The 144179-nt window shown below is 42.2% G+C and overlaps 3 protein-coding genes and 1 pseudogene across 6 annotated transcripts; 2 read left to right on the plus strand and 2 right to left on the minus strand.

Annotated features, from left to right (window-relative positions):
- The first annotated feature begins 757 nt into the window (after positions 1-757).
- On the plus strand, positions 758-2212 carry LOC133096756 (phagosome assembly factor 1-like). Its single transcript, XM_061198436.1, is given in 2 exon segments — positions 758-1165; positions 1168-2212. Coding segments are annotated over 2 exon segments (1257 nt in total). The 5' UTR covers positions 758-819; the 3' UTR covers positions 2079-2212.
- Positions 2213-9097: 6885 nt separating this feature from the next.
- ERO1B (endoplasmic reticulum oxidoreductase 1 beta) lies at positions 9098-72829 on the plus strand. Of its 4 annotated transcripts, none has more exons than XM_061182104.1 (17): positions 9098-9413; positions 21097-21216; positions 29020-29103; positions 33822-33863; positions 35456-35538; positions 41120-41193; positions 46892-47012; positions 47150-47196; positions 54432-54443; positions 56349-56375; positions 60238-60330; positions 60443-60689; positions 61818-61887; positions 64095-64181; positions 65185-65318; positions 69796-69848; positions 72499-72829. In XM_061182104.1, the coding sequence occupies exons 1-17, from the start codon at positions 9312-9314 to the stop codon at positions 72531-72533; spliced, it is 1431 nt and encodes a 476-aa protein (XP_061038087.1). In that variant the 5' UTR covers positions 9098-9311; the 3' UTR covers positions 72534-72829. The 4 variants fall into 4 exon arrangements, with proteins under 4 accessions (XP_061038087.1, XP_061038103.1, XP_061038094.1 ...); XM_061182120.1 differs by having other exon boundaries at positions 69796-69852; positions 72499-72523; XM_061182111.1 differs by lacking the exon at positions 54432-54443.
- LOC133096758 (ATP synthase subunit g, mitochondrial-like) lies at positions 24129-24536 on the minus strand (annotated as a pseudogene).
- Positions 72830-78252: 5423 nt separating the features above from the next.
- On the minus strand, positions 78253-123247 carry GPR137B (G protein-coupled receptor 137B). The gene is made up of 7 exons (XM_061182132.1): positions 122715-123247; positions 103020-103069; positions 96270-96492; positions 93532-93681; positions 90984-91112; positions 82576-82700; positions 78253-80998 (listed from the first exon to the last, which is right to left on the minus strand). The coding sequence occupies exons 1-7, from the start codon at positions 123081-123083 to the stop codon at positions 80887-80889; spliced, it is 1158 nt and encodes a 385-aa protein (XP_061038115.1). The 5' UTR covers positions 123084-123247; the 3' UTR covers positions 78253-80886.
- Positions 123248-144179: the final 20932 nt, after the last annotated feature.

Genomic DNA, 144179 nt, shown 5'->3' on the forward strand with positions numbered 1-144179 from the left:
GAGATAACTGGATATTTTCTCCGGGTTTTCTGATGGTTTTATAACCTGGTGGCAACTGCAGACTGGTAAAAATAGGTAGTATTTTCTAAGAAATAGCTAGTTGATTTTATTGTTTAGCAGAATGGAAAGTGAATCCCTGGAATTATGGAAGAAAAGAGAGGCATAAATGACCTGTTTCATTCTTGGGGTACTGGAAGAATCCCAAGAATGCAGTTTAGTAAGGTGGTTCATCCTGCTTCTGTGGGTGACCGTGGACAATTGTCACAGACAATAAGAATTCCACTGGGATTCCAATCCTGCAAGATATTAGGTAAGGGGCACTTACAGTGTCTTGCAGAGTATGTGTTCTGCTCATCTTTTTTCCAGAAAAGAGCACAGGATTTTTATGTAACATCTCAAATGCAAGATCATCCTGCTCCAGTAGAAGGAGAAGATCCTTGAAGAATGTGTATCTATGAGAGATTATCAAAAATAAATAAGCTACAAGGACAGCACTGTACAAACTACATTGTACAGCACAGGGAATGTAGCCAACATTTTACAATAACTTTATTTTTTTAAATAAATAAATTAGTTAATTTTTATTTTTGGCTGCACTGTGGGGCATACGGGATCTTAGTTCCCCAACCAGGGATCAAACCTGCTCCCCCTGCAGTGGATGCACAGAGTCTTAACCACTAGACCGCCAGGGAAGTCCCTACAACAACTTTAAATGGAGTAGGCAGACGGTCCTGCTGCCGCCGCTGCCTCAGGCTGCTGCCCGTGAGCTCCGGTCCCGTCCGCGCTGCCGCAGGGAGGCCGCCCCGGTGAGCCGAACCAATGCTGGATCTGGAGGTGGTGCCCGAGCGCTCTCTGGGAAATGAGCAATGGGAATTCGCGCTGGGAATGCCTCTGGCTCAGGCAGTAGCCATTCTTCAGAAGCACTGTCGCATCATAAAAAATGTCCAGGTTCTCTACAGTGAACAGTCTCCTCTAAGCCATGACCTCATCCTTAACCTGACTCAGGACGGGATCAAACTACTGTTTGATGCTTTCAATCAGAGACTTAAGGTGATTGAAGTATATGACTTGACTAAAGTAAAGTTAAAATATTGTGGTGTGCATTTCAATTCTCAAACCATAGCTCCCACCATTGAGCAGATTGACCAGTCTTTTGGTGCGACCCATACAACTCCGCTGAGCAGCTCTTCCACCTCAACTTCAGAGGACTGTCTTTCTCTTTTCAGCTAGATTCGTGGACTGAGGCTCCCAAGTGCGAGCCCAATTTTGCCCATGGTCTGGCTTCTCTCCAGATACCCCATGGAGCAACTGTGAAGCGAATGTACATCTACAGTGGAAACAGCCTACAGGATACCAAGGCTCCCGCGATGCCCCTGAGCTGTTTCCTGGGCAATGTGTACGCTGAGAGTGTAGATGTTCTTCGGGATGGAACTGGACCCTCAGGTTTACGACTTCGCCTACTTGCCGCAGGTTGTGGACCCGGCTTATTAGCAGATGCCAAGATGCGGGTATTTGAACGCTCAGTGTATTTTGGCGATTCCTGCCAAGATGTTCTTAGCATGCTTGGCTCTCCACACAAGGTCTTCTACAAGTCAGAAGACAAGATGAAGATTCATTCTCCTTCTCCTCATAAGCAAGTTCCATCGAAGTGCAATGACTACTTTTTTAACTACTTCACTCTCGGAGTGGACATCCTCTTTGACGCGAATACACACAAAGTGAAGAAGTTTGTCCTACACACCAATTACCCTGGACATTATAATTTTAATATTTATCACCGCTGTGAGTTCAAGATCCCACTAACCGTAAAGAGAGAAAACACAGATGGTCAGACAGAAACATGCACGACCTACAGCAAGTGGGACAACATCCAGGAGCTCCTGGGCCACCCTGTGGAGAAGCCTGTTGCCCTGCACAGGTCCTCCTCCCCAGACAACACCAACCCATTTGGCTCCACGTTCTGCTTTGGTCTTCAGCGGATGATCTTTGAGGTCATGCAGAACAACCACATTGCCTCGGTGACCCTTTATGGCCCCCCCAGGCCTGGTGCCCACCTGAGAACCACGGAACTCCCCTAGGAACATCACCACCCATGCCCCTCTGCCCCATGGAACTGTGTATCGCATCCTGTTCAGCAGGCCACCCTGTGGGTTTTCTTGGACACCTTGCCAGTGTGGAAGGGCTGTTGTGATATTTTGAGGTGGGGCTCAGGCTGGGTGCTCTGCCATGGGGTGAGAGGCCCAGATATTCTTCTGTGCGATCTCAGCCTGCTGGTGCCAACAGGGGACACAGACTGCAAAGAGAAGCACAAACTCTGAGCCTTGATACCTGGACCCAGGAGCTCTCGACTAACATGTAGGGAGACAGGGTTCTGTCTCCCCTGTCCCCCACACATTGGGAAAACTTGGGGCTCTTTCTCTGGCTGAGGACACAGGCACCCAGACAAGGACAGGGTCCTGCCTTTGGCCCAGCATTGCCACATGACCCTCAAGGCAAGCAGGTAGCATGTCCGTAGTACTTGGTTGCAACTTTTGCACTACATCCACTTTAGTTACTTGATGAGCTGGCTGTGGCCAAGGTGACTCACTTGCCCTTCCCTGTTTCTTTCTTGCATGTGCTCCCTGCCAGGCCCAGTAGGCCACCCAACTGGTTGAAACACAACTTTCTACCATCAAGGTACGTGCCCAGGCCTGGTTCCCACCCCTCTTGGAGCCAGCCTTCAAGGCCGCCTGTTCCCCTACTCTGCCCCAACCTGGCTGGCAGCGTTGCATGTTTCCATCCTGTTTGCCTCTTTGTTTTAATGCCAAAGTTTTAGCCAAAGACATCTTCCTCCTTTTTTTGTGTTTCAGCATTCTGTTCTGCACTGTGGGCTTGGCTCCCCTCCCTCAGCTCTGGGCAGTGTCCCCTGGCCGGGCCCATTCACGGCTCAAGGCCTCTGGGGCTCATGGAGGGCTGGGCTGCTCAGTCTCTTCGTGGGACTTGCTAAGGAAAGTAGCATATGTGCTTTAAAAATATTAATCCTTTTGAAAAGAATTGAGAAGAGAAATGTATAATTTTATCCCATTTTTAATATTTTGGTCTAGCAACTTGTGATACATAGATGACAATTTTGTGAGTTTTTCAAATGTGTGTACAGATTTTTGTAAATATGACTCTTTTGTAATTAACTCATGTACAGCCTCATCCTGTATAGTTTAACAATGAATGTGCAGGGGACCTGCCCCGGGCGCCTGTGTGGTGCCTGGGCCTACAGCCAGGCTTGTGTGGCGTTCCCATGACTTTGTTACTGATTGGTGTCTTCCCATGTGGACTGTGGCCTGGCCAGAGACCCTCACACATCCCACTGTGGGGCAGCCAGGACTGTTCCCATACTCCTAGCATGGGGGAACCTTCCTCATGCCCTGCCCATACCCCTCCTCCAATAAAGACCTATGCCCTCCGCGACAGCTCCCCATGTGCTGTTGCTGGGATGTTTATACTAAAAAAAAAAAAAAAAAGGAGTATAATCTATTAAAAAAAAAAACAAAAAAAAACTACGTTGTACACCTGAAACTAATACAATATTGTAAATCAACTATACCTCATGAAAAAACAAAAAACAAAAATATTTCCTAAATAGAACAAAGGAAATAATATGAAGTGGAAACAAGCAAGTATGTGATTCTGCTAAGGCCAAATGAAATCTGTATCTGAGTCAAGATGTTGGCAAGTGAGAGAGAATGATGCACAGGTGGTCAGGCTTCTTCCCAACTGATACTGGACAATCAAAACCAGATTCTACTGGGGGAAGGGGTTGGAGAAGGGGGACAGTAGGGCAGTAGTGGGGGAGGAATTGGGAATGTGACCACTGGAGAATCAGCAGGAGCACAAAGATGAAGCAGCTGACGGAACTCCATATATATATATATGTATATATATATATATATATATATATATATATATATATATATATATATATATATATATATATATATATATATATGGAGCAACTGAATTTGGAGAAACTAAGCTTCTTGAGGTTCCCAATGGCTGGGGGTACATATGGACAGGAGGGAAGAACTCAGTCATTGCCGACACAGAAACACCTCCAACAGGCATTGAGACCATCTATGACCTTCTCTGCCTTTCCCTGTCTGCAATCACCATCTCCATGACCTTGTCCCTCTCTACTTCCTGGGATGTTCGTTTTTACGTCATGCAAACATTCTTTCTCGGTGTTAGCCCTCACTGTCCTGTGCCCTGGACCCTTTGTGGAACGGACTGGAGTAGGAAAGTGGATAGAAGTCAGACAGTCCCAGTGTGTAGGAAGCAGTGAAGAACTTCGTGATTATGTGAAGTCTTTTGCATTCTAGAAATTAGGTAGGAGGATGAAATTGGCAGAATCATAATTATGATGATGTGAAGTCTTTTGCATTCTAGAAATTAGGTAGGAGGATGAAATTGGCAGACTTATGATTCTAGTTTTTCCAATTATTTACATTTAATAGGTGTTTCCCCTGATCACATGATGTATGAACTTCTAGCACAATACCATAATATGTTTGTTATATAAAGTAAAGTTTTATCCAAACTGCATGTATCACCATGTAAACTCCTTTAGAAATGGAAATAATTCTAACTTGTTTATCAGCTTTAATGCTGTTAAGTGAAAATACTTGAGTGTCACAGCTGAGTAAATATTCAAGAAAAAACAATGACTACTTTAGGTAGGTAACGAGTAACAAGCCACAGGCCAGTCAAGTTCTTTTGTTTTGATTACTTTTCATCCCTATTGTGAAAAGAAAAGGGGAAGAAATGCCCTCAGTAAAATTCAGAAATCCTATCATCAAGCAAAAATTCCCTTTATAACTAAGTTACAGGTAGAAATCCACTTTAAAAAAATGCCGTGGCCAGTTGTTAACACACCAGTGCTGTCTACAAATACAGTTGTTTAAACACACCAGATTGTCATTACTCAGCAGGTGCATTAATCACAATTCAGCTTGCTATCAGGAGTGAAAATTACTGGTGTTAGCAAATTTCCACCCCATTCCCTTGACTTTTATTTCGAACCATTCATCAACAGTTTCCTCCTTCATTAGAAGTCACAAGTTAACCAAGCTAAAAAAAAAAACATCAAAGAAACACAATTTGATGATATCTCGGAAATGTAAATACTTAGGGCAATTTGGTTAATTCACAAAATCTCTTAAGCATTACAGTAATCTACTCAAGAAAATTCTCAAGCCTTTGTTTCAACCGTTAGCTATGGATGTATCAAGAAGTGCTTGAGAAAAAAACAGAACTTTTGAAGTAGTAAATTTCCAGTAATTGGTCTCAACCAGTCCTCTGACAAGTGTGTTACTCCCTCAATTTTTTTTGCTAATCCCCTAATACACCTCTAAAGAACTGTAATCCGTTGCCCTAAAGAAAGGCTGCCAGTTTCATCTTATTGCCTTCACCAGAAATGTTCCGGCCCAAGGAAGCCAGGTCCCAGCTGTCCATTGGAAATGTTCAGAGGGCACCATACCCAGGACTGGTTCTGAGATAGATGTCTTCCAAGATAAATTAAGATCCTAAATAATATTAACCAGTCAATCAACAAATATTTATCAATTACTGTTCATAGGAACTGAGATAGTTATTAAAGAGAATATAGTATAAGAAGAGCTAGTCCTCTACAACTTTACACGCTAGATGTCTATAATACACGTATTCACAGGAAAAGCTAGCTCCTAATACAGAGCAGCAGATTGTTGGTGCTAAATGAATGTGGTGATAGGAACCGCCATAGACTCTGGATGACTCACTCCAGACTACAGGGATGAGATAATTCGGCCATCGACTCAGAGAAGAAGCGAGATGTGGAGTGGAAAGTAGGGGAGGTGAAACAAAGGGACGAGAGATGGGGGAATCATTTGTATTTGAGAGCAAAACGGAATCTGCAATAAATATAAATCTGTTTTTGCGCATGGTGTCAGTGTGACTACATTTCAAATATGACTATTATTAATCTTGACTTAAGCACATTTTGACACTATTCATTCGAAAAGCTGAAGCACACTGAGGTCATCCACGGCTGATTATGATTTTGGTTCCATTAAGAATCATGGGAAATACAGTCATAGCTGGCCCTAGTGGAATTACAATCTATACTAAGATTGTTCCTCCAGGTTAACCCTCTCCAATAATCTGTCCCAACCAAATCAATTATAAATTGTCGTTGTTTGCAATGAGGGAGTTGTACTGATTGACTTCCTAGCTGGCCCTTCTCAGATTAATAGATCTGGAAGGTCTATAAATTCTTCCATTTGAGCAATGTGGTCAACTTTTCTACACCTTAGTTCCAGGTAATTAGGTTCATCTAATCCAGGTGATGTTATGTAAATCAAAAATTACATAAACTACAGGAGGCATATTGTTGCTATTTCTGGGCTGCCAGTGTCCGGAGGTGTGCTTCTTGGTTTTCTGCACTCAGGACATCTGGGACAATTTAATGAATGTGTGAATATATGCTGAGGTTAAAAAAAAAAGTATGTGCAAAGGAAGTACTCGAATAAAACCATGACTTCCTGAAGGGGACATCTGTCACTTTTGTCTGACCAGCGTCGTTTTCCCTTCTTTTAATGTTTGAAGGCAGTAGCACTCACTGTTCATCTGTGTAATTACGTCTTGCTCATTTTGTGCAATATTGCGGGGTTGTCAATCAAAGAGCTTGCTCCCTCCCCTGAAGCTAAACTCTAGAAGAAATCTGAATTTTGATAGGAGGGACAAAGGCTAAAATGATTGGAACTGATCAGTCCAATGGCAGTGTCCTAGGTAAGACTCTCCTTGGACTCCCTGAATGCTGTCCTGATGGACTTGCATTTCCAGAGGTGTGAGTGCTGAAATCTTCCTCAGTACTATAAGCTATTCCACACTTTTAAAATCTGCTATTATTAAAAAAAAGATTTTTTTTTTAGCTAGAGCTGATTTTTGTGGGTTGCAACCAAAGGGAATTAGCACATACACTTTACTTCTGTTACAACTTCCAACCATAGCATTAGGGATGGAAAGGTTCAAACTGAGCATCCAAGAGAGGACCCAAGAGTAAAGATCCATTCAAGGACCTGAGATTTTATAACAAGTAAATTTATAATCCACTCTTTTTAACAACAACAAAAATTTCCCAGCATTCTTTATAACATCATCCCAGGATGTATGTGTTACCAGTAACATCAAACGCTGAACAGAGACAAGGACTCTTGAGGAAAGTCCACTGGACTTGATAAGAGCAAAGCTTTAGCAGACTGACGGGGACAGAGTACGTTTATATGAGGGAAAGAAGGAAACGGGAGGATAGAAAATATAGGTTTGGCAAAGAAAAGAAGAGGAGGGATGGAAAAGTAGTTGGAAGAATCAAGTAAAAATTCTTTTTGTTTTTAAGCTAGGGACGAGTTAGACATGTTTGGAGGCAGGAGAAAGAGGTGCTGAAAAGGAACAGGACAGCAGGGCTGGCTTCTGGGCATGTGACCTGTGCTCAGAAGGGCACTGCCCTTGGCCTTAATGCTCTGCTGTCGCTGTCTTGAAATTCTTACTATTTTTTGAGCCAGGACCCTGCATTTTCATTTTGCACTATGAAAGTGCTTCATAAGATATATGTAGGCTGATTGATGCCCTCCAAAGGTGCCCACGCCCTAATCCCCAGATCCTGTAAGTATGTTACCCTATGTGGCGAAAAGGACTTTGCAGATGTGATTATGTTAAGGATTTTGAGTTGGGAAGATTATTTTGGATTATCTGGTGGGCCCAATGGAATCACAAGGATCTTTACAAGAGGGAGGCGGTAGAGTTAGGTTTAGAAAGAGAAGGCATGTGACAACAGAAGCAGAGGGAGTGAAATGTGACAATGTGATGCACGGTCATGAGCTAAGGAATGCCTGGCCTCTAGAAGCTGGAAAAGGCAAGAAAACATATTGTCCCCTAGAGAAAGCCTCTAGAAAGAATGTAGCTCTGCTGATCCAGTTTGGACTCCTGACCTCCAGAACTGTAAGATGATAAATTTGTTTTAAGCCACTAAATCTGTGGTAATTTGTTATACAAACGATGGGAAGCTAATACACACTGCATAAATGTAAGGTGATGTATTACTAGTTTACTAGAAATCAAGGATATTAATAAATATTAATAAAGCTAATAGCAGCTATCATTTATTGAACATTTCTTTTATACTGGGCACCATACTAAGCCCTTTATGTTTATAATCTTATGCAATCCTAGAACAATGTTTCAGGTGGGTATTAGTGTGTTTACTTTATAGACGGACAAACTGAGGCTCAGAGAGGTTAAGTAATTTGTCTAAAGCCACATAACAAACTAGGATGTTTTAGAGGTGGGAGCTGAACCCAGTTATCACTCCAAAATTTTCTGTGTGTTCATCCCCATTCCCAGATTTTATTATGAACTTGGGTTAAGTCCCATCCTTTAACGTGTTTGTAATTATGTAATTATGTATGTAATTATGTATATAATTATGTTTGCACTTGTCAGCATAGGAGTGGGAGCTGGACGAGGCAGAGGACGACATCCACGTCTGGGGCGTGTAAGATGAAGGAGGCGCCAAAGCCATCTCCACAAGTCGCAGGTAGCTCATCCAGGTACCCGCGGTAGATGTGAGGCTACAGAAAAGTGGGTGAGACAAAGAAAGCGCCCGACACTGAAAGTCGAAGAGCCGGTGTTTCTCATTTGCGTAGATCCTGGGCGAATCCTGGAGCCTCGCGGCCGCGCGGTGTCAACAGGCGATGACACAGGGAGGGGCCCCTTCGCCCCGTTTCCAGGAGCAACTGCCAAGGGAAGGGGCGCGGCCTGCGGCCGGCTGCTGGGGAGGGCGCTCCATCCCACCCGCCCGCACCGCCTCTTGTTTTGGAGGCCCGCGTGGTCCCCCGTCATTGGCCGCCTTGGAGCCCGAGGCCCCGGGGAGGCGGAGCGGTCTCCGCAGCTGTAGTTCCCGGGTTCCCCTGCCGCCGGCCCCGCCTTCCGGCCTGAGGCGCCCTGCCGGACGCGCGGGACCACAACTCCCACAAGGCCTTGCGGTCGGAGGGGGCGTGGCCGGGCGCAGGGGGGCCGGGGGCGGGGCTGCCCGCGGGATGAAGTCGGGGGCACTCGACTCGCTAGCCTCGCTCACAGCTGCTGGGCGCCAGGCAGAGCGTCTCCAGCCTCCGGACGGGCGTGCAGACCTCTGACCCTGGAGTCTCTTGGCCGCCGGGAGTCGTCCGCTTGGGTCGTCGCCCGGGCCGCCCGCCGTTCTCCGGCCCCGAGGGGCCCGGCCGGCCGCTGCGAGGGGAGAGGTCAGCATGAACCGGGGGGTCCGGCGGGCCGGCGCAGGGCAGGGGGCGGCGGCCGCGGTGCAGCTGCTGGTCACCCTGAGCTTCCTCCCGAGCGTCGTCGAGGCCCAGGTGAGCCCGAGTGATGGCGGCGCGGGGACCCACGGCTGAAAGCCGGCGGCGGCAGCGGCGGCGACCGGGCCGCGGCTGAGGCGCGGGAGGGCCGGGGCCGGAGCCCGGCGTGGTTTCTGGCGAGCGGAAAAGACGGGGGAGGGGGGGGCGGGGAGGGGGGTTGAAACCGTGATCGTTGAGCCCAGGAAACGCCTGCGAGCCGCTCGCGGCGTGCGGGGATGGCGACACTCCTGGGGTCATGGCAGGAGAAAGAGGAAGATGGTGACGGTCCCCGGAGGTGTTTTCGTTTCTATCTTTCTGATGTTTAAGCGGCTGAGAGTGTGGCGGGAGATGGGACGGGAATGAAAACCTCGGCGGCTGTTATGGGAAGAGAGCACGCAGAGAAATGGGGAAGCCCTCCCCGCGGCGAGCTCAGGGGGCGGCGGGCAGATGGAGAGGAGGTGACAGACCCCCGCGGCCCTGCATCAGCCGTGTGGATCGCGAGGGGGACGAGACTTAACTTCCTCGACTTTCGGACTAGAGAGCCCCTCGCATCTTCCCTCGCTCAGGACCGCCGTATTTTTACCCAGCTTGTACTCTGTCTCCTAAGTGGCATCGCCAGGTGAGCCCAAGTACGAGACCGGGGGTCTGTGTCTGACCTTGTGGCTCCATCAGCAGTGAGGTGCTGGCTGGTAAATTAGGGTTTGGGGGTTGTCTTTGTGAGGCGTATCTTACGGAAGGGTTCTCAGTATGCTGGAAATCAGAGAGTTAGCTTCCCAGAGCCTTTTGCCTTAAGAAAGGTGTTTGCTTCTTTTTCATACAGGAGAATTTGAATAGACTGCTGCCAGGTGCTCTCTTGCCTGCACCTGCTCCAAAGTGGCAAAACTGCTAAAAGCAAAAAACCCAAAAAGGTGTCTCAGGTGGCCCGATAATGAGGGGAGACATCGATTGAAGCAATTAATGCTGATTGTTAAGTAAAATTGAAGATAACTGAGGGTAACCGTGTAAACATGTTTTTCTCACTTTTTATTCAGACACTGTTTTTCATAGCGTTATGGTGTTCTGAATCCCGGAGTGCCCGAATATTCAGTTTCTGTCCCTGTTTGAAGTTTTTTTTAAAGATTTTTTTTTTTTTTGGATGTGGACCATTTTTTTAAGTCTTTATTGAATTTCTTACAATGTTGCTTCTGTTTTATGTTTTGGTTTTTTGGCTGCGAGGCATGTGGGATCTTAGCTCCCCGACCAGGGATTGAACCCTCACCCCCTGCACTGGAAGGTGAGGTCTTAACCACTGGACCGCCAGGGAAGTCCCTGAATAATTTTTAAATGAATGATTTGATAAAAATATAAGGGGCAGACTTTTGGTTTGAGTGGGGAGGGGGGGGATATTAAAAATTAAGATTCTCTGGGTCCATTACCAGGTGTTCTGATTTAAGGGATCTGGATGTGAACCAGGAATCAGCATTTTAAACCAGCCTTGCAAGTAACTAATGCAGTTACCCTTGTAACTATCTTTTAACCCCACTTGGAAACACTGAAATAGATAGTGGCAATCTGGGCATATCTACCAGGCTTAGGAAAAGTATATTTTCCGAATTGTCTTTGGCAAAATTATTTTCTAGTTATTAGTGGGCCGTTTCTTTTTGAGTAGAATTTACATTTAGCTATTTTTAAAAATTTTGATTTTTCTCATTTTCTCTTCATATAGCATATATTAATTGTATACTTTATCACCAATGTAGAAGCTTCGTTTTAGGTTCCTGTCACTAATTATGTGTATTAATGCTTTCTAATTCCATGTGTACTTTAAATTTTATTATATCCAAGTGAATATATGTAATTTAAATTTCATTATGTCCAAATGAATATATATAGTTCAATAGTTAAAGATTTGTGCATATTCAAGGTAGCATTGTACCAAGCAGTCCTCAAAAATGAATATATATGGTTTTTGTTTCCAGTGGTACTTTCTAATATAGTGTTGGATCATATTTTAGATAGTACTTTAATCTGTAACATGTTTAAATATACATTATCTCATTTTATTTGACGTATCTGCGGGCCGATTGAGGTAACTGACGTTCAGAGAGCTTACATGATAAATATCACACTTGTTAAGTAAGTGAACAAGATTAGACTGGAGCCCCAGTAGGCTTCTTTCTGGTTTATACAGTGCATCTCAGTGTGCGTGCTTCTTTGCAGTATAGAAATAGAGCAGAGGAAAATAAAAAGATGGAACCAAGCCAGTTCTTTCTCTTCTCTTTCATACACTAAATTGGAAGAAAACGGTGAAGAATAAAGGGAAGAATTAGATTTTTTTGAAAAGTACTTCTATTCACAGGAAGTTAGTTAAGGAGATGAATATATTGAATATTATCTCCTTACATTAAAAGCATAAAATTATTTTTAAGCACACGAAATGATAGGCATTTGTACATCACATGCTCCATGTTTTATAAATGAAATGCAAATGTGCTTTGTAGTACGGCAAAACACAGGAACTAAAAACATAGTGCATACAAGTGATATAACAAGTTAATCTTCCTGTAAAGAAATAACTTCAGTCAGATATATTTTAGAATTTTTTAAAATGCATTTCTGAGGTGGCAGGAAATCAAGGAATACATAAAACCGCCCCGCCCCCCAAGATGGAAAGCCAGAACCTTGAGACTCAAACAGTGCTGCTTCAGTCCCATTACCTTGAGGACTTCCCCCAAACCCTGAACACCTTGAGCTTCTGCTTTAACAACTACATGGAGTGGAGTGAACAAATAAAGCCTGTGTCTGCCCAAAGAGAGGGAAATAAAAGGAGGCCCCACCATAAAGCTTGGGCTCCACAGAGCTACATCTTCAATAACAAGGGTAAATGAGAAGTGAAACCCACCACAAGTAAGGGGAAAGTGAAGAAACTTGCTAGGGGAAGGGGAAAAAAAAACTGCCTTGAAAATTTGTAACCACGAGCCAGCCCTTATACAGGGCAAATTCATGCCACCTGTGCTGGGAAAAGCTTTAAGTGGGAAATTTAATTTGTAGCAGCCTCAGGTTGGTACGTTCCCAGTTTACTGGTAAAAGCAAATATCCATCCCCTCTGGAGGGATTTATTTTCAACCCAGGCCCTAAAGAATTCTTGAAGATAAAGTGTCAGGAAGAATAAGCTAATAGTCAAAAATCACAAAACACAGAAAGGCACCATGAATGAGATATTAGAAATATAGATTATAGAAATAGACCTGTAATGACCTTAGATTTTGAAAATATCAGACATAATTTAAAATCACTATGTTTAATGTGTTTAAATAAAAAGACTTGAAAGTATGAAAAAGAACAAGAAATTTTAAAGAATTACCCAAAAGATTAAAACATAATGAAGTAGAAGTTCTAGAAATGAAATTAAGAAATCAATGGATGGATTAAATAGCTGATTATACCCAGTAGAAAAAAATGATTATTGAATCAGACAACCATTTTATGTCCTTTTCTTTCTACTTTACCCTCCAACACCTCCTTTTCCACCCTCACTTTTAGCTTCATACTTCACTAACAAACTTGGAGTAATCAGAAGAATCCACATCTGTCCACTTACTAGTCTCTGACACATATTTTGACTTCCTGTAGATTACCATGGATGAACTCTTTGTGCTCTTATCAAAGGTCAATCCCTCTACTTGTATTTTAGTCCCATTCCTTCTTTCCAATTCAAGGACATGGCTCGAGCAAATCTTCCCTTTCTCTCCTGGATCATTGATTTTTCCTTCTCTAATGGACAGTTACTGTCATCATAAAACATGCTGTTAATTCTACTATTTTAAATTTCTCTCTTGACCCACGCATCTCTCCTGACTCTGCTCAAGTTTTCTGTTCCCCTTTATAGAAAAACTCCTCAAAAGAGTTATCTTTATCTTTCCTATTCTGATCATTCAGCCCATTCCAGCCTGACTTTTGGCTCTACCACTTCTCCAAAACTGCTCTTGTCAAGGTCACTAATGTCTTCCTTGCTGCTAAAGCCAGTAGTTTTGGGAAAGCTAAGATTTAAAAACTATCGGCAGATTTTTTTCACAGCTCACCACTCACTGTCCTTGAAATACGTTTTTTGGTTTTTTATTTTTCTTTTTTTGGTTTCCAGGATAGTATACTTTTCTGATTTCTTTCCTGTCTTTCTGCAGGCCAGTCTTTCTTAGAATCCTTTGCTTGTTCCTCCTCTGTCCCTGACCACTAATCGGTTGAACCTCAGGGTTCAAATCTTGTACTCTTTCGTCTGTCCACCTTTGTCATCTCATTTAGTCTCTTGGTTTTAAATACCATCTATATAACTGACTCTCAGAATCTCCAGACTAGGATTCTCGGCTCTAGATCCATACATCCAAGGACCTTTTCAGCCTCTCCACTTGGATAATTAATAGGTATCACAAACTTGATGTATCAGGAACCAAATTCCTGATTTCTTTTCCCCCTCAAATCTGTTCTTCCCACAGTCTACTCCCCCTTAAACCAATGCTGCAGCCACGCTGACGTCCCTGCTGTTCCTCAAACACGGCAAATGTGTTCTTGCACTGAGACTCTTGGACTAGCAGTTTCCTCTGCCTAGCTAACACTCTTCTCATGTATTCGTGTCGTTCACTCGCTCACTTTCTTAGGTTTCTGCTACAGTGTCACCTTATCTGCCGTGTCCACTTACCTAAATTGTCGCCTTCCCTGACCGTACAACACAAAAGAGAAACGCTTCATCCTCGCCTTGTACTCCATGTTCCTTTTAGCCTCTGCTTAAAACTCTTCCAGTGGCTTCCTGCCTCACTCAGTGTGGTATGATACAGAAACATACTTGCTCTTTGTCCCCTATTCCTGGCACGAAGCTCCTAAAAGCCTTGGAATTTCCTGAGAAATAGGGGTGCCCCTTTCAGTCGTAGCTGAGTTTATGCTAATGAGGTGACTTAGGTGGGAACCCCTAGAGAGCTTCAGGATGAGCCTGGTGCAGAAAGGCCAAGTGCTTAGAGGATTGGAACTTTCGGCCCTACCCACTGACCTCCAGGTTCGGGTGAGGGGTGCTGTAGATTGAGCTCTGTAAAAACTCTTACAACAGTGAGATTTGATGAGCTCCCAGGTTGATGAACGCATAGGCTTGCTGGGAGGGTAGCGCAGAGGCACGGAACTTCTGCACGTTGCCCCCTCCCCCCATACCCCAATCAGTATCTCTTCCGTTTGGCTGTTGTCTCTTGCCCTGTGCGTCTCTTCCGTTTGGCTGTTTCTGAGTTGTACCATTTGCAGTAAACCGGTAAACGTAAGTAAAGTCTTTTCCTGAGTTCTCTAGGCCATTCTAGCAAATTATCAAACCTGAGAAGGAAGTTGGGGGAACCCCTCTCTATAGCCAGTCAGCCAGTACAGGTGGCTTGGGGCTGGCATCTTAAGTCGGGGCAGTCCTGTGTGTCTACACCCTTAATATTTGGGGTCTGCTCTAATTCCATGTGGTATCAGAATTGAATTGGGCACCCAGTTAATGTTGGAGAGGTGGAGAATTGGTTGGTGTGAGAAAACACCAGACTCAGAAAAGCCAAAATCTTAATAAAGGTCCTCTAATTCTCCTTTTACCTACTATGTAGTCTTCCTTATTGTTTCTCTGAGCCGTTGGGCAAGCTGACTGCCTCAGGGCCTTTGCATTTAGTATTCCCAATGCCTGGAATCCTTCTTCCTCTCCCGCCCCCCCTCACCCCCCCCAAAAAAAGCATGGTTTGCTCCTTCCCCTCTTTAAGTTTTGCTGAAATTTCAGTTGGACCTTCTATAATTATCCCTCTTTAAAAATTTAGCAGCCCCGATTCTGTAACACCTGTCTCAATTCTCTAGTTTTCCTCCGTATCACTTTATTACTATCTGACAGACTCTATACTTTGGTCATTCTTTTTTTTTTCTCCTCTATGAGAATTCTCTTTCTTCTAATATTACATTCCCAGTAATTAGAACAGTGCAGGGCTTATGTTAGGCTCTCAATAAATATGTTGGATAAATGAATAAATGAATGGAAGAGAAGTACAAATAAGTTATTCATAATGAAGCCCAGAAAGATAACAAGATGGTAAATGTTTAAGAGAGCTTAAGAGATGTGAATAATAGAGTAAGAAGGTCTAATATGATGACTGGAGTTCCAGAAGGTTAAAATAGAATAGGGAAAAAGCAGTATTTTTACTGCATGTCAATATGAAAAAGACAACCCAATAGAAAAATGAACAAAAGATATAAACAGACATTTTACACAAGAAGAAATACAAATGTTTTATAAAACATTAGAACTTTGTACCTCATTAGTGCAAAAAAAAAATCAGAGACCCTTTCATGCTTACTAGATTGGCAAAAATGAAAACACAGATTAATATAAAATATTGGTGAGGATATGATTCAACAGTAACTCCCATCCACTGCTGGTAGGGTTGTAAACTGGTACAACTGTTTTGGAAATAAGCCTGTCATTCCCTGGTAAAACTGAACATGTACTTCTAGTAATTCTACTCCTAAGCATATAACCTGGAGGAAGTCTTACACACATATATATATCAGGAGATATGTACAAAAATGTTTGTATAGCATTGTTCTTTAGCTGATTCTGGAAATAACCTAAATATGGATTGTATTAGTTTCCTATTGCTGCTGTAACAAATCTACAAACTCAGTGGCTTAAAATAACACAAAGTTATTATCTTATAGTTCTATGGCCAGAAGTCTGAAAATTGGTCTTAAAGGTGTGTTAAAGGTGTGAACAAGGCTGCATTCTTTCTCCCTTTCTCTAGGGGAGAACTGTTCCTTGCCTTTTCCAAGCTTCTAGAAGCTGCTGTGTTCCTTGGCTTGTGGCCTCTTCCTCCATCTTCAAAGCCAGCAGTGTAGAATCTTCCAGTCTTCCTCTGACACTCCTGTCTCCCTCTTATAAAGAACTTTGTATTGGTTCCACCTGAATAATCCAGTGTAATTGCACCATCTTAAATTCCTTAACTTAATCACATCTGCTGAGTCCCTTTTATCATAGTCGCAGGTTTCAGAAATTAGAGCATGGACATCTTTGGGGGGCCATCTCTCTGCTTACCGTATATAATAGATCAACAATAGAACAAATAAATTGTGATATTTTCAGATAATGTAACATTTACAGCAGTGAAAATAAATGAGCTACTATAAAATTCATCATCTTGGATAAATGCCAAAGTAAAATGTTAGCAAAAGAAGCACATCACGGAAGAATGCACACATTAGGTTACGTTCATGTTAAAGTTCAAAAACAGGAAAGGATAACCTAAGTACATTGTTTAGGGATACATCATATGTGATGAAATTATAAAGAAAAGAAATAAACAAAAGTAAAATTTTTACCTCTAAGAGGAGGGAGATGGATATAATTAAGGGACTTCAAAGATACTGGTGGTATTCCATTTCTATTTATTTATAAATTTTATTTAGATATGATTGACATATAATATTGTATCAATGTTAGATGTACAACATAATGATTTGGTATCTCTAAATATTGTGAAATGATCACCAGAATAAGTCTAGTTAACATCCATCACCATACATTATTAGAAATATTTTTCTTGTGATGAAAACTTTTAAGATTTACTTTCTTAGGAAGTTTCAAATATATAATACAGTCTTATTAACTGTAGTCACCATGCTGTACATTACATCCCCATGACTTTATAGCTGGAAGCTTATACTTTTTAACCCCCTTCCCACATTTCACTGAACCTCCTACCCCAGCACCTCTGACAGCACTAATCTGTTCTCTGTATGCATGCGCTTAGATTTCTTTTTGTTTTTTGTTGTTGTTGTGTTTTGTTTAGACTCCACATGTAAGTGAGGACTGTATGGTATTTATCTTTCTCTCTCTCACTTAGTTCAGTATGCATTATGTCCTCAAGTTCCATCCATGTTGCAAATGGCCAGATTTTATTCTTTTTCATGACTGGATATATTGTATATATGTACCACATTTTCTTTATTCATCCATCAATGAATACTTGGGTCGCTTCAGTACTTGGTTATTGTAAATAATGCTGCAGTGAACGTGGAGCTACATATATCTTTTCAGGTTAGTATATTTGTTTTCTTCAGTTAAATACCAAGAAGTGAAATTGCTGGATCGTGTAGTAGTTCTATTTTTAATTTTTTTCTGGGCCCTCCATACTGTTCTCCACAGTGGCTGCACCAATTTACATTCCCACCAACAGTGCCCAAGGGTTTTCTTTTCTCCACATCCTCGCCAACACTTGTTACTTCTTGTCTTTTTTAATAATAGCCATGCTGACAGGTGTGACGTGATATCTCATTGTGGTTTTGATTTTCATTTCCCTGATGATTGGTGATATTGAGCACCTTTTCGTGTACCCGTTGGCCATCCATATGTCTTCTTTGGAAAAAGGTCTATTCAGATTCTCTGCTCATATTTTAATCAGATTATTTTTTGCTGTTGAGTTGTGTGAGTTCTTTATATATTTTGGATATTAACCCCTTACTGCATATGATTTGCAAATATTTTCTTCCATTCCATAGGTTGTCTTTTCATTTTGTTAGTGGTTTTGCTTTGCTGTGCAGAAGCTTTTTAGTTTGATGTAGTCCCACTAGTTTGTTTTTACTTTTGTTGCCTTTGCTTTTGGTGTCAAATCCAAAAAATCATCACTAAGACTGATGTCAAGGAGCTTAACACTTGTGTTTTCTTCTAGGAGTTTTATGGTATCAGGTCTTACGTTCAAGTCTTTGATCCACTTGAGTTAATTTTTGTGTATGCTGTAAGATAATGGCCCACTTTTCATTCTTGCGCATGTGGCTGTATGTCTGGTTTTCCCAACACTGTTTATTGAAGAGACTATCCTTTCCCCATTGTGTATTATTGGCTCCGTTGTCATAAATTAATTGACCATATATTTATGGGTTTCTTTCTGGACTTTTATTCTGTTTTGTTGATTTGTGTGTTTTTGTTTTTCTAGGTTTGTAATATAGTTTGAAATTGGGGCATATGATGCCTCCAGCTTTGTTTTTTCTCAAGATTGCTTTGGCTGTTCTGGGTCTTTTATGACTCCACACAAATTTTTAGGACTGTTTGTTCTATTTCTGTGAAAAATGCTGCTGGAATTTTGATAGGGATTGTATTGAACCTTTATACTGCTTAGAGTACTATGGACATTTTAACAATATTCTTCTAATCCATGAGTATGGAATAGCCTTCCATTTATTGTGTCTTCTTTAATATTTTCCATCAATACGTTATAGTTTCTAGGACTTTCACCTCTTGGTTAAATTTTTTCCTAGGTGTTATTTTATTCTTTTTGTTGCAATGGTGAATGAATTGTTTCTTAATTTCTCTTTCTGATAGTTTGTTATTAGTGTATGGAAGCACTACACACGATTTTTGTGTATTGATTTTGTATCCTGGAACTTGTTTATTAGTTCTAACAGTGTTTAGTCTAAAATTCTTTAGGATTTTCTGTGTATTATATCATATCATCTGCAAATAGTGAAAGTTTTACTTCTTCCTCTCCAACTTGGGTGCCTTTTATTTCTTCTTCCTGTCTAATTTCTATTTTTAAAAATTTGGTTATATACAGTGTTTGTCTTAGTAGTAGCCTTTAAGAGTTGGAAATAAGTTCACGGTAATTTTGTATGCCTTACTCCAACTCCTACGCAATTAAAATTTTAAAAAATACTGTGGTTTACTAACTAAAAGTTAACAATTTAAGAAGAATTTGTAAGAATGAGTAGTCAGTGGGTAAGATATTTTTAAAGCCTAGAAAGATTTTTGGTGTGTATTTTGTTTCCTCTTTTCCTCCCTTTTATTATTTAGGGGCCTAGAATTTGAAGTTTTGTAAGCAGTAAGCTCAGAGCAATGGAATGAAATTTGGTGGAGTTAGTGACAGGATCTTAGTAAGTGGGATAGCAAAGCATAATAGAACTTCAGAGCCACAATTCTTGATAATGATTCCTTTTCTTTATCTCAAGATAATATAGCTCTAACTCTTTATGTTGTAGGGAGTTTGGCGACACATTTATACTCCTAGGGAAAAAGCGTGAGACAGAAACAACTGGGAAGTTTCCATTTTTTGATCATTCTTTGCATATATTCCTCCTGTGGATCACATGAATAACCTTTAACAGGCTGAGTCCCATTTTTGTTTTTAAATTTTAATTTTAATTGCGATAATTGTAGGTTCCATGCAGTTGTGAGAAATAATACATAAAAATGTCATTTACCCTTTATCTAGTTTTTTCCAACGGTAACATTTTGTAAACATATAGTATAATATTATAAATAGGACATTGATATTGATACAATCATGTGTATCTGTTTTACTTGTTTCATTTGTGTACCTATGGATTAGTTCTGTACTCTTTTCACATGTATAGGTTTGTGTGTCCACCACCAGTGAAGATACTGAAAAATTTCATCACTGCAAGGATCCTTTCTGTTGCCCTTTTATAACCACACCTACCTCCTTCCTACCCTACTCCCCCCCATCAAGCTCCCATCCCCTACTCCAGTCCCTAAGCGCTGGCAACCAGTGAGCTGTTCTCCATTTCTAAACTTTTGTCATTTCAAAAATGTTGTATCAGGCTTCCCTGATGGCTCAGTGGTTAAGAATCTTCCTGCCAATGCAGGGGACATCGATTCGAGCCCTGGTCTGGGAAGATCCACATGCCACGGAGCAATTAAGCCCGTGCACCACAACTACTGAGCCTGCACTCTAGAGCCCGCGAGCCACAACTACTGAGCCCGCGTGCCTAGATCCCATGCTCCGCAACAAGAGAAGCCACCGCAGTGAGAAGCCTGCGCACCGCAACTAGAGGAAGCCCGTGCATGGCAACGAAGACACAATGCAGCCAAAAATAAAATAAATAAAATAAAATAAAATAAAGTTATTAAAAAAATGTTATATGAATGAAATCATATGGTATGTAACCTTTTGGGATTGGCGCTTTTTCACTCAGCTTAATTCCATAAAGATTCATCCAAGTTGTGCATGTTAATGAGTCCCATTTTTAAATTTAGCTGAAGAATGTTTTATGGAATTTTTAGACTCTGAACTCACTTTGTAAATATCAATTTCTCTTCTTCGATTAATGTATACTTTGAGTAGTGGATAAAAGTATAGATTTTAAAGTGCAATAGACTTGCGACTTAAGTCTCATGTCTACTTTGGAAAAATTATTTTAACCTTGCTAAGCCTTTATTTCCTTACATGTAAAATGAGGATAATGATGCCATTTCTTAGGGTATTTAAAGAGTAAATGAGTTAACATATGTAGTGGTCTTAGCATCATGCCTGTCACGTAAGTGTTCCATAAATGGCAGTCTAAAAGAAAGACAGAGTTACTACAGCAATATTATTACAGCCTGTGATTTCTAGGTTAATCTTGGAAGAAGTTGCCTTAGCATTCCAATGACTATTTGGATTTTATATATGTTTAGTCAAGGGAGAAAGCATTCTATAGCTTTCTTTTTGACCGCTGAACAAGAATGTTTAGTTCTTCAGAATGGGTATATCTAATCCTTGTATTGCTTTCTGTTTAATTGACCATTGTAAAAAAGTGACTACTTTAAATGTTATATATCTTAATCAACAAATACTAGCTAAGTTGAATGCATAATTTATCTTTTTATGTAATAGTACAGATTTGTTAAGATTGAAACATCAGTAGTTTACATCTTTTCAATTATATACATGTTTCCCCCTAGGTCACCGGTGTCCTAGATGACTGCTTGTGTGATGTTGATAGCATCGATAACTTCAACACCTTCAAAATCTTCCCCAAAATAAAAAAGCTGCAAGAACGAGACTATTTCCGTTATTACAAGGTATGGTTATAATTTCAGATTCCATTGGTACTAAAGATTTTTACATAGCTCTCTACAGGTGCGACTCTTGCGACTCTTTTGGAAACCCATTTCTATTCTTTTTTTTTTTTTTTTAAATTAATTAATTAATTTATTTTTGGCTGTGTTGGGTCTTCGTTTCTGTGCAAGGGCTTTCTCCAGTTGCGGCGAGCGGGGGCCACTCTTCATGGCAGTGCGTGGGCCTCTCACTGTCGCGGCCTCTCCCGTTGCGGAGCACAGGCTCCAGACGCACAGGCTCAGTAGTTGTGGCTCACGGGCCCAGCCGCTCTGTGGCATGTGGGATCTTCCCGGACTGGGGCACGAACCCGTGCCCCCTGCATTGGCAGGCGGATTCCTAACCACTGCGCCACCAGGGAAGCCCCATTTCTATTCTTCTCAACAACCTGTGTGTATCCTTTATCATTGGAATGTATTAAGTATTGCAGTGAAAACCTATTAGTCTTTTTGAACCCTAAGAATCTGAACTCCCTTCCTATGTTTGGGGAATTTCTCATTGTTCAATTTGGGTTTTGAGGCAGAGACTCCTTCCTCTGTAGAAGTTGAAAATGCCCGGTACTTATTTTATCAGCCTCCCTTGTAACTTAGGTTCTGTCATCTAGACACACCTACCCAGGCTCTGAGTTGTGCTGATGGCGTTGTCGTGTGCTGTCGTTGTGAGTGGTACACGGTTCCACAGCAGCATTTGTTGGGCAGCTCACTGTGACAGGTGGCAAAGCAGCCTGAGGATAGAAGCAGAACACCATCCGTAGTAAGACTGCAGCATTGGTTCTGAAGTCTAACAATAGTCCACTCTAGACCGTTTCAAAATAACCAACGGTAGTTTAAAGGCAGTAGCAATAACACAAATTCAAAAGAACAGTGGTTTAAAAGCTGCTGTTGTGTTCTTGCTCTCAGTATTTGGTTGGGTTTATAATTTCTTTGATTTTCATTTTTAGTTTATTTTTAAAAGTAAGCATGATTTCCTTTTTTAGTCTGTTACTGTATAGGTTATCTTAGTCCTTTAAATATTTTTTTATACATTTATTTATGTATTTATTTTTGGCCGCGTTGGGTCTTCGTTGCTGTGCGCGGGCTTTCTCTAGTTGCTGCAAGCGGGGGCTACTCTTCGTTGCGGTGCACAGGCTTCTTATTGCGGTGGCTTCTCTCTGCGGAGCACGGGCTCTAGGCGCATGGGCTTCACTAGTTGCGGCACTCGGGCTCAGTAGTTGTGGCTCACGGGCTCTAGAGCACAGGCTCAGTAGTTGTGGTGCATGGGCTTAGTGGCTCCTCGGCATGTGGGATCTTCCCAGACCAGGGATCAAATCCACGTCCCCTGCATTGGCGGGTGGATTCTTAACCACTGCGCCACCAGGGAAGTCCCCAGTCCTTTAAATATTTTTGAAGGTTAAAAAATAAAACTTCCCAAACAGTGTAAGTTGTGCAGAAGGATAACAAAGTCAAGACCTAAAGATTTGGGAACCCATCCCCTTTTCCCATCAGCACCAAGAATATACAAAAAAGTGAATGTTTCTCCTCTATACAAAATCCTTTAGGAATACAGTTTCCATAAACTTATTTCAAAAAGAAATCTATACCTAAGCAAACTATTGTCTAACATTCTAGACATTTTACATACAAACAACACAGGTTCGAATAACTTCTTCAAATTCCCACTCCTATGTCTATAAGTCTGTCTGCATTTGTAACTGCTTTCTCTTGCTTCCTTTCTACTGCTAGGCTTAACCATTTGAAATTGTTGCTTTTAGAGGTCAGAATGGTTGAATGTTGCCAGTTTCATATGGTTCAGTCTAATACAGTGAAGGAAGTGTTCGTTCTATCAAAGACCATCCCTTCACAGAACGTCCAGATCACATGTCCACTCAATATGTCATGGCCCTCACTCTTTCACTCCTCCCTTTTGGGATTATATCTTCTGTTTCTGTATCCCCATAGGTCTGGTCAATAGTAGGCACTCAAATATTTGAATAAATGAATGAATATCTCATTGAATCTTTACACTGAAATCCTGTTAGGTCAACATTATCCACATTTTCCAAAGAATAAACAATGGTTTAGGTATCCTAAGGTAGGGTACTTTTGTTGGCTTACAAACAAAACAGAAGTTTTATTAAGAAAAGGTGTGGAGCAGCTCACAAAATTGAAAGATAAGCTGAAGAAGCATATTTCAGAAAAGACAGAAATTATAGCAGGAACTAATGGCCATTCTCTTCATGATACCGCCAAAATTTTGGATCAAATTAACCATTTTCCCATATTTCAACATTACACAAGAGTCAGATTTCTGGGAGAGAGGGTCTAAATTGGTCTAGGCAGGGTCATATAACCCCACCACTTGACCAAAGGACAATTTGGTTAATAGTCCTGTTTGCATTTGCATATTGTTTCTCCAAGGGAAGTTAGGGGATGTTACAGAAGGAGGAAAAATGAAAGTTGAGTAGGCAAAAATAACAACGTGGTCCTTGGCTAGCCAACATACAATTCATTGTCATACATGCAATTTAAAAAATGTTCCAACCAACATAATGAAATTACTGTGTATGTAACTGGAATATATTCATACCCTTTCCCAAAGGGGGGTAATGCAATGATCTAGTTAATCCAGTTAGCTTCAAGTCTAGGATATGTGGGTGCTATCTACTCTTCTTGTAGTTCTGTCAACCTATGAATTAAAAAAAAAAAAAAAAAAAAGGAAATTTGACGTAGAGTACGTTAGTGGTGGAAGAGGAAAGCTAAGAGAAGAGGTTAATTTTAAACACACATACATGCTTATGATTCAGCAAGCAAGGAAATACAGGTAGAAGTAACAGTCTCCCTCTGTCAACTGGTCACTTGGCTGCTGTAGCTTGTATTTATTTATTTATTTATTTATTTATTTTTGGACACATTGTCTTATTTTATTCAAATAGCGGTCTGCTCACACATGGTCCAAGAACACCCGAATAACAAAGCAAAGATTGGTCTTCAAACATTATAGCCAATGATGCCACGCTTGCCTATGATCTCGCCAACATAAAACCACATCCACACCTCAGTGGCCACCAAACCATTCAGTAGAGCTTCCTTAACTGTGAGCTGTTTGAAGCTACCAGTTTGAGCACTACTGATAATTTTTTTCAAGCTCTGAATAGCTGTAGGGATCTCAGCAGGGGTTGGAGGAACCAGCTCAACCTTGGCATAGTGCCAAAATGTGGCCAATCGAGGCTTCGAGTAAGTCACAGCAGCAGCGCCGGGGCCTTCTCCGCGAGGTTACGGACAAACTGGGCCATGGTTCTATGGTTCTAGGACAGAAAGCCCGTCGCCCCGACTGGCCGGCTGAATGTCACCCTCCCGGAAGGCTTGTATTTATTTATATGTTCTCTCTTCTACTATCCCTTACATTCCTTTATTTGCCAAGTATTTATCGAATAATTACTTTGTAACAGAGTGTATTCTAGGTGCTGTGGATACAATAGTGAATAAAACAAAGCCTCTCACCTTATGAAACTTTTTATATGATTAGGGAGACAGACAAACAAGTAAACAATAAAATAGCATTTACTTTATAATCATAGGAAATTACATGGGGAAAAATAAAGCTGGAGATAGAGGATAATGGGAATGGGGAAGGTAGGTAGCACTATTTTAAAGAAGGTGGTCAGGAAAGGAAGGCATTCCTGCTGTGCCAGTTGAGCAAAGACCTACCTAATGTGAAAGAGTCAGCCATGACAAGATCTAGAGAAAGAACATTCCAGGGAAGGGGAGTTGAACTGCAGGTATGAAGGCGCAGAGTGTTTGAAGACCAGCATAGCTGGAAGAAAGTGAATGAGAGGGAGAGTTGGAGAGGTAGGTAGGGGCCAGATTAAAAAAAAAAAAAAAAGGGAATTCCCTGTTGGTCCAGTGGTTGGGACTCCGCGCTCTCCCTGCCAAGGGCTGGGTTTCCCCTGGTCGGGGAACTAAGATCCCGCAAGCCACTTGGGGTGGCCAAAAACAAACAAACAAACAAAAAAAACCCTATGCTTTCATCTAAGCACTTAAATCAAAATTTGAGAATTAAACAATGACTTAATATTAAAGGCCCTGTAGTTTTGGGTTTTTTTTTTAACCACAGTAAGGCTGTTGGATCCAAAGTGTGATAAGAAGCTATTGGAGGAATTTGTACAAAAGAGACTGTATGGGTGTGAGGCAGGAAACAGAGAAAGCACTTCCGAGGCTATTGCAGTAGTCCAGCTGAAAGATGATATGGATTTGGAATAGGCTAGTAGAGTTGGAAAAGGTGAAAAATGATCGAATTAGTGCCATATATGAAAGGTAACACAGCAGGCTCTTCTGATGGATTGAATGTAAGGCGTGAGGGTAAAAGTGAACTCAAAGATGATGCCTAAGTTTTGAGCATGTTACCAAAAATAAAATGTATATATCATGACGAAGTGGATTTCATTCCAAGAATGTAAAGATGAGGCTTTTAGGTCTTCAGCAAGATTCAGTACACATTCCTGATTTTTTAAAACGTTGACAAAGTAAGAATGAGGGATACTTCCTTAACGTGATAATTTCAACCCTAACATCAGCACTGCCAGCACCTTACTTCTGGGGAAACACTAGAGCAATTCTCCCTTAGGTCAGGAACCATGAGGAGGGGGTACCTACTATCTCCTTTACTGTTGGACCATATTGGCCAGTATAGTCAAACAAGAAAAAACAACTAGAGGCATAAAAATTTTAGAAGAATAAATAAAGCTATCTCCATTTATAAATGACAAAGTAGACCTAGAAAACTCTAAATTAGTAAATGAACACAAATAATAAAAAATGCATTAAGATAGCAGGTTATAAATTTAATATTGAAAAATCAATATCTGCATAAATACAAACAATAACAAGTTAGAAGATATAATGGAGAAGAAATCCCCATTTACATTAGCAAAAAAAGATAAAATATATAGGAATAAATGTATCAAGAAATGTGCAAAATCTAAAGGAAGAACGCTTCAAAACACTCCTGAAAGACATAAAACTAGGCTCGAACAAATGGACAGATGTCTTTCGTAGCATAAAGATGTTAATTCTCCCCCAAGTTAATATATAAATTTAATGTGATCCCAATAAAAATACAAGTAGTTTTTTTCTGGAGCCGGACAAGTTGTCACAGGTTAAGTTCCCTGGGAAGCTGACTCTGAGACAGTGATTAGTGTCCAAGAGGTTAATTAGGGACAACTCTTGGAACCAACAGCGTAGGGAAGGAAAAGGAAGGGAGGACATCAGGACTGGGCAAAGGGAGAAGTAAAGCTGTGATGCAGCCTCAGAGAAACCTCAGGTGACCCTTTGCGGGGGTAGTTCTTAAGATGGGATAACCCCCCAGAGCTGTCCCTACTTCAGGGGGATGTCTAGGCCTTTATATCCTTACACCAGTCATTGAATGAAGGGCATTGTAGGAAGGGGTGGCACCACCTTGGACAAAGTGGCTCTCTTTAGCTGAAGTTGAATGCCTGCAGTGTTTCCAGGGCTGGGGTAAGAGCCTTTCCTTCCTGAAGGGTGACCTGAGTAGTGTGTTGCAGCATCTATCACAGCCCACTCCTTAACACTGTGTATTAGTTATCTATTGCTACATAACAAAGTAGCCTAAAGTTTAGCAACTTCAGCAAGCCGAGAAGGTGGCATTTGAGGAAGACCTAAAGGGAATGAGAAAGCAAGCCATGTGGATATCTGGAGAAAGAACATTCTAGGCAGAGGGAACAGCAAGAGCAAAGGCCCCGAGACCATGGTGTGCCTCATGTATTTGAGGAACAACAGAAGGGGCAGGAAACTAGGGAACCAGCCCACGGAAGGCATTCTCAGCCATTGAATTGGATTTTGAACTGAGCTGATTTTCAGAGGTATTGTATGTGGGGTGAGAAAGAGAAGAGTCAGGGATGATGCCATGATTTTGGCCTGAAGAACTAGAATAATGGAGTTGCTGTTTACTGAGATGGCAAGAATTACTAGAGGGTAGAGCACAGTTTGGGAGGTGATAATAAGTTTGAGGTGCCTGTGTGTGTCCTGTGGAGATGCCAGGGAGGAGGTGGATTTACAAGCCAGGAGCTCAGGGGAACCTGCAATTCCCAAGCATGCCAGGCGATCTTAAGCTTCTTTGCCTTTAGACATCCGGATCCCTGTGCCTAGAAATCTCTTCCTCTAGGAAACTTCTAGTCATACCCGTTTTACGTGTTACCAAGGAGGCCTTCCTGAGACCCCGTAGGCACAGTTGACCACTCTCTCCTCATGTTGCCAGTCTCTACCTATTTTTGCCTCTTCCTTGTAATGTGGTTATTATTTACTTCACCTAGCATGTATTTACTGAGGTGTCTATTATGTGTGCTGGGCACTGGGATAAAATAATGAATCAGGCAAAATCCCCATCCTTACAGTCAGGGGTGCAGACAATAAATAATATTCAGGTAGTGATAAGTGCTATAAAAGCGTGTAAAACAGCGTGTGGGGTGCGTATCGAGCACTACTTGAGAGAGTCTGGTCAGAAAGGTCTCTCTGCTGAGGTGATATTTGAGAGAGCCCTGGAGGAGGTGAGGGGATTGAGCCATAAAAGACCTGGAGGAGCCACCAGCACAGGCACAGAGAACAGCCACTGTAAAGGCCCTGAGACAGGGAGGAGCTTGTTGTGTCCCCAGCTAGGCCCTTGTGCCTGGAGGACTTTGGGAGGAGATAGGTCAGACAGGTGGGCAGGAGACCAGGCGATGGAGTGCCTGTGGATTTACTCTAAAGGTGAGAGGAGGCCACGGGATGGTTTTGAGCAGGGATTGGTATGCTCTGAGTTGTGTTTCAAAGAGATGATTATGGCTACTGTGTAGAGAATAGATGGTGGGTAGGAGTAGGGAGACTCGCAGTAGTCGGGGCAGGGGCAGGTGGTGACAGAAGAGGTGGTGAGAAGCGAGTAATGAATTGTTTGCAGGGGGATAAAAAAAGGGAGGAAACAAGGATAAAACTTTGATTTTTGGCTTGGGCAATGCATGTGGATGTCCTATTGAATTACCGTCTTCCTGTTAGGTTTAGAATATGAAAATCCAGAGTTTGTAGCGTGGTGAAATGTCCTGCATGATCTTGTCTATCTCTACCCTCATTCCCTGTCACTCTCCGCCTTCCCCACTAATAGTCAGCTAAACTAAGTCAGCGCCTTGTCACCTTTCCGCACACATGCTTCCGCCAGCTAAAACACTACCTCCTCGGAGACCTGCATTCACCAGCCCCGTTATTTTCCATCACAGAACTCTGGATTTTCCTTTGTAGCACTTGCCACAATTTGTAATTAAATCAACATGCAAATATATAATTCCTGTTCCCTCCAGGAAACTGTAAATTGCAGGGGAAAAGCGCTTTTTCTGCCTCTTTTTCCCCTAGAGCCTACGAAGTGCCTGATGCATAGTGAGTGCTCAGGGCACGTCTGTTAAGTGAGTGGGTGCCTGGGAGAACTCAGTCAGTGAGGTGATGGTAAGGGGCTGGGAGACATTAGAATGTCCCGAAATGCTTTCCAGGCTCTGCAGATGAGCAGTGTGCTTGGACTTTATTCCTTTTTGAAGTGTCAGAGGACTAATAGCAGTCATTTATTTTTAAAAATAAGTATTATACCTGGGATGTCTGGAAAACTTCAGTCATTTTAACTTCTGAGCTATATAGATGCCTCAGGATAGGATGCTTTTGCTTCACCACTGGGTCCCTGGAGCCCAGCACAGTGATACTTAGCACCGCAGGACTGTGACACACACTGACTAACGCTCATTCATTCTTTCTCTCGAGGTCAACCTGAAGCGACCGTGTCCTTTCTGGGCAGAAGATGGCCATTGTTCAATAAAAGACTGTCATGTAGAGCCTTGTCCAGAGGTAAAATCAATTTTTTAAAAATTGAGAAAAGAAATGCTTTCTCTTAGACTTTTAGATAAGCACAAACTGTGCATTTTAGGCTAATGTCAAAGCATTTGGACTTGTCATCCAATTCATATGGTCTCAGCTCTCTTCTTTTTAACCAGATTACAGAAGATTTATTCTGTACTTGCCACCAAAATGGGTTTGAAGACAGTCTTGTATCCAATGGTGTTGGTGACTGGATGTGGAAATATAGTCTGATTCTAAAATGGAGGCCTGTTCTAGGACTGGATCTGCAGTTGGCTCTTATTTCATGCTTTATTGAATCTGCATCTTGTTTCATGGGCAAAGAAAATGCTACTGGACCTTTAAGTTTCAAATTTAGAGTGGGAATTAGAGTGCAAAAACTTGGGAAATTCAAGGCTTGGAGTTAGATCTTCCCTTGGTCTTGTTACATTGGGTGGGGGAAAAGGGCTGTCTTATTAGTAAGGGAATGCTACATTTTAGACTTTGTTTTTTGACATCTAGCATAATTAATTATATTCCTCTTCAACAGTAATTAGTTATTTCCATTTTACTTTTTGCTTTTCTTACCTAACCAGTAAGTCTAGTTTTTTGCCTTTAAAAACAGGAAAAAAACATCTGAACCAATATCGTTTCTAAACAGAAAATTAAAAAAAAAATTATTTACGTTTTCCTTTAAGAATAAAATGTTTTCACTTTTTAGTTTGAAATAATTTCAGATGTACAGAAAAGTTGCAAGAATAGTACAAACGATTCCCATATACTTTTTATCCAGATTCCCCAAATGTTAATGTTTTTCAAGTTTGTTTTATTATTCCCTCTATATGTATATATTAATATTATTATTTTTTGAACCATTTAGGTATGTAACCAACATGATGATCTTTTACCCCTGAATACTCCAGTGTGTATTTCTTTAAAAACAAGATTATTAACCACAACATAATTAGCAAAATCGGGAAATTAACATTTCTGCAATACCAAAGTCTACTCTGTAGACCTTAAGCACACATTGCCAGTTGACTTAATAAGGTGCTTTCAGAGCAGCAGCAACAAACTTTCTGATCCAGAATCGTGCCTTGCATTTGGATGTCACGTCTCTTTAGTCTTCTTTTAATCTGGAAGAGTCCCTCAGTATTTCTTTGTCTTTTGTTGTCTTGACTTTAATGAACTCCCTTCTGCCCTTCCTTCCTTTTTTCCTCCCTCCCTTCCTTAAAATACACCAGTTATTTTGTAGAATCCCCCTTATTTGGAGTTTTCCTGGTCTTTCCTAATTATTAGATTAAGGTCATGCACTTTGGGCAGGTACACCATAGAAGTGATGTGTCCTTCTCAATGCCATATCAGGAGGCACATGATGTCATCTTGATCATGTGGTTACGGTGGTGTTTGCCATATTTCTTCATGGTAAAGTGGGAAAATTTTTTGAGACTATGAAAATATCCCATTTTTTATCATATTTTTGCCATCATAAGTTTTAGCATCCATTGATGATTCTTGCCTGAATTAATTATTTATATGATGGTTGTCAGATAGTGATTTTCTGATTCCATTTCTTCTACATTTATTAGTTGGCATTCTACTGCGAGAGCTTTTTCTTTATTTATTGTATGTTTATGTCAATATATATCGTTACCATCATTGTTTTTTTATAACAGCTTTATTGAGACATAATTCACATACCATAAAATTCACTCATTCTAAAGTGCACAATTCAGTGAGTTTTAGTATATTACAGAATTGTGCAACAATCACCACTATCTAGTTGTAATGCATTTTCATCACCCCAAAAAGAAACCCCTGCCCATTAGCAGTCACCCTGTTTCCTACTCCCTCCTCCTGCTGGAAACCACTAATCCAGTCTCTGTCTCTACGAATTTGCCTATTATGGACACTTCATGTGAATAAAATCATACAGTATATGGTCATTTGTGACTGGCTTCTTTTGCTTAGCATAATGTCTTGAAGGTCCATCCATGTTGTAGCATGTATCAGTACTTCATTCTATTGCTGAATAATATTCCATTGTATGGATATACCTCATCTTGTTTATTCATCAGTTGATGGACATTTGGGTTGTTTCTACTTTTTGGCTACTATGAATAATGAATAAATATCCAGGCACAAATATTTGTGTGGACATATGTTTTCAATTCTCAAGTATACTTTGGAGTGAAATTGCTAGATCATATAGTAACTTTAACTCTTGAGGAACTGCCAAACTCTTACCATTGTGCTGTACAATTTTACATTGCCTCTAGCAATGTATGTATGATGGTTCCAGTTTCTCTACATACTGTCAACACTTATACTGTCTTGTCTTTTATTGTAGCCATGCTTACAAATGGCATCTCATTTTGGTTTTGATTTGCATTTCCCTGATATCAAGCATCTTTTCAGGTGTTTATTGGCCATTTGTATATATTCATCAGAAAAATGTCTATTCAAATCCTTTGCCCATTTTTAAATTGAGTTGCCTTTTTATCGCTCAGTTGTGAGAGTTACTTGGTTTTGCACAATATGTGTTTCTAAGTTGTTTTTATGTTAAAATAATCATTTATTGTCTACAGTGGATTATCCTCTGTAGTCTTAAATTTCTAATAAGAATAAATGAAGGTGTTTATTTGCATGTAAATCCCCAACATAAGAAATCTAACATATGTATTTAAAAATTTCTGTCTATTCCCTTCCCAGTGTCATTCTCTTTCCTTTCTTTCCAGAGATAAAAACTATCCCTTTATGTTGGTTCTTTCAACTAATGTGAGGATATTTGTATTTCTCTCTCTGGGGAAAATTCAGTAGGCGTTTCATATTGAACCCAAACTTGTCATGATACAGAGTTACAATTTGCATTCTGTAACTTGAAGTCTAATGTAATCGTGAGGCTCACTTAATTTTGTAATTTGCAGATTGCTTCATATTGTTAGTGGCAACAACCAGATTTATTTCATGTTTGATTTTAGTTATTAAGTTTACATTTATCATTACTTTTTAAAAAATATTTATTGGCTGCGTCGGGTCTTAGTTGGGGCACGCAGGCTCAGTAGCTGTGGCTTGCGGGCTCTAGAGCGCAGGCTCAGTAGCTGTGGCGCGCAGGCTTAGTTGCCCTGTGGCGTGTGGGATCTTAATTCCCCGACCAGGGATCGAACCGGCGTCCTCTGCATTGCAAGGCGGGTTCTTAACTATTGGACCACTAGGGAAGTCCCCTATCATTACTTTTAATAATTCTTTTTTGTGATTTTTATGTTATTCATGATGATCATGTGTGATGCCTATCCCCATATTTCTCAATAGCCTGTATTAAGATTTGCTTAAGTCAAGTTACTGCATTTAGCATCAAACCTTTTAAAAAGCTGCTAGTACTTTGGTTTTAGCATATTTTATACTTGTTAGAGGACAACAGTAATGAGAGGGCATTTTAATAAGTATTCCATATTTTAAGTTCAGGGTCTGATAACTGTAACTGCTACATTTGACTTGAGTTTTATAGTTTTCCCTCTTCTGCCTTCTGTTAGTGGTGCTAGAAAACACTGAGATGATAAAATATTGGCAGCAAGTAACGTTTTAACGTTACTTGATATATGATATTGGGGGGAAATTTCTTATCATTATTCTTATTTACATTCTTCAGCCTGACAGAAAAATATTTATTCTGAATATTTGACTAAATTTTATCTATGAAACATGAAAAAGTTTTAATGGGTAATTTGCAATTAATTTGATAGCCCATAGATTCAAATGTTGGAAATCAGTTCCCTGGGTTGATTAGAGGATCAACCTGGGATTGCCTGCTTTCAGATATGATTTTTGCTTAAGATTGTGTTTGATAAACCAGTTGTAATAATTCATAGATTTATTTAAGCCTGAAACTAATTACTGGTTTTACAGAAAAGAAAGACCTACGTGAAGTTCTTACATTGGTAAACCCTAGATTACCTAGATTGGTAAGCCCTAGGTTAATCATATGAGCCAAGGAACCTTTTATTTTTAATCTTATTGAAGTGTGCTTGATCTACAATGTTGTTAATTTCTGCTGCGCAGCAAAGTGACTCAGTTATACATATATATACTTTTTAATATTCTTTTCCATTTTGTTTTTTCGCAGGATATTGAATATAGTTCCCTGTGCTATATAGTAGGACTTTGTTGTTTATCCATCCTATATATACTAGTTTGCATCTGCTAACCCCAAACTCCCAGTCCATCCCTCCCCCAACCCCCCCTTCCCCTTGGCAACCACAGGTCTGTCAAAGAACTTACTCTTGCTTTCTAGTATTAATTCAAAATTATCTAAATTTCAAATGTCAACTTAGAGGAGAAATTTAAGCATAATATGTTTCAAATAATTTTTAATTTTTAAAAAGTTGTTTCTGTGGAAAGAAAGTTTATGGAAAGAATAATTTTGCTAGGTTTTTTTTTTAAACCTAAAAATTATATAACCTATTAATTACTGCATTGAGAGTTATTAGAGCTGATTTTGACACTCTTTGTTTCAGTTTTCTATACTGTGATTTACAAGTCTGTAAATTGGGATAGTTCTTTACCTTTCACCTCAGGAGGTAGTATGAAAACAGAATTTGAATGAATGTATATTTTCTCCTCATGGACTAAAATAGCCTTTGAATTAGAACAGTGGCATTAATAATTCGTGAAGAAATCTCAAAAAATATAAAGATCATTTTCTAAATTTTTGTTTTTGTTCTTCTTTTAAGAGTAAAATTCCAGTTGGAATTAAAGCTGGGAGTTCTAATAAGGTGAGTCACTTTTCTTCATTAAATATTTCTGCTTTACATAGTGAAACTTGCCCCTTACTGCTTGGTGTAGTTGCTGAAGAGAACCATGATATGGTTAGTTGGGAATGGACACATTTTTGTCTGAGAATCCCAAATGCGTAATTTTGTAGCAAGCAATGAGGTGTAGTGTATTCTTTACAATTAAACTATATAGCTTCTTTTGAAATACTTTAGTTCTGTTTTTAGAACTTCTAGAATAACTATAAAGTACTGTAGTCAGTGTCAGTTTTACCTAATCAACAGGCATTTTGTCAGGCATGTATTTTTACTCTTCTGTTTCAGCTGTTTTCAGCTATTTCAGTCATTCAGGATTATATTGTATAGAGTAAACAATTATCAAGATATTTTGAGCATAGTACTTTTCAATGGCATTAAAAGGTTATCCTTTTCCTCTTATGGGGTATGTCATAATCTACTTGGCCATTCATATGTTTTTAAATAACAGTGTATTTCTAGCTTTTCACTGTCATACATATGTAGTAAAGATCATCCTACCCTCTCTCTCTGCTTCCCTGTGCATCCTCTCTCCATTTTCTTGTGCTCTCTACCTTTGCAGTCTTTTGTTTGCGCTCCCTCTTTTATTTATTTTTGTTTCAGATCTACAATAAATAGTATAAAGACAATTGAAATCCCTTCTGAACTCCTTCCCAATCCCATTATATTTCCTCCCTCCCTAGAGCTAGCCACTTTGCTGAAGTTGATGTCTATCCTTCTGTGATACTTTTTCTTTTTATATTGTATTATACATGTATCAACAAGTAATATATAGATCTGTTATACGAAATTTAAAAAAAATTTTAATATTATACTTTGTATTTCTTCAAGTTAAAAACATTTTTTTTTACTTTATATTTTTACGTAGTAGTGTGCTTTTGAAATTTTGTCTCTGCTAATATATGTAGATTTTGTTAATTTTAATAGCTGCAAAATATTCAGTTGTATAGATATTTGTATAATTGTGTGAATAGCCATTCCTCTGTTGATGGACATTTCAATTGTTTTCAGGTTTTTGCTATCACAAACAATGACGCACTGGCATCTTTGTCTTTCCTCGAATTGTGCACATATGTAAGAGTTTCTCTAGGTCTATATTTAGAAGTAAGATTGCTGGGCCAAAGGGGATGCCTATCTCAACATTACAAGAGAGTACCAAATAACTTTCTAAAGTGGTTTTTGTTTTTGTTTTTGTTTTTAAATGTTGCTCTGGATATGGATTCAGCAGTGGGACTGCTGGCTTAAGGGTTTATTCATATTTACAGCTCTACATAAATATTGTTAAATTATTTTCCCAAGAGGGTCTTCTCAGTTCACATCATCACCAACATACCAATGCAGATTGCTACATTTTTAATGTCTTTGCTTATTTATTAGGTGGAAATTTGTGACACATTTTCATTTGCATTTCTTCCATGTGTTAGGGATTCTGATAATAGGATGTATCTATATTTAGTATACATCATCATTGACAAATTGACTCTTCTGCCAATGGAACCTGAAATAAAGACAAAGGTAATAATTGCTACTAAACTTACATATTATGAATTTCTTTTCAGTACTTGAAAGTGGCAAACAATACCAGAGAATTAGAAGATTGTGAACAAGCTAGTAAGCTGGGAGCAATTAACAGCACATTAAGGTAAATTTCATTTTAGTAGTATTAAGAAAATATTCCCTTGTTTATTTATGTTAGAAATCTTTGGTTTTTCTTGTGATTTTGATTAAACATTAAAGTTTCAACTAATCTTTGAAAGGAAAAAGTTATTCTTTATCCTAAATTTCATGATAGCTTTGCTTGTTCTTAGCTGATTCGTTCTTAAATTTCTAAGTCATCAATAATGACTATTAAAAAGGAAAAATTTAGGTGATTTCTCATTTAGCAGGGTTTATGGGTCCATTCTTCCTGATTATTATGGGAAAAGGAACTTGAATCTCTTAGTCTTTTTAAAATAGTAATTCAATCTGTATGTTATATTTTGAATGATAAAGGTTTCTGTTAACATAACTGTTAACGGTGCATAGATTTTTTTTTTCTGTTGACTTTTCTTCATTTGCTCTAAGTACAAACCTGCTTTTGAAGGCCAACATGAATAATTTGTAAGTGGTCTCAGATTACGCAGTATAAAATGACTGAGCAGATCTGCAGTGTGAGTGGGGAAGGGAATATTACAGCAATTCTTCTTAATTTCCCTGTTAAGATTTGTAATTATGTACTCTAACTGTTAAAGACAATAAAGTTAGTAGTTTTATGTATCTTATTTATTGACGAAAAATTCTAATATAGCAAAGTAGAAAGGATAATATAATAAACACCCATATATCCTCTACTCCAAATGAATAAATGTTAACATTTTCTACCATGTTTATGAGAAAAGAGAAATGCCAAAGATGAATTTGAAATCCCCTGTGTTTACTCCCCAATCCTGTTTTCTTCCCTCTTTCCTTAGAGATAACTGAATTTGGTATGTATCCAAGTCCATGTTTTTGTTTTTAATTTATATATATATAGTTTGTGTATATGATTTTATTTTTCCTTTATGTAAATGATATAAGGTGATAATTAACATTCTGCAACTCTCTTTTTACACTGCACATTTTGCTTTCTAGATATATCCATGTTAGAATGAGACAAATCTCTTATGTTTTTTTTAGCTGATAAATGGTTTTCATCATATAAATATGCCATATTTTGCTTATCTGTTCCCCTACTGATGGCCATTTAGGTTGTTTCAAATTTTTTACTTCTACAAATTATGCCACCTTGAGCATTCTTAATAATGTTTTTTGTATACACTCGAAATAAAATTGCTGAACCCTAGGCTTGCCCTCTTGCAGCTGTTCTTCATATTGCCTGATGGCTTTCTAAAACACTTGTGTGGCTATGTATGGCCTCCAGCACTGAGAATTTGCTTTGTTCTCCACATCCTTGCCAAAAATTGGTAATGTTTGATAAGTGCAAAATAGTATCTCATTTTTGCTTAATTATATTTTGTTGATTATTAGTGAGTTTGGGCATTTTTTCCTCTGTTTATTGGGCATTCCGGTTTCTTATTCATTCAACAAATGAACGCCTACAATATGCCAGGTGCTATTCTAGGATTATAGTGGTGTAAGTGGGAAACAAATTCCAGCCCTCCTGCAGCTTAATCCTAGTCAGAGATGTGCAAGAAACAAGTAAAGTTAGTGCTAAGTAATGAAATGATGATGAGTGCCAGGCAGAAAAATAATGCAGGGAAGAGTGAGAGAGAGGGCTAGGGGTGAAGGTGGTTGCACTGTTTTAAATTGTTGGTCCAAGAAGGCCAACAATTTGCCTGTGATAACAGGCAAAGCGCTCATGAAGGCCTGAGTCATAATATGGCTGCCTGGGCAGGTAGGGGGTGGGGTACAAGTAGTCCAGGCATGCATAATGGTTAGCAAAAGGCCCTGAGGCCGGAGCTTGTCTAGACTGCTTGAGGAAGCACAAGGCCAGTGTGGCTGGAGTATAGTGAACAAGGACAAAGCAATAGAAGACAAAATCAGAAGATGCTAGGGATGGGATGGGGCAAGAGTAGGGTGGGGTGGAGATCTTGTAGCATCTTGAAGACACTTATTATGAATATTTCTTTTAAAACTGAGTGGAATGAAAAGTCATTGGAGGGTTTTGAGAGAGTGTGTTGGGGAGCTAGGTGTTATGTCGTGGAAGCCTGCTTTATGTGGTTATTGTAGTAATCCTTGTAAGACGTGATGGTGGTTTAGTTTAGGCTGGGGTCATAGCAGTGGAAGTGATGAGAGGTGGTCAGATTCTGGATAGATTTTGAAGGTAGAGCTGAGAGTATTTGCTGAAGGATTGGATGTAGGGTATGAAAAACAGACAGGAGCTAAGAATGATTACAAGATTTGGTTGTAAAAAAAAATGGAGCTGCCATTTATTGAACTGGGGACACCTACCGGAGGAGCAAGTTTGATGGGAAATTTTAGTTCAACCTTGGACTTGTTAAGTTTGAGCTGCCTGTGAAATGTCCAGCAGGCAGTTGGATATACAAGTCTCAATTTCAGGGGAGGGGTCTGGACTGGAGATAAAATGTGGGAGTCATTCAATGAATGTGTGATATTTAAAAACCATAAACCTGAGTGAGATTACCAAGGAGAGAATATAAATAGAGAAGTGATCCAGGGACTGGGCCTTAAGTTATCATAAGATTTTGAGGTAAATTGCCTGTTAATATTCTTTGCTATCTTTTCCTCCATTGGGGAAGGGGGTGCATTTTTAAATTATTCTGTAGGCATTCTTCATATAATCTGATAATAATTCTTTGTTGCCTGTATGGGTTGTTAGGGCTTGTCTTTTAATTTTGCTTATGGATTTTTGTTGTTAAAAGTTTAAAAAATTAATAACTTCAGTTTAAGTTTAACACACACATAATGACGTATACAAATCTTAAGTATAAAGGCCAATTTAATTTTACAAAGTGAACCAACTCTTTTAGCCACCATCCAGAACAATATACTTGCTACCCAGAAGATCACATTATGTACTTTCCTAGCCATTACCACCTTCCAGAGTTAATCATGATTTTGAGTTATGTTAGTAAAGATGAGTTTTGCCCATTTATATACATGGAATAATATAGTGTGTATTCTTTTGTATCTGGCTTATTTTATGCAACATTATGTTGAATAATATTATGCTGGATGTCTTGGCCATTTCACAAAATATTTAGTTGGATATTTGCTGGTACATTTGGTATGCATTTCTGTGGAGAATATACCTAGGAGTGGAATTAAGAACTGCCAAATGGTTTTCCAAAATGATTGTACCAAAATACATTGCCGCTAGTAGTAGAGTACAGGAGTTCCTCATTCCACAACTTCTCCGACAATCGGTAGTGTAATTTTTTTTTTTTTTTTAAGGTAGAGGAATTGGGGACATTGTAAATTTATTTATTTATTTATTTATTTTTGGCTGTGTTGGGTCTTCGTTTCTGCGCGAGGGCTTTCTCCAGTTGCGGCAAGCGGGGGCCACTCTTCATCGCGGTGCACGGGCCTCTCGCTATCGCGGCCTCTCCTGTTGCGGAGCACAGGCTCCAGACGCGCAGGCTCAGCAGTTGTGGCTCACGGGCCTAGTTGCTCCGCGGCATGTGGGATCTTCCCAGCCCAGGGCTCGAACCCGTGTCCCCTGCATTGGCAGGCAGATTCTCAACCACTGCGCCACCAGGGAAGCCCTCGGTAGTGTAATTTTTAAACAGCTTTATGGAAGTGTAATTGACACACAATACACTGCACCTATTCAAAGTGTGCAATGTGATATTTTGCCATGTGTACATTCACAAAAATCAGCACAATCAAGATGGTTATGTCTACACTCCCCAGAGTTTTCTCGTGCCCCAGTGTAATCCCTCCATCCCATCCCTTCCTGTGCCTGTTTCCCACTTCAAAGACGACTACTTTAACTCACAGCACTGTCTTGATAGAAAGCCCTAGGTTGAGCCCAAGAGATTCTTCTGTAAGTACCGTGGCATCCATCTTCAAACTGACTTTTAGAAAAGCTGGACTAGATGATCTCCAAGGATCCTTATAACTTGTTTATAAACCAAACTGGGCCAGCTCTATTAGCATTAGATTAACATTCCATATCTTTTCTGCTACCATGGCTTTAGGCAAGGGTTAGATGAAACAATCCAGAAAACTTCATCAAATAAGTGTGCTAAAAGTTCCTCTAAGTTAGTCATATTGCTAATAAGAAAATAGGCATTTATATCAAAATTGCTTTGTTCTTTACTATTTTCAGCAGAAGACTTATCTGATTAAACATAACTATAGTTATCATTTTAGCTCTAACTAGAACTTAGGCATTCTTGTTTTATGGCATCATATATTTCAACTGAGTCACCTATGATATAAAATTTTCCATTAACTTTTATGAAGTTAATTATATATTCCCATAGGAGAAAAAAAACCCCATGGTAAATTGAATTGGAAATTTTTATTGGTAAAGTTGTTGTAGTGTGGCCAGCCTTATATACTTCCTGCAGTCGTTATGCTATGCAGCAGCTTCTCAAATACAAAATAAATTATTGGCTATGACAGTACCACATTTATGAATACCTGATTTATACTTGGTACATCATTTTTTTTTTTTTTGCCTCATTTTTTTTCCTTTAGGGAATAAAGATGGGTATATATGCTACCATCATGTATTTAAGACAGAGAAGGTCTGAATATAGGTTAAAGTGAATATAGGTCCAAGTTTATTTGAATGAGTGTAGTTGTTCCTTTATCAGTTCTCCAGGTCAGAAATCTTGATCATAGGACTTCCCTGGTGGTGCAGTGGTTAAGCATCTGCCTGCCAGTGCAGGGGACACGGGTTTGAGCCCTGGTCTGGGAAGATCCCACATGCCGCAGAGCAACTAAGCCCATGCGCCGCAACTACTGAGCCTGCGCTCTAGAGCCCGCGAGCCACAACTACTGAGCCCGCAAGGCACAACTACTGAAGCCCACGACCTACAGCCTGTGCTCTGCAACAAGAGAAACCACCGCAATGAGAAGCCCCGTGCACCACAACGAAGAGTAGCCCCTGCTTGCCACAACTAGAGAAAGCCCGCGCACAGCAATGAAGACCCAACACAGCCAAAAATAAATAAAATAAATAACTTTATTAAAAAAAGAGAAATCTTGATCATAGATTTTGTTAAATGTGATGTAATGTGTAAAATGAATGATATACTGTGATGAAAGTGACATTGGTGTTACTAGGGAATAGCACGTTGGATGGAAGATCCTAGAAATGCATTTTTTAGTATTTTGGGTTGTATAAGTAGAGAAGCAATTTAAATTAAAAGAATTATGAAAGTAAACTTAATTCCTACTTTAGGAAAAAACAATACATAGTTAACTACAATTTCTAAGTCAACTAAAAAGACCAGCCTGAATTTCGTGTTTAACTACATCTTATATATATGTGTAAATTAGTTTTCTGGTCAAAGTAGTTATCATTGAACTAGGTAGGGCTAAAATAGTTTTAATATAGTTAAGAAATATAAATCACTCACAGAAATAAATATCTGTCTTTCGTATAACTTGTTTTAATCATTCCTTCATGTGACTGCTAACTGAATTTGTAACACCATCTAATTAATAAAGACGTGATCTCAGATTATCTATTTTTAGTACACTAGAATACAGTGTTAAAGTTTTCAACCCCAGATTTAATCCTTTTTCTTTTTTATTCCTCCTTCCCATAGTAATCAAAGCAGAGAAGCTTTCATTGACTGGGCAAGATACGATGATTCACAGGATCACTTTTGTGAACTTGATGGTAATAAAAGAAACTATTGTAATTACATTATTTTAACTTTAACCCTTTTAAGACCCTTAAATCAGTGAAGTTACAGTCAGAGTTATAACTTAAAGACACAAGATGTTGTATGTGGATCTTATTATTCATAATGGTGTTTATTGAGAACCGATGTTCCAGGCCCTATGCTAAGTGCCTTAAGTACATTATTTCTTAGCTTTACAACTACCCTAATAGGTGTGTATTATTTTATATCTGGGGAAACTGAGTCTCAAAAAGACAAAGTAACTTGCCCAAGATCACACAGTAGCAAGAGGCTGAGACAGGATTCAATCCCAGATCTGACTGAATCCCAAACCTGTCTTCTTTCCATTGTGACACCCCACCTCCTATGGACCTCTAATTCAAGCCACTTAGTTATAGGTCTGTGACCATGTTATAGAAATGTTCACACTCGAATTAGTTGGAGGTCTCAACAGACTAACATAAAGACATCTTCCGATATCGTGGAGGACTCTAATTCGACTTCCCCACAGCCCTCTTTCCAGGAGTCCCCTGGAATGGAACAAATGGTAGTTCAGTAATAACTACCACTTCTTTTAACAGAAGATAATTGATGTGACTCAAAATTTTTTATCTATAGGAGAATACTCCCAGTAATTGTGTTGAGTAGGCTTAAGTCATTCATTTGGCCTCTCTTTACCTTTTACCTTGGTATTGTTATTTTGTGGTGGTAGAAAAGAATTTGGGGTTCAACCATGCATAACTGAAAACAGGCAGCAGAAGTTCTTCTGAATTTTTAAAGCATCTAGTGTGGTTTGCTTTCTAAAGATTTTTTAAAAATTCTTATGTAGAATTGTGTTTTTAATGCAGTCTGTATTGGAATAAATTACAGGTCGCTTCTACAATAGTATGGTAAATTGAGAAGATTCTGGGAGAGGGAGTGTTATTACCATGTTTTATATGGTTTCAGCAAGGAAATTGTTAAGACATCTGAACAAAGTTTTTTTCGATATGATAATGGGCAATTTATAAATACCCCTATTATGGTATTTAGAATTGGCAACGGTTTTTTCAGAGCAAGCCGTTGTACCTGGGTAAGCCCTCACGTGGCTGACTACTCTTTCATTTGCTTTTTGGTTGTCAATCTAATTATATTTGAGTGTTTAACACTCATAATCACTTCTTTCCAACTTCTCATGTATTCTTTTATTAAAATATTCTGGATAGTGCTTATTTAACAGGTTTTCAGATTAAAAAATCATTTCTGTGAATATATATTTCTCTTTAGGTATTTAGTAAAAAATACTACTCAATTGTAGAGTTTACTTGCTATGATTAAATTGATGTGTTCTATTATCTGTCATCAGTATAAATAGTGTTAATTAATTTTTCAATAGTAGCTTCTTAAATCGTAAAAGTGGAAGAGGTGTCCTATAAAAATTTCCATAAAATCATCCTTTAAAATTTTTAGGATTACATATTAAAATAACTAGTTGTTTTTATATTTTTAAAATTAATTAATTAATTTTTGGCTGCGTTGGGTCTTCATTGCTGCGCGCGGGCTTTCTCTAGTTGTGGTGAGCGGGGGCTACTCTTTGTTGTGGTGCGCAGGCTTCTCGCTGTGGTGGCTTCTCTTGTTGCGGAGCATGGGCTCTAGGCGCACGGGCTTCAGTAGTTGTGGCACGTGGGCTCAGTAGTTGTGGCTCGTGGACTGTAGAGCGCAGGCTCAGTAGTTGTGGCGCACGGGCCTAGTTGCTCCGCGGCATGTGAGATCTTCCCGGACCAGGGCTCGAACCCTTGTCCCCTGCACTGGCAGGCGGATTACTAACTGCTGCGCCACCAGGGGAGCCCCTGTTTTTATATTTTATGTAATTCTTAAACACGTGAAACCATGCTACTAGTTGGATTACCACGATTCTCCTGGGTAGTAATGTTCATGTGTGTCCCAAAGATTTTTACCTACAGTTTAAAAAAAATACTATCAGAGTAGCTTTGGAGTCATTGTTTAGTTATTTCAGTATTCTAAAATCATTAGATTAGGGACTTCCCTGGTGGTCCAGTGGCTAGGACTCTGTGCTCCCAGTGCAGGGGGCCTGGGTTCGATCACTGGTCAGGGAACTAGATCCCGCATGCTGCAACTAAGACCCGACGCAGCTAAATAAATAAATAAATATTTAAAAATAAAATAAAATCATTAGATTAAAACAAAAAATCTAAAGAATATTCACCCCAGTTTATTGGAATATAGTCAAACACCCCTGCTCTCTGCTGTTTTGTTTTTGGTTTTGTCATTATTTGAAAGGAAGGTGATCCTCATAGATCAAATAATAGGTTTTTAAATAATTCAGCGGTTTAAGGTAAGCTGCTCTCCCTACCTCTATTTTTTTTTTTTTTTGATATTGTTGTTATGCATGGCTTGCTGCTTCCTTTGCTTCAGGTTTCTGCTCAAATGTCACCTCCTCAGAGAAGCCTGCTGTCATGAAAGAGTAACCACTTTCACGCTCTATCTCTTTGCACTGCTGCCTGCTCCCAGAGTACTAAGAACTATGCGAGAAACATTATTTAGTTTATCTGTGTGTTGTCTGTCTTCATCTAGATTGTGAGCGACTTGAGAGCAAGGACCGTGTCTTTTTCTTCACAACTGTATCCCTAGTACCTAGCACACTGCCTGGCCATGGTTCATGCCCAGTAAATATTTGCTCAATGAAGTAGTTAGTTCATAAATAACCTGAACAGTGTGATAGATTTTTACTTTTATTTTCCCCCTTAAAACAGGTTCATTAATACATTAAAAATATTGCTTAAAACACTAGTTTCTAAATCTGGCTGTGTATCAGAATTACTTGGATGCTTTATAAACTATAGATTCTCCTTGACTGAGGAAATTATGTTTTAATAGTGAGTTAATAGCAGTTTGGGGTAGCAGTTGGAGATGGAGGCTTGTAGACTCAATCCTGAGTCCGTAACCTAATATTTTTTGTCTGTGTCCATAAGCAAAAAGCTTGCACGCTAAGTTGTCCTATGCAACCATTACGTATTAAGAGATGTATGGGTTAGAAGGTGGGAAGGATGCCTGGCACCATAGAGCATGCAGTGTGGCCTCGTAACACTAACACTAAATTAAGACAGTGAAAAGAAAATTCAACTGGGGAAAAAAGGTGTTCTTGAGGAGGAGGAAAAAATATTGGTTCAAGTTGATGAATTCCCAGAATTAGGTATTTTGATTCAGTAGAAATTCTTTGAATCCTTAGGTATTGGTTAGCATGGTCAAAAAGAAAGAATAACTTTGGAGCAGGTTTGTAGAGGGAGGAAAAAGAGAGAACTTTTTGAGGGGAGGACTTAGTGTAGGAATCCAAGAGCATTACCTGAACGTATGATACAGCTGTACAAATGGAAAGAAGTTATCGTTTGGGAACAATTTAATTATGATCATGTCACAGGTGGCCCTGGGACTAAGGATGGGTGTGTGTGTTTATAGGGAACCTCAGCCTGTGTATGCTTTCTCCCACATACGTTCCTCACTGTGGATGTCATGAAATTCTTGTCAGTATAGGTCAGGGGTAGACAAACTTTTTCTTCTGTAAATGGGCAGACAGTAAATATTTTAGGCTTTGTGAACCATATGGTCTCTCTTGCAACTACTCAACTCTGCCATAATAATGTGAAAGTGGCACATAAGCAAATGAACATGACTTGTGTTCCCATAAAACTTTCTTTACAAAAATACACAGCAGACCAGACTTGGCCTGTGGGCCATAGTTTGCTGATACGTTCTGTAGGTTAACAAAACACCTTTTTCATGATTTGAAAAAGTATAAAATTTTTTAAAACAACTTATGATTTGGGAATTAAGGGAATACACACTAAGAACATTAAGAACGTAAGTTTACTTAAGTACTTTAAAAACTGATATAATTGATTTTACTCATGTGACTTTCTACTCCCTTAGAGTATATTTTAAATCCATGTACTTTAATATTTGAATCCAGGGTTTTTTTTTTTCTTTGTTGGTTGTTTAGTTTAATTGGGCGAAGAGGTTGATACTAATTCAGTCTTCACATTCATAGATGACTGTATGTAAGTGTAGGCTTATGTGCGTGCACACACGTTCTTTATACACGTGTATATACATGTATATGTCAGTGGGTGCATATTTATATTAGTATTTCTAAAGCTTATATACATAACTGAGTCAATTTTGCAAGTGAACTTAATTGAGAACAGCTCAAAGAAATTTAAAATATATAACAGAAATTAGTGAATTGTAAAACTTAAAATTTTACTGTAAAATCCATATTTTATTAACTAAATGATTTGAATTTTTATTTTTCAATTAAGATTTTTTAAATTATTGTTTTAAGTCCTGATCAATAAATGTCCTTCGACAGTTTGTTCATCCATCTGTAAGTTAACGTTTTCTGTGCTTTAACTTATTTAGTGGAATATCTATGTAATGTTAGTGCTGGAAATATAGCCAGCATTCTTCAAAATCATGTTTTCATTGTCTGTAAGTTAGATACCACTCATTTAGTAATGATAAGTTATGATTATCTTTGTACTCTTTATACATCACAAAAGTATCGGGTAGTTTTTGAAAGGCATGGATCAGGATGCTGGGTTTTTTTCCCTTAAGATTATGGATCATCTCAATCTACGGTCATTGAATGGCCAATGAATATTTTTGACTGATAGGTAATGAAAGCGAGAGGGGCCATATTTTAATGACCATGTTTGTCCCTATTTCAAGTCAGGTGTCTATATACCATTGATTTAATACCGTGACACCAAAAATTAGGAAGCACATACATAAAAGAATACATCCATGCCAACATACATAGCATTTCAGCTTATAGGTGGTATTAGCATAGATTTGTGAAGCATAGTCATTATAATTTTTCTGTAGATAGCAAAGCATGTGGTTCCCTTTTCTACCCAGAATGTGACCATTAAGACCACTTTTCTTTATCTTTTGTATCCCCCAGAGATCTCTATCAAAATGTTGTCCAAATAGTGGAGATCTAGTAAATACTAATTTGAGTTTCAACACAGAAAATGGTTATTTAATTTTAAATGTGTTAATAAATTCTTGAAGTTGTGGCTACTCACCAATATGTTAACCAATTAATATGTTAACCAATGTATTAACATTGGTAAAAATAAATTTGTAACTTTTTTTTTTTTTACTACAACATTGTGTAACTCTATGAATGATCGAATTTGAATCACAAAATTACTGCACCATTTACTTCCTAAGTCCAAGCAGAAAGTATCAGGGAAATCTTTTTTTTTTTTTTTAAGATACAATATATACAAACAAAATAAATGTTTCAAGTATGTGTTTAGGTAGATATATACTTAGGGGGGCAATCACGTAAAATATTAAGAACAGGTTATGATTCTGTTAGGTCTTTTCAGTCCTAGTGGTTAAAACTTAAGAAATGATTAATGCCCCTAATAAGGTAAAGCCTGTTACATTACGTAAGAGGGCATTGAGCGTCCAAAAGGGAGCAGTTATTTTTCCTCTCTCAAGTTCAAGTTATTATAAGTCCTGGGTCAAGGACAGTCACAAGTGTGCTAACCACTCTACCATTTAAGTTGGAGATGACTTGAAAGCGTAGCATTTCTCTAACCTTTGGATAGTCCTGTTTGCTTTGTAATGGTAAATTTTAGATAAATAGTGAAATGTGGATGGTTTTATGAATTGTTTCTTGTTCAGATGAGAGATCTCCAGCTGCTCAGTATGTAGACCTTTTGTTGAACCCTGAGCGTTACACTGGCTATAAAGGGTCCTCTGCGTGGAGAGTGTGGAACAGCATCTACGAAGAAAACTGTTTCAAGTAACTGGAGGGGGTAGGGGAAGGAGGAGGATTGACTAGAGGGAGGGTGGAAGAAGGGGAATACTTGTTTCTCTTGGAAAAAATTACATCAAAATGTCAAACCATTTTACGTTTGAGTGTTGTGTTTTCTTTTTCAGGCCTCGATCTGTTTATCGTCCTTTAAATCCTCTGGCACCCAGCCGAGGTGGGTTTTTGATACATTTTCATGCTTTTAGAAATTGTTTACAAGATACCTTTGTAATTATATGTTGAGAAAATTTTCCACTATTTTATATTTTTGCTTAATTTGAATGATCAAAAGTATAAGATTAGTTCATAGTTAGGTCTCAAAATTTCCACGTTTTATATAATTACTGTCATTTATTGACTGCCTGATATGTGCCAGGCCCTAAACTAGGAGCTATATATAAAATAAATTAGAATATATGAGTAATCCATATATATTAGAGGTTCCTGGGGAACTGGTAAAAATCTGAATGCCCAGGCCCTGTCCCATACCAGTTGTCACAGTCTTTGGAATTCGGACCCAGGCGTTGGTATTTTTTAAGCTCTCCAGATGATTCCAGTATGCAGCCACTTTCAGAACCAGTGGCTCATAACGTGCTTCTCCGACTTCAGTACGCATACAAATCGCCTAGGAGCCTTGTTAAATACAGGTTCTGATTCTGTAAGTCGTGGGTGAGACTGCCAGGTGATGCCCAAGTGCTGATCGATGCACGGCACTCTGATTCAGAAGGATGCAGAGAAGTATCAGAAAGTTAGGTTGCCGCTTTGCCACATCAGGCTGTTGAGCACGTGAAATGTGGCTAGTGTGAAACTAAATTTTACACTTTATGTCGTTTTAGTTCATTTCAATTTAAAAACTGAAGCAGTATAAAATATTTTTGCCATTAAACAGAACCTGATTGTTTTGGTAGAACTACTTTAACTCTTGCATCACAAAACAAATTGTTGATATACTGCAGTGCATGTATACCTTTTACTTTTTAAAATGTGGATATTAGAAAACATTACAAATTTTTATTAGAAAAAAATTTTAATTACATACATGGCTGTTGTTATAGTTCTATGGGACAGCATTGTCGTCCATAGGTGGAGGTTATTCAATATAAAATCATTAGGCATATCCTCAATCGATTCTCAACGAGGACTCAAAGCCTGGGAGCAGCCAGCCCTGTGATTGACGTGCCATTCTAATGCTTTCTTTAGACCAGGATTGATTTAGGAACTTGAATTTCCTGGTCTAGAGTCATCTCTTTAGGCATTTCTCAGAACCAGAGAGACTTAGGAAGTTTGAATGAATGGACTGCTCTCAGATGTGCACTCACAGTATGGCCAGTAGTCTTCCCAAATTCATCCTGAAACTGCTTGGGCAAGATAATCGGAGTGTGAAGAAGGTGTGCATGGCTTCTTACCCTTTGCCTCTTTTACTACTTTTACCTCATAACTTTTCCATTTTCAACTTAAATGTTTTTATTATACAAGATTTTATAAAAATTGAAACAATGCAAAAGTTACATAAAGTAAAAAGGGAACGCTTCCACCACCCCTGCCTGCCTCCACACACTTTTTCTTTTCCGTAGTACAGAGTTTGGAAGGTATCCTTTCAGACCTTCTCTATGATCACTTACTCTTTTTTTTTTTAACATCTTTTTTTTGGCTGTGCTGGGTCATCATTACTGTGCGCGGGCTTTCTCTAGTTGTGGCGAATGGGGGCTACTGTTCGTTGCAGTGTGCAGGCTTCTCACTGTGGTGGCCTCTCGTTGTGGAGCACGGGCTCTAGGCGTGCAGGCTTCAGTAGTTGTGGCTCGCGGGTTCTAGAGCGCAGGCTCAGTAGTTGTGGCGCACGGGCTTTGTTGCTCCGCGGCATGTGGGATCTTCCCGACCAGGGCTCGAACCCGTGTCCCCTGCATTGGCAGGCGGATTCCTAACCACTGCGTCACCAGGGAAGACCTTTTTTTAACATCTTTATTGGAGTATAATTGCTTTACAATGTTGTGTTAGTTTCTGCTGTATAACAAAGTGAATCATCTATACGTATACTGTATCTCCCCATATCCCCTCCCTCTTGCGTCTCCCTCCCACCCTCCCTATCCCACCCCTTTAGGTGGTCACAAAGCACTGAGCTGATCTCCCTGTGCTATGCGGCTGCTTCCCACTAGCTATCTATTTTACATTTGGTAGTGTATATATGTCCAGGCTACTCTCTCACTTCGTCCCAGCTTACCTTTCCCCCTCCCCGTGGCCTCAAGTCTATTCTCTACGTCTGCGTCTTTATTCCTGTCCTGCCCCTAGGACAGGACCTTTTTTTTTTTTTTTGATTCCATATATATGGATCACTTACTCTTAAAGCAGAAAATATAATTGTTCATTTACTAAAAGCATCAAGTCCTAAGAAATACTTCACTTCCATATTATGATGAACTAGAGACATGAGGCTGTAGGAAAGATGAAGAGAGGAAGGAAAGTGAATAGAGAAAAGGATAGAGGGAGGAAAGAGGAGCAGAGAAAAAACAAGTGTAGAAGAGGGAGACCAAAGACTAGGTAAGGGAGAGAATGGGTTCTGGGTGATAAGTGGGTACCCCAGGAAGTAATGCAATAGCTCTCGCTAATGCTGTTTATATGCTTTCTCCACTGAAACTGCCAATTGTTGATTAATGGCTGTTTACTATTTTTTTTTGAATTTTTGAATTTTATTTTTTTATACAGCAGGTTCTTATTAGTCATCCATTTTATACACATCAGTGTATGCATGTCAATACCAATCTCCCAGTTCATCACACCACCACCACCACCCGCTGCTGCTTTCCCCCCTTGGTGTCCATACGTTTGTTCTCTACATCTGTGTCTCACTTTCTGCCCTGCAAACTGGTTCATCTGTACCATTTTTCTAGGTTCCACATATATGCGTTAATATACGATATTTGTTTTTTTCTTTCTGACTTACTTCACTCTGTATGACAGTCTCTAGATCCATCCACGTCTCTACAAATGACCCAGTTTCGTTCCTTTTTATGGCTGAGTAATATTCCATTGTATATATGTACCATATCTTCTTTATCCATTCGTCTGTCGACGGGCATTTAGGTTGCTTCCATGAACTGGCTATTGTAAGTAATGCTGCAGTGAACGTTGGGGTGCATGTCTCTTTTTGAATTATGGTTTTCTCTGGGTATATGCCCAGTAGTGAGATTGCTGGGTCATATGGTGATTCTATTTTTAGTTTTTTAAGGAACCTCCATACTGTTCTCCATAGTGGCTGTATCAATTTACATTCCCACCAACAGTGCAAGAGGGTTCCCTTTTCTCCACACCCTATCCAGCATTTGTTGTTTGTAGATTTTCTGATGATGCCCATTCTAACTACCTCATTGTAGTTTTGATTTGCATTTCTCTAATAATTAGTGATGTTGAGCAGCTTTAATGTGCTTCGTGGCCATCTGTATGTCTTCTTTGGAGAAATGTCTATTTAGGTCTTCTGCCCATTTTTGGATTGGGTTGTTTGTTTTTTTAATATCGAGCTGCATGAGCTGTTTATATATTTTGGAGATTAATCCTTTGTCCATTGATTCATTTGCAAATATTTTCTCCCATTCTGAGGGTTGTCTTTTCGTCTTGTTTATGGTTTCCTTTGCTGTGCAGAAGGTTTTAAGTTTCATTAGGTCCCATTTGTTTATTTTTGTTTTTATTTCCATTACTCTAGGAGGTGGATCAAAAAAGATCTTGCTGTGATTTACGTCAAAGAGAGTTCTTCCTGTGTTTTCCTCTAAGAGTTTTATAGTGTCCAGTCTTACATTTAGGTCTCAAATCCATTTTGAGTTTATTTTTGTGTATAGTGTTAGGGAGCGTTCTAATTTCATTCTTTTACATGTAGCTGTCCAGTTTTCCCAGCACCACTTATTGAAGAGACTGTCTTTTCTCCACTTATTGAAGAGACTGTCTTTTCTCCATTGTATATCCTTGCCTCCTTTGTCATAGATTAGTTGACCATAGGTGCATGGGTTTATCTCTGGGCTTTCTATCTCGTTCCATTGATCTATATTTCTGTTTTTGTGCCGGTACCATATTGTCTTGATTACTGTAGCTTTGTAGTATAGTCTGAAGTCAGGGAGTCTGATTCCTCCAGCTCCACTTATTTCCCTCAAGACTGCTTTGGCTATTCGGGGTCTTTTGTGTCTCCATACAAATTTTAAGGTTTTTTGTTCTGGTTCTGTACAAAATGCCATTGGTAATTTGATAGGGATTGCATTGAATCTGTAGATTGCTTTGGGTAGTATAGTCATTTTCACAATGTTGATTCTTCCAATCCAAGAACATGGTATATCTCTCCATCTGTTTGTATCATCTTTAATTTCTTTCATCAGTGTCTTATAGTTTTCTGCATACAGGTCTTTTGTCTCCTTAGGTAGGTTTATTCCTAGGTATTTTATTCTTTGTGTTGCAGTGGTAAATGGGAGTGTTTCCTTAATTTCTCTTTCAGAATTTTCATCATTAGCATATAGGAATGCAAGAGATTTCTGTGCATTAATTTTGTATCCTGCAACTTTACCAAATTCATTGATTAGCTCTAGTAGTTTTCTGGTGGCATCTTTAGGATTCTCTATGTGTAGTATCATGTCATCTGCAAACAGTGACAGTTTTACTTCTTTTCCAATTTGTATTCCTTTTATTCCTTTTTCTTCTCTGATTGCTGTGGCTAGGACTTCCAAAACTATGTTGCATAATAGTGGTGAGAGTGGACATCCTTGTCTTGTTCCTGATCTTAGAGGAAATGCTTTCAGGTTTTCACTGTTGAGAATGATGTTTGCTGTGGGTTTGTCATATATGGCCTTTATTATGTTGAGGTAGGTTCCCTCTATTCTCACTTTCTGGAGATTTTTTATCATAAAAGGGTGTTGAATTTTGTCAAAAGCTTTTTCTGCATCTATTGAGATGATCGTATGGTTTTTATTCTTCAGTGTGTTAATATGGTGTATCACAATGATTGATTTGTGTATATTGAAGAATCCTTGCATCCCTGGGATAAATCCCACTTGATCAAGGTGTATGATCCTTTTAATGTGTTGCTGGATTCTGTTATTTTTGTTGAGGATTTTTGCATCTATATTCATCAGTGATACTGGTCTGTAATTTTCATTTTTGTAGTATCTTTGTCTGGTTTTGGTATCAGGGTGATGGTGGCCTCATAGAATGAGTTTGGGAGTGTTCCTTCCTCTGCAATTTTTTGGAAGAGTTTGAGAAGGATGGGTGTTAGCTCTTCTCTAAATGTTTGATAGAATTCACTTGTGAAGCCATCTGGTCCTGGGCTTTTGTTTGTTGGAAGATTCTTAATCACAGTTTCAATTTTATTACTTGTGATGGGTCTGTTCATATTTTCTGTTTCTTCCTGGTTCAGTCTTGGAAGGTTATACCTTTCTAAGAATTTGTCCATTTCTTCCAGGTTGTCCATTTTATTGGCATAGAGTTGCTTGTAGTAGTCTCTTAGGATGCTTTGTATTTCTGCGGTATCTGTTGTAACTTCTCCTTTTTCATTTCTAATTTTATTGATTTGAGTCCTCTCCCTCTTTTTCTTGATGAGTCTGGCTAATGGCTTATCAATTCTGTTTATCTTCTCAAAGAACCAGCTTTTAGTTTTATTGATCTTTGCTATTGTTTTCTTTGTTTCTATTTCATTTATTTCTGCTCTGATCTTTATGATTTCCTTCCTTCTGCTAACTTAGGGTTTTGTTTGTTCTTCTTTCTCTAGTTCCTTTAGGTGTAAGTTTAGATTGTTTATTGGAGATTTTTCTTGTTTCTTGAGGTAGGCTTGTATAGCTATAAACTTCCCTCTTAGAACTGCTTTTGCTGCATCCCATAGGTTTTGGATCGTCGTGTTTTCATTGTCATTTGTCTCTAGGTATTTTTTGATTTCCTCTTTGATTTCTGCAGTGATCTCTTGGTTATTTAGTAACATATTGTTTCGCCTCCATGTGTTTGTGTTTTTTATGTTTTTTTCCCTGTAATTCATTTCTAATCTCAGCGTTGTGGTCAGAAAAGACGCTTGATATGATTTCAATTTTCTTAAATTTACTGAGGCTTGATTTGTGACCCAAGATGTGATCTATCCTGGAGAATGTTCTGTGCGCACTTGAGAAGAAAGTGTAATCTGCTGTTTTTGGATGGAATGTCCTATAAATATCAATTAAATCTATCTGGTCTATTGTGTCATTTAAAACTTGTGTTTCCTTATTAATTTTCTGTTTGGAAGATCTGTCCATTGGTGTAAGTGAGGTGTTAAAGTCCCCCACTATTATTGTGTTACTGTCGATTTCCTCTTTTATAGCTGTTAGCAGTTGCCTTATTTATTGAGGTGCTCCTATGTTGGGTGCATAAATATTTACAATTGTTATATCTTCTTCTTGGATTGATCCCTTGGTCATTATGTAATGTCCTTCCTTGTCTCTTGTAAAATTCTTTATTTTAAAGTCTATTTTATCTGAGTATTGCTACTTCAGCTTTCTTTTGATTTCCATTTGCATGGAATATCTTTTTCTATCCTCTCACTTTCAGTCTGTATGTGTCCCTAGGTCTGAAGTGGGTCACTTGTAGACAGCATGTATCTGGGTCTTGTTTTTGTGTCCATTCAGCAAGCCTGTGTCTTTTGGTTGGAACATTTAATCCATTCATGTTTAAGGTAATTATCAGTATGTATGTTCCTAGTACCATTTTCTTAATTGTTTTGGGTTTGTTTTTGTAGGTTCTTTTCTTCTCTGTGTTTCCCACTTAGAGAAGTTCCTTTAGCATTTGTTGTAGAGCTGGTTTGGTGGTTCATATTCTTAACTGTGTTTTTTCCACACTATTCCTGGCTTCCACAGCTAGCTTTCCAACATCTTTCTTCCAAAAATGAAATTTTCTGTCAGAATTCCACATGTAAAGCTAATCAAGACAGGGCTGCTGTGGAGCCTGAAAGCCCAGCCTTCTGGCCTCTTCCCCATGTCTAGGCAGCCCCATAGCCCCTGCGGGGATGCTTGCACTGACTAGAGTTTGGGAAGTGCTTTTATTAAGGTGAATATGTGCTGAGGAGCAGTAACTTAAAAAAGAAAAGTACTCCAGTCTGGAAACACATGTTCAGAGAGTTGTGTGCATAATGACTAACGGAGTGACTGTATATTTGTTAATTATTGAAACTAGTGGTCTTTATGATTGTTTAGTTCCTCTCTGATACTATTTATTGCATAAAACATGTGTGAAAATCTTGTACTCTTTGGCCTATATTCTGATTAAGAAGTCTTATTTGCAGGGTAACTACACACTGAGCAAGGTTCATGGTATAATTAATAGTTTAACACAGAGTAAGTTTTAATCCCATAAATAAATAGGATTGGAATCTGAACTGTGTAAGACATTTTCTAAAATCCTGTCTATTATTTTCTCTTTTAGGAGAAGATGATGGTAAGTTAAAAGTCTCATTTTATGTTTGCTTCAAATGTAGAAGAAATGCCTTTAATGATCAAAATTTGATTTTTTCCTGTTTTTAATTCAAAAGAAAGTATCCTTTTTTTTTTTTTTTTTCAGAAAATAGCTTCTAATCAATGGTGACCAAAAAAATAAGAGTGTTTTTTATAATTTAAAGTTACCCTATGTTAGGGACTTTCCTGGTGGCACAGTGGTTAAGAATCTGCCTGCCAGTGCAGGGGACACGGGTTCGATCCCTGGTCCGCGAAGATCCCACATGCCACAGAGCAACTAAGCCCGCACCACAACTACTGAGCCCGTGCTCTAGAGCCCACGAGGCACAACTACTGAAGCCCGCATGCCTGGAGCCCGTGCTCCACAACAAGAGAAGCCACCGCAGTGAGAAGCCCGTGCACTGCAACAAAGAGTAGCCCCCGCTCGCTGCAACTAGAGAAAGCCCGCACACAGCAACCAAGACCCAAGACAGTCAAAAATAAATAAATAAATAAATAAATTTATTTAAAAAAATAAATAAAGTTACCCTATGTGTCAAGGGCCCTGTGATGGGCATTGTAAAGGATAGAAAGATGTATAAAACATGCCTTCCCTCTAGGAGCTAAAAATATGTATAGTAGGAATGATAAGCACTGTACATAAGTGATAATAAAGAAGTATTACATACATAGTACAACAGTAGGTGGTGTAGCTCTTCAGAGGTAGAACAGATCCTGCCTCACTGGGAAAATTTACTGGAGGAGGTGGCATTTGAGATGGACTTGAATGATGGACTGATTTAAAGCCAGTAGAATTGGATAGTGTGTGCTACTTGGATGACAGCATGGACCAAGGGGTTGAGAAAGGAAAAACAAGGCATGTTTGGGGAGAGTAGGAAAGACTTCATATATGGGGTAATTTAAAATTAGAAAGATGAGTAGAGGCCAGATTATTGAGGACCTTAGGAGCTAGACTTTTCCTGTTAGCAGTTGGGGCTTTTTGAGTAAACAAGTGACATAATGAATGATGTTTTGTGTAAGAGTATCATCTAAGTAAGAGTATGTTGAATGAATGATTCTCTAGGAAGATGTTTGTGTTGTTTTGCTAAGGGTGAAGACTCTCAGGAGGCAAAGTAATTCCCCACCATTTAATTTATCCCCTAGACTCCTTGCTCAGCTCACCTATGTGTTGAGTTTTTATCATCATGCTTTGCTTTTCGCAATTAAAAGAAAATAAGGATGAGTAAATTAGGAAGTATGTTAACTGTTTTCATCTTTACTGACTGTCATTTTTCTTTTCACTCAGAACAATATTGGGCTGGAAATAGTTCTTTTAGCTTAGTACACAAGGAAGACCCCTTCATATTCTGGTCGTTAACTTTTCTGAAGAATTATTTTGAAAATTAGGGAACTTTTTTATTATCTCTTAAAACTTAGTAGTTTTAGATAATTGAGGAAATATACTTAGGTTTATTGCTCAGGAAAAATGGAATTAATTTGATTTTCATATTAATTATAATTCACTTTTTTCTGGAAGTTTTGAATAGTGCTATGGTTATCATCAAAAGCAAATTTAAGATTGTTTCTCCTAATACTTATGGATATTTAAGCCTTCAAGTGAATAAGGTTTACATGATATTTTGACTGGAAGTTTTCTCAAAAATTTTACAAGTCAAAATGTCATTTATAAGAACTTCTTCCCAAAACTACTTCAGTTACTTTTGGACTTTATTTTCTAGAACCATATGCCTGTTTTTCCATTACACATGAGCAGTGGACATATTCCTTAATCTATCATGAGAAATATTTTATAGACTAAATTTATTCTTATTTATGAATGACCATTTAAACATTTTAACCCAGTTCTGTGTGTGTGTATAATTTTGATTGTTTTTGTTTTGTTTTTTAGGAGAATCGTTCTACACGTGGCTAGAAGGTAAATTTAATGTCTGCATTTTATATTTATTGGCACCTTGCAAAAAATGAATTGATTTATTTAATATATACTTGTAAGTTTTAGGATTCATTAAATCTTGACAGTGTTTGAAAGAAAATAACATGTTTTAGGTTATTATAGTTCAGGATAAAATTATTTGAAAATTTTGAGGATATTGGTCAGCTAAAAACCAGTGTTATGGACATATACAGGGCAGATGCGGTCATCAGCGTTCCAGAACTGGTTCCCAGTCTTATTTCCATTCTGTATGTAATACTCATCCAAACTACTTTTCTAGTAACCACTATGCAAGTCTGTTTTTTTAAGTAGAGGCATTCTTTTTGGAAGGAAGTACTTTTTTTTATATATGAAATTAAGGGAAGATGAATTTGAATTCAGAAGGTTTTAAACATGTTTACACATGTAGTCTAAACTTGTTTAACTAAAGGATAAAGTAATATAGATCCCAATATATCAGATACTTTCACATTCTTATATTTTCTAGTGTTGAAGTTATGAAACGTTATTAATGGAAAGCTGAAACATTCTAGGATTTTAACAACTTTGGTTAATAACTGGATATATGATGCTTTTAAAAAATTTAGCAAATTGCCATTAATTTATGAAACCAAAAGTTCAAATATATTAATGAAAGATAAGCAAGTTGAATGACACTGGAAAATGGATATTTCATAGCCATAACCTTATAGGAACTCTACTGAGTTAAACTAAGCACTTAATTCCATTTTATCTTTGTTAATCAGTCGTGTTAACTTATGAATGTGATTTCTCTTTATTTTTTAATGAACTTTTTTTGGTTTTGTTTTGGTTTTTTTTTTGGCTGTGTTGGGCCTTCGTTGCTGCACACAAGCTTTCTCTAGTTGCGGCGAGCAGGGGCTTCTCTTCGTTGCGGTGTGCGGGCTTCTCATTGCAGTGGCTTCTCTTGTGGAGCACGGGCTCTAGGCATGCGGGTTTCAGTAGTTGTGCACGCGGGCTCAGTAGTTGTGGCTCACGGGCTCTAGAGCTCAGGCTCAGTAGTTGTGGCACATGGGCTTAGTTGCTCCGTGACATGTGGGATTTTCCCAGACCAGGGATCGAACCTGTGTCCCCCGCATTGGCAGGCAGATTCTTATCTACTGCGCCACCAGGGAAGCCCAATGAACTATTTTTGATGTGCAAATACTGCTAGGAATTATATTGATAAATGGCCAGTGTGGGAAGAGATGATCATCTTTGTTTAATTAGCTTTATTTTAAGAGCACAAGTTGTGAAAAGTAGTATTTAGGTTAAAAGAGGTGGTCAGAGACTCTGCATATTGATAATGGAGGATGAGAATGAAATTTATGGGCAGTATCGGATTCTAGGGTATACTATATCAACCACTCTCCTAGTATCCTATTGATGGGAGTCCCTGAATACTGATAGATGGTCCAGCGAGCACTCCTATTTATAGGCAACTGGCTCAACTTTTCTGAGATTCAGTTTCCTGATCTGGGGCACGAGAGTGGCACTAGCCATCCAGCTTACCTACTGTGAGTGTAGATGATGCCTGTGAAAACTGCTTTGAAAATCACTAAACAATGTACAAATGCCAAATAATAGTGTTACAGTATATCTAGCCCTTTTGTGAGAGAAAAAGTTATATATTGGTGTCCTGTAATTCAGTTGATGAAAATGAATTTGAATGAAATTAAATCCAAAAGAGGAAGAGGAGAACCACTTTCTAAATTGAATAGTTGGATTTGCCAGGCATTAGGGCTGGCAGCAGACGGCAGGCGGGGAGCACCTCTCCAGCACTTTCTGCTAAGAGTGTTGTGTGTCTTCCTGGTACATTCACTGGGCTCATCTTTTATTATTAAGATTTTGCTTGAAGTTACCTAATTTTCACAGTTTACAGGAGTACATATCTACTCCTTCCTTCCCTCTTACCACCCATCCCCTTTTAGGTAAGGGGCTTTGTGGGCTTTGCAAATTAGAATTCCCTCCTAGTTTTCATGTTCTCATTTTTAGGCATATGAATTTTCATGAGCTTTGCTTTGCCTATTTTCCCATCTCTTGTCTTTAGATATTTTACTGCTTAGAAAAGTAGGTTGGAAGGAAGAGAAAGTGAACTTCAAATCTGATCATTTTGGTACTTGATAACAGATTTGATTAAAAGTTTTACTAGAGAAGTTAATACCTAATGTTTTATCAAAGTTATTCATATTGTTTATATCCGTTGTTACCATAAACATTCAAATTTGGCCATATACTTTTACGAAGAAGCCACAAAATAGAACTGAATTTCTACCTTTTGGTCTCTATCCATGATGATGAGAATATTCTAGGAAGAATTCTGAATTAGGGAATGAGATCTCAAAATAATTATTTTTTCCTATTAGAAGCTACTTGCTTCAGAGCCATCTATGGTAGAACATAAAGGGAGAGTAAGTTGAAGATCTAAAAGATCCTGAAAGGATGCAAAGTAAGCCACATACATACTCTTAACATTTTTAAAATCCTTCAGCATATAAGTGAGATTATTTCTTAGTTTCCACTGTTGAAGCCCATTTTTCCCCATAGGGAGAGTAAAAAAACCAAAAAGCAAGAAAGACAAAAACAAACTCTGGGGCTTCCCTGGTGGTGCAGTGGTTGAGAGTCTGCCTGCCAATGCAGGGGACACGGGTTCGAGCCCTGTTCTGGGAAGATCCCACATGCCATGGGGCAACTGGGCCCGTGAGCCACAACTACTGAGCCTGCGCGTCTGGAGCCTGTGCTCTGCAACAAGAGAGGTCGCGATAGTAAGAGGCCCGCGCACCGCGATGAAGAGTGCCCCCCACTTGCCGCAACTAGAGAAAGCCCTCGCACATAAACGAAGACCCAACACAGCCATAAATAAATAAATTAATTAAAAAACAAAAACAAAAAAAAAACAAACTCTGTTGGGTGGCAGGAAAGGGGAAAAGCTAATTGTTCTGCGTCTAGTGTGGATTCTTAAAACTTTTTGCATTTTTATTTATTTTTAAATTTTTCTATAAAGAATATTTTCTAAAAATGTTTCTCTTTTTTCACTGTGGTAAAATATACACAGTATAAAATTTACCTTCTTAAGCATTTCAAAATTTTTAATAGCATTAAGTTCATTCACAATGTGTATTACTCTTATAATAAGAGAAAATATTTTTAAATGGAGGCGGGGGTTGGATAGGATGGCGAAATTATCTTGACCTCTGTTTTGAGCAAAAGCCTGTGTGGCTTAAGAAGGCTACATAAAATAAATTTCCATCATATTCCTGAACTCCATCTTGATATGGTTTTTCCAAGTTTTGACTCCTTGCCTGTGGAACATACGGTTAAGTAGAATTAGAGAATTCCAGGGCAAAGGATTAGTAAGACACACTAAAGAATCTGGAGGAAGGAGAGAAATAGAATTCAGTCTCTTCTTCCTCCACTAACAAGTAGGTTGAAATAAAGAACATCTGTAGGGAAGGGAAAAGGAGAAACAGCTATTGTTACACCAAAGCAGTGACTTTATATCTGCTTTAGTTTAGCCTAAACCACAAAAAATCTGTGCTGTTGCCTTCTGGGTAACATGAGGACTTTTCCAAGTGCATCCATAGTGTTTGGACCTCCAGTAGCCCAGACATTTGTATCTTATTCTGCACTAAGTTATCATACTCAGTTAACTCCATTCTGAAGTCAGAATCTTATTTTATCTTCTAGTGACAGTATCTCAATCTAATTATTTTATATTAGTCCTTGATTTGTTTTTAATGTCCTCGAATCTTAACTTTAAAAATAAGCCCGTGTACCTAATCCTCTTGATTCAGTATTTTTGTAATCTAAATGGATGTGATTTCTTTTTCACTATTTTTCTGAATAGGTTTGTGTTTGGAGAAAAGAGTCTTCTATAAGCTTATATCGGGACTTCATGCTAGTATCAATTTACATCTATGTGCAAATTATCTTTTGGAAGGTAATCAGATTTTTTCTATTAGTATAAAAATTGTTGGGGAAAAATACATATTCTCTATAGAGCAAAAATCCTGTTTATTAAGAGTGTATAATATATTTTTCTTTCTCTTTAGAAACCTGGGGTAAACCTACCTGGGGACCTAATATGAAAGAATTTAAATGCCGCTTCGACCCTGTGGAAACCAAGGGAGAAGGCCCAAGAAGGCTAAAGAATCTGTACTTTTTATATTTAATTGAGCTTCGAGCTTTATCAAAGGTGGCCCCGTACTTTGAGCGCTCAATTGTCGATCTTTACACTGGAAATGTAAAAGAGGATGCTGACACAAAAACCCTTCTACTGAATATCTTTCAAGATACAAAGTAAGAATTGAATTGTCAGTGATCTGAAATTCTCCACTCTGTAGTTGATTGAGGTAGTTCTTGAAATACTGATACAACAAAAACTGACTCCTGAAAGTTAGTTAGGAAAAGGGAGAATGAGAACTGAGAAGGAAAGTGTTCCATAGAATGGCAGCATTTTAAAAATATTTCTAAAAATGTTGACTGAAAAGCGTCTATAAAGCTTTGTTGCATAAACTTTCACACTTGAGAATAGGCTGTATTTTTAAATATAACTTTAAATTTTATGTAGTACCAAAATTTAATGCTACTTTAATGTTCTTTCTACCAATTTTGTATTCTTCCAGTTGCTACTTAAATTCAGATGGTAATATGTGCTAGCATAAGGATAGATTACCTAAGAGGACATTAGCCTTACGTTCTACAATATAACCTTAAAAAAAAAATCCTGGGTGTATAAAACTGCACTTTACTGATTGTTAAAAATGAGCACAGAGGAGAGTTGGGTTAAGAAATGTCTAAGGAGGGGGAGGGGTGAGATGTGACAGGGTGAGAGAGTGTCATGGACATATATACACTACCAAATGTAAAATAGATAACTAGTGGGAAGCAGCCGCATAGCACAGGGAGATCAGCTCGGTGCTTTGTGACCACATAGAGGGGTGGGATAGGGAGGGTGGGAGGGAGGGAGATGCAAGAGGGAAGAGATATGGCAACATATGTATATGTGTAACTGATTCACTTTGTTGTAAAGCAGAAGCTAGCACACCATTGTAAAGCAATTATACTTCAATAAAGATGTTTAAAAAAAAAAAAAAAAGAAATGTCTAAGGTAAATTATGCATTAAATTTTTAAAAATGTTTTAAAATGTTTAGAGTTTTGTACATTTTTTCACACAAATTGTTTTTAGCTAATTTTTTAGGTTATTTTTGTCACGTAATTTCTTCAAAACATTACGCTCTCATAAATTACAAAGCCCTCTTTATCTTGCTTTACTCTGATTGAATAGTTTAAACTGTTTGCCGCCTTCCCACGTTACCAAACCTTACACATGAGTAAATTCTGAATTTTAAATATTTGTAGGGATAGAAAATTCTACCAGAGCTTGAATTTTCCATCTGTAGCTTATAATATTTTCATTTCATCAGGTCCTTTCCCATGCACTTTGACGAGAAATCCATGTTTGCAGGTGACAAAAAAGGGGCCAAATCGTTAAAGGTAAAAAGTTCTTGACTGGGGGACCGCGTGGGGAACAGTTTACTGGCTGTGTTTTAATCCTGTTCATCTAAACTTTCTTTCCCAGTTCTCCATCTTGTTGCTCTGATCGGATTTTTACTATAAATGATACAAAAAGCTCTTTCTCAATTCCTTTCTCCTTTCTAGTTTGCCCAACTGCTTAGTGAATCCTCAGTCATACCTCTAATGACACCTTTGTAAATGTCTTTTCAAAAGGCATCGTTTTGAAAGTTTTCCTACTTTCTTTTCTTTCATTTACTTATTGCTGTTTTGATGCGTCTTAAAAAAAATCATGCACTGTTAGCCACTTTGAAGGCAGTAAATAGTATATCTTCTAATGTTTATTTTACAAGATGTTACAGTTTTGAAACTATTATGTTTTTGTCCTAATGGACTAACATATAAGGCAAAAATTACCTGTTGACCTGTGATGTCAGAAGGAGACTATATTTTAGGAGCATTATGCAACTTCATGTTACAAGCACTTGGTTTTCATTTGCTTACAGTAATTAAGGAATACACTGTACCCTTACAGTGTTCATAAAAGTATTTGAAATTGACTGGCAAATAGTCTTCTACCACAGCTCCACAATTTTTTATATGCGATTCTGAAATCCAAAAAGCTCCAAAAACTGGAACATTTTTCTTATGTTTGGTACAAATTAATTTGTTAGCAAAACCTAACCTGAACTGGTGTAAGGATATTTGTAGTGTTTTTTAAAAAATTCTGCTTTGTATGAATATTCTTACATTTTGTTGCAAAAACAATCATGTATTTGATTACAGGGTGTTGCCATACACTCTGGTGGGGTGTTTCATAATATATAGTGTATGTACTACATTACTAAAATCTCAAAACTTCTGAATTCTGAAACACATTTGGCCCCGAGATGTTTTAGATGTGGATATGCTGCAAGAATGAATACATTAGTAAGAGTTCCTTGGTATTTCTGAAATGAAGTAATTTAGCCACAACTATATTTTAGTTTTGGAAGGTTGTTTTGTTTTATGGTTGTTTTAGAGGTATATTAGTATTACAGTATTTAACATAATGCTAATTCATTTTTGTAATGCTTCCTATTTTCTTAGTGTTTATACAAATATTATACTTCTGATCAAGACAACTATAATTACGTATCTTTTTATAGATGAGGAAGGTAAGACTGAGAACAGAGTAAGGTTTCACAGCTAGCTTTCAAGTTATAAAATGCTGGAAATTTGGTTTCCTATTTTTCAAAGGTGTAGAAAGGAGAATATAAGTCCGTTTTTCCATCTGCTCCAAAGAACATGAATTACATGAGAATGGAGAGCAAAGGAGTTTTTGTGTTCTATTTATGTTGTCTTTCGTTTGGCCAAGGTATTGATTCCTCCAAACGCTTTAAGTTTTCAGGTGACTCACTCCAGCTCTTCGCAATAAACTGTTTACCTTGGTGCAATAAAATGATTTTTATTTTCTATGTTTGCCCTGTGAAAAAGATGAGGGAACTTTCTCTTAGCTAGTTTTGTCCTCAGAGAAGGTGAGACTCACCTTAGAGTCACAGGAACCCATGCACAGATGCCCATCTAACTGTGTGAGAAACTAATACAGCAAAAGTCGAGGATCCAGTAAGCAAGCATCCCTGGAGAAGTTGCCTTAGCAAATGTGGGGGACTGTGAGATCACAGACCCCTTGTATAGCCCTGTGATCATCGGTGCTGATGGAGTACATGTTATAAACATGGTGTGGTCCTAAGGAGGGAGATGGACACTGATTATTGTTCTAGGACCAGCTTTCTGATTTAGACTCACACAAAGCAAAGCATCAAAAATAAATGAAACATAATATAGATGTATTTACCACTGGTTGTACACAGATATCAAATGGAAGCAGCAGTTAAGCTCCTTCAAAGTAAAAACCGTGTATTATTTACTTTGGTGTCCCCTGTAGGGTACGTGTTGGTGCTTTGCGTGGAGTGGCCCCTCAATCAAAAGTTTGTTGAATTAATATGTAGAATGAATTTTATAAACTGCCATTAATGTTAGCTGTTTTATGTGCCATGTTGTGCTATACAAATTCAAATACTTCTCTTCTTCATTGTTGAAAAACACAACTCATTCATTAATAAGCTTCAAAACTTTTATTATAATTCAGACAAATGCAGTTTAATTTTAAATGTCTAATTAGAATGAACATATTTTCTGCTTGTTAGGAGGAATTCCGGTTACATTTCAAGAATATCTCCCGTATAATGGACTGTGTTGGATGTGACAAATGCAGGTTATGGGGGAAATTACAGGTTTGTGTGTTGTCTTCTGTTTTGAAACTATTACTAACCTTAAGTTTCTCCACTGAGAAGTTGAAAGTTTTTACTAAAATGTCCTCATTGTTCATTGAATTAGAGATCCAAAGTGTGGTTTTTCTGTTTTATTTATGAAAACAATTAATATTAGTCTCTGTGTTATATGTGTATGTATTAGGATGATTTTCCTATTATTGTAGGTTAATGATTTTAGGTTTATTGTATCTGTTTCTGTAGGTACAATCTCAGATTCATTTTTGAAGTTGCTGGTTACAAATAGAGTGTATTGATATTTTATATACCTATATAAAAGGTAAAATATAATTATATAAGAAATTTAATTATCAAATTTTGGTCACTGAATTTGTATCAATGATCAAAAGAAGGAGGCCCCCTAGTCACAAAATAGGAAAGTTCTGCCCAGCAGGCCCATTTCCCTAAATATTTCAGTGTAAAAAGGATTGTGTGATTATTTTCTCTTATCTTTTTACAAAGATGATATTAAGTCATAGAAAGTCAAGAGACAGAATTTTTTTAATGGAGGATACAATGAAATCAGATTTTCCTTTTTCTCTGTTGCTAATAATTGAGAAATTATTAAGTGTAGGTATCACTATACCTATAAACTTATACTGATTTCTAAGTTTTCAATTGCTATGGGCTATAAAGAATGCTTTCAAAGTTACACATTGAACACTGTAATCCTAATGTGATATTGTCTACGTTAAAAAAAAAAAGGCATTTTAGTAATTTGGAATAGTAGGATATGTATCCAAAAAGTGTTAAACTATTCAGATTTCATTAACAGCTTAGCTAAATTTATCATATGCATAATCTGTGAGGAAGTAGAAACTATTTTACATAGTTGAACATTTTGGTGAAAAGTTCAGTTCACATAAATTTCCTGACTTCTCATCACAGTGACTGAGTATTCCTTTAAACCTTTATAGCAGTTACTATTATATGAATTTAATTGAAAGTTTATCACTATTTTCTTTAGACTCAGGGTTTAGGAACTGCCCTGAAGATATTATTCTCAGAAAAAGAAATCCAAAAGCTTCCAGAGAACAGCCCATCTAAAGGCTTCCAACTCACTCGACAGGAAATAGTTGCTCTTTTAAATGCTTTTGGAAGGTAAGAACTGTTTTCATAGTGAAGACTTTTGATTCCCCTGCTGGTTTCAACAAACTGCACAGATCATCTTCTTTGCTAAAGTAGTCTGTTTTGTTTTGTTTTGTTGACAAAGAGGGAGCATTATTGTCATATAGCATCGCACCTGCACTCACAAGCCAGTTTCTCTACAGGTTACAGGAAAAAGTAATAGTTTCAAATTGCCAGCATTTCCCAGTTTGCCTTCTCAATTTTGTGGGGAAATATTCTCCTAATAAAATTCTCTTTAGCTGGTTTTAACTTGTTCAAGTACAATAGCAGGAGTAAGGAGAGTTTGGCTCAGAAGGTGAGGAAAGAAAAAGACATTAAACCTTTCAGCTGCTCTGTGTCTTAATCTGAGGAGGCATTTTTCTTTCACTCATTTTTCCCCCATTGTTTTCTGTGTACATACATACAGTTTGCTTTTTGTTTATACCACAGATGGTTTCAAAAATAATTTGAATTTGCCTATAGAGATACATGCAGTACCAACTAAGTGAAGAATACAGAAGAGAAGGAAAAGAATCGGAGAAAATCAGAGAAAACAATACTATACTGCCCTGGGAAAAAAGGCAAAGTCAAATCAAGGAAGAATTAAAAAAATAATAATAAATAAAGAACAAAGTAATACAGAGATTCTTATGTTTTCTTAACATGCATTTTTAAGTTAAAAAGAGGCAGTTAAATTAAAAATAAATTAATTGCCCCTTCCCCATCTTAATAGCAAAGATTTCACCTGTTGCTCCCCTGTATTTAAAGATGACCATGTAGGTTGAGATTTCAAACACAAGATAGACATAGAATGTCCACTGGTAATTGGTATTTCATGAAAAATTCAGTCCACCCACTTATGAGGCCTGTAGTAAGATAAAATAGAAGCTGAATTAAATTTAAATTATTTGAAATTTAAATGAAACAAGATTTTAATCCATTTAAACACTTTTAATTGAAGAATAGTTGATGTACAGTATTATATGTTAGAAGTGTACAGTATAGTGATTCACAGTTTTTAAAGGTTATACTCCTTTTATAGTTATTATAAAATGTTGGCTATATCCCCTGTGTTGTACAATGTATCCTTGTAGCTTATTTTATACATAGTAGTTTGTACCTCTTAACCCCCTACCCCTATGTTGCCTCTCCCCAGTGGTAACCACTAGTTCTCTATATCTGGGAATCTGCTTCTTAAAACGTATTTAAATCTAAATAAAATTAAATTGAGAAAGAAGCAGATGTTAACTTCCTCAAAATTTCTCTGTGTCTCACAAGGAATTATTCACAAATGCAGCCCTTCCAGCTCAGTTCTCTAGCTAGAGCCTGCTATTACCTTTTATTGCTCTCTAGAGAGTACTGGACTCAGAATCAGGTCCTAGCGTTCTGGAATCCTGGCCCTGCCATTTACTGGCAGCATGAGCTCAGGTACATCACTCCTTTCTCCCAGCTTGTTTCCTTTCTCTGTATAATGAAGAGGAGTGAAAACCTTTCTCACAGAGTTAACCTGAAGATAAAACGAGGTCCTGTGTGACACTTTTAAATCACAAAACGCTACCTGAAGTCCATGGCAATGGTGGGCGTGGGGATGGTGATTTACAAACACCATTGGGTGTTTAGTGCCCTAATATATTCAGTACTTAAAAAATTGTCTTATTGTTTTTATGGCTAGACTAGATGTGAGAAACCTTTCTTTTCTAAAGGGTAATGACACTCAGGGTTGGATGGTTACACAAACAACGTACAGCCTAATTTAATCTCCCTTTTCCTCCCCAAGGAAAACAAATAGCAGCCATCTGCTTTTAAAATCTCTTTTAAAATATTCATCTTTCTTTCCCCCTAATTATTAAAGTAATTCATGGTCATTATAGAAAATCTGGAAAAACATGTGAAAGTGTAATTTAGAAAATAAATTTAAAAATCGCTCATATCCCTACCACCTAGGACGATTTCAACATTTGGCGTATTTTTAATGTGTATTTTGCCACTAATTATACGTAAAAAATTTACGTACGTGTGTGTGTGTGTGTGTGTACATATTTACAGAGTTGAAACCATACATTTTGTATGCTTTCTTATCCTGTTTTACTTGGCATTACATTGTAATCATTTCCCAATATTATTAAAATTTTTTTCATAAGTTATTTTTTTCTTTTTTATTGAGGTATAATTGATATACAGCATTGTATTAGTTTCAGGTGTCCAACATAATGACTCAATATTTGTATGTTGCAAAATGATCACCACAGTAAGTCTAGGTAGCATCCATCACCACACGTAGTTACAGAGTTTTTCTTCTTGTGATGAGAACTTTTGAGATTTACTCTTTTAGCAACTTTTAAATACATAAGCACTATTTTTAATATAGGCCAATATTCTATTGCATGGACATAGCACTATTTAGTCGTTCTTTTATTTCTTAGTCGAGTTTAACTGTTTCCTTCATATGTATTCTATACATTTCTTACTTTTTCCTTAAAAAATATTACAGTTGTTCTTAATAATTGTTAATGAGATCTGTTCATTGTATCTTCCACCTGATTATCACTCCATTTAAATAGTAAATGATTTTGGCTGTGCTAACACACAAAATTATCGTGTTACACTTTGGGAGGGTTTGTGCATTCGTTCCTGTTAAGTGAATTGGTAGTTTTCTTGGTCTGACAACCTATATAATACAATTCTGCCTCAATTAGGGCAGCCAGGACAGCATTGCTTTGTCATGTGATGCTAGTGGGCAGAGACATACAGTGAGCATCGTCTTTGGTTCTGGCCAAGGAAGGCTGGGAAATGTGGTTTCTTTATCTTGAATACTCTGCAAATGTCTTTCCTACACTAACAGCCATTTTTTGATAGTTTCAACATTTATATCAAATGGCTTATTTTCCAGGGAACAAATTAATATACCTGTTGGCTATTAAAATATATTTTAATATCCCTCTAAAAGTACCGGTAAAGCAGTAGGTAAATGCAGGTACGGTCTGTGCCTTCCTGTGTCTGTCTGAGAATAATAATAGGGAATGTGGAAAGTCTCTCTTGTGTAATAAATTGTGAGGTCTGGAATGCATCTTCACAGAGACTCTGGTCCCATATAGTGCTGGCGAGTTTGTACTCCCTGCGTAAAAGGTAACCTACAGTTAGTTTGTATGATAACCTTCGAGTTTTCTGACCCTCTCCATTTTGTATCTGAATCAGACTTTGAGCGTACTTTTTTCATTGTTTTTTTCAGCTGCTGCTCTTTACGAAGCTCTCTCTTTTTTAGTTATGGACCTTGGTTTCTACTGTATCTTCCTATGTATTTTGATAGGTTTTTTTTAAAACAGGTACTTTGAGGTACAGCATATGATTTTACACATTTATTTTGTTTAATAATCATATTGTTTTTTTGTAATAAGTAAACACTGTTTCAGTCCTCTAATATTCTGAGGATTAGAGTAAGAATTCATTTTCTGTTAATCCTACAACTTGTAAGAATATAAAGAAAATGTTTTTGAGACCATAAAGGACATAGATTTTTTTGAGAGGACATATGGTCTTGGGATCTGATGATCTGGTTAGAACCCACCTACTCTACTAGCTGAGCAACCCTGGGAAAATTACTTGATTTATTTGAGCCTCAGTTTTCCTAAAATGTAAAATCAGGGTTAATTTTATCTACCTTGTGGAATTTTTTTTAAACAATTAATGAGATTATATCTGTGATGAGCTTAGAACATTGCCTACCATACTTTAAGCTCTCAATATAAGAAAAGCTCTTAAGTTCTTAAAGAAATGAGCTCAGTACTGCATTCTACATTATCTTAAGCTATAGAAAGAAAAACATTAGATTTTTATTGTATCAACCCTGAATTGTACCTAAGGATAATTGAGCTTACAGAATTTTTTTTTTATGATTTCCATTCTAGAGTTTTACTTCTGGGTCTGGGCTCAGAAGCATTCATTTATTCACTCAATAATAATTTATTGAATACTATAAATATGGGTGGATGGGGAGGGCACAGGGATTCATCAGTAGAATAAATAGAATCTGTAGCTTTGTGGTAAAACAAATTAGTGTTTGGGTTAAAACAAATCCATGTTTGGGGAACAACAAGAAAGAAGCGGATTTGGAGAGTAGTGTGCAAAATGAATTTATAAGGCCAAATGTAAATGATTTGAGATTCTTTATTGCAATGAATTATCATACCACTGTTCCCATCATTAATCTAGAATCTGTTGATAATATGAAGTAACTGGCTTCCTTTGCCCCTTCTAAACCAAGACTAACGAACTACAGCTCTGTGTTTTGTCGATCTTTAATAATTACAGCATACGCATTTAAAAATGGAAGCTTCACTGCTCAGTGTTGTTTACATCATTTTATTTTCGATTTTGCTTTCAAATTGTAGCCCATATAACAGCATCAATAATTTGAAATGTGTACACATCATATTAGCTGTGCTAATGTGCTTTTTTTTTCCCTCTCTTGTAGGCTTTCTACAAGTATAAAAGAGTTACAGAATTTCAAAGTCTTATTACAACACAGTAGGTAATAGAGGCTTTTATATGTCTAATTAGAGACGTAAAGTGACTGTGTGAAGCCTTTTTAGTCTTGGACATTTCAGCAGAAGGAGACTAATCTTCAGACGTCAAGAATTCTGAACTCTTAAAGAGAAGATTCAAATATTCACTTGAATATTTATGCTTCTTAATAGATTATCAATTAGAGATATTTGTAAATGCAATATACTCTTAAAACATGTAAACTGCACTAATTCTGTATTTAATTCCACGTGTTTCCGTCTGTTGAATATTCTGCTCTTCCATTTGTTTAGAATTGGCTTTGTGCTTATTCTGTTCTTTATTTCCAGCTGTCAAACTTAAATGACTATGTCTCCATCTGAATAATACTGTTAACTAGTCTGTTATGGAAAAGGAGAGCTAGGGAGCAAATGTTGCTTAGGGCAGGTATCAGTGACAAACATTTGTCAGTGATTTTTAAATGTATTTTTAGCCTTGCCTAGTTCTGTGTGTCACCTTCTGTAATATGGAAGTGTCAGCGTGATCAATGACCCTTTCAATGTATAGTTATAGTAGTTACTTAAGAATCCCCAAGACTTCAGTTTCATTGGTTTTTATTGAAGATTTTAGGTTGTTGTTGTTGTGTTTTGCTTTGGTCTAAAGGACCTGCTTGGGCAAAGGTGAATAAGTAATATCCCCTATGCTACCCAGCCAGATTTCATGTGCCTGCAGTGGGCTGGCTCAAGAGGATTCTTTACTTAGAACCTGTAAATCAGTTTCTATTGATTGTGTGTTTCTTTGCCCCTACTCCAATTTTAGAAATTTTTGTTTAAGAAAACAAACCAAAAAAAATTGCATAAATACTTATTTAACAGTTTCCATCTTATAAAATTTGAATGGAATTATATGGATTTATAACACCAAATGAAAACATTATATACACAAAACTTACTATTTTAAAGTAAGCATTTTTAAAGGATTTTATTTCAGAATACAGTCTATGCAATCCTCTCTCAATCTGATTTTCTTTGGTAGGGTATTTAAGTAGATAAATTAGTTCATACCTTCTCTAAGCTTCCCCTTTCCCCACCTTTTCTTTTTTAGTTCTTTGTATATAAATGGTACTTCATGTGACTTGTACCAACAGATGACTTCATAAGTCCTAAACTGTCATTTTCTAAACCTGGGATTTAAATATCCTTAATATTTAAAATATTGATTATTTTAAAAGGTGTTAGTATATATAATGTGATTAATTTGGAAGGTTGCATCTGTGTAGAAGTAATGCGGGTATCAGTCTTTCATGAAGTAAATAAGTGCTCTTAAACCCATATCTTATCCTGCCAAGGTCTGAACGTGTTCATTGATGATTTTTAGTGGCATATTTTAACTTGTATTTAGTTGGCTTATCCCTCTTTTAAAAATACTTAGCTGTCCCTTGGAGGGCTATGGTTTGAGGGAGTAAGATCTCACTATTTAATTATTTTCTTACCCCATTTCTAACCTTTATACACGTAGAGTTTTCATGTTGTTGTTGATAGTGGTGGTATTTTTTTTAAGTTGAATAAAACAGGCTGACTTGGTTGGAGCCTCCTCCACTTTTTCTTTTCATTTTTAGGGATGCAAGTATTGTCTGGTGGGAGAGGGGGACCTTCAGGTAAATTTGTCTAAAAAGTGAATATCTAAGTAATCTTGCTGGTAAATTAATAAGAATTATTCTTAGTGTTTTTCAGAGTCTAAAATGTGAATGTTTTGCACTTTGTCTATTATTACTGTAAGTTTAAAAATCTTTTTGGTAGTGTTACTTCACCGTTCCCTCAGTTAAAGATAAAGGCTATTATTTAAGCTCTATTTGCTGGAGAAAATCTTTGGTCATTTCCATTTCTTGCTTCTTTCCTTTACTGTGATTTGTTTCAAGCTTAGTTAAAATTGTGTATTAGAGTGAGTTCTAGGAATTAAAAGATCTAGTTAGGGTAAAAAGTTCTTTTAAAGGTTTTAACAGATCTTTCACTACCAAGAAATGAAGTATTCTTAAGCTGAAATCTATTTGATTAACTTTATTTTACCATAAATTAGATTGTGGTGGGCAGCCTACATTTTCGTGTATGTGTGTGCTTTTTAAATGAATGTGTAAGTGATAGGAATCTTTGTTTTGTGAGCCTGGTGATGTTTTATGGTCCTTGTGATACAAACTTTTTTCCAACTCACATACCTTTTTGTTGTCAAGTGATACTAGAGTACCGACTGCATTGTGAAAATGCTTGCCTGGCAATACCACCTCTTGGCATTTTGTCTTTATCTCATCACCTAATTTAAAAGTCCAACACTTGATAATATAACTTGACAGAAATGATTGTACCAGCTGATAAAGTAATGAAAATGCAGAAAAGGAAAATATTCCTTCCTTCAATGGCATGAGTTTATTTGTTTTTTCTTAAGTGGCATCTATGTAAGTTAGAAATACTGTATATTAAAACTGGTAAATTTAAATGTTTCTCTTGTGTTGATTCTTAGATTATGAGGAGGATCAGACAGAATATTAGTAATGGTTTTTACAGTTTTGAAATCTGATAAATCCAACGTTTTATTTTGACATTTTAACATTGTGAATTACTCAATACTTGTAATCTCTACGTATATGAAACACTGTGCCATGTTTTCCAACTTTATCTAGGTGCCACTGTATATAAGAAAGGACAGCTATTTTGATCTCTGTCAGCATTGCCTTCATCTGGAAATTTGGGAACAGTTCACAGTAAACCTCTCAGCAGTTTGCACACTGAAGTACCTGCAGAAACCATAGCTATTCACCAAAATACAGACTGGGTGCATGGTACCATGGAAATTATTTGGTAAAACAAAACAACGTAGACACACACCAAATTTATGTGTACTCTATTTTAAGTAACATCTACAGGTGCAGCTTTGATTTTGAACAGAATTCCAAATAATTTGCTGTTGTACCCACCAGATTATAGAAAATGTGAATTAAATGTTTCTGCCATCTTCCTATCTTGTTCTTTTTTTTCTTTAACCCCCTTTTAAATGTTTCCTTTTATGAGATGAAAACTTGGTTATAATTTGTGGCGAAGGGAGAAACTAAGTAGTCTGTGGTTGTTTCTTTTTAAAATCATAATTGCACTCATTGGCAGCCACTGTTGAAGGGCTTTGCATGGATTATTTATCTTCTCAGCAACCCTAGCAGGTAAGTACAATTACTTCTCTGTTTTTAAGTACGAAAACTGAGGATAAGAGAGGCTAAGCAACTTATCCATAGTCACAAATTCTAGGTTGTGGGACTAGAATTTGAAACTAGAAAGCCTGGCTCTATGGAGTCTCAGCTCAGAAGGTGGTGTATTTGTGTCAGTTTATAAATTGGCTAATTACCATTCAACTAAAAACTGGGGACTTTTGGCATCTTTTGATTGGTATTGAGTCATAAAGCTTTTTAAATATATTTTATTTTTTGAAAAGGTAATAACATTCATATGGTTCAAAAACCAAAAAATATACAAAGCTCTACAGTGGAACGTCGTCTTTCTTGGGCCCAGCTTTCTGTACTGGGCATCCTTCCCCTGCCCTCACCATCAGTAACCTCTGCGCTTGGTTTCTTATGTTTCCGTCCATACATTTTTAAGGCATATACCAACAAATACAAAAAGTCTTATTTTTTCTCTCATTTTTACCCAAAGAGTGGCATCATATACATACTGTTTGCTTTTTTCTTTCCCCCACTTAGTTTTTCTTGGCAGTCTTCCCATGTCAATAGATAGCTTAATCACTTTTTTTTTTTTTTTCTTTTTAGTAACTGCTTGGTATCCCATTATATGACTATGCAATCGTTTAATTAGCCAGTCTCCTATTAATGGGCGTTTGGATTGTTTCCAGACATTGTATTTATGCCATTCTTGTAGTCTGAATTCCCCCAAATGGAATTTTTGGGTCAAAGACCATGTGCATTCATAATTTTGAAAGATATTAGAATATTGCTCTCCACAGGGGACGGCTGCCAATTCACACGCCCACCTTCAGTTGAAGGCAGTATCTGCTCCTCCACAGCCTTACCAATAGCGGTGTTTTTTTTTTTTAAATATACTTATTTTATTTATTTTATTTTTTGGTTGCATTGGGTCTTTGTTGCTGCACGCGGGCTTTCTCTAGTTGGAAGAGGGGGCTACTCTTTGTTGCGGTGCGCGAGCTTCTCATTGCAGTGGCTTCTCTTGTTGCGGAGCACGGGCTCTAGGCACGTGGGCTCAGTAGTTGTGGCTCACGGGCTTAGTTGCTCCGCGGCATGTAGGATCTTCCCTGACCAGGGCTCAAACCCGTGTCCCCTGCATTGGCAGGCGGATTCTTAACCACTGTGCCACCAGGGAAGCCGCTACTGGTGTTATTAAAAAGCTGGATTTTTGCTATTCTGATAAGGTGCAAAATTATGTATCAATGTATTTTAGTTTGTATTTTTCTTATCATGAGTAAGGCTGACTACCTTTAATATGTTCAAGAGCCATATTTCCTTTTGTGTTCATAACTTTTACCCATCTTTCTACTGCACTGTTGATCTTATCAATTTCTAGGAGTGCTTTATTTATTAGAGATGTTCATACTTTGACTGTAATAAGCTGTACTTTTTTTTTTCCAGTCTGTCTTTTGACTTTGCTCATGGTGGTTTAGCCATGGAGATTTGTCTTTATGCAGTCTAATGTATTAATGTTTTAGTGGCTTCTGGACCTTAAGTGATAATTAAGAAGGCCCTCTTCACTCCACAGCAATAATTCACCTATATTTTCTTCTAGAACTTTTATGACTTTATTTTTTTAGATCTAAATTGTGACCCCTTGGAGTGTACCCTGGCATAAAGTGCAAGTTCAGGACCCAGGCTGATTTCTTCCCAGACGACGACCCATTGACTCCAGTACCATTTATCGAGCAGCTCATCTTCTTCCCTCACTAGTTTGAGATGCTGCGTGTATCTCATCTCAGATCCTGGCTTCTCTATTTCATGGATCTGTTCAGTCCTGTACCTGTACCACAGTTTTAACTACTCAGGGCCGATGTTTTAATACCTGGTACATTGGCCCCCTCTTATCTCCCCTGCCCCCTTTCAAAATTTTAAAATGATTTTTTTAGCTGTTCTTGTTTGTTCCATAGGAGCTTTAAGAAAAAATCCTTTAACAAATGAATCATGCTAAAAACTCTGCCCACCTCAGTGTTTTCTCTGGAGGGTTGCCCTTTTAACCACATAATGTGTCACTGTTCTTTTATTTTGATACTTCACCTGATAAAAATCTACTTTTTATTATCTGTTGTTAATCATTTCAGTATTCTAGTTGCCAGCGCCCAAACAGGTGAGAGCAAAGAGACAGAACGTGAGGTGCCTGTGTAGACAGAATTTCATCTCAGTGCTTCTGTTTTAAGACTTAGTTCTCAAATCATTCTTAGAAGCTATCTTGCTATACAATCCTTATTTCCTCTTTTACTCCATTATGGATCCTTTGTCCAAAAGTTGGATGTCTGTCAAAGATTCATAACAAAACAGGCAGGGGCCCTTAAATGAGTATTAATCTTCTAAAATTAATATGCAGTGGATAAAAGTGCAAGTGCAAGAAGTCACCTTAAAAAAGCCCCGGCGATATCTACCAGAAGAAACAGGATTTGAGTATTCACTCACTGCTCTAGGAGCTGGGCATACAGCAGCGAACAAAACTGACAGATATCCCTGCCATCGCGTAACTTATGAATTCTATAACCTCACTAGGTTATATCTAGTTGATAGTGAGAATGCACCTAGAGGAAGAATACAGTTGACCCTTGAACAACATGGGTTTGAACTGCACGGGTCTACTTAACATGCAGATTTTCTTCAATATATATATACATATTACAGTACTATGCGATGCGTGGTTGGTTGAATCTGCAGATTTAGAACCGGAGATACGGAGAGCTGATTATAAAGTTATATGTGGATTTCTGACTACTTGGGGGTCAGCCCCCCTAACCTTCACGATGTTCAGTAATCAACTGTGTATCAGTCGAAGAGGAATAGGTAACACAGAAACCTGTCTAGTGGAGAAGGTCCCCTCGATGTGAATGAATCTTAGTTGTCTGCTTGACAGTGCCATCAAGTTGTCACAGGCCGATTAAAATCAATTAAAATCATCTACCTACCACCCCTTGGTCAGGGCAGAGTCTGCATTCACCATGCATCATTCTGATATCATTTAATTTTTCGTGCGGATTTCCTTCACAGAATATATCTCCAAATGAGTAAGTGTTCTGCTGTCCTTTAACAGGTTTTCAGGCTGCAGACCTGAAGCCCAGACTCTGGGCTAGTGAATGCACCAAGGGGATAGCACACCAAGGGTATACAGTAGCACAAATTGAATGGCACTGGTAAAGCATTATTTGGTTATCCTAAACTCACCCTTTCTATACCTCAATCAGTGCCTTCAAGGAGCACGTATGACTTGGGACTGCAAAGAAACGGGAGGGACTGTTGTAGGTTAGCAAGGGTCCTGGGAAATTGAGGAAGAAAGGTCAAGAAAGGTCAGAGTGACAGGGCTCAGCAGAGGAGAGGGATTCTGAAGCTCACACAGGCTGAGAAGAAACAGGTCATGGGTCCAGCTGGAGAGAGCAGGCAGCTCATCTCTAGTTCTGACTAGGCTCTTAAAGTTCAGAGACAGAAAGCATATTCTGGAGATAAAAGACTCTAATATTCTGAGTGGTAGGGCACAAAGCTCCAAAAGGACAGATCAGGTTTGGCGGCTAAAGAATGAATGCTGGCAAGGTATGATTAGTCTCTCGGAAAATAGGGGGTGGGTCCCAGCGACAGCTCAAGGGATAGAGATAGAGGTACGGAATCCAGCTTTAGAGGAACCAGGTAGATACCATTAGGAGCTGCTGAGTCAATGGGTTTGGACCTGAGGACTTTGAAACCCCTACTTGATGACCTGGCAGCCAGTCTCAGAACCCCACACTGAATGAACCCACATCAGTGCCCAGGCCCAGAGGAGCTGAGCGACAGGTACGGGGAATGAACACAGAGATCTAGGTTGGAGGCACACGAACATCAGCTGACTTTTAAGGTATTTTGACCCTTTGGTGCAAGGGCTCTTCATAAATACATACCTGCTAAGCGCCAAGAGTAGGGTTAATGTAAGGGTGGTGCTGTGTCCACAGACTGGGCCCACAGACTCAAGTACTGAGCCCAGGGTCTAGCACATAGTAGGTGCTCAATAAACACTGAATTCCACTTCCTTATCCTCATGGTCCCTTTAAAAAAATGTTTCCTCACTTTAATCAGTTTGTTTATAGTCTTTGAGAAGAATTCCACTATTTAGCTTGATCCTTTCCAAAAGCTCCTCCATCTGGACTATGAAGTCTTAAGTAGCATTATGCATAGTTAGAAGTGCTTCCAATTAAAAAGAATTCTCACCTATATGGAATAAAAATTAGAAATGCATATTAGATGTGTCTTTGATCAGCCCTATACTTGATCATGCAGTAATCTAAAGACACGAGAGCAAGTTTTTTTTGTTTTAAAACAAAGTTTCTTTATTTGGAAATCTTGATAGTTTCAAATATTTAGACCCATTTAGTTCTAATATAAGTTCATCTTTATGGTTAAAAAGTAAAAGCAATATTCTTGTAATACTATGTAAACGTAAATGAGGACCTTTTTCTCAAAGCACTTCTCACGCTCTAGGGTTTACTAACGCTTATTCCTTTCCTCTTAATAGGGGTTAATTGTTCAAGGCCAACAAAGAGCAGTTCTTCTAGATTTTGGTAAGAGAGAAAATTGGGGGATGCATTAGCAAGTGTGCCTGATGTAAGCTGCTAAACACAATAACCAGCATAGTCATTAGCAATGTGCCCGACACATTCAAGAAGGAACTGGCATAGCTCAGTGGGACTGGTGTGTGTATACTGTAAGAATCAAAACCTCCTCGAGTCCACAGCTCTGTGTGTTACACTCCGGATGTTTTAATCATCAGCTCAATTAAATGGGTTAATTGTAGAAAGGAAAAGGAGCCACTGAAGGATATCTTACAGGCAGACCTCATTTTACTGTGCTTCACTTTATTGTACTTCAGATGCTGCATTTTCTACAAGTTGAAGGTCTGAGGCAACCCTGCATTGCACAAGTCTATCGGCGCCATTTTTTCAACAGCATTTGCTCACTTTGTGACTCTGTGTCACATTTTGGTAATTCTCCCAATATTTCAAACTTTTTTCATTATTACTATATTTGTTACTACTATGACTTGCTGAAGGCTCAGATAATGGTTAACATTTTTTAGCAATATTTTTTAATTAAGGTACGTACATTGCTTTTTAAGATATAATGCTACTGCACACTTAATAGACTACAGTGTAGTGTAAACATAACTTTTATATGCACTGGGAAACCAAAAAAATTCATGTGATTCACTTTATTGCAATGTTTTGCTTTATTGAAGTGATCTGGAACCAAACTGCAGTTATCTCCAAGGTCTGCCTGTACACAAATCAGTTGGAATTCTTTAGACAATTAACTCCATAATTAACTCTGTTATGCATATTTCCAGCGGATGCACAGGAACATTCACATGCAGCCTTTTAGTGTTGAATCAGACTTCGCTAAATGATGGTACAAAATTTTCAGTGATACTGCCATACTTCCCCATACTTTAACATTCAAATTATGGGAGTTTTAATTTCATCATGTTGCCTTAAAACAAGAGGACAGTTGGGTATTTTAGAACCAGTAATCACCATTCCTTGCCGTCTCTTGGCCTTTAGTATTTCACCTAGGAGTAGCTTTGTTAGTGTACTTGGCAACACAAGTAAATTAGGAAGTTAAAGGAAATTTTAATTTTCCTTTCCATGCCATACACGCAACATTTCAGAGTATACGTGATCATTTACTATGAGAGAGAGTTTGTTACAATCATAGTTTTTCATATTTTAGATGTGTTTACATTACTTGTACTTTAAGGCATTACTTTTCAAAAAGGGAAGAAGAGAAAAATAGGCACTTAGAACATTTTTATCCTTTCTGATAAAAAAAATAATAGTTCAAATAATACTAGCAGCTTAATCATAAAAATAGATTACGGTTTTTATCAGTTAATGCTGAGTATTTCAATTTTCTTGCCAATAATAAAAGAATAATAAGATATTTGTATGTCATAGGATGAGTATAATGATTGCATGATGTTTTGACCTAATATTGAAGAACTGCAGTACTTCCTGAAAGCATGATTTAAAGGATTTTTAAGCATTTGCTGAGTCTGCCTTTAAATTCTTCTAAGTATCACTAACAAAGATAGTATGACAAGTAGGGTGTTCTTAAAGCCATTTAGAATAACAACTTATAATATTTTAAGGTAACCTGAATAATCAGTGCAAATTTTGCTTCAGTGTAGAATTTTCCCTGGCAGTAACTGTTTTAAATACGTGACCCAAATTCTTCCATATACTGAAAAGCAAGAATGTTGTTGTGTGTGATTATGCAGGGTGAAGGTGTTGGTACACATGAAAAACCCAATCACGACCCACTGAAAACTTGAGCTCCTGATTTTTAAATACCATCAAGATAAGAGAAGCAGACTTGATCGCTGTGAAATCAGTGCCCGGAGACAAGTTATTCCTGAAGGCCAAACTGGGAAGGAAGACATCAGAAATGGGTTTCATTACGTGGGAAGAACTTACTAATATAAGTTCCTTTTCACCTGCCCCTCCCTCTGTCCCGAGATGTAAGATTTCCTAGGCAGAGCAGAAAGATACTTTCTCTCTGGTAACAATACTTTCTCTAGTACCCTAGCCTCCCTGACAGAGCCATGTACAGTCTCCTATTATAGGCAGTTTTATAACTGCAGGCCACATATATATATATATATAGACTTGGAGATTTTAGAATGGCATTTATGGTTGGGGAACTAGTATTTCATGATGTGTTTCACTTAAATGAAAGACAACTTATAAGCAACTGTCTGGAATGCCCTTTTACATGGCTGAGAGGCAGGACCCGTGCTATAGGATACTGCAGTGCTACTACCATTTTAAACATGCAGCTTCCAGTGGGCTGCTTTCGGAGCTACTTAAAAATAAAAAGTATTATTTTAAATATGGTTGGAAACTATAAGAAAACTGTTAGGATTCCACATAGTCTTTTGGCTCAAGGACTCAGGGTTACCTGTTATTAAACCCCTTTTGAGAACCTCTTCGTTGTTCAGTAATGAATGTTCAGTGAGCTGGGAAAGGTGCAGTCTTGCTGAAGTCCTGAGGCGATGGGTATTAGATTCACTGGGCTAACAAACTGTGCAAAAATCTCTGAATACAGCAGAGGAAGTTTAATAGTGTAAGTCAATTCTATCAATGTTTTTATTAACATTATCAACTTATCACTGAAGGTATACGTTAGTGCCCTGTTGAAAGGACTACTAAATTTTGGCAAAATTTAGGAGATTCTCTGAGGAACCAACCATCTATGCCTCCAACAACTCTAAGGAGCCAATTTACCTACTGTGTGGTCTGCTGACACTCTGCTACATTGTAACTTTCAACACTGGCGCTGCGATCGGCTTTCTAGATGTCAACTGTACTTAGAGTCTACCAGGATCTGAGCGATCTGAAGAGGTAAGGATTTGAGGAATACTTTAGTCCAAAAGCCTTTAAAACAAAAAACAAACCATCAGACCATGTACTGTATACTTTTAAAGTGAATTATGCATAAAAGTCTGTGCAAACTACAACATATATTGCAGTAACATTCTCAAAAAATCCTAGTATATTTTAGCATTATTAAGTTATATAAAATACATCTTTATAAAAGTACAGAATTTTTTTGAAGTTTAAATTATACTCACTGAAACAGGCAGCCAGGCTCACTTTTTAGTACTAAAATAAGGTTTTTATCAATCTAAATTATTGCTTAGTCCTATGGAGCCATCAGAAACCTGTAACAAAGAAAAATCGAGTCCTATTTCTTAAGGAAGTGTGCCCTAAAAATTCAGCTGTCATTAAATTAGTCTTTCTGAAGATTTTCAACTGAGGCATCGTCCATGTAACTTGTTAACTGATGCTACCCATGGCTTGGTTTGTCAGGATCCAAAATTGAGTCTGGTTGTAAAGTTCCTACTTGAGCCAGGAAGCTGTTAGTTTGTTGTCCCCAATCATAGCAGTCTGGAGCAAAACTTGAAAAGAAAAAGAGAGATTTCAGTGACGTGAAACATTATGCTGACTGTTGATGACATGCCAATTTTAGGTAGACAGAACTGGGGTTTTGTATAAACTAGACAATCACAAAGCTGTTCAAAGTAGCTTCTTGAAGCCCGTTTTCCCACTAAACAGTGCTATACGCAGTGGCTAGAAGACCACCCACAAAAGTCACCTGAACTCTACAGAGCCCAGAAGTGTAGTAACACTGCAGCCAATCACTATGTATAACAAAACGCTTTAGCAACAAATTGTATCTGAATCCTAATGGAGAGTATAGCTCACTACCTGTGTGTCTTTGGACAAATAACTTCTGTGCCTCGATTTAAAAAATTTTTTTTCTGTGCCTCAATTTTATTATCTGTTAGAATGGGAGTAATATTGGTAACTACCTTGTTGGGCTTCTGTGAGTTAATACCTGTAAAATGTTTATAACAGAATCTTACTATACAGTTAGCTCTCAATAATGTACATTATTGTTGTTCTATCATCATCATTTTCCTCTGTGTAATGGAAAGGGGATCTTTTCGTCTTCCACAGAGGTAGTGAGGGCGCCCTCAGCTGTGTCTCTTCCAGCACGTGAGAGATTAGGGCTGCTCCAGCAGGTTACAGAGGGACATACCTAGCGAACAGGCAATGCCGTGGGGGACTGGATAAGAGAACAGTTTTAGGGAAGAGAGATGGGACACCTTTTGACCTCAGAGTCCTGGAGTTCACTGACTCCTTTCCCAATTATCTGTGTTCTTTACACCTGCTGGCTGGGTGACTGCTCTGCTCTCTGTTCTCGCCAGCACGATCTTTTATTCTATCATCTGACCAGGATTTCTCTGCTCGCTGATCCACTGAGAAAGCAAGGTATTCTCCCAGCTTTTCCTGTCCCTATAACAAGGACTCCTTTCAGACCTCTTTTATCGTTTTCTAAGGATTTTACTTTAGTAATAAAGAGCAGAAAAGCAAGCATATCTTTATCATTTTGCCCCAGGGGGAAAAAGAATCTACCTTAATATGTTAACGGTAGGTTTTTAAATTCACAAAGGATTACATAAGATAAGCTTTCACTTCTAAAAACCACTCAGCCTGAAGCTACCCTTTCACAGGAACAGTCCCGGGGCCCTGGGAGGACAGCAGAGTGAAGAGAGGAGCTTGGCAAGCACTAGGTCAGCCCTTTCTGCTCCTCTCGCCCCTGCTGGCCTTGAAGTCCCAGATTCACAGGTTGAAAGAGGGAACAGGCTGATCGCTGAGCAGTGGAGTGTGGCTGAAGCGTCCCTGCGCTGAGGAGTGGGAAGGGAATCCAGTAGCTACCCCCACCTCCTGTTTGCAGACCATGACCGTGGCCTTGGCAGAGGTCACAAAGCGCACGATCTCAGGAGGTGGGTCTCGACTCTGGCTGCAGTTAGTCTTACTACTCAGATGCTTCCCCTCCTTTTTCTGTTGGCCTCACCCTACCTCCAGCTCTGGGGTTTTATGTGGGCATTTCCGTTTAGTCTGAATCCATTTCATTGGCTTGGCCCTCAGCCTCCTAACCACGCCCCTCCAGCATGAACTAGGGTCTTACCTTCCCTGAAGTCCCTGAGGGGCAATGTTCCAGGCAAGGTCATCGTCACTGTCATATCTTCGAGGGTTGTCAAAGAAATAAGATCTGGGACCAAATCCATGGCTGGGGACCATTCCAGGGTTGGTCTAGAAAGACATTGTAATGGTTCAGTGTATTTTCAGACACTGTGCCTTGCACGAGGCAAAGAGAAATAACATCTCTTTCTTGCAGGAGACTAAAGATGCTCTATTCACCTGGATGGAGGCACTTGTTCAGCTGGAGTGTTCATTTCAGTTACTTTTTAATTTAAGCGGTATTAACTTTTTCTCTTATCAGTATGGACAAAATCTTCTTTTAGAGTTCTGCTTGCAGCAGTGAATTATCACCGTTTTAATCTCTTATAGAAAAACCAGACAATACCCGAATCAGCCAAACTAGACAGTCCCAAATTAGATATAAACCTGTATAATGATGTGGGTATTCACAACAAATTAAAATAATGAAATGATGAAATTTTGAGAGAGTTTCTTATCCAGTTTCTATAATCTGCTTCTCCTGTTTCTGTCCCCAAGCTGAGTTCACCTCTCAAAAAAAATTACAGTTGTCCACAGGGGATTGGTTCTAGGACCCCCCCCCACAGATACCAAAATCCGAGGATGCTCAAGTCCCTTATATAAAATGATATAGTACAATCAGTCCTCTGTATATGCGGATTCCGCGTTTGTGGATTCAACCTGGCATAAAATCCCACGTTTGTTTGACATCTTTGTACATATCATTAGTGGTCTTTTTTTTTTTTTTTTTTTGGCCACACGGTGCAGCATGTGGGATCTTAGTTCCCCGATCAGGAACTGAACCCGCACTCCCTTCAGTGGAAGCATGGAGTCTTAACCACTGGACCACCAGGGAAGTCCCTAGTGGTCTATTTAAAAGTTAACCAATAGAGTATGAAAAAAGGTTATTATAGGATGGGTATCTATATGTGAATTTCTGCTTTTCTAAGACTCATCTAGCCAAACATAGGAAGCAAAGCGGAACTTACACAAGGTGGGACACCTTCAAATTTACTATTTATAGCAGTTCAAGAACGTCTATACAAAGAATGAAGTTGCACCCTTACCTCACACATATACAAAAAGTAACTCAAAATGGATCAAAGACCTAAACGAAAAAGTAAAAATTATAAAACTCTTAGAAGAAAATATAGGGGCAAGTCTTCATGACCTACAATTTAGCAAAGGATTCTTAGATATGACACCAAAAACATGAGCGACAAACCAAAAAAACCGATAAACTGGACTTCAAAATTAAAAACGTTTTTCCGTCAAAAGATACCATCAAGTGAAAAGACAGCCACAGAATGAGAAAATATTTGCAAATCATATATCTTTACAAGGGACTTATATCTAAAATATATAAAGGACTCTTACAACTCAATAGTAAATTCCCTGGTGGTCCAGTGGTTAGGACTCTGCGCTCACTGCTAAGCACCCAGGTTCAATCCCTGGTTGGGGAGCTAAGATCCCGCAAGCCACGCAGCGCAGCCAAAGAAAAATAATTAAAAGATTTTTTAAAAAGTGGGCAAAAGATCTGAATAGACATTTTTCCAAGGAAGATATACAAATGGCCAATAAGTACATAAAAAATGCTGGACATCATTAGTCATCACAGAAATACAAATCAAAAGCCACAATGAGATCTCTATCAGGGCATCTTGACTCAAAAAGTTAGATAACAGCAAGTGCTGGGGAGGATGGCTACTGGGAATGCGAAGTGGTGCACTCGCCGTGGGAAGCGGTCTGGCAGTCTCTCAAAAAGTTAAACCTAGAGTGACCAAATGACCCAGCAACTGCACTCCTAGATGTATACCCAAGAGACATGAAGACATATGTACAGAAACTTGTACATGAATGTTCATAGCGGCATTATTCATAAGTAGGCAAAAGACGGAAACAACCCGAATATCCATCAGTGGATGGATAAACAAGATGTGGCACATCCATACAAAGAAATATTAACTGGCCATAAAAAGGAACGAAGTACTAATACATACTACAATTTGGATGAACCTTGAAAACATTATGCTAAGTAGAAGAAGCCGGTGACAGAAAATGGCATACTGTATGATCCCATTCATATCAAAGTCCAGAATAGGGAAATCTATATTCACAGAAAGTAGATCAGTAGTCGCTTGGGGGCAGGGGAATGGGGAGTGACAGATAAGAGTATGGAGTTTCTTTCTGAGGTGATACAAATGTTCTAAAAACTGTGGTGATGATTGCACATACCTGAATATACCAAAAACCACTGAATTATACACGTGAAATGGGTGAATTGTTTGGTATGGGAATTATATCTCAATAAAGCTATTAAAAAAATATATATGTATATGAAATGGATAGAGATTCTCAAACTTTACAGTGCATTCAAATCACTTGGGTACTTATTAAATTATTTAAACTGTGGATTCCCAGAACCTATCCCAGAGATTCTGAACTGGGTCCAGAACACTGCCCAAGCATCAGTACTTACACCAAGCACCCCTCGGGATTCTGACGTGGATGGCAAACAGCCACACCTCGAGTATCCTGTTACACCAGCTCTAGTGCCGCCAAGTGTGGAGGCTTGTTTATACCAACTGTATTTTGGATACAAATGGTAGTTAACGTTTTTTTAAAATGCCCCACCTACAGTATGTGCTCTTTTAAAGTCAATGAAAAAAAATAAATAAATAAATAAATAAAGTCAATGAGTATGAGTTAAATTATAAATCTCCCCCCAAAAGAATATTTGACCTTTTTCTCCAAGCAATTATAGAAGTTACAGATAGTAATAGGATTATTATTGAGTCATTAGGAATTTAATTTCTTCTCCAAACGTTATTATGCCAAGTAAAGCCACAGTGCAGCACAGAATTAAAATCGTGGACTTCGTATGCTAACTGAAATAAACAAGTCACAAAAAGAAACAAAAGAAAAATAAATAAAATAAAATCACGGACTTAGGAGCCAGGCTGCCTTGGTTTGAATCCGAGCTCTGCCTCCTACTAGCCGTGGGGATCTTGAGCTTGAGTTTCCTCATCTCAAAATGAGTATAATACTAGATTTCACCTTACAGAGCTATGGTGAGGATTAAAGAATTTAATACATTTAAAGTGCTTAGAACAGTGCCTAGCATCTATAAATGCCATAGAACTGTTAGCTATTTTTAGCAAGTTCTGTGTCTAATAATGGCATTAACCCTGGTTGTCTTGCCCAAGGGTATTTTATGAACACTGGTGCTTCACCAAGCCAGATCTGACACTCAGATTACCTGCTAATGAGACTTAACTTCCTGAGCATGATATAAAAATGGGAAAGGGTTTTCTATTTATGATTTTGTTATCATGAATTCACTCCCTCAGGATGAATTAGGAGATAATGTCCTTTAGGGCATAAAGAATCATTTTAATTCACTAACATGCTACTGTAGATGAGCAGTTACCAGTGTGGTCCACGGACTGCTGGAGGCCACCCCCCCAGATGCTTTCAAGGATTGACAAGGTCATACCTATTTACATAATTAGCATATTAAGATTCTATTTGCCTTTTCCATTGTGTTCACATTGGCACCAATGGCGCAAAAGCGGTAAAAGTGCTGGTGCTTTAGCAGATTTCAAAGCAGTGGCACCAACTGCGCTAGTAGTTACCAGGTTCTTCCCCCATTACACAATCACAGTTAGAAAAAGGTTCACTTAAGAAGGTCTTAACGAAGCAGGAAAAACTGACCAATTTTATTATAAGGAAAAGAACCTGTACACCTCTGAGCTGCAGCTACTTTTTTCATGCAACTTGAAAACTCATGACAACCATGATTTTTCAGACGTGGGCATCTGGCAGACGTTGTCTCGAAAGTGAATGAACTGAGCTGTCAATTCAAGGAAAACATGAGACAGTATTTGTTGTCACTGATCAAATTTGAGCATTGAAGCAAAAATTAAAGCTTTGGAAAACTTGTATTCCCCACCATGAGCTTGGCAGCTTCCCAATATTTAAAGATTTTTCTGATGATCAGTGGTAATATTAATGAATGAGAGAGATATTTTTTGATATTATATAATAAAAACAACTTTTGGAAGATCTGTATAACTCAATAAACCAGAATTTTCCAAATGACCAATGCATGGTATTAAATACAAAACCATGCATGGGTAAAAGATCCATTCAAAGTGCAAGGTTAAACCAATGGATGTTAATGTATAACACAACCTGAAAAGTTCAGTGATATTGTTTTAGATTCCATATTGCAGCTAACTTTTAAGAAATCACAACTTGTTGAGTTTGAGTGTATATTAAAGAATATTCACAATTATGCTAATAAAAAAGCTATTAAAATACTCATTTTTGCAACTATGTATCTCTGCGAAGCTGGATCTTCTTCATATACTTCGACCAAAACAACATATCACTACAGACTGAATGCAGAAGCAGATATGAGAATCCAGCTGTCTTCTATTAACCCAGACATTAAAAAGAGCCACAGAATTTTAAAACAATGCTACTCTTCTCACTAATTTGTTTTGGAAAATATAGTTCTTTTTCATAAAAAGATTTTATGGTAACATGCTATGGGTTTATTATTTACAATGAATTAATAAATGAGCATTTAAAATTCTTCTCACACACATACACACCTCCGAACAAACTTTTTGGAGTCCTCAATAATTTATCAGTGTAACCCCAAATAGCCAAAGCAACCTTGAGCAAAAGGAACAAAGCCAGCAGCATCATGTCCCCTGATTTCAAACTATATTATGAAGGTATATCAAAACAGTAAGATATTGGCATAGAAACAGATCAACAGAACAGTATAGAGAGCCCAGAAAGAAACCTAAGAATATATGGTCAATTAATTTACAACAAAGCAGCCAAGAACATACAATGGGGAAAGGACAGTCTCTTAAATAAATGGTGCTGGGAAAACTGGACCACTATCTTACACCATGCACCAAAATTAACTCAAAAGGGATGAAAGGGACTTCCCTGGTGGCACAGTGGTTAAGAATCCTCCTGCCAATGCAGGGGACATGGGTTTGAGCCCTGGTCCGGGAAGATCCCACATGCCGTGGAGCAACTAAGCCCATGCGCCGCAACTACTGAGCCTGCGCTCTAGAGCCTGCGAGCCACAACTACTGAAGCCCATGCGCCTAGAGCCCGTGCTCCGCAAGAAGAGAAGCCACTGCAATGAGAAGCCCGTACACCGCAACGAAGAGTAGACCCCGCTCAGCGCAACTAGAGAAAGCCCACGCACAGCAGTGAAGACCCAACACAGCCAAAAATAAATTAATTTTTTTAAAAAAAGGGATGAAAGACTTGAAACCATAAAACTCCTAGAAAAAACATAGGCAATAACGTCCTTGACATCAGTCTTGACAATTTTTGGATCTGACTCCAAAAGCAAAGGAAACAAAAGCAAAAATATACAAGTGGGACTACATCAAACTAAAAAGCTTCGGCACACCAGAGGAAACCATCAACAAAATGAAAAGGCAACCTACTGAATGGGAGAAAATATTGGCAAATCCTAGATCTGATAAGGGGTTGATATACAAAATATATAAAGAACTCATACAACTCAATAGCAAAACAAAAAACAAACAAAAACAAAAAAACCCACCACAATCTGATTTTAAAATGGGCAGAGGATCTGAACATTTTTCCAAAGAAGATGGCCAACTGGTTACATGAAAAGATGCTCAATATCATTAATGATCAGGGAAATAAAAATCAAAACCACAATCAGTATCACTGCATACCTGTCAGAATGGCTATAATCAAAAAAAAAAAAAAAAAGAAATGTGTTGGCGAGGATGCGGAGGAAAGGGAATCCTTGAATCCATGTGCACTGCTGGTGGGAATGTAAATTGGTGCAGCCACTATGGAGGTTCCTCAAAAAATTAAAAACAACTACCATGATCCAGCAATTTCTCTTCTGCATATTTATCTGAAGAAAACGAAAACACGAATTCAAAAAGATATATATACCCCCATGTTCACTACAGCATTATTTACAATAGCCAAGATGTGGGAACAACCCAAGTGTCCACCAATGCATGAATGGATAAAGAAAATGTGATACACACACACTAGAAATATTCAGCCATAAAAAGAATGAAATCTCCTGATAAACCATAATGGAAAAGAATATGAAAAAGAATACATATATGTATAACTGAGTCACTGCTGTACAGCAGAAATTAACAACATTGTAAATCAACTATACTTCAATAAAATTTAAAAAAAAGAAAAAAGAATGAAATCTCGCCATTTGCAAAAATATGGTTGGACCTTGAGGGCATTATGCTGTGAAATAAGTCAACTAGAAAAAGACAAAAAGAAAAAGGTAAATACCATATGATCTCACTTGTATGTGGAATCTAAAAACAAACCCCAAGCTCACAAATATAGAGAACAGACTGGTGGTTGCCTGAGGTGGGAGGTGGGAGGTGGGTGAAATGGGTGAAGAAAGTCAAAAGATACAAACTTCCAGTTATAAAATGAATAAGTCATGGGGATTCATGTACAACATGGTGACTATAGTTAATACTGTATTGCATATTTGAAATTAGTTATAAGACTGGATCTTGAAAGTTCCTACTGCAAGAAAAAAAACTGATAAGCTATGTGTGGCGACACATTAGTTGGACGTATTGTGGTGATCATTTTGCGATATATATAAATATCAAATCGTTACACTGTAAACCTAAAACGAATATAATGTTATATCAATTATACCTCAATAAAAACAAACAAAACAACAAATAATAATGTATCAGTGTAAAGTGTCCTGATGCCAAAAAGTTTGGGAACCACTGCTCTAGATAATACCCTAAACAGTAAATATATTCAAACACAATAGCCAAGTAACTCTGTATACATACACAGAGAGTGTGTTAAGGCTGACATGTTTCCCTGGACAGTGAGATCTAAGAGTACAAATGAGACCATCCCTATTATTCTGTATTCACGTAATAAAATAGTACTTTGAAACTCAACCAGGATGATTCTTTATACTATTTCTTTTTTTTTTTTTCTTTCATTTTAATCAACAGAGATGTGATGGAAAGAACATTAAATATCAAGAGGAAAAAAATAGTACTTTGAACAACGGTCTTTCACCCCTTAGGACTCAGATGTGCGCTCTCTCCTTCAGGCTGCCTTGGGTTTAGGGAGTGTAGTTCCTAAGCCTCCGTCACACTAGGAAGTGGTGAGAAGGCCCATGGAGCCGAGGAGAAGCACAGTGAGCTCAGGGATATTTGTTAAGAGGCTCTTTCCAGAAAGCTTCAACTGTCTGTCTTCAGAGAAAAAGAAAACAAGGCACTAGACTCTGGCCTGGAGTCCCCTGCCCACCTTTACCCCATGTTTCTCTGCCACTGATGGGGAAGCATTTGGGTCTGACTTTACAGAAGCCTCCAGGTGTTCCCAATGCCAGTAAAGGTCAGACAGCACAGAACTGCTGTCCTGAAGCTAAAAATAATAAAAGGCGAGGAAACTGACTCTCAGATCTAGAAAACAGTGCCCACACACTCTGTCTTCAAGGGCCCATTGGTCAGGCTGTGCTTCTCCACTACCCACCCTGCTCCAGTGTTACTTTTTGGGTCTTTTTTTCTATTCCTGGCTCACTAGTGACTATCCAGAGATGAATAAGAAAACAAAACAAAACAAAACACAAGATAAAACACAAAACAGGTTGGTTACTGTATCTATGCTTTCCCTGCCACCCACACTTTGCTTACATTGGCCAAAAACCATTCACTATACTTTTCTGTGGGCTTCACAGATGAGTGATTCAAAATCCTACCACTAGCTATGGATGGAATAATTCAGGGAGCAAAGCTTCCAGGAGCCTCTTCACTCTACCGGGTTTGGCATTTTCTGTCCCGCCCCCATAAAGACATTTATATGAAGCTGGTTGAGCAGAAACGTGACCAAACTGGGCGAGTGACTTTAGCATTCTTCACAATAAGGTTGTGTCTCCCTATCACTCCACCCCCTAATCACCATCCAGCACAACACAGGGGTGAAGAGCTGAATTACCATTCTATTTTCCTTTGCTAAAATAAAGCTTCTATCTTTGGTTCACAGCAAGTCAAGGCTCAAATACTAGTGAGGTGGCTGTTTCATTAGAAAACAAAGTTCATCACTGTCCTCAGGCCTCAAGATGCAACTTAAATTTTTTTTTTTGGTAAAATAAAGCTAAACTGAAAAACAAATTTCCCTCAAAAGATACTTAAGGGAAAAGAAAGTCTCAATTAAATAGACAAGGAACTTTTCATATCAGAATAGGATGGAAGAGGCTCTCTATTGAAAAATCTAAGAAAAAATTCCAACTGTATGCTTTGTGATTAGAATTAGGAGATGTTTTCTGCAAATACAAAGTGGTTTACTTACAAGGTCCTTCGCAGAATTTCTAACTCGAAAGAAGTAGACTACTAAGGTGGTAGGTAAGAGTTCCCACACAAAGAGGACCACTCCGAATACTATGTATCCGGCATCTCCCAGCTGATTCTTCAAATCTGCCTGTTGAAAAGAGAAGAAAATAAGAGAGTCACTAGGTTGAGGGCAGAGGAAATAAGTTTGATTCGATTCTTTCTAACATGACAGAGACTAAATCTAATACACTGTAATTCTTTCCCCCAAAAATGTGCATGTTGAAATCAGATACTACTAATGGTCCAGACCTCAGGTGGGGAGTTATTTAAACCAGACAGGATAGATAATTATCTTCTTCAAAATATTCAAAGACAGACACTGCCAATCTCTGATGTTTTATTCCTTCACCCTCCAAGAATCTTCCTTACATCCAAATTAAGTCTCTAAGCCGATTTCCTTTTCTTCAACAACCGAGTAATGAGACTGTTGTGTTGCCTTCTCCCGATTCTTGAGAGCAGCGGATCATGTGTTGCCCTTGGGCTCACCCTTGGGATAAACGTGTCAGCTTTTAAACTTCACATTAACCACATCCTATGCTTTACCCTTTAAAGCTTTACTGCAGGCTAGATTGCCTAGAAAAAAATTCTCTTGAGTCCAGGATGTTTACCTGCCGGACCAGTGAGACGGCTGAGCGGATGTGGTGTAGCAGAGCTCTTCTCTCTGCAGGGCAGACGGAAGGTGTGTGAGGTTGTTGCTGGGCAAGTCGATCAGAAAGGCCGTCATGTCAAAGGAAGACTGCACCAACATCAAACCGTAAAGGGCCGATCCCCTGAACAGAATCCTTGTGCCTTCTCTACTACATCGTGTGTAAAGTACAGTAACCGAAGCCAATCATGCTCTGCTTCAGAAAGATTACTCTCACACTCTGCATCTCAAATTCTACTTACATGTCTCAAAAGTGTGTTGTGTGTGCTGCTTCCGTTCTACATAAATAACCCGCAACTTGGGGCCGTCTGTTTTGCTTGCTCCTAGATTATTTTGGTTGCAACACACAGACCTAGATATGTATAAATAAATAGATATCCCCAAAACAACAGAATTTTTTAAATTGTGATATTTTAAGTTCGTTATAAGCTCTTAATTGAAAGAAACGTTGAAATAATTATTTTGTTTTAAAACCAAATCTATGTTGTTTAATGGGGACAGAGTCTCAGTTTGGGAAGATGAAGAAGTTCTGGAGATGGATGGTGGTGATGGCTGCCCAACTGTCAATGTACTGAACGCCTCTGAACTGGACACTTACGAATGATTAAAACCGTCGATCGTATTGTATATTTTACCACAATAAAAATCCTCTATGTATTATGAATAAGTTTCTAATTTATCATTGTTGAACGTTTAGATCTTTATATATTTGATTTCTCACAACAGGACACAGCTTCAGCAGTGCTTTGCCCACCTCCCCCCCATCCTATATTTGTGCTGTTCGTTTGGGTGACGGGCGGCGGTGGTGGTTGTGGTGGTTTTTATCCTTTCTAATTATAACATCTTGCATGTGCCTCTTCTGGATTTCATCTTGTCCTCACAGTTTTAACTTATCACGGTCATTTTATTCTTTCCTCCAGTCTTAATTCAGTGCAATTCAGTGAAAGGTTTGAGCACTTCTGGGATTTTAGAAGTGGATTTGTCTAGAGTTGGGTATTCAGTGTTTTTCCAGGAAAATCTCAGGAGCGTTTGCCATTCAATCCAATAGACTCCTACTATAGACGTTTCTATTTCTTTATTGTAATGGCTTATCTGTGTGGCTCTTTTCCTCAGCAAACACAAACTCCTATTGGGAGGCTTAGGTCTGTTCTTTTTTGTGTCCCCAGCACTTTGCCCAGGGCTGGAGACGAAGAATCGATATTTCTCAAATGAGAGAACACTAATTCTCATTCTTTTTTATTTTGAGCTTTTGTGAACATGGATGCCAGATTATATTTCACTACCTTTGTTCATTTGTTTTATAATTTATGAATTTCTAGAATACATTATAAAAAAGAAAGAGTTTCATACTGAGATATAAAATGGGCTCTTACTAACACCTTAATATTCTTGGTCACTTTTGTCTACATTTCCTCAAATGCTGTTAGTTTACATGCTCCATTAAAAAAAACTTCATAATTTTATGTATTTTCTGAAACCTGGATACAATTTGTTTTTACCTTTGCAAATTTCACCCTTTAATAACATCATATTACATTTATATGAAAGCACATAAAAAATTTAAGTACTGCTTGACAAAAGCCCCAGAAAGTAGAAAGGAGAAGGAAGAGTGTGTGTGTGTGTGTGTGTGTGTGTGTGTGTGTGTGTGCTTCCTAGTTTTCTCAGAAGACATGTGAGCTGAACAAGGCAGGAACTATGATCCCACTTTACAGGTGAGGGTGCAGACACCACCCAGGTAAGTGACTCTCAAGGTCACCCAGCTATTTAGCAGCAGAATCAAGGAGCTTACACCTCTCTGCCACGTGGGATGCTGCAAAGCAAAGAGCCACCAATCAGGTGGCCCTCGTCGGCGCCCACTGACCTGGTCTGACACATTGTACCAGTCGTAATCAAAGGAATGGACATTCTTGCTCTGAGAAAACGACAGGATGAACAGGTTGTAGCAGGCTCGGGAGGCGTAGAGCAGGATGACGGTCACACCGACGGCAGTCACCTGACACACGGAGGATCCCTGGAAGAGCAGGAGCCATGAGAGGGGCACCCGTTCCAGGCGCAGGACCCCAGCCCCCTCCCAGAACACGGGCTGTGTTCGGACCTGCTAAAGCTTCGATCTCAGAGGCACTGCCGTCTCCTCCGAGCTTCTCCTCCACCCTCAGACCTTAAACCCAACTGCAAACCTCACCTCACGCCACACCCATCCCAAACTTCAAATTATCTTCATAGAGATGCTTCAAAACCTGGGACTTGATCTGGAGATGCCTGAAAATATGAGCCATTTGCCTAAGGCCTAGGTTTGGAAGAACAAGAAAGTCAGATGGCTTATTTGGTTAAATCTCTAAACGCCGCTGCTCAGCTCCAAGGACCCTCTCAGCTTATGAGCCCAGCGCCCGGCCCCTGGCTTGAGGACAACAAAACAACCTCAGAGGGATGGCGGCTGGCAGACAGCGCTGCTGTGGACAGTGGGTCTGGGCGGTGAGTACTTCCTCAAGACCCAGCATCTTCCAGGCGGGAGTGCTGGAGTCCCCATGTGACTCAGGGCTTGCAATTCTGTGCAAATGGGTCATTTGTGCCCCCATTTACGAAGCTATCAATTTCCAAAGTCAGTTAAATGACCCCTGGCTAGAAACGGTTAACTAAAAACCTGACATCGATTTTTGAGTTTTGTGTTTGAAAGTCATTAACTAAATCTAAGCTAGTATTTTATTTTGCCAGTGGTAGTTTATTAGCTTGTTTGCCATAGGGATCATCTAAATGGTACTTTGACAATCTAAAATGTGACCCCTCCTATAAAAATCACAATCCTGTTTTTAAAAAGCCTTCACTAGCCCTTATACAGGAGACACTATGAATAATAAAGTCAAGGCAAAGTTACGTCTAAAATTTGCCGACATTTCTCAATCAAAAAACGACGCTGCCACAGTAACTTCTGGGATTCTGCAAGAGTTCAGTCACATCACAGGACACCCTGATGAAGACTTTGTATTTTTGAAGTTGGAGGCGCAGACTTTAATCTACTGATCACTCCTGAAGACACAGGATCGTGGAAGGCATGGCTGCTCAAGTCTTCAGACCAAAGATGTTACAGCCACACGGGCCGTGAGGCAAGGAAGGCAGAGGGGGTGCCACGGGGCACAGCATCACTGAATTTCCGAAGCAGAGGAGCTGTGAAATCACTCAACTGCTTTACACATGAGAAAGCCCAGGCTCCATGGGGTGACAGGCTGGTGGGCCTGGGGTCGCACGGCCAGCCAGAGCCCAGGGCGTCTCTCCTGACCACCACACGCCACCAGGCTTCTCAGGGAGGGAGAGTCGAGGACCAGGCTGGTGAGGGGCACCTCAGAACCCCTGTTCCAGGCAGTGGACCTGCCCCTCTTTGTAACTCTGGGGGAAGAAAAGGAGAACACAGGAACCCTAGGGTGGGGGGCACAGCAGCTAAACAAGAGGACGGGCAGGAGCTGCCCTCTCCCAGTGTACGGTCAGGCCACTCAGGGTGGCTGTTCTCTTGCCCTCTGTCCATCCCCTGCCTGACCAGGGCCTGCTTCACCTACACCTACTCAGAGGACCGACCTGCCTACATACTTGCCCCAGGGCCCAGCTGGTGATTGTTCTTATCAAGGGGCCCCTCTGCTGGTTTCCCTGGTAACTAAGGAGCCCACTGGATGTCAATCCCCCCCCTTAACTGGTAATCTCCCCTTCCCCCGCCCCGGGAGCGAAGACTGCCAACAAGTCCTGCCTGCCGTCCACTGCACACGGTGGGGTGTTTCTCCAGGACCTTGCTTCACACGTGTAAGCTCCCCCATCTATTAAACCACTGACATCTCTGTTGCTGACTCCGGGCTCTTTCTTTGGTCTTGAAGCTGGTTATGCACAGGGATTGCAGGTCTGTGGGCTGCAGCCCAACACACAGCCTGTCTGGCTCCATCTCTGAACTGTCACCATGAGAGGCCTGATGTCCTGAACCCCGGGAGCAGTTCCCACTCTTAAGGGGGACCCTCTCATGGGCACAGCCAAGGCAGGGGTGAGCCTGGATCTGAGTCTCCCTTCACTACGACAGGGTGGTGGAGAGGACAGACCCCAGACCCCGGAGCCAGGCTGCGGAGACCGAGTCTTGGCTCTGCGTCTCCTGGCTGTGTAGCCCGGGGCGAGCCTCTGACCTCTTTTTGCCTCAGTTTCCCTGTCTATCAAGTGAGTGATACCTACTCCCATAGAGTCGTGAGGGTTACAGTCGTTTCCACATGCCGAGTGCTTATAAAAGTGCCGGGAACGCAGGGAACACTAGGTGTGTGTTTCTATTAATATTAGTGGCACAATCAATGCCATTGGTCCTTTAAAATGTCACTTGAACCGCTGTATCCATAAAACAGAGTCTTGGCTCTCTGCCAGCAACTCTGCACACCCCGGTACACCGCGAGCCACCCAGAGCCAACTCTCCTCACGTACAAAATTCAAGGAACTACACGGCTCCCTCTTCTGGCAACCACAACCAGGCTCATCATTTGTAGGTCAGGTGTGAGAGGCACTGGGTGAGTTCTGTTTGCAAACCAGGGAACTCTTGAGAACCAGTTTAGCAGCGGGATCTCGACCACATGTCCACCTTACCTTAGACTCCAAGTAAATGTTGGCTAAGGACATCTTGGAGATTTTGTAGAGACAGATGGACAGGGAGACAGCACACAGCACGAAGAGCGAGTCGTTGATGGCCACACGCACGGAGACGAGCCCTTTCCTCTCCCAGGTGCCCGTCTTCACCAGCACTGCACAGGTTAAATTCACCAGCAGGAAAACGAGGCTGATGAAGAGCGAGGCCAGGTAGAGGGGTAACCTGGGAAGGACCAGAGAGAGACTGAAGGCACCCTTCCACGCATGCTGCCTGTACGTTCTGGATCAATCCACAAGGAAACTGTGATTTTTTTTTGGTTAAATGCTAGAAGCAGAACATGCCAAAGTTAACACTTAAGAGCTCAGAGTTTGGGGCTGGTAGATGCAAACTATTACATTTAGAATGGATAAACAACAAAGTCGTACTGTAGAGCACAGGGAACTATATTCAATATCCTATGATAAACCATAATGGGAAAGAATATAAAAAGAATGTCTATATGTGTATAACTGAGTCACTTTGCTGTACAGCTGAGATCGGCGCAACATTGTACATCAACTACATTTCAATTAAAAAAATCAAAAAAAAAAAAAAAAAAAAAAGAGCCCGGTCTTTGGAGGGTTCCCGGATCTAAAAGACGAATCAACTACAAACTGCGCTCTCAGGAAGGTCCTTTACCTGAGCCCCGCTTCCCCTGTCCCTGGGAGGCTGTGAGGATCAGAGGAGCTGTATGTACATAGGCTGATGCACCCGCTACTCACAAGGATGCAGAGAGCAGAGCCGGGCTCAGAGGCAGGGCTGGGTTTCGGGGAGAGCGGGAAGCATCCTGCACTCTGAGAACCTGGGCAAGATCGCCCTGGGTGAGCCTTAGTGTCACCATCCGAAAGCAGACTAAATAATACCCACCTTGCTGGCTGTTTTTGCAGATCAAGTGAGATAATGCTTATAAAGGATTGTAGGGAATTCCCTGGCGGTCCAGTGGTTAGGGCTCTGCGCTTTCATTGCCGAGGGCCAGGGTTCCATCCCTAGTCGGGGAACTAAGATCCTGCAAGCGGCGCAGCCGAAAAAGAAAGGGGGTTTTACCCCCACCCCCAAAGTCATCAAGTCCGGGCAGCACCCCCTTTTGCGTGGGAACACTCACTGGCGGACAGTCTGCAGGGAGTAAGCCTCAGCCTTGGCACTCCCCTGGGGCGGAAGGGGACAGGCTACGCCACTGGCCGTTTTTAACTTGTGGTTTCTCAGAGCTACACGCCGCCTACGCGACCTGTGCAACGTCTAGAGAGAGGCTTCTCAGATTTACCAAAACCGAAATCAGTTCAAGTTTCTCTCTAGGACTGTCCATATCGTCTTTACTTCAGGTAAATATCACTCAAGAGGCAAATAAGGAACAGACTCGTTTGGCTCAAAAACAGACCATTTAAGTCGAATATGTCCGCAAGTCCCAAAGCAGAAAACCAGCAACTAAAAGCGGGCTTGAAGCTAGAAGGTAGTGTTGGGGTCTTCCAAAGCCATCACAGACTGGGACACAGAAACCTGGATGCTGGTCCCAGCTCCAGACATCACGCCACTGACAGGAGCCGGTGCAGTCACTGGTGGCAGGGGCAGCACAGCGATGGGGCAGCTGCAGTTTGCTTTCCTGCCGTCAGATGTCAGGGTGATGGAATAAACCCCCCACTTACCCAAGCTAATCTGAACGGGATTTTATGTCTTGCAGTGAATGATTTACTATCCACTGGCAAAGGCGCTCACATAATTTTCAGAACCCACATTCTGCCAAAGGAACTTGGCCTACCCCACTCCTCCTCAGCCTTCAGATCTTAGCTCAAACATCACTGCTTCCAAGAAGCCTTTCCTGACACCTCCTGCACACCCAGCCCTCACCAGACGCACGCGATCAGGTCTCCCTGAGGTCTGCTTCCCGGTCCCCTGCACTTGAACTTCGCAGACTTATCACCAGTTTATAATGAAGCATATGGACAGTGGTCTGACCACTGTACGCTCCATGAGGAGTCGAGATTTCGGCTCTTTCCTTCACCTCCTCTATCCACACTGTATACCGGAGGAGCTCAATAAACATGTCAAAGAGGAAGAGAGGGAAGGAGTCAGCCAGATGAAGAGGTGCACTCTGAATCCAAAAAGCATCAGTTAGATAACTAAACGAGGGCTGCCCTTTCTTTCCTAAACACACTCTACTGCAGCAGATACTAGATCCCCCCCCTTCTTGTGGAAACAATCTAAACCCGAGGGATTGTCTCTTTCAAAGTTAGAGAGAAAGAACTGCGGGTTCTTCCCACCGGAGCCCTGGGCTGGGGGGCCGAGGTAACAAGATGGAGAAGAGGTGGCCCGGGTCCCCTGCTCAGGGTGGCCGGGAGGACACTGGAGGGATGGACGAAGCGCACGGAAGAGAGAGTATGATCGGTACGAAGTCAGAAATGCAGGAAAGAGTATGCTTGGCTTGGGCTGAAGAGTGTTTGTAGGACTGAGCACCTTCTAGAAAAAGGCATCACCTGCTGCCCCATCACCTCCTCCGCAGGTACCCCTGCGGCCTCGAGTCCTCCCACCACCTACTCACTGACCTCAAAGGCGTGACCCTCGCCCCATCCTTCCCCCGCCTGAGCCTGTCCCTGGAGGCCCCTGGTCCCTCCTCCCCCTCGTCTTCCCCCGGGGTGACAGCATCTATGGCTCCTGCCCTGCACCCTCTTCCTCGGGAAATACGTTCCCTCCTCCGGCCTCAGTTACAGCTCCTGTACGACCACGTTCAAAAGCGCTTGTCTCACCAACCAGACCATCCCCTCAGTGGACGACGCTCAGAATTACCTCCGGCCTGCATTCCAAGATGTCAACAGTGGCCGCGCGGGAAAGACCCTCCTCCTGAGGCCTGATGTCACCACGGAGGACGTGTGTCAGCTCTGTGCCGAGAAGTTCCAGGGGGCCGACCCCGAGGAGTACGGGGAAGAAGAGCTCACCACCTCCCAGGAGACACGCGAGGCTTCCCAGTGGTGCATCCAAAGAGGGGAGTTAGGAACCTGGCCTCTGGCCTCCACGTGCCTGTGCTTGAAAAGCAGTCACCTCCTTGGGGATCACTCGGTTCAGTGACGGAGCCATCCACAGGCCGACGTGGCCAAGGGCACCTTTAGCCACGACGCCCAAGCAGGGTAGCTGAGGTTCATGAAACAGTAGGATCCATCCTTCGGAGCTGGAGAATTGCATCTGATGGTTCAGGTGTCCCGAGATCGTTTGCTGCCTACCCCCAGCCAGGTTCTAGGTTGGCTCACGTGTATGTATATGTACTAAATAAACATTTAAGGTACAAGCTCCCGAGTTCAACAGCAGGCTTTTGAGAAGACTGTCCGATGTGGTGCATGAAGGACCTCTCAGTTCAGTGAGTGTCTCCATCCATTCCTCCCTCCCTTCCTTCCTTCCTTTTTTTTTTAATGAAGAGCCTTTGTTTTACGAAACCTCCTTGGGCGGGGGGCAGTTTGCACAGAGGATGAGGGTCTCGTATCAACATAACACAGGTAGTTACAAAAACATGTTATTGTACTGTGTAAAGATGCATAGTCATCTAATTTGGTTGGCTTTGTACCTTGTCCCTTTTTAAGCTTTTGCTGTACATCTAGAACCCTCAACACATACTGTGTTGTACTTCCTTTTGTAAATGATTTTTTGAATGGAATTTTGCACATAATACATTGTAATACTGTATGATAATCATCTGTGAAAATAATCCTTGAAATATTTTTTTAAAAAAAGCGCTTGTCTCGAGCCACTGCCTCTGTCCAAGTCGACTCACGTTCCAAACAGCCTCCATTGAGGCCCACGTGCAAGCTTAACTTCTAATGTTCCTCCTCCTGCACTCCCCAAGTTTTCCTAATACAGCTGTCCCTTGGTATCTGCAAGGGACAGCTTCCAGGATCACCAGCCAATACCAAAATCCAAGGATGCTCAAGTCCATTACAGAGAATAGTGTAGTACATGTCACATAAGGGACTGTCAGCCCCCTCCCACCCTCCAGATCTGCATGTGCGGAATCTGTGGATACGGAGGGCTGACTGTAAACTATTGCTACTTTAAACTGTCCTTCTTAGAAGCAACATCATTCCATGGTAGACTCTGAAGTTCCAGACAAATAGTCTGGCAGAAACATGAACTGAACTCCTCAAAAGTAGTGAAGGGACAGACACAGAGAACAGACTTGTGATTGTCAAGGTGGGGTGGGGGAGGGATGGATTGGGAGTTTGGGACTAGCAGATGCGAGCTATTATATACAGAACGGATAAACAACAAGGTCCTACTGTATAGTACAAGGAACCATCTTCAATATCCTGTGATAAACCATAATGGAGACGAATATGAAAAAGAATGTGTATATGTATAACGGAGTCACTTTGCTGTACAGAAGAAATTAACACATCGTAAATCAAATATACCTCAATAAAATTTTTTTTAAAAAGCAGTGAAGGGGGCTTCCCTGGTGGCTCAGTGGTTGAGAATCTGCCTGCCAATGCAGGGGACACAGGTTCGAGCCCTGGTCTGGGAAGATCCCACATGCCGCAGAGCAACTGGGCCCGTGAGCCACAACTACTGAGCCTGCGCGTCTGGAGCCTGTGCTCCGCAACAAGAGAGGCCGCGACAGTGAGAGGCCCGCGCACCGCGATGAAGAGTGGCCCCCGCTTGCCGCAACTAGAGAAAGCCCTCGCACAGAAACGAAGACCGAACACAGCCAAAAACTTTTTTTAAAAAATTAATTAATTAATTAATTAAAATTATTTTTAAAAAAAAGCAGTGAAGGGCTTCCCTGGTGGCACAGTGGTTAAGAATCCGCCTGCCAATGCAGGGGACGCGGGTTCGAGCCCTGGTCTGGGAAGATCCCACATGCCGCGGAGCAACTAAGCCCGTGCGCCACAACTACTGAGCCTGCGCTCTAGAGCCCGCGAGCTACAACTACTGAGCCCACGTGCCACAACTACTGAAGCCCGCACGCCTAGAGCTGGTGCTCCGCAACAAGAGAAGCCACCGCAATGAGAAGCCCGTGCACCGCAACGAAGAGTAGCCCCCGCTCGCCGCAACTAGAGAAAGCCCGCATGCAGCAACGAGAACCCAACGCAGCCAAAAATAAATAAGTAAAATTTTTTTAAAAAGCATTGAAGGGAAACAGCAAGATCAGATGAAAAACAAAAACAAACACACAGCACACAAGTCTCATCACTTGTATCTTGGCCCATGTACTATCGCCTAACTTTCTGAACTTCAGCTTCCTGGGATACAAAAGGAGGATCAAAACATACACTTTCTGAATTTTAAATAAAAATCTTTGTAAATTTAAGATGATACATGTTTAAATAAAATATGTACAGATTTTTACATCTTTGTAAAGTAACAAAATAACTAAAATTTCATTTTGACTCTAGAAGGTAAGTGGCCAAAGCCACCTTTCCAGAAATGTTTACCCAGGCAGCTGAGCTCTCCCAGGCAGGGACATCAGGACACCTTGACTCATGCGGTGCCCATCTCACATCTTCTGAACACCTTGTCTCCCTTCCCCCTCTGCCCAAGGCTGACCATTCTTGAATTTTGTTTTATGTTTTTTTCTATATAGCAGGTTCTTATTAGTTCTCTATTTTATACATATTAGTGTATATATGTCAATCCCAATCTCCCAATTCATCCCACCACCACCACCCCGCCCCCTGCTTTCCCGCCTTGGTGTCTATACATTTGTTCTCTACATCTCAAGGCTGACCACTTTTTTTTTTTTTTTTTAAGTCTTTATTGAATTTGTTTCAATATTGCTCCTGTTTTATGTTTTGGTCTTTTGACGTGAGGCATGTGGGATCCCAGCTCCCCAACCAGGGAGCGAACCCACACCCCCTGCATTGGAAGGCGAAGTCCTAACTACTAGACCACCAGGGAAGTCCCCCAAGGCTGACCATTCTTGAAGCCACTGGGGTTCTTTGCTGCCGGGAAGTCAATAGGCCTCTTTGAAAGCTTGGGGAAAGCGATGGACCCGCCCCACCCCCTCAGGAAAAACACGCATATCTACCTCCTGCTATCAATTCGGCATGTGATTGAAAGCCTCCTCTTCCAGATTACGAGTCTCTCCTGCTCAGCCCTGCATGGGCCTCGCTGGTGAGTTCCAGAAACAGAGCCCGCCAGCAGTCGGCAGCCAGGGACTGGGGGTCAGGCCACCAGGGGGAGGGGGCAGGGCCTCGGGGACAAGGCTCTACCAGAGCTGCACCTGCACCCAGAGGGTAGGGAGGGGGATGTCTGGCCACGCAGGTATCTTTAGGAAGCTCGCCTTCCTTCTGCTGAGGCCCTTGACCTCGCAAGCGCCTCGGAAAGGTTTAGACACAGCGTGCGCGACTTAGACTTAATTCCCCTCTCCGTTCTCCCTGGTTAGGAAAGGCACCAGACTCTTGTTTCTTTTTTTTTTTTTTTTTTGGCCATGCCACACGGCATGTGGGATCTTAGTTCCTCGACCACGGATCAAACCCACGCCCCCTGCAGTGGAAGCTGGGAGTCTTAACCACTGGGCCGCCAGGGAAGTCCCTACCGGACTCTTGTTTCTTCTAATCAAGGCCAATATGCTGCAAGGCCTGCTAAGCGGTGATTCAGTGAGCAGTGAACGCGACACCCAGCAAGCAGGCCGGTTTCGGGCAGCTCACAGAGGAGTGATGTGTGCAAACCTCGAGGTCACCTGCTGTCACACAGAGATATGTCCCGGGGGAGGGGGGGGAGGGTGAACTTACCGGTATTTGAGTAATTCTGGAGAATATTTTGACTTGGCTTTAAAAATCACCTGCAATGACAAAAAAACACGGCAAGTTGGGGACACAGTCTGCTGACACTGACACACTGATTTCCTTGCTTAGAACTCCCATTTCCCTTGGTGCCTGGGTGCTGAGGCACGGCCTCTGAGATCGAGACGTCTGCTTTGTGAGAAAGTTTGTGAAGCTAAACATTGTTTAGGCTGTGCATACAATTTAAATTTAATTTGAAATTTAAAAGGAAAGGTATTTACAAATGGTAAAAATGTTTTGTTTTTTTAAGGTATTACTGGTCTACCACTAGCCGGTACGTCCTTTATTTTAAGATTTATATTTGAAGGACTTCCCTGGCGGTCCAGTGGTTAAGACTCCACGCTTCCAATGCAGGGGGCGTGGGTTCCATCCCTGGTCGGGGAACTAAGATCCCACATGCTGCAGTGTGGCCAAAAAAAAAATTTTGTATTTGAGCCCATACTTCCCCCAGAGATAAACCGTTCACTCTCACACTTTATTAGGACTTTCACTGGCACCAAAAGAATGTGGTTTGAATGTACGTGTGTCCATCGACTTAGGCCTCAAACTCTGCAGCCCACTGGACTACAGGAGTGTCAACCTCGATGGCATGCTGCCTGCTGGAATTTCCCCAGACTTTCGCAGCCGGCACAGTCTGTTAACAGGCCCACGCGGGGGGCAGAGGCTGGCCTGGCAGAGCCTGTGAGAAGGCGAAGGGGAGACGGAAAGCAGGTGTCAGCTCCGGCTCCAGCCCCACGAGACCCGTGGCTCTTCCCACGGTGCGGGTGTGTGCTCGTGGGAGCCCCGAGGGCGGTCACCGGTCAGGCTCTGGCTCAGGGCGCAGCGGAGCAGCAGGGCAGGTGCCCGTACACTTGCTCTCCTGACCCCCGGTGTTCACGAGCGGTGGCGGCAGCACGGGGAGAAGGAAAGGAAGGGTGTGGAAGGGTAGAGGAGTGAGGACATTTTTTCAGAGATGCTCCTGCTGTGGACGGCGAGGGTCAGACGACCTGCACTCCCTGCATCCGGCTCTCCCTCTGCATGGAGCTCCCAAACATGCCCTGGGCACCCCGCCTTTCCTCCTGCTGGCCCTGAGTGCTGCAATGTCCCTCTGGGAACCCAGCATCCTCCGCCATGCGCTGTTCCCCTCTCCTCAGCCCTCCGGGCCCTTGGTACTTCCCTTGGGATTTACTCAGCCCCCAAACGCCTGTCTAAGGGGGAGAAACCCTGCCTGAGCGGTGAGGAGGGAAGGACAAGGGGAAAACAGGGTGAGGAGTAAGGGCACGGTCCTGGCGACAGGTGAGGAGGGGACAGGCAGCCCTGAAACCCAGGGCGGCTCACGGGGGGTCCATACTGTCGCCTTCCTGTCTGAGGAGCGAGCAGTGAGAAATCAGTCTGCTGGAGGGTTATGTGAACATAATGCTGGGAAAGCCTTCAGTGGATCCAAGTGCCCTGCCGTGTCTGCAGATGCAGACAGATGTCACGAGGGGCAGTGAGCCTCCAAGTGACCCTAGGGGCCGATTCCCACAAAACACGTGCAATAGAAGCAGCCATTCCCCCAGGAACCTTTTCAAAGACACACTTCTGAGGACCCTCAGTAGTAATTCTCAGACTTATCCGTGCATAGGAATCACCCAGGGAACCTGCTAAAGATGCAAATCCCAGAGCCCCACCCTCCGAGGTGCCAAGCTGATGGGTCTGGGCTGGGGCCCAGGGATCTGCATTTTAATAGACTGCCCACCCCGAGCGAGTGATTCGGATTCGGGTTTGGCTAGCACAAAGACCGCCTCGTAGGAAATACGAAAGAGATGAAACTGCCTGACCTAATATTCTTGAGTAGCTTTGCAATCATTCATTTCAAACACACTGAAACAGTTGTTCACAGCAATAAGACGACACCACAAGAATCCAGGTACAGTGCCAAGAAAAGAGAACAGGGGACGCTCCAAGTCCACGGACAGCACCCCACGACGTTCACGCTCACGCCTGCCTCAAACTTACAACAACGTGCCACCAACTGAGGACTCTAATCCTCAGAATCAACATCTGGGCGAGAGGGGAACCGCAGACATTCCTACAGACTTTACAATAAGCAAACCCACGCCCCGCTTTTTAAAAACACATTTTCAGAGCTTCACAGGGGAGCATTCCAAACTTATGGAGGAATTATTTTGTTTGTGACATGAGTTTTGTCTCTGTCCTAAATCCTTTTGGGAAGGAGGTAGCAAGTAGGGGTTCACACCACAAATAAAGTACCTGGTAAAAACACAAAGAGATGGCGTGAGTACACTGCCCTTACGTCAAAGGGGCCCCGAGATCAGCTTTCTCTGACAAGTTCCCGTGGGATTTTAGGCAAGTCACATCATCTTTGGTATTTCTCTGCAGTCCATGAGAAGGAGAAAAGTTATAAAACAACCTCCCTTAGGAATAAGACATAGATTAATACATCACTCCAAAGTTCTGTTACTGATAATACTGAATAATACTGATTCATGCAACCTATAACAATGCTCTCAGAAAAATGCTCTTATGACACATAGTACTTGAAGATCTTGCTTTTAAATAATCAAGAGAATTCTTGGGGCTTCCCTGGTGGCACAGTGGTTAAGAATCCGCCTGCCAATGCAGGGGACACGGGTTCGAGCCCTGGTCCGGGAAGATCCCACATGCCGCGGAGCAACTAAGCCCGTGCGCCACAACTACTGAGCCTGCGTGCCACCACTACTGAAGCCCGTGCTCCGCAACAAGAGAAGTCACCGCAATGAGAAGCCCGCGCACAGCAAAGAAGACCCAGCGCAGCCAAAAATAAATATTAAAAAAAAAGAGAGAGAATTCTTCACAGATATCAAAGTGAGGAGACGAAACTACAGTATTTTTTAACCATGTTTAAATTGAAGCATAGTTAATTTACAATGTTGTGTTAGTTTCAGGTGTACAGCAAAGTGATTAAGTTATACATACACACACGTGTGTGTATATATATACATATATATATGCATACATATATTCTTTTTCAGATTCTTTTCCATTATAGGTTATTACAAGATGTGAATATAGTTCCCTGTGCTATACAGTAGGACCTTGTTGTTTATCTATTTTACATATAGTAGCTTGTATGTGTTAATCCCAAACTCCTAATTGATCCCCCCCCTTTCCCCTTCAGTAACCATAAGTTTGTTTTCTATGTCTGTGAGTCTATTTCTGTTTTGTAAATAAGTTAAACTGTTCCATTTTTTAAGATTCCACACATAAGTGATATCATATGATATTGAAACTACAGTATTTTTTAAAAAGTGTTTGAACCTGTCGACGAAATATACAAATATCGTTTTAATATTTCGCCACCCTTGGGGGGCTTACTCGGTGGCAGGTAACTCAGCTGACTCTCATACGCCAGGGCCATTGCTGGGCTCCCAGAAACCACCCACAGGTGGTCCCGTGCTATGGACTCAGCTCGGTGCAAAGTGCTGTCACGGATGCAAGAAAAATTTGACCCGTTCTGCCTTCAACAGGGTTACGGTCCCTACTGGTGAGGGAAAACCTGGACTGGGAAAATGACAAGAGGAGATGCAACCCAGAAAGGCCATGGGCTCAGGTGCTCTGGGCACAGGGGGCTGATCTGCAGGTTGGGGGCTCGGCCGCGTGACAGGCACATCAACTCTTCCTGCTCCTCGGCCACATCCTGCCTCGTCTCACCCAGGCGGCTCCTGGTCCCACCAGGACGGCACGAGAGCACAGGCACGGATCAGGGTCAACCCGTGGCCCATGGGGCACCCAGCTCACTGCCACCACTCGGCCAGCGCTGGGTCTTCAGGGCCCGGGACCTGCAGATCCACACCCCCAGCCAAGAGCTGCAAAAGCAGTGAACCCTCCCAAGTGGAAGCGTAGCCCAACTGTGCACCATCCTCCATAAATAAAATAAGAGACGTTTCTTTACTTCCCACGGTCCCTGCAGCCCCGAATGCACATGCCAGATGGACGATGAACTGAAAGGAGGCAGGGGTGGGAGGCCAGCCTGGTGGGACCCCAGAAATCCCTTCCTGGAACACAGCAAAGGTCAGGGTTCCCAGCCATGACTATCAAATATCTGGTCCAGGACTCGAGCTTTATAAACAATCACATGCTTTGCCCCCATAATTCTCCTTGTAAGAACTGACTCTGAGGCTGGGTTTCTCAAAGTGCGCCCACAGAACTGGGAATTCATAAAGGTGACTGGAAATAGGTGTTAGGTCAGCAAACAAATTTAGAAACTTATAGGCTACCCAGCTTTTCCCTGCAAAAATTCCCAGAGCCTTTAAAAGGCTAATTACTCTATGTTGTAAATCTTCAAGGGAAACGCAAGGTATGCAGCAATTTTCCAAACTTATTTGGCCACTGAAGGTGTTCCTAATGAGTGTTCCAGGGAACAGAGTTTGGGAAACACTGCCCTTAAGGTGCTAAGCACAGGTGGAATGTTCACTGCAGCCTTAATAATAGCAATAATAATAATAATCACAACAACAAGAACAAATGACAACTTTAAAATCATACTCAGCCTTCACCCCTGTGAACACCAATCAAGCAAGGCATTGAGCACGAGGGGTTCCCCAGGTCAAGCATTCTACCCCAAAAGGAACCCAAAGCCCCATCCTGTAAAAGATGGGGAAACCCCACAAAACTTAGATCCTCATTAAGTCCACATCGCGCAGCCTGGAGGAGAAAAGTCATCACCAGGTAAGGAGACAGTCTGACATGAAATAAACCATTTGATCCTCTCTAAGCTGAAAGCCAGGGTGACAGATAACGACATCAAAATAAAAGCCTCAACCACGATTTGTAAAAGCTCTGTCCACTCTTTACAATTTGTGGCAATTACGGTTGACCCCTGAACGACGAGGGGGTCAGGGGCTCCCTGACCCTCCATGCAGGTGAAAATCCAAGTAGAATTTATCATGGGTCTTCAGCATAAAGGCGGCTTCCCTGTATCCACAGATTCAACCAACCGCAGATCGTGTAGTTCTGTAGTATCCACTGTGGAAAAAAAATCCACATCTAAGTGGACCCATGTTGTTCAAGGGTCAACTGCTTATGTCTTGAATTCACCTGGGCCTTTGCAAGTTGTGCTTAGAAGCTCTGCCCTGTCCTTCAAGTTAATCCTTAAACCTAAGTTGCTTAAAGTTGTATTTAAATTCCTGGGATTTTAAACTGACACAGTATACATTTAATTGCAGCGTCATTTTTGCCCTCATTAAAGAAAGTACATAAATGTCTGGACCAAGTTTTCAAAAAAAAAAATTCTAAACTCTCCTACTCACCCCTCCCCCACTCCTGTCTGTGTTCCAAGGAAATTCATTAAAGATTGATTAGTGCCCAGAAGTGGAGCTAACCCTCCGGGGCTGACTCCTGCTCTCTTATCGGGCTGCCCATCTCCTGGAGTCTGCGCTGGCTCCCACGGACCCGCTGGGAGGAGGGCAGGGCTCCTGAGGGGGAGGCAGACAAGCATGAATTACGCCTTCCTATTTTACAGCCACTGCTACTGACAGTGCGGGCTGCACCTGCTCCCTGCAGAACCAGACCTACCAGATGGGAGGGACCTGTGAGCGGCTGGGGAACAAGTGAGGCCAGACAAAAATTCAAATTCTCCCCACATTCAGACTGGTGGTGTTTGTGATGGGTCAACTGACACTGAGCACCAGACCTGGAATCGAGAATTGTGAAAATAAGGAAACGCTGGTCCCTGACCTCCAGAAACTACAACCAGATACAGACATGGTGTGAGGGGGGTGTGAGGTGTGAGGAGGTGAGACAGCCTGAGGGGAACCTGGACCCCCTGGGGTGGGCCAGGTGGGCAGCAGGCTAGGCTGGGGTACAAGTCCAGGCAGCAGCCTGAAGTCAGGTAAGGCACGTGCACTTCCCTGTAAGAGAATCAGAAGGCTTTCAGTAGAATCCACACAATCTGAAATCAGAGTTGTGCTTTTAGAGGGGGGCAGGGGTGGGGACCAGAGACAAAGGGCCTGGACTAGGGGTTCAGAAAGAAGGTGAAAACAGAGGTGTATGTTTACAGGCAAATCAAAGACAGAATGTAGCTTAGCGGTTGCCTGGGTCTGGGGGGTTGGGGAGAAGTGTGGGTGACTGCTAAGGGCTCCAGGGTTTCTTCTGGGGGTGACAAAAAAATGTTCTGAACTTTTATGACCCAGAAACAGACTCACAGACATAGAGAACAGACCTGTGGTTGCCAAGGGGGGGTGAGGGTGAGGGAGGGATGGAGTGGGAGTTTGGGGTTAGCAGATGCGAACTATTATCTATAGGATGGATAAACAACAAGGTCTTACTGTACAGCACAGGGAACTATATTCAATATCCTGTGATAGACCATAATGGAAAAGAATATGAAAAAGAATGTGTATATATGTATAACTGAATCACTGTGCTGTATGGCAGAAATGACCACAACCTTATACATCAATTATACTTCAAAAAAAAAAATGTTCTGAAATTGATAGTGGTGATGGTTGGGCAAGTCTGTGGATGTAGAGCTTTAAATGGAGAACAGTACAGAGTGTGAACTGGTCTCAATCAACATAAAGGAGCAGAACAGCAGGCAAGGAGCTGGCCCGGGGGTGCGGGTGGCACGTAGGCGGGCAAAGGGGGAGAGAGAGGCCTGGGTGAGGGACCATCAGGGTGCCAGATGCTGCTCAGAAGTAGGACAGGATAACCGTGGGGAGCTGGGCAGATAGGGAGGGGCCTGGAGGGGAAGTGGGGGGAGGCAGGAGGAAGTGGGAGCGGGGCGTCTATTCTAGAGCATCAGCTACTCTTTAAAAATGTGTTTGTGAAATGAGAGAGAGATTATTCAAGGGCACTAGGACCTGGTTTAAGATCAGGAGCCTGGGCCCTGGGACCCACCGGGATGGCAGAGCAGAGGGAGGGAGAGGCGGGAGGCAGGGGTGCGGCCAAGAGAGAGGAGCAGAGCAGCAGTTTCCATGGAAACTCCCATCCTGTTGTGGGACTAAAGCATCTTGCCCTCACCCATTCCTGTCTGGTCTCAGCATCATTTCCACGGCCTTGCGGAGTCCTACCTAGAACTGACGCCCAGGACAGGAAAGCCAGGTGACTTTCTGAAGGTTTAATTCCGGTTTGGGGAAGTGGGAGGACGTCCCCACCCCCAAGCTGGCCCCAGGGAGGGAGGCTGGGGTGGGGAGAGCCCGCCTCTGTTCCCAGCCCCCCTCCCGCCTCGCCCACACTCCCCACCCGTGGGGCTCTGTGCCCTCTGGGCAACCCCAGGCCCTTCCCGCCACCTCCCGGATGACGCAGGAGGGCCCAGAGAGCCGCCTATGACGTACATGCGTGACAGAAGTACAAAGGTTCTAGAAGCAGCTGCTGCCCTCGGCCTCCCTCCCCTCATACATCACAGCCCCTGAACGGCTCACCCATTCTGTTCCCACCCTTTGAAGTCCTGCCTGCCTGTTTTTCCTCCTACCAACCCCAGCTGGCCTTTGCTGCTTTACAGTCATTTCTCCTAATGAAGCACACTGGCTGCTTCTGGCAGAAAAGGCCCCAGGCTCTTCCGTGTGGGGATGACAGTGACCCTTGTGCATTCGGGGAAACTAAACAAAAGTAACCTCTTCTGTCCCCAGAGGCAGCGTCCGTGTCAGCTCAATGAAGCGCTATGCCTCCAGACCTGCACTTTATTCACAATTTCTCTATGTGGCCATTTTGCTTTATAAATTCCACACCCACCCCCACCCGCCCCAGAGAACGACCCGTGTCGCCGAGTCTCCGCTTCGGTGCCACCTCTTCCTGAAGCGCTGCCCCCTTAGAAGCGAACAGGCAGGTGGACACTTCACAACCCTCCCATCCTGAACAGGCTCCAGACCCCAGGCCCAGGCTGCACACCTGGTCCTGTGTCTGTGGTCCCGCCCGGGGGCTGAGGCCCCTGGAGACCCTCACAGTAACCAAGAGGGTCTGTAACTCTGTGTGCACCAAGCACAGACCCATGTCTAAACCAATCTCTGCCTCCTCCCCCTCTCTCTCTCACATACTACTTTTAAATGTATGTATGCAAATTCGTTTGAAAATGTTACACATTTATAGTAGGTTTAAACTTTACTATAAACTATGTCACGTATACACAAAGAAATAAAGTAACCAAAATTCACTACCCACCATGCAGTTCAGTCACCTTTGACACCGCCCTGTTTGCTCCAGTTCATTTTATTTCTAATAAATAAAAAGACACCATTGAAACCCCCAGCGTCTCTCTCCTTGGTTCTGATCCCTCCCTCCTCCGCAGAGGGAATGGCCACCTGACTTTGGTGTTCTGATAGCCAGCAGGCTTCTACTTTTACGAGGATAAACAATATATAGTCCCATCTTGCATGGTTTCTCACTTTGTTTGAGTCAATGCCTTCCATACCCTTCTGCAACTTGTCTGTTCACCTGTCACGAGGTATTTGTAATGTATCGATGCTGAGACACTTGGCTCTCATTCATGCGTTCTCACTAAGGCTGGGTATTCCACCGTCTGCAGGTCACAGCTGTGTGTCCATCTCCAGCAGAGAGACGCCTAAAGATGGTTAAGAATGTGGACTCTGGGGAATTCCCTGGCGGTCCAGTGGTTAGGACTCAGCTCACTACCATGGCCCTGGTTCGATCCCTGGTCGGGAAACTAAGATCCTGCAACCCGTGCTGGGCGGGTTATGCATGCATGCATGCAGGCATAAATAAATAAATAAATGTATGTATGTATGTATGTATATGCATATATGATAAAAACTTGAAAAAAAAAAAAGAGTGTGGACTCCGGAGCTGGCTCCCCTGGGCTTGAATCTTGGCTCCACCAATAATCAGCTGTGTGACTTTAGAAAAGTTACCTAACCTCTCTGTGCTTCAAGTACCTCATCTGTAAAATGAGACTAATAACAGTGCCCATCTCATAGGTTTTTGTGAAGATTAGGTGAATTACCACAGATAGAGCACTCAGCCAAATGCCTGCCACCTACCAGACACTATCTCAGCGTTTATGTGTTTGCTGCCCCCGCTGCTGCTATATTATTACTACCAGTCCCTGCAAATGCTCTCAAACCACGATTCTAAATGCACAGCTACTAAACTGTGATCATAAATGCTCTCTTGACCATAAAAGGAACTTTCGTACTCAAGAAGGTTAGGAACCACTGACACATTCACGATTTGCGTTTGTGATCCCTCTGTGTTGGCCACTTCCTGATATATTGGGGAAATTATGCAAACCCTGAGGCCCTGGTCTCCCTGGGTGACAGTCATTAGTCTGTGTTTCCACATGCTAAGCATCCTCATTCACCAGAGCAGGGTGACTCGACCTGCAGTTTTTTAATTTTTGGAGCGCGCTGAATTCAAATGCAGGATGTCTCCCTTTGCATAGCAATCCCTGAAGAAGAGCAAGGTCTACTCTCTAAGACAGCAAGGGCGGGGCGATGTCTCTATGTCTGCAGACACTGGCCCTGTTTTTAAAGCCACAGAATACATAAAATAGATAACCAACAAGGACCTACTGTACAGCTCAGGGAACTCTACTCCCTATAAAGGAAAGGAAGCTGAAAGAGAACAGATTTATGTATATGTATAACTGCATCACTTGGCTGGACACCTGAAACTAACACAACACTGTGAATCAACTATGCTTCAGTGAAAAATAAAATTTCCTCAAAAAAAGCCACGGAACCCCATGAAAGAAAAAGGAGTATGCTGTCCATGCCAAGTCATTCTGGGTGCAGCAGCCTGGAGCCAAGGCATGCTCTGTGTCCCCACCTGGGCAGGTGTGACAGGCCCCCAGGGAAGTGACTGGCTCCCAAGGTCAGGTCTTCAGCTTGTCATCTCCTGTCTTTGAACTTGGCAAGTGCGTGGTTCAAGGAGCGAGTCCTACTCACTGCCTGGCCTCATGGTGACCGTTGGGACAGAGGACCCCCAGCACCTAGGCGAGCTGCTTTCATATGTGATATCGGGACCAACAATGATGCTGCCTCTCCTGTGAACTCCTGTAAAGCCCAGAACTCCCTGGAAGCACCCTCAGCCTTCTCCCGCTCTCCTGAGAGCTCTGCTGCCCTGTCCTGTCCTGTCCAGCTGAGCCAGCATCGGAGAGCCCTCCTAAGGCGCGCGTGTGTGTGTGTGTGTGTGTGTGTGTGTGTGTCTGTCCCCTATCCCCCCAGTCAGCCTGGGAGCCCCACGAAGGCAGGAGCTCAGCCTCACACTTCTCTGCCCTGTAGTCTCAGGACCCCTTTGCAAATGATGAAGGGATGAGGTCTCACGGGATACAGGCGTCTCCACCTGCCCCCTCCCTTCCTGAAGGCTCTTCTCCTGCTCCAGTTCCCAGGGATCCAGCCAAGCCCCTCTCTCCTCCACCGCCCCCCCCGCGGCTCACCAGAGCCTCCGTGTCCCTATCAACTGAACTGCAGCTCCATCCAACATCACCAACACCGGCCCAGCCACCTCGCAGGCTCTCGGCTCCACACTGGTCAAGTCAGGCCCACAGGTACCACCCACGACTGGCAGCAGCACCCTGGAGGGCGCGCCTGATCAGAGGCCCTCAAGGTCTCCTGACGACACACTGAACGCTGGCCTTCAGGCGCCCTGATTTTTCCTGTGTCATCTCTTGCTACCCGAGCGTCTGGGTTCAGGGGCGCGCAGCTGGCCAGACTGCCATGAACCTGCCTTTTTTTTTTTTTTTGGCCGCGCTCGGCTGGTGGGATCTTAGTTCCCCGACCAGGGATTGAATCCAGGCCCACGGCAATGAAAGCGCCAAGCCCTAACCACTGGACCACCAGGGAATTCCCTGAACCTGCTTTTTTGCTCACCCCTGATAAACTCTCTTTACGCTCCTGGGCCTCAGGGTCCCACTGTAAGATAAGAGGGTCAGTACAAATGTTCATCACGGTGACTTCTGCTTTCAAAACTATGACACGAAGTTCCCAGAGGGATCCCAGCCCCATAGGGATCGCTGAAGCCTTGCTTATAAGTGGGGGTGGGCCTGACTTGTAGGGGAGGAGGGGAGGGACGTGGGCCCAGCCGCCCCCAGGGCAGCCCGGGTCACCTCACTGGTGCAGCTGGAGGTGAACAATGCCCATCAGCCTCCCTGGCAGGCGTCTCCCTCTGCGGGCTCATGAATGGGAAGGGCTGTGGCCACACAAGGTACCATGATCGGTATGATGTTTCTGAACTGCTCCTGCCACGATGGCAGTTCACAGTTTACCTGCCAGGGCCCTGCCCATAATTATTCTAAACGGGCTTAAATAACGTAACACATCATAGCACGGAAGATACATTTCTCCACCTAGGAAGCTTAGCTGGGTTACCAGCCAGCCGGGCCCCAAGGCTTCAGGCTTTCGTGTGGCTGCAGCAGCATCGGGCCATGGCTCGCCACTGGACCCCAAACCTCTCGGCAAATGATGTACGTACTACAGAATAGGTAGTGAAGATGCCTCAGGGTTTTTTTTCCCTCCAGAAAATAACTTTCTGCCTCGGAAGGAAGGACAATTCTGAGGTTTCCTGGAACTCTTGCCCTTGCTGGGAGCAGTGTGGTATTTTTTATGAACTACATGTTTGTGTCCGCCCCAAAGTCACATGTTGAAATCTAACCCCCATTGTGATGGTATTAGGAGGTGAGGCCTCTGAGCACTTAGGGTCAAGAGGGTGGAGTCCTTGTGGGTGGGATTGGTGCTCTTATCAAAGGGACCCCAAGGAGCCTCCCTCTGTTCCCTACCAGGTGAGGACGCGAAGGGAAGCCGGCTGTCTGCAAGCAGGAAGAGGCCCTCGCCAGAGCCCGACCCTACTGACACCCTGCCCTCAGGCGACCAGCCTCCTGAGAGAGCGAAGTGTCTAGTGTTAGTCAGAACGGCCATCATCAAAAAGTCTACAAACAATAAATGCTGGAGAGGGTGTGGAGAAAAGGGAACCCTCCTACACTGTTGGTGGGAATGTAAACTGGTAGAGCCACTATGGAGAACAGTATGGAGGTTCCTTAAAAAACTAAAAATAGAGCTACCACACAATCCAGCAATCCCACTCCTGGGCATATATCCAGAGAAAACTATAATTTGAAAAGGTACACGCACCCCAATGTTTATAGCAGCACTATTTACAATAGCCAAGACACAGAAGTAACCTAAATGTCCATCAACAGATGAATGGATAAAGAAGATGTAGTGCATATATACAATGGAATAGTACTCAGCCATAAAAAAGAATGAAATAATGCCATTTGCAGCAACATGGATGGACCCAGAGATTATCATACTAAGGAAAGTAAGTCAGACAGAGAAAGACAAATATGATATCACTCATATGTGAAATCTAAAAAAAATGATACAGAAGAACTTATTTACAAAACAGAAACAGACTCACAGGCATAGAAAACAAACTTATGGTTACCAAAGGGGAGAGGTGGAGGGGGGGATAAATTAGGAGTTTGGGACTGACATATACACACCACTATAGATAAAACAGATAACCAACAAGGACCTACTGTATAGCACAGGGAACTCAATATCCTGTAATAATCTTAAATGTGAAAAGAATTTGAAAAAGAACAGATATATGTATATGTATAACTGAATCACTCTCCTGCACACCTGAAAGTAACAACACTATAAATCAACTATACTCCAATATAAAATAAAAATTTTTTAAAGAAAGAAAAGAAAGCAATGGATTGTTAAAAAAAAAAAAAAAAGAAAGAAAGAAAGAAAAGAGAAGGAAAAAGAAATTCCTGGTGTTGAAGCTGCCCAGTCTGTCGTGTTTCATTGTAGCAGCCAAACAGACTCAGACAAGGTCAGAGAATGCTCCTGTATCCTGTCCAAGAGGACTGCCGGCGGTACCTCCTCCAGGGGAAGGAACGTGGTGACAGAAACTGCTCTCGGGGAGCGAGACGCGGGTCTGCTGCTGCGCTGCCCCCAACTCACTGAAGGACACTGGATGGAGACACCCAGGATAATGACCAGGACGGTGAGGGACAAACCCACATCCCATCAGAAGCAATGAAGGGAACTGAGAATGTCCCACCCCGAGCAGGGAGGACCCAAGAGGAAGCAACATATGCTGCCAAGTCTGTCGTGGGAGGGGTGACACCGCTCCGCATGGCCCCAAGGGTCGGGGCCAGCCCTCCCCCAGCTTCACTTTTCCATCCTGGTGGTGGCCTGGACCCCAAAAGGCTGCCGTGAACAAAGCAGGGCGAAAGGATTTGACTTACACTTAAATAGTAGCAAAGCCATTGGTTCTGTTTAAAGCGTGTGTCCTAGAGGGAGAATTACAGGGATGACGGAGTGAATTAAGCCCCCAATCTTCTATCAGAAACATCTCGCACCTGGTGTCACCACAGTAAGGACTGTCACTAAGTCACATGGGCCACTGGCACCATGGAGACGGAATTTACGTGGTCTCTTCTTCTCCCTGTTCAACGCCAAGTTCCCTGAAAGCAGGAACTACGTGTGACCTTCACCCAATGTGCACAGCCTCCAGGGAATAACAGGCACTCAGAAGCACGTGCTGAAGCAACCTTAGTGTCCCTCTGCAGATGAGTGGGTAAGTGAACTGTGGAACACACTTGTGATGGAACACCAGCCAGCCTTAAAAACCAATGAGCTAGTGACACACCCTACGACACGGATGAACCTCGAAAACATCATGCTAAGTGAAAGAAGCCAGACACGAAAGGCCACTAAGTGTATGATTCCTTTGATGTGAAGTATCCAGAACAGGCCAATCCACAGAAAGGAGATCGGTGTTCGCCAGGGACTGGGGTGAGGGGGGAAAAGGGAGTGACTGCTTAATGGGCGTGGAGGGTCTTTTTGGAGTGATGAAAATGTTCCGGAACTGAACAGAGGTAATCGCTGCATAATAATGTGAATGTACTAAATGCCACTAAGTCATACATATTAAAATGGTTAATTTTACGGGATGTGAATTTCACCCCAATTTTAAGAACAGACTTGTCGAGTGAGTGACATGTGTCTCCAAGTTCATGTCAGTAGACTGTGCGACTGAAAGCTGGGAGGACCGGGACCTTGTGTGCACAGTGATGCCGTCTCATTGGGACAGGGCTGTGGTCCCGCCGGGGCTGGGCCCACAGGAGCCAGCCGGGCTCACATTCGGCCCACGTCCCTCCCTGTCTGCCCCCGGTCACACACAACCAACAGACCGTCACGTGGCCTGATGGGCAACGTGACCTCTGACGGCTCTTAGGTCTGGGGAGCGAGGAGAGCAGGGTGTGTAGACGTTTACCCTGTGCTTTACACACTATGTAGCCTGACCGGTGTGTCTGTCATTAAAGGGGGGGAGCGGGTGACATCACAAGACGTCCAGCCCAAGGCCCCTCGTCTGTGTCTCCCCAGCTCCCCCGCGCCCCACAGGCCGGAACAGGTCCCCCCTCCCCCGGGTGCTGTGGGTGGCATGTGGCTCCCAGCACTGCCGCCTCCATTTGTCTGTCTTTCCCTATAGTCTGTGGCCCCTCAGGGCACAAATTTCAGCTTACTGTCTCTGAGCCCAGACACCTGTGTGCAGGTGATTGATGAGATCTGTTCGCTGAGTGAACGACACTCTTTAACCACAAGCTGAGAAGCCACGGCCTGTTTCCAATGTGCCCGAAGGACCTGTCACAGTAAAAATAACAGCAAGGTGGGATGGGAGCTTGGTGACTCACGCCGGCTTTGTCCTAACCTTGTGCCGAGGACCAAGTTTAGCCTGTAGCCTGTTACCGTATGGCCTGTGAGCTAAGAATCATTTTTATCTTTTTAAAGAGATGTCTAAAAAAGAAAAAACAATATGCAACAGAGACCACACGCGATGCACAAGGCTTAAAATACTGACTCGGGCACCGTCTGGACTTCCTTTCCTGCGTCCTCCACGCCCAAGTATGAGGAAATAACCCACTCAGAGTAAAACCACTCGGACCTCCTCTGTCCTCAGAGGTTAACAGGCTCTAAACTTTGGCCACAGGATGAATCAAAAGTAAAATATTTACAAGCCTCTGCGGACCTCCGGGGGTGCCTACGTGCCAGGTATGGTCACCTGTGTGCTGAGGCCATTTCCGTCCTGAGATAACCGACCTGCCAGACCCATAACAAGGAAGAGGCTTCTCTCCTCTCCCTGGAACTGCAAGGCGATCAGGAATCAGTGGATGAAAACAGATCCTAGGATCACACACTATGATGTTTCCAAAAACCTGACACTCTTAGGGATGTCATTCGGATGAGAGGCATCAATTTCAGCAGTGCTCTTCTCCAATCAGCTCACCCCTCACTGCTCCACCCGGCGCCTCCGAGCTGACGTCTCTGGGGGCTGGAAGATGGGGGCACATCACAGCCCTCTGGCGGGAAGGGCACTGCCGCACACGACCCACCTGAGCAATGAAAAGGGCCTTAGGATGACGCTCTCTTTCTGCCTCCCTGCGAGTCCCTGCTCGTCTGACCCAGGGAAAGGCAGGGGAGCAAAAAGATGCAGCAAAAACCTATAGGCTGAGGGTGTGCGGGACCAGACCCAGGCTCCAGTGGGAATGGGAGCCACAGGTCTGGGTTCACGGCACAGGGACAACACAGGGACATCGCTGACCGTTCTCAGCTCAGCCTCTGCTGTTGAGAATTCGCGGCTTCCTGGGCAATGGGCTGGAGCTCAGATATGCTGAGAAGAAGCTAACTGTTCCCACGAGTGCGGAGGCCGTGAAGGAAATTTGGTTCCCCTGACGTTGGCAGGCGAGCCCTTTGGCACTGAAGCCACAAGAGTGGAGGACAGAGAGAACAAAGAGGTAGTGCTTCGAGGACAGATCTTGGGAAATCGGGCTGTAAAATTGAAAAGCTTCTTCTTGGGGGGCAGTTTTTAGAAGTAAAATTAGGAAGTGAGTTCCTGGGGAGTGCTGGTGGCAGATGGTAGACTGAACGCTAATAAAGAAACTTCTCCTGGTCCTGCGTGTGTGTGCGCACACACACACACACACACACACACACACACACACACACACACAGAGCTCTGGCAGCTGTGAGTCCACTGAGTGACCACAAGGAGCCGTTGCCAGGGGCCGGGCAGCCACGGTATGGTGCAGAGGTGAGGATTCCTGGCCCCTGTGCGACTGTGTGCTCCTAGCTTTGAAATAAGGTACTTGGGGACCAGCAAAGGCTTGCCTTGTGTGTTCCTAAGCTTCTTACTTCTTCATAATCATCAAGAGGCCTAGAAGCTTCCCTCTTCACAACTCCTAGATTAGGGCCTGGCACACAACAGATTCGGTAAACATTTCTTGATTAAATTGACTGCCAAGAGCCACAGCGAGATCCAGTTATGCCTGAGGTCACCACCTCCCTTTTCCTGGTAGGGTGGAGACAGGGTCCCTGGATTAGCTCTTCAGCTGCCTCCTCGTTCCCGGTCAGCAGAGACGAGGACCACGATGCGTTTTGAGTAGCGGGGTGTTGTGTGCAGCAAGCACTCTTCCCGGCTCTGTGTGCCTGGCTGGGGGACCCAGCACAAGCCACCAGAATCCTCGAGGCCTCGGATGCCTCATCTGCAGAATGAAGGGCGGACCCCCCAGTCCCTTCGACTCTCAGCGTTGGGAGCTACAGCTGTAAAGAACTGGTGACTTCCATCCACCCCACAATGGGAGGCCCAGGGCCACTGCCATTTGACAAACATAAAAGTTGCAGGTTGGTGGGAAAAATTATTTCAGTGACACAGTGGGCTGATAAAGGGCCGAGCCAGTGCTGGGGCCTGACGTTCAGGACCGTGGTTTGGCCAGCGCCTGGGCTCCGGTGACTAGGAGATGCAGAAAGAGCACCTTAACTGAGGAAGAGGAGGGGCCGAAGGACGCAGCACAGACGGCACCTCCCTTAACCTGCTCCAACCCTGGGGAGAGCACTAGGGCTGCCCTTGTCCTGCAGCAGGTGGGTAACTGGCCCTGGGAGACACGCGAGGGGCCGACCCAGCTCTGCCCACAGGGTCCCTGCTCCTTCCACTCCCGGCGCTGCCCGGATTCACAGGCCTTCACCGGCCACCATGAGCCCCAGGCACCCACAGTAACCCCCTGCAGCTTCCCCGCCACGCGCTAAGGCGCGGTAGGTGCTGGCTCCTGCGTCAGTGTCCATTAATCACGCCACCTCTTCCCCACCGAGAGGCCTCACTTCTCCTTTTCCTTCCTCAAACCAGCCTGTAGTGGCAGGAATCTGTCCCAGGGCTCAAGACAAGGCTGAACCAGGGGGCAGCTGAGCCCGCCGCATTCGGTCACACCCAGGAACCCAAGGAGTCTGAGGGCCAGACCCCAAATTAGGAGAGACAACAGCTGGGGGAGACGGCTGCCCAGGCGCCACTGAACTCACCACCCCCCCGGCCCTTCCCCCAACTCCCCCCCCCACCCCCCTCCCACCCAGATCCTCCACCCCAGCTCTGCAGACAGACCTGTCTCGTGCAGGGCTGCCCTGGCCCAGAAGCTGGCCGCCTTGGCCTCAGAGCCTCTGCTGTACAGCCTGGTCTGGGTGGGGGGGGGGGGGGGGGCGGACTCCTGGCTCCAGGGCTCATTGGTCGTGTGACCTTGAGTGAGTCATACAACCTCCCTGACCCACCTCCGAAAAATGGGGACACCATCCATACTTCCTTCAGAGGGTTGTTGGGAAGAATAAATAAGACAAACCGCTTAGAACCATGCCTAGCACATAGCACATGCTTCTTCATTGTTAGCCACTACCCGCCACCCTCCGAAATTGGATTTATGTGTTCTAAGAGGGGGCCCAGGCCGCAGTAATCCTTAAAGGTCCCCCAGCCATTCCAGTGGTTGAGAACCCTGCCTAAGAGAAGGCATGTGCGAGGGGAGGGGGGAGAGGGGCGTCTGAGCGGGGAGTCAAAGGGCGACCCCTTTGTAACACCCCAGAAGTATCAGAGTATTTGCCAGGAAGCCAGAGAATGGCTTCTCTGCCAGGGTCTGAGATGCCACCAGTTAGTACCACTTTCCCCTGCCAGCCACCCTGGAGATATAAAGAAAACAAGTCCTGACAGTTACAAAGAAGCTAGAGTGGTGGCTTGCGGCCTCTTGGCTTGCAAGGCTGTCGGCCTGGTCACTCTTTCCCTCGCTCAGCATTTACTCACCAGCCAGCAGATGGTGCAGAAAATGTGAAGCCCTGCTCCTAATCCAGCTCTGAGTGCAGAATTCGCATGTGAGTGCCAGAGAGCCACGGCAGTGCTCTACGCTGTCCTTTTTTTCTCAGAAAGGGACCAGAATAAAGATCTCAATATGCAATCAGATCATCGTCACAGTTCTTGAAGGAACATCAACCTACCTGACTTACGTATCTTGCTGGAATCAGCCCTTTCCATCCAATGAACAAGCCGGAGTGTCTGCAACGTAGCTGACTGCCTGAACTGGTTTTCGGGTTTAAAAGTTGTATTTGGACAGATGATACACATTACTTGTGGACTGGAAAATATGCTGATACACTGGACCGAGGAGAAGGCTTTGAGTATAGATCCCTTTTGATAAGATTATAATAGCTACTAAAGAGTACATATGTTAGTTTTTAGCCAAAGGTATTTCCTCCAAATTTTCAGTCAGGGGCTCCCACTATACCAGGGCAATCCGTTTTCTAACTTTTCTTTTCTTCCTTTTTTTTTTTTTTTTAAATCAACAGCATTTTCTTTTAATAAATAAGGACACTATTAAAAGGAATGGAATGCTTGCTGGCACAAAGCCTCTACCTAAGCTACAGCTCTTAAATTCCCCTTACCAGGTGATGTGGTTGGTGCCTTCCCCCTGGGCAGGGTCCTAGTGAAAATGGACATTTTAGTGCTTGGAAAGCTAATGAGAAGCAGAGATGACGATGATGATGACGATGGTATTGTGCTATTACACCTTTATGCAATGCTTTACACAGTATTTGCAAAGTACTTTCCAATTACTGTACTTCATTAAGTCAACCGTCACAGCAGCCAAGTCAATTCGCACGTTCTCCCATTAGCTTATTAACAATCTGCCTCATAAAACGACTCCCGTGTGCCTGTAAAAGGGCCCCAGCAAACTTTTACGGCTTTTTCTCGGGGCCTCTCAGATGAGCTCAGACGGTAACCCTGACCTCCCGCCGCATCAGCTCAGGAGCTGGGTGTTTGCCGCGACTGCTCTTTAGCAATCCTGTGGAATGAGTTAGCAAGCTGCACTTCAGCAGGGCTCCCACTCTGGAGGCTCAGAACATCCCATCCAAACCAGGGCAGTCCCACCCTGCCTCGCAAAGCCAGTGTCTGGCCCCAACCTGGAGGCCAATGTGCAGGTGATCTTTCCGGGCTGGGGGTTACATCCTTCGGGATGAGGGGATAGAGGGAAAACTCCAGGGTTCGAGAGTCCCTGGGGGGCACACCTCCCATCAATTCGATTCTCCTGCGTGCACGGAGATGCTGCTCCCCGCGCACGGAGGACCATACCCACTGGCTGATGCTGAGCTGAGGGCAGAGGCTGCGGGTGGCCTCCAGCCCTCACTTTCCTGTCCCTTCTCCTTCGCCTCCCTTGGGAATGGGAGGGCGTTACCTGGGACAAAGGCCTGCAGGTAGGACAGGGCTCGGACCACCCCAGAACCAATGCTTCTTCCCCGGACCCTCTCAGGCCGGTGGCTCTGTGACCCGCCCCGGCGGCTGCCATCGCCCCCTCCAGGTGAGCGCCCTCCAGGTGCCTCCCGCCCGCGGGGGCGGCCTCCCGCGACTCACCTGCGTGAAATACAAGTTCATCAGCGTGAGGGTGAAGAACTGGAGGCACACGGGGAAGCAGTAGAGCAGCCAGAAGACGAAGGGGCTGAGCGCATTGGCCGCCACGAAGTCTTTGAAGTAGAAGGAGAAGAGAACCGTCCGCAGGGAGGCCCAGAAGAGGCAGAGGAAGAGGAAGACGCTCTGGTAGCTGAGCCGCTTGTGGCGGTAGCGCAGCACCAGCCAGAGCTGCACGTAGATGAACAAGAAGAGCAGCGAATAGAACACGGTGTAGACGATAGTGAGGCCGAGCTTCACGTAGGGGGGTACGGCCGGGGTCAGCGTGGGCGGCAGCGAGTCGTTGCGTAGGGGGTCCCACGGCGGGGCCTCCATCGGGCCGGGGGCGCTACGGCACGGCCGGGGCGCTCGGGCTTCATCGGGGCTCGCGGCCGCCGCCGTCCCCGCGGGGGTCTCCGAGCATCGCGCTCCACCCAGAGCCCGGCGACTGGAGGAAAGAAAATAAGCCGCACTTCCTCCCCCGGCACCACATGATTCACTGGGGCGGCCTTTGTCTGCGATTGGCAGCGCCGCGGCCGCCGCCCCCGCGCGCCCCCGCGCGCCCGCCAGCCCCGCGCGCCCGGGCTGTGCACCGCGCGCCCCGAGGAGTCCCGCCCCCCGCGCCGCGCCGCGCCGCGCGCCCCCACGTCGCCCACTGCCCCGCGCCGCACGCCCCCCGGAGCCCCGCCCCTGCCGCGCGCCCCCGCCCCGCCCCGCCCCGCCCCCCGCCCTGCGCGGCCCCTGCGCCGCACGCTTCCACCCCGCTCCCTGCCCCGCGCCGCACGCCCCCCGGAGCCCCGCCCCCTGCCGCGCGCCCCGCGGCGCTCGGCCACCCGACGCCCCCCGAGCCGCCCGACGGGTGCCGCGTCTCCCCTTGCTCCTGGGACGGAGCCCCACGCCTCGCGCTCTCTGCGGATGATTACTTGTTGTTTTGCAGAAGTTAGTTAGCTATTTTATTTCAACAGCGACAAACGTTGCAATCTTTTTAAACATTAAAAATAAACTTTACGACTCTGTGGCTATGAACTAATTGGCGTTTTTCCTTGAAAATGTCATGCTGGGGTGATGTTTATTTCTAAATCCAGAAATGCCAAAGACAGGGTTTGTGTTTTTGAGGTTAAGTTTGTGTACGCAGAGTGAGAAAAAGAATGGTCCCTATGGCTGCCGCCTGGTCTCGGTGGTAAGCGGGGCTGTTTTCTCCCGGAAATCCTCATAGTGCGCCCCACACGGTGCTCCCTCGGTGGGCTGGGGGATGCTCGCCCCTCACCCCCCAGGAAAGCAGCTGGTGCGGCGGGCAGCGCGGGGGCGGAGCAGCGGAGGGAGCCCGCGGGACCTCAGAGAGCGGGTGGCCACTCTGGGCGTGCTGCCTCCCGTTCCAATCCGGCCCATCCAGCAGGACGGCCTGCCCATCAGACAGACAAGCTCTCTCGTTTGCTGTGGCTGAGGGGTCGCTCTTCCGAGGCTTTGACTGAGTTTACGCCCCAGGGAGCTTCTCTAGCATCACCTTGGCGGGCGGTGGGGTGGGGTGGGGGAGGGGGGAGGGGGGAGGGGGGAGGGGGGAGGGGGGGCGGGAATTGTAGAGTGCTGTGGGCAGAGAGGGCTGGCCAAGCTGCCGTCTGGGAGCACTTCTAGGCAAGCAGTTCGGGTAAACAAAAGAAAGGGACCCGAAATCTCCAAGACTCCAGTAGTATCTTGTGATTTATGTTTTCATCTGAAGTTAATAGTCAACTTCGTGCCTAACTGTGTTCTCTTTCCTTAAACGAATCCGTCCTCCCCCACGGTGGAGCCTGGACCAGCGCTGCTTTTCCAACAAATTATTTAGTGCTTACACCCTCCTAATACATTTCAGGTGCTTCATCGGGGCCAGGTGTGCCTTTGGTGTCACGCTCCTTTCTAGTTCCTCAATCCTTTCCCTCTCTCACTTGCCCCTCATTGTTCTGAGGAAAGTCCAAACTCCTACCCTGGCTGACCTCCCAGACTTGTCTCTTGAGGTGTTAATGAGTGTTAACACCGCTTAACTCCTGTTGCCAAGGAAACTCTTTCAACCCCTTCTTCCAACAATTGGCCAAATCCCATTCATTTGTAAGGGGGTTACTTTCTCCAGAAAGACTTCCCAGACCACATCATCATCCACTCAGTATTAGGTTAGGTGCACCACCTGTGTGCTTACGGAGCATCCTTGCATAATTGTCACTCACCCCACTTGTTTCTAAGTTTCCTTAGTATAGAAACATGCCTTGCTTATATTGATCTTCCCTGTGCTTGCCTGGACAATCAAAAAAAATCTGTTTATATTTTATTTTACTGAAAGAATACAGTGTCATCAAAGGCCCGTGCTCTGATATTTCTCCTCCACCATGCAAGACCTCTAGTCACAAGACAACCTTATGATCCTGGATGGCTGCTGGCTCTGCAACCATTGCATCCACCTACTGCCAGGATGGCATTAGGAGGAACAGGGAAGAACTAAAGGGCACTTGTTCTCTCTAGTTCAAGGAGCCTTCCCAGACATAGCACACAATGCCTCTGCTACTCATTGGTAGAACTTAGCTACCTACAAGAGAGACTGGGAAATGTAATTTTTATTCCATATGGCAATATGCACAGCTAAAAGTCAAGGTTCTGTTATTATGGTTGAAGGGGAGATGGATTTGGGGAGGAACTAGCAGTCTTCACCATACTTCCAAAGCAGCCCCCCAAAATGTCAAATGTCGACAATAGTCTGTCCCTTGACCACCCAGCATCAAATGTGCTTCTCACTATTCTTACAATTCTGAAAATAAAAACTATATAAAATAAAAATGCTCCCACTTAATATAATGCAATATTCCTTATAGAATTGAAAAATACCTTCACTCCTTCCTCCAAAGGGGGTCACACTGAAGGATCATTTTCTGTGTCCAGCTTGAAGTCCAGGATCTCTGGGTGATAGTAATTCCTCCTTTAATTCTGCCACAGTCCCATCTCAATATTCTGATCACAAAGATTAAATTGTTATGATATCTTTCACTAATTTATCCTACATAAAATAGAAGAAAGTTAAAAGTAAAGGATAATTAGTTAAAATAGATATAAATATACATATAACACAGCAAGGAAGAAAATATAAGTAGACGTTAGAGTTCTTATTTTTGCAGTTGGTCGCAAGGCTTTAATTGATATATCATTATATCAGTTTATGACTCCACTCTTTAATGCACATTACAAATCCCCCTTTCCCTTTATCAAGAATCTTAGCTAATCAGGGGATAACCCTTAGGTCTGAGGGATCTGAGTATGTTAATTTTTTTAACAAAAAATTGTTTTTCACTGGACATGCCAGTAACATGAGGCACCACCATGGCTGGATTCTATCTATTGGCCTCTTTTATTTTTTTTTTAATAAATTTATTTATTTATTTATTTTTGGCTGTGTTGGGTCTTCGTTGCTGCGCGCGGGCTTTCTCTAGTTGCAGTGAGCGGGGGCTACTCTTCGATGTGGTGCACAGGCTTCTCATTTCGGTCGCTTCTCTTGTTGCGGAGCGTGGGCTCTAGGTGCAAGGGCTTCAGTAGTTGTGGCACTCAGGCTCAGTAGTTGTGGCGCACGGGCTTTGTTGCTCCGCGGCATGTGGGATCTTCCTGGACCAGGGCTCGAACCCATGTCCCCTGCATTGGCAGGAGGATTCTTAACCACTCCGCCACCAGGGAAGTCCCATATTGGCCTCTTTTGCCCATCATATAACAGCAACCCTGCATCCCCTGATTGTCACTACCATCACGCTCTTTTTGCACTCTTACCCACTGGCACAGAGAGTCTGAAATAGCCAGGGTCTCAATTTCAATCTTAAGGGAACTATGCTTGATTTCCCCTGGTGGAAGAAGTCCTTGCTGATTGCTAAGACCTTCAAACTAGCAGAGCCCAGAGGTAAAGGGAACAGAAACAAAAAAATTTGCAAGTGGGTCATTGGGTGTATTCATGAGAGATGCCATCCTCTTGGATCTATAGCCATGTATCCTGGCTGCAGGAGAAGAAACGCCATACACTGGCCTTGAGTTCAGAAGATATTCTATGTGCTATAGGACAGTCATACTGTCTTTACAGATGTGTCTTTCAGCAGGCGCTGTAACTAAGTCAACAATTAGTCATTCCACTATTCTATAAGGCCAGCTGCTACTGAGGGACAGAAATTAACCCACTGCATTTCTTTTTCTGGTGTAAAGTGAGACCTTGGTCAGAAGTGATACTGTATAGGATACCATGATGATGAACAAGGCATTTGGAAAGCCCAAGGATGATAGCTGGGCAAAAAAAGTAAATCCAAGTTCAGAAGCATTGTCTATTCCAGTGAGGACAAATTGCTGAACCCCTCCATGAATAAAGAAGTCCAATCTATATAATCTGCTTCCAGGTGGCTGAATCTGGTACCTTTAGGAAGAACTCATAGTTGGTTAGTAAATGCTGGTAAGGAGTCAGGTTAGCCTTGAGAGGGGAAGTCTAGATTGTTAAAAACATGGGTGGTCTCAGTCTCTGCCTGCACGGTCACTGTGTCCATAAATCCATTGAATAAGCAGTGGGCCAGCTGGGGAGAGAAGTTGACTTACATGCATGGGGCATGTTAACCTGTCCTCCTGAGTACTGAGACTCTCCAGTGTAGTTGGGTCTTTTGCTGAACCTGACTTGGTGGTTTAATGGATCAAAGTAACATCCAGCTCAAGATGGACAGCTCAGACTGCATGGGTCATGCATTCAATCTCTTCTACGGTGCAGTAGCGAGCCAAGGAAAATAGCTGTTTGACAAAGAAGGTGTGTGTTTGCTCCAAACACTAATAGCTGACACTGTGATTCTCCTAACACAGCTTGTCACAAGCACCATACATCTCTCCAATCTGCCGTTGGAGCACCGATTGGATCCACGGAGTCGTAGGTGGCAGGACAGATTGCACCACAGCCTGAGCCACGTGGAAAGTCTCTTCTGCCTCTGGGCCTCTCCTCAAAATTAGCACCCATTGAGTCACCCAGTCTGAGAAGCACAGGAGAATGGGACAAATGTTGCTTCCATAAAGAGGGCCATCAAGCATTGTATCTCTCTTTCCTGTAGGAAGTGGCATAAGGTGCAACAGTTCATCCTTCACTTTGGAGGAGACATCTCAACCTAGACCACTGGACCTTCTAAAAAGCTTCCCTAAGGTCACAAGCCTCTGTAGATTAGTGAGAGATATTTCCCACACAACAATTTGCATGTTTCTTACTAATGTTATCTAGAACAGCTACTATTCCTGCTCTTCAGATCTTCAAAACATATCATCAGTGTAGTAGTCACTGTGTCCTAAAGATGATGGAGGTGATTAAGATTTCTAAAGATCACATTGGCATGATCAAGTTGCCATTGAAAGCGAGATGGGTAGTCATCCTTGCCAGATGAGACAAAGCAACGTTTGGAGTTTTTTGCTCATTGGGAATGAGAAAAAAGCACTTTCCTCCAGGGGCTGTGTGGTTTGCTGTATTGAAGTCACTACCTTATGAAGTTTATGATAACCCATTGTCACTATCCCAGACCTGTCCATCTTCTACATCAGTAGGACCGTACAATTGGGATGTTGCAGGAATTTGCCACTTCCGTAGCATTCAAGTTCAGGTCTAAGCATTGGATATGGGTATAATGTTGTCTGTTGATGACTTAAGTCAGACCCAGAGAGTTTTGGTTTGCTTCTGTCATATGAATCATATAGGGCCATAGAGGGCTGCTCATCTATTTTGGTTCCAGGGGCCCATGATCAATTTGTTTCTGCCAAAGACATCTGATGCGCAGACCGTTCTGAGTCCCAGGCTGACCCTGCGAATGGTCATGGTCACCATGTCTTCTACCAAGATGACCTTGCCTCTTCTGTTGATTGTGCCACTGCTGGCCTCTGGCGCCTGGGATCCTGGCAAACATGACAGAGTCTGTTTAACTCCAGCAGCTCTCAACAGCATCCCTGATGTACATAAAATAGCCATGACAGTGCTTTTGAGAGGTGGTGGCCTTTCCCTCACCAAATGTATTTCTCAATGCCTTGATGAAGGGAGTATCTTCCGGTGCCTTTCAGGGGACAGAGTTAGGGGATTGGTGGGTGGGTCATACACAATATATTCACACCAACCTTCCCACTTCCTTGGATCCCTGCTCTTACATGACGCCAAAGAAATGCAGGCATCTCAACTTCTCTTGGTATATGGATTACCAGGTCTCATAGCAAGAAGCAAACAGTTAGAACCACTCCTCCCGCTCCAGGAAGCACATTGAGCTGGAATCTCTTGGAAAGGAAACATCCTGTTCTTCCCTCCCTGGTTTAGCACCCTCAGAATTAATTCCCATGTGTTTTCCCAATAAAAAGAGCAAAATTGTGCAATTACTTTGGTGTATCGATCTCCTCCAGCCAGGTCTGGCTTTACAACATGAGGGATATGTTGGTACCTAGCTCTGGTTTTGGTCTGAAGACACTGAGAAGAGGGGAGGTCCAAAGGGCCTAGAATTCCGTTTGCAAAATGACTTCCTCAGGCAAGATTACACTAGGTCATCAAGGAAGTGAGGAAGAGCTTCTTTATACAGAAGGAGGGGTTACTGCGGAAGCTGTGTCTTCTGAGTCCTCAGGCCACCTGTCCCCATTCAGAATCTCCCAGTCCTCACTCTTTCCAGTCGGTCCCCTAACTACCCGTGGGAGAAAAGAGGAGGTCGTGACTTTAACAGATATTGTAAATCAGGAACCCAGAGAATCTCCCTTTTGGTTTAGTTGCGGTTGCAAAAGATAAGATATGCTTTCAGCATAGTCAGTGAAAGTCCCTGGTTCTCAGACTGCCTTGAACTACAATTCAAGACTCTGCCAATCGCTTCTTAAGCTTTCCTGCCTTAGCATCAAACACTCCACCCCACAGTTTTTGAATCCGTTGTGCCTTTCATGCTGTTCTCTGGCAGTAACCACTTGGTTTCTCAATGCCCTAACTTCAGTGGGACCTTCACTGTGCTGGGTGACCTTCATGCAAGCCACTACAAGTGACAGTGTGCCGTGAACTGTCTTAATACTACTTGAATTTTCACTGTCCTTAGATCCAACCAGACCAGACAATCAATCTCAAATCCTCCCCTATTCCCTGAGGGTATTTTGCTGCCGCCTCTCCTGATTGTCAGTTTCTGTATTTCTCAGGATTCTTGATTGCAAGCAAAGGAAATAAATTTTGTTTAATTTCTTTTACCCCAGTCTCTGCCTTCGTCTTCACATAGTGTTCTCTCTGTGTCCAAATTTCCTCTTTTGATACAGACTCCAGTCATATTGGATTAGGACCCCCCTAATGACCTCATCTTTTATTATTATTATTAAACTTTGGTAAATTTAAGCAGAAAAAGAATGTATTAAAAGGTACTTTATGTAGCTCACGAAATCCTCAGGCGTTCTGGAGGAGTTTGGAGGCTAACAAAGCAGAATGACACCCAAAATAGTGCTGCAGAACTGGTTCTGTAACAACACTGCTGCTGCCACCCCTGGCTCAGATGTGGTAGTTTTGCACCACAGACCTCCCCAGTGCTGGACACTGGAAATTGCCTATATCAGTTAGGAGTGAAGACAGTTGCAAACAATAGAAATCCTGGCTAATAATAGGTTAAACATAAGTGCTTATTTTTCTCATTTATCTAGGAATTAGTAGTTGCAAACATGGATTCAACTATCTAAAAAATCTGCCAGGGATCCTGGCTCTTTCGGTCTGCTTCACCACCCTTAGCGTACTGGCTTTAATCTTCAGAGTTGTTCCCTTGTGGTTGCAAGATGGCTGCTGCAGCCCTAGATACTGCATGTACATTCAAGGCAGAAGTTGAGAGAAGACAGAAAGGGTGATTCCTGTATCAGGAAGGCAAAAGTTTTCCAGAAATCTCAAGACAAACCTCCATCTGTATCTTCCCAGCCAGAAGTGTGCCATATAACCATCTAGAGATACAAAAGAAGTTAGGAATGCATGACCAGCCTGGATGGTAGAGGCAGGCTAGGAAAAGGTAAAGGGTGGTAAAGGGTGTTGGGTGAGTGAATCCCTCTCTGGAATAGAGTCTGTAGTTCATGCTGCTTTGAATCAAGAGCTTCCAATTCAAAGTCTGGGGCAGAGCCATCTAATTGGCTGAGACTAGACCATGTGCCCACATCCCAGCAGCAATAGCGGCTGAGAACGTGAGAATCTAGCATCTTCAGCTTCCATGGTGGGTGCTTCTACTTCCTAGAGTAGGAAATTCCCCAATGTAGGAAGGGAGTTCAGATGCTGGGGAGACAAAATGGTGACAAATAGCTTCCCATACTGTTATGGATTTCCCCAGATGATTATATGCATATAGTTAAAAGTTTAGAGGTAAATTTTTGGAAAAGGGATATAACATTTGCAAGAAATTTATCTTTTTTAAAGTTATCTGCCAGCTACCCTCAGAAATTCTTTCAAATATTTAAGGGATGAGAAGAAGGCAGGCCAAAGAAGGAATTTCTGTTTTGCCCCTTGGCTGGTCACTGAGATCCAACTATCACTAGGCATCTCTCCCAGCTCTGAATTTCCTGTCCTGCCTGAGCGCTCAGGTAGCCAGGAACCCCCAGCTGTGTGGCTGCCCCGAGCCTACTGACCCCAGCATGCCCAGCCTCCAGACCTTTACCACACCTCCACCCAGGCTCCACGCCAGGTTAAACGTGTCTGTCTGTGTTCCACTTCAGAGAACTAGAATTTCCAAGGTGGTAAGTAGCTCATTTCGATAAACAAATCCTTGCTGGTATTTTCCTGGAAAAGAGCACTCCTGGGTACTGCTGATTCCAGCTAGAGAAATGTAGGATAGTTAGAAACAACAGAACTAACCACAGCCTGCTCAATCTAGGATGTTAAGAAAGGCCCCTAAAAGTGACACACAAACCAGGAGTCTCAGTCAACTAAAGAGGGCAAGCTCCCGGACAACAGAAACTATGCTTATTTGCATTAATGGATGTACGTTGTGAGATGAAACTGTTCAGCTGTTACAGTAGCCACAGAATTATTGCTTTTTTACATTTTTTATATTCAACCCCTGAAAACTTTGTGTCATGTGGCTTTCAGCCTCCAGATTCCACTCCTAACAAGACTGGTTTTATTGGTTTGGTTTTGTTTTAGCTCTAAGTGATGTGTCCTGCTTTGCCAAATGTAAAGTGACAGAAAAACATGACAATCTCTTCATTTCCGTGATCAACACATATTTAGGTGTGTTTGATTCATTATCGAATGAGCAACTGATTCGCTGGCTATAGTTTTTGTTCTCAGCGATTCAGGACAAAGTCAACATCGCTTGTGGGTTTTTTTTTTTTTTTTTTTTTTTGGTCTAAATTGCAGTCTTAAACTTTGAAAGCTAAGGGTGTCAAAGGTTTCAGGAATGCTAAGAGATTCAAGGGGTGAGATAGCATAAGTGATAAGGGTTTTGCAAGCTAAGATGATTCTTGTGGGAAAGTTCCTGTTTCAACAAATACATCTTACATATCTATTTTCATTGATCTCATTTTTGTAATTCCTAAATGTAGACCATGAAGTATATCAGAGTTTTAAAACAACTTTGTTGGATCATAAAATTCACCCATTTCAAGTGTACAATTCAGTGATTTTTAGTAACTTCACCTCGTGGGGCAACTATCACCAAAAATCTGTGTTGGATTTCAACACAGATTTCATCCCCCCCCCCATAATAAGCATATCAGATTTCAATTCGGTCAGGTATGGGATCATTTACAGCAAACTATAAATCTACGACAATCCTTAATGCTGTCTAAGCAAACAGGCAGATGATGCAGCCCTCCTAGGGTTGCTCAGATGTGCTCTTTTAATGATTCAATAACCTCATTAAAATTTTGGTATTAAGTGGATCTGGGGTAAAAAGGGAACTTAGTGTAAATTGAAGCCCGCAGTGGTCAAGAGCATGGAATATTACCTATTTACCCGAAAACAGCATGGAATGTTTCCTACCAACAAATCCCCCAAAGCGCATTCACCTCATACTCTGCTCCAGGGAAAGTATTGTCAGTGGTTTGCTCAAGTTTCTGGGCAGGAAACTAGATCCAATTCTTCCCAGGAGTTTTTTTGTTTGTTTGTTTCATTTTGGCCACGAAGCATGTGGGATCTTAGTTCCCCGACCAGGGATCGAACCCGTGACCCCTGCATTGCAAGAGTGGAGTCTTAACCACTGGACCGCCGGGGAAGTCCTTTCCAGGAATTCTTGAAAAGGCATTTAAGCTGCTGGCTATTGCTCCGTGCTCTTCTTATAGGTTCTCGTTTTCATCCCCAGAAATAGTACTTCAAGTAGCTAGAGCCCAAGAGGACACTGATTCTAGCCGTGGAACTTCATTGTGTCTCAAGGTCTGAGAATGACCACATCTTATTTTCAGGGGTGTGTGCACCGCAGGGAAATGAGCCATTATGATGGCACCGTTGGTCTCCTTGGTACACACGTGGTCAGCCACTGAGAGTGGTCGGAACTTCCAGGTCCAGTGAACTATGAAGGTAGGCTGACTGATACCCCCCAGAGCAGGACCAAAAGAATGAAGGTGAGAGGTGTGTTGAAAATCATTCTGAGAAAGCAGTTCAAGAGGCTGCACCACATCCAATTTTGTGAGTCCTGAAGCTTCTTCTTCATTGTTAGAGACCCTCTTTAGGAAAAGAAAAACAGAACTACAAACACAAAACTAGGTACCAAAATGAATCATTTCTTTAGAATAACACATCACACATTTAAAGAAGCTGGCCAGTCCTACAAACACCACAAAATCCAGAAGAGTCATGCAATATTTTTACTTATTCATTGTCTGAGGCATCTCTAAATTCCCTTTTCCCTACACTTCTTTGGTCTTCATACTCCTCTTCGTGTAAGAGTGATTCTGCAATTAATTTTCTGTAGAGAGAATAGACAGAGAAATCTTTTCTCCAGCACGATTGATCAAACACTTATTATTGGGGCTTCCCTGGTGGCGCAGTGGTTGAGAATCTGCCTGCCAATGCAGGGGACATGGGCTCGAGTCCTGGTCTGGGAAGATCCCACATGCCAGGGAGCAACTAGGCCCGTGAGCCACAACTACTGAGCCTGCACGTCTGGAGCCTGTGCTCCGCAACAAGAGAGGCCACAATAGTGAGAGGCTCGCGCACCGCGATGAAGAGTGGCCCCCGCTCGCCGCAACTAGAGAAAGCCCTCGCACAGAAACGAAGACCCAACACAGCCGAAAATAAATAAATAAATTAATTAATTAAAAAAAAAAACAACCACTTATTATTGAAGTTCAGGAGAGTTTCAGGCTCAGAACTCGTTATTGTTAGTCATGGGGATTTTTAGGATTGTTGTCAGCTTGGGAAAACCTCAATGAGCTTTTTTCACTTATGATCCATAGCTTTCAGGGCATCTCAGGTTTTCTTGTAGGGTGATTCATCTTAAGGAGTCTTTGAGTTGGTGACACTCCTTACCCAGTTTATTGTGAATTCCGGGTCATGGTATATTAAGAGTTTTGAGGTGCCTCCGTATTTCAGGCCAGTCTGCTGAAAGGGAAAACAAAGGCCTCCCTAAGAAAAAATGCCTACCAGCTCCTGCAGCCTGGACTCGCCACACCCAGAGCCTCATTTGCAGTTTTCCTCTGTGAGGCAGTGCATAGAGATTGCTTTGTGTTTCGAAAGGGAAGAATGAGCTCCCTGCCCACGGTGCCAGGGAGCAGCCTCCTGTATCCTCTGGTCCTCTGTCTGGAGGCCAGGGAAAGGGGAGGAAGAGGACGCAGGGAAAGCAGACCAGGTGGGAGGGCCAGGCTCTGGGGGTCCTGGTGGTCTGGACGGGTAGGATCTCAGAGATCCCTGGGAATGGACCTGTAGGCGAAAGTGGGGTCCTGGGTCTGGCTGTTCACTGGTCAAAAGCCAATAAAGAGGGACTTCCCTGGTGGCGCATTGGTTAAGAATCTGCCTGCCAATGCAGGGGACACGGGTTTGAGCCCTGGCCCGGGAAGATCCCACATGCTGCGGAGCAGCTAAGCCCCTGCGCCACAACTGCTGAGCAACCCCCGCTCGCCACAACTAGAGAAAGCCTGCACACAACAATGAAGACCCAGTGCAGCCCAAAATAAATAAATAAAAATAAATTTATTTTTTAAAAAAAGCCAATAAAGAGGCAAGGTTGGTGGAAAGGAAAGTTTGCTTTATTTCGGATGCCAGCAACTGGCGGGGGGAGGGGGACGCTTGTCCCGAAGGCCGACTTCCCACCCCCGCCAATCGGGGGGCAAGAGCTTGTATAGACAGAGGGAGGGGGCTCCACGCAGAATGGCACAGTCAGCTCTGATGGTCATCTTGAAATTGGTCCTGCGGTGGTCTGCTCAGCATCATCTTGGCTGTTTTGGCTACAGTCTGGTCATCATGTAGTTAACTTCTTCCACCTGGTGGCGGTTTCAGTATCTATAAGACAGCTCACAGGATACAGCTCAGAATATTATCTATAGCCCTTGAGGAGGGACTAAAAGTCCTTGACTTCGCTTACTGACTAAACTATTATTATTTTGTCCTGTCTGACTGCTTTTCTTTGCTTTTGCATTTTCTCACTTCTCTGATTAAACTTATTCTTTGGCTGAAGTTTTTCCACACACAAAAGGCAGGTGGGGGACATGGGGTGGGGGAGAAGGACCATAATGTCCTGCTCCGTTTCAGCCAACCTTTCTAGAGTAGACAGAGAATTGAATCTTGGTCCCAGAGCATCCAGAAGCAGATCCTTCGCAAAGTGCTTGCTAATAGTGCTCTCGAAATGTGAAAACAGCACCTGGGATGATAACTGCAACAGTAGTCATGTTTGATATCTCATCTTGGACTGAGAATAAGGAAACTAACGGTATTAGTTTGTGAGGGATGTCATAACAAGGTACCACAGACAGGAGGCTTAAATGACAGAAATTTATTGCTCAGTTCTGGAGGCTGGAAAGTCCAAGGTCAGGGTTCCAGCATGGTGAGGTTCTGGAGAGGCTCTCCTTCTGGTTTGTACGTGGTCGTCTTCTCTGTGTCCTCACATGGTGGAGAGACAGCTGTCTCTTCTGTTAAGGGCACTAATCCCATCAGGAGGGCCCCACCAGCCCAGGGCACACAGTGAGCTGAGTAGGTGCCCAAGCTGGAGACGTAGGGCCCTTGAGCAGGAGGCAGGCCACTGGCACACCCAGTGCCAAGCTGCTGGGGCAAGAAATGGGTCACTCTGGGCTCTGCCTGGGATGGCCACGTGCTGTGCCTCATTGATTTAAACACAGTCTTGCTGATAACCATAGCTCTTCCCAACCAGACTAAGTGATCAACCTCATAGGGCTGTTGTGAACATGAAATAAAATAACGCATAGGAGCACTTAGACCTGGATCTGGAAGAGCCCACCCATTGGGAGCGGTGAGAGGTGCTGATGCTGTTTAGTGATGGTGGTGATAGACCGGGAGCCGTCTTCACCTTGGCAGTGAGGGGGGTTCGCTGGCCCGTCCGCCTCCTCTTGTCTGGTTCCCCGTTGTAACAAAAGTGGCTCAGCAGCAGGTGGCCCTGAGATGAGTAGGCACTTAGGAGATGTGTCATCTCCCTGCTCCAGGACTGAGAGTCACGAGGTCAGGATGGAAGAAGAAGGAAGTGTCTAGAGTTAGCTCAGGAAACAAGTGGGAACTAGGAGTGTGAACAGAAAAAGACAGATTGGGTAGACAGCAGAGTAGAGGGGTCAGATATCACAGGTCGTGATGGCTGTGACAGGGGACAGCAGGCAGCTCTGGGATTATCCTGAGAAGGTCAGAACATGAGGAGGTGGGGTGGGGAGGGCTAGGGATGGAATTAAATAGGCTCGAGGAAAACCAAACCAACCAAACAACCACAAACACTTTTGGTTTTTTTTACTCCCTAAATTTTATTTATTTATTTTTTTATCCAGCAGGTTCTTATTAGTTCTCTATTTTATACATATTAGTGTATATATGTCAATCCCAATCTCCCAGTTCATCACACCACCACCACCGCCCCTCCCCCCTTGGTGTCCATGCGCACAAACACTTTTAAGGTGTTCGAATGAAACACTTTCACGCCTAGTATTTCATGCATTCCTAAGCATGCCCCTATTAATTTATAACATGGTTCTCTCTGGCTAATGAGTGATGAAAGGCTCAGAGAGGTTAGGGGGCTTCCTTAAAGGCACACAGCACACAGAGGGCAAAGCCGGCCCGGGAAGCCCCGGGTCTAGCTCTGAGCCACCGCATAAGGCTGCTCAGAGAGCGCAGGGATGACTCACCCCCGCCAACCCACGGTGAGACCACAGCCGATTCCACAGGATGTGTGGCCACGGCAGTGACCTTTGGAGCTGGTGACTTTATGAACTGTAATGTCCCCTGTTCTTTAATGTGCAGCCAGGAGCTGGACTCTGGTCAGCCCAGCAAGGGCAGCAAGCCCAGGTCAGCGGGCAGCCAGCTCGGTTCCGCTTCAGTATGAGCTGCCCAGTGACTGCTCTGCAAAGGCATCGTAACCACGAGCTTCTTTATGGGCTTGGTCCGGGTCTGGATTCCACCTGACTCTGCCATTGCACAGAGACCCGATGCTGGCCCAGGGTTGCTGTCTGTAAGCTTGACCGGACTCCAGGGAGTGAGAGACAAACCACCACGGACAGAAGAGAGCACGCAGACATCCCCACGGATGCTGATGCAACACGACACAGGCGTAGGTCTCGAGGAACCCAAGACAGACACACCTGCACACCCATGTGACACTGGGAGCCCAGCAGAGGCAGGCTTAGCTTCTGGTGGAGAATCTGAGCTGTGTCACTGGAGCGAGAGGCTTGTTGGCTGTCGGCAGGCACTGCGCAGTGAGGGCGGCTGTTCTGGTGGGAAGTCTGTCTGGGGCCCCTGGAGCATCCCTGCACCACCAGGGCTGCAGGGAGAGGGAGGCTGGAGCCCGGCCAGCAGCCACTGGCCAGGCAGCATGTGGGATCTTAGTTCCCCGATTAGGGATCGAACCCATGCCTCTGTAGTGGAAGCGTGGAGTCAACCCCTGGACTGCCAGGGAAAGTCCCGAGGATCTTATTCTTTAGAGACTGTGTTTGCCAGCACCCTCTGAGCTGTAAACTTTGCACACATCTCAGTTAACTTAAGCACAAGGAGGTGAGCCCAAGGAGTCAAAGCTCAGGGCAGGCAGCGGTGGGGCTGGCCTCAGAGGGGCTGGGGTGAAGGCAGGACTCCAGACAGGCATCTGCTCTGTCTCTCCTCCTGCAGGGTCTCGGCTTCTCAGGCAAGGCCATGGCCGTCATGCAGCTCTGTACACAGCCCTTCAAGGAGCTGGCCAGGAGGGCGCTTCCACCCCCAGGCATGGCTCAGAGCTCCTGGAGCAGGTGCTGAGCGGCCTGCCCTGGGGTGCGCACTGCTTCTGCCCCATTTGCGGGTGGAAACGCCTTCACAGGTGGCTGGTGCACCGTTGTGTCCTCGTGATGGCAGAGGCCTGGCTCTAAAAACCAAACACAAGTCTTCTCTACTTTAATATGTTTAGGAAATGAAGGGCTAAACAAGGTGTCTTCATTTGCACAGGTTACCTCACAAAGTCCCACAGAGTTGGTGGCTTAAACAATAGAAATCCGTTGTCCCACAGTTCTGGAGGCTGAAAGTCCCAGATCAAGGTATTGGCAGGGTTGGTTTCTTCTGAGGCCTCTCTTCCTGGCTTTTCAACGGCCGTCTTCTCCCTGTGTCTTCACATGGTCCTCCCTCTGGGTGTCGGTGTCCTAACCTCTTCTTCTTATGGGGACACCAGTCAGACTGGATAATTTAATGACCTTCCTTTACCATAATTACCTGTCTAAAGACCATATGTCCAAATGAGTCACTTTCTGAGGTACTGGGGGTGGTTAGGGCCTCAACATCTGAATTTCAGGGGGACGAATTCAGCCGATGACGCAGAACTAACCGGTCATCCGAGGTGAGTTGTGGATAGGAGGTAAGAGTGATAATAATTTCTAGTGGTCCCTGGGTTTTGTCTTTGTGCCAGACTCTAAGACCTTTTCGTGACGTCACACATTTTGTCCTTGTAACAACCCATGAGTTGAGATGTCCTAATAAACTGCTTACCTCCATTACAAAAAAAAAAAAAGCTGAACAAAACCAAGGCCCAGATGTCAGTGTTGGTATTGAATAGGAGCAGGAAAGATGCAGGCAGTGACCTGGAACAGTCCGGGTCAGCACGTGTGTCCATCCATCTTTAATGCATATCGTGAAGTCACGTTCCTTCTTGTCCAATTTTTTGTTACGATACCCGTTAGTCAAATTCATCAGCAGATATTGATTGCAGATTCACTCTGTATTGGGCCCAGAGCAAGGTAGTTGGGAAATTTGTAGGTGTAAGACTTGTTACTGTGGGGAAAATCTTTCCGTATTTGCTCATATGTGGATAAAGAAGCTCTGGAACGTGACAAAAGAGACGCATGGTAGTGTTAGCAGTGGGCAAACTGGGCGGGTGGGGACAGAGGAGTGAAGGCGGATTGTCACTTTATACCTTTTTGTATACTTTGATATTTTTTGAACCATGTATCTGTATGGCCTATTCACAAAAATGAAGTTTAAAAAAAAAAGACAGAGTGAAACATGAGCCCGGGGAATTCCCTGGTAGTCCAGTGCTTTCACTGCTGGGGGCCTGGGTTCAATTCCTGGTCAGGGAACTAAGATCCCACAAGCCAGGCACGGTGTGACCAAAAAAAAAAAAAATCAGGCTTTAACTTTGACAACACAGGCTTTAACTTTAACAACACAGTAAGTCTAAAATTATCCCACTGTCTTCACTGAACAGCCTCTGAGAATAGGTAGGACTAGACCTTGTTATCCTTGTTTTGCCAGGAGAGGGTGTGGACATGACCACTCAGCCAGAGGGTCACTGAGCCTAAATCAGGGCCTAGTTCTCTGATTCCTAATTTGGGACCCTCTTCACTACACACATGGTTGGTCCTTAGAAAATGAGCACAGTGGACATTACTATTATCAATCATTCAACAAATATGTTTTGAGTCTCTGGTGAACTAAATGCACATGGTCCCTGACTTTTGGGGGCTTACATTCTAGTGGAAAACAGGTAGGTACTCAAATGAGCATATAATTACACATCATAGTAAGTTTTATAAAAAAGAGTAAAGAAATGCCATAAGAAAACAACAGAGTATACCTATGTCCAATGCTATTGTGTTAAATATTCATAAATTACTAATAAGTACAAAATAAAACTGACTTTTTCTGCCTGGAAAAAAAATTCTCCCAGTAAACGTGTTTGGGCGTATTAAGTGTCACTGTCTATTGACACAATAAAAGCCCCTTCCTTAAAATTGTCACTGACGGGATGTCACCCCCATTGACCCCTGGACACAGATCCCAGCCCCTCTAAGGTCGATAGGGGGACCCCGTGAGCCACTTGGGACAACCAGGAGCTTGTCAGGTAAACAGCCAAAGGGAAAAAACAATCAGGACATACCATAGGGCAGGAAAAAAACCTTTCTTCTACCCTTCATAGGTCCTCAGATGATGCTGTGTAATACAAAGACAGATTAACAAGACAAAGCAAAACAAGCTTATTAGAATTATGGTTACCAGGGGGGAAAGGGGTTGGTGGGGAGGGATAAATTGTGAAATTGGGATTGACATATGCACACTACTGTATATAAAATAGATGAATAACAAGGACCTGCTGTATAGCACAGGGAACTCTACTCAATACTCTGTAATGACCCATATGGGAAAAGAATCTAAAAAAGAGTGGATATCTGTATATGTATAACTGATTCACTTTTCTGTACAGCAGAAACTAACACAACATTGTAAATCAACTATACTCCAATAAAAATTAATTAAAAATAGTAAATGTGCATAGAGTTAAAAAATCATGTTTATTAACATGTTTGTCTCATATATGTATATGGGAAAGAATAACTCAAAAAGAGGTGGCTTAGAACTCTGGTTTATATAACACCTTCAACAAAAAGCAATAAACTGATAGAGAAATGAAGAGAGAGAGAGAGAATAACCAGGGCTGACACTTGAGTCTGGGTGGCCAGGGAACAGAATGTCTTTGGTGGGTGCTCTGCTGGCCCATCACCTACCCCACGTGTAGTACTGTGCTCAGCTTGGCACTGGGTAATTTGGGAGGAAAAACGAAGCAGGAAACATGCTCCTAGACCTCAAGAACCTTACCACCTGGCTGCAGAGGTGAAAGTAATCTGTGAAACACTCAGGGAGGTTTAGAGAGTGGGGGGACTGGGGAAGGAAGAATGAGGGAATTAGCAAATCACACTGGGTGTGATTTGTTCAGAGGATGGAGACGTGGGGAAGGCCTGAGGGGTGGGGAATTGAGGTGCGTGGATCTGGTTATGCAGAGAGGCAGGGCGAGGTCCTGGGGTCAGGAGCGACTTTGAATCCCGGATCCTCCATGCGCCAGCTGGGTGACATGGGAAAGTTAGTTTTTCTCTCTGACCCTCAGTTTCCTAATCTGGAAACTAAATCTTACGTTTTTTACCCCTTATGTGGTTGTACTGTAAATGAAGTAAGATATATGCAGGACTTTGGAGAGTGAAACGCCCTTGACTCATAATCATCTAGGACCTGGAGGTGGACCTTCTCCACGGGCAGCACTTGGTGAATTTCCAGTGTCTGCTGCAGCCACCAGCTCAGCCTCCTGGTGAAGAATCAGCTTGGGAGCTATAGGCATCAGTCCAGATCTGTGTCCCCTGATTAATGGTCTTGAGTCAATGATAGGTGGGGTTTGTGGATATCATGATCTGGGTTTGTAAAGGGAAATCAGTCTCTCTCTCTTTCTCCCCCTCCATCCCCCTCCCTTCCCCTCCCCTTCTTCCCCCTCCCCCTCCTTTCTCTTCCTCCTTCTCTTCATCTTCCTCCTCCCCCCGTCTCTCCTCCTTTCCTCCTGGGCAGTAGCTCCTTCAGTACAGCCATCTTTCAGAGAACTCTGAGCAAGATCTCTCTCACACAGATTAATCAAATATATCATTTACTTCAACCCATAACACATGAAAATAGTGAAAACCAAGAGTGCAACTACAGTTCTTTCTTCCAGGGAAGCTCCTCAAATGACTTGGGCATTTATATAAGCAGCAGTCATCTGGCGGCAGGTCACGGTCACGGGTGAGTGCAGGGGAGGCTGTGATTACTAGCCCAGTGAGAGGATTCAGCCATCGCCTTGATACCTTGGAAAATGTGGATCCACTTACCCTTAAAAGCCTGGAACAGCCTTTAAACGCAATGTTTCCTCTTTCTGAATTTTTGAGTTGAAAGAGATCTAAATACCCTTCGTTTTACACATGAATAAGGCTCCTGGGCCTTACAGAGTCACATGGCCAGTTAGTGGCAGATCTAGAAAAAACACAGAACTAAGTATCCTGATGTAGACAAGATCTCTTTCAGCTCCACTGCTCTGCCTTTCTTGTGTGAGCTCATTATGAATTAGCAAGCTCTTGCGGGCTGAGATCCATCAGGAGGTGGACAGAGCCCCTCGGCCTGGGTCGGACAGAGCGACACGCCTCCGCTCCCTCCCCGCCTGCCTCTCCTCTGGGACACTCAGCAGGGGGCAGGAGAGGAGCCCCTCCAGCAAGCCCAGAGGCAGCAAAACCAGCCAGGCTGTTCTTGCAATGACCTAGGGAGTAGGGATGAGTTCCTGAGCCAGGAGGAGGAGATGTCAGAAGACCCAAAAGGTGAGAGGAAACCCCAGGGAGAGGGTGTTATAGAAATAGCCAGAGGAGGAAATGTGCAGGACGGACTGGAAAACAGGATTGCCCAGTGATGCAGACCAGAAACCAGGCAGGATCAGGAGGCAGCCCGTGAGATTCGGCCACCAGGAAGGGCTGACAGCCTAATGGGACCAGTTCTAGGGCAGTTGTGGGCAGAAGCTAGGCTGCAAGTGTGACGGAGAAAAAGGGAAGGGTGATGAGGGGAGAGGAAGCAAGCCTTGGTTTCCTTACCTGACCAGTAATAACATGTGTTATGAGACTGTGGATTCACCAGCTTTCAGAGGAGATGATGAAAACTTTCTGGAGATGGATGGTGGTGATGGTTGCGTAACAATGTGAATGTACTGAATGCCACTAAACCAAAAATGGTTAAAATGGTAAAGCTTATGTTATGTATATTTTACTACAATTTTTTAAAAGGTTAAAAAAACAGTTTACAGAAAACTATAGCATTCTGTGCAAATTTTGTTTATGTAAAATATCTCAGTAGTAAGTTGGATTGGATTACATATGGAAATGATAATATTTAGGATATATTGGGTTAAATAAACTATATTATTAAAATTATTGCCACATTTCTTTTTTACTTTTTAAAAATGAAGCTGCTCAGAAAAACTTTAAATTACATATGGGGCGAAACATTGCGGCTTGAATTATATTTCTACTGGACTGCCTACTCTGGACTCTCAGAGAACGTGGAAACTTATGTGAATTCACTGTGTGTGTGTGTGTGTGTGTGTGTGTGTGTGTGTGTGTGTTATAAGCCTCATGATTGGCACTGCTCTAAGGGGCCACAGATAAGGGGCCAATCAAACTGTAGCCATAGGTGTCCTGAGCAGGATAATTGAGTGTAGGACATCAGTCACAGAAAGGACTTCATTTAGAAAAAGAGTTAAATTAATACTACTCAGCCATAAAAAAATAATGAAATTTTGCCATTTGCATCGACATGGATGAACTTGAAGGGTATTATGGTAACTGACATAAATCATAGAAAGACAAATACTGTATGACATCACTTACATGTGGAATCTAAAAAATACAACATACTAGTGAATGTAACAAAAAAGCATTAGACTCACAGATATAGAGAGCAAACTAGTGGTGATCAGTGGGGAGCGGGGAGGGGTAATATAGATGTAGGGGAGTAGGAGGTACAAACTGTTAGGTACAAAATAGGCTGCAAGGATATATTGTGCCACACGGGGAATAGAGCCAATATTTTATAATAACTATAAATGGAGTATAACCTTTTCAAATTCTGAATCACTATATGGTACACCTGTAACTTATACGATATTGTACATCAACTGTACTTCAATTAAAAAAAAAAAAAGAGTCAAATTCACTTGATCTAACGTTTGGCTCTGCCCTGCTGGGCTTTCCCCTTGTACAGTCCAAAGCTCCACGTCTTGGGGGGGCGGCTCTGATGCTCTGGCTTCTATCACAATCTCTGGCCCCAGATCCATTCACTCACATGCAATCTAAGGAGTCAAGTGTCTGTCTGCTGAGGCTGGAGGGGCTTCAGATTTTCCAAGATGTTTCCTATAAGTAATAGTCATCAAGTGAGGTGGGAAAACATCCATTTGGCAGATGGAAACACTGAGGGCCAGAAGGCAAAAGTCTTTGTGTTAAAGAATACTGTACACTCTGCCTGAAAGACTCTTACTTCAATCTACATCAAATTAAAAAAAAAGAATGTTCTGACTC

This window comes from Eubalaena glacialis, chromosome 1, assembly GCF_028564815.1.
Source record: "Eubalaena glacialis isolate mEubGla1 chromosome 1, mEubGla1.1.hap2.+ XY, whole genome shotgun sequence".
NCBI classification, from domain to species: Eukaryota; Metazoa; Chordata; class Mammalia; order Artiodactyla; family Balaenidae; genus Eubalaena; species Eubalaena glacialis.

Excerpts from the sequence above, each read along its gene's own strand:
- ERO1B (XM_061182104.1), top strand. The coding sequence starts at position 9,312 with ATGAACCGGGGGGTCCGGCGGGCCGGCGCAGGGCAGGGGGCGGCGGCC. Across the intron at positions 60,690-61,817 it reads AATATCTTTCAAGATACAAA|GTCCTTTCCCATGCACTTTG; the intron begins GTAAGAATTGAA and ends TCATTTCATCAG. Across the intron at positions 69,849-72,498 it reads CAAAGTCTTATTACAACACA|GTGCCACTGTATATAAGAAA; the intron begins GTAGGTAATAGA and ends AACTTTATCTAG.
- GPR137B (XM_061182132.1), bottom strand. The coding sequence starts at position 123,083 with ATGGAGGCCCCGCCGTGGGACCCCCTACGCAACGACTCGCTGCCGCCC. Across the intron at positions 96,493-103,019 it reads CCAGAATTACTCAAATACCG|GTTACCCCTCTACCTGGCCT; the intron begins GTAAGTTCACCC and ends GGTCCTTCCCAG. Across the intron at positions 82,701-90,983 it reads GAAATTCTGCGAAGGACCTT|ACCAACCCTGGAATGGTCCC; the intron begins GTAAGTAAACCA and ends ATGTCTTTCTAG.